This window comes from Trichomycterus rosablanca, chromosome 4, assembly GCF_030014385.1.
Source record: "Trichomycterus rosablanca isolate fTriRos1 chromosome 4, fTriRos1.hap1, whole genome shotgun sequence".
Classification (NCBI taxonomy): domain Eukaryota; kingdom Metazoa; phylum Chordata; class Actinopteri; order Siluriformes; family Trichomycteridae; genus Trichomycterus; species Trichomycterus rosablanca.
Window position 1 is genome coordinate 712831 of NC_085991.1, and position 144179 is coordinate 857009.

Sequence of the window (144179 nt, forward strand, 5' to 3'; positions counted from 1 at the left end):
CAATTAAGAATCAGAAATGACCTGTACACTAATGCTTTTACCTACGCTAAGAATAAATATATCCGGGTGCTCAGATGTTCATAAATCAAGAACTACTTTACTTACTGTCCCAACTTTGTTTTAACAAATTACATTAATTAGAATAATAATTAAATGACAATAAAGCCAATCTCAAAACACAGAAGTAAGAATTCTCAGAGCAGGATTATTAATAATTACTAATAATTAGTAACTTCTTACCTCAGAGCTGTGAAACCTATGAACGGAATGACGATGCTTCAAGCGTTTTATTTAGACGTAGTAAATAATTAACTTGGTACAAAGTTCAGAAATATTGGGTCGATGTGCATCATCCACATTTCTATCATTTGGTTTCAGGTTATATTTAATTCCTGGTTGTAAATGTTATAAAAACTGGGTTACAATCGTGTCTTCAATTATTAAATGTGAAACTATGAAGCAGTCGATGAATTTCATGTTTAGTTTCAGTCCTGAAGGTGCTGCAACCGGTCGTTAAGGGGTTAAAGGGACGATCACTTTGTTATAAGAGTGATAAAGGTGTTAAATAAAATGTGTTTTGATCTGCGTTCATCTAAGTGGGGTGAGGTGCTGTGATTGCGACCTCTGCTGGCTGGTGGAGGCGCTGCACCGAGACGGTGAATAACGGAGAGCAGTGCGTGACTCAGTGTGAACAGAAGTGGCTGGCGAATGCATGTTCAGTATGGCACTGCTAGGTCGGGATAATTAGGGAATTGGATACGACTCGATTGAGAGATACATACAGAAAAGAATCAAACACAGAGAAGTTCTTCAGATTTATTAGCCACTGCAGTAAACATGTTAGCGTTTATACTCTGTCTTTACCTCAGGGATTATTTGCATATTAGCGATATTATGATTCTGACCCAAACATACTGAAGCGATTATAATTTGACTTCATTTCTTCACATCTCACAGACGATCAGACGGGACGTCTCGCAGCTGTTGTCGTCCCACATCCCGTACTTGTCTATAATGGTGCAGTCTTGCGCATCATAGTAATCGTCCGGCTGGCCGCTGCCCCATTTCGTGAACTTTAAGGTCATGCCGTCACTGTCCACGAAGCGCCCCTCGACCCGCTGATCCGTCGCCCCGATGAAAGCCTGTGAGCTCAGGGGGGTGAAGAACTTCACCAAGGCTTCGTTTTCTTCCAGGCTTCGTGGGAGGGCGACTCTTCCCCCGGCGCCGGCGCAGAACTTCACCGTCTCGTTGTACGCTGCAAATGATCCATCGGTCGCGTAGAATCTCTCGCCGACTCTTCGGAACGTGGGAAAACTCGTGGCTTTGAGCGGAAAGTGACGGTTGTGTTACTCGTAGAGCCGAAAGCAAACGTTTCTACTTGTTTTTTTTTAAGATGGCGTGCAGGTCTTACCCCTCTCTATGCTGGACATCTTGGCTTTAAGGACGTCGAGCTCTGACTGAAGGGACGCGATCAAACCACGATCTGCTGGAATTCCTAAAGAAAAAGAAAACAGAGACGGACTTAAGAGGGGGAGCAGATTAACCCCAAAATAAAGAAGTGTTTGGACACCTGACCATGAGATTGTCGGACGTCCCATTCCATAAACAAATGGTATTAAATCAGAGTGACCTCAGTGTGTTCTTCTGAAAAGACTTCTCTCATTATCTGAGGATGAGGTCGATATCAAACCTTCGAGTTTCTACACTTTTCCTCATCATCTTTGACCTGCCACATGAGGAACCCTGGTCAGATATTTATTATATAAAGTCTGATGTGGGTTCTAAAGGGTTTTGTGTCCTAGTTTGAGAGTTCTGACCCAGATTGACGAATTTGACCGCTGATGGAGGTGCCTGGACGTAACCGATGGATATGCGGATTGATTCCAGGCATCCAAGAGCTCCAAGAGCTCAAGCGGTGAGAACCCTAAAGACCTAAGGGACCTGTTAGAAACCTCTCAAAGCCTACACTTTCAATAATCAGAAGGATCCCAGCTCTTACCAGGTTCTCCTGAAGTTCCTGTTTGACCAGGAGGTCCCTGCACGGTCAATCCTGTAATTAATCAAGAGAAACAATTAATGTAGTATTCGTCCACATTACAATCTAAATTATTCACAATGTTGTGTTACCTGGTGACCCTGACTCTCCTTTCTGTCCCTTGGATCCTATCAGACCTGGTGGACCTACTTTGCCTGGAGGTCCCTGCAAACCCAATCCTGTGATCACAGAAACACATTAAGGACTTCTGTGAACTTCGGCTACATTACACACCCCCATACATGGAGCGGGACTAACCTGGCTCTCCCTTGTCTCCTTTGGGTCCATCAGGTCCATCTCTGCCATCTCTTCCAGGAAGGCCGTTGTGCCCGGGTAGACCTGGAACCCCAGCGGGTGCAGGACAGCTGAGAGTTGAAGAGAGAGTAGATTCATCTCCACTTACTATGTGAGGACTGGAGTGGAGCAGCAGGAGCAGAGCAATGAAGCAAAGTTCCATTGTCAGGACCATCTTCTGATCGGTGGAGGCAACAAGGTGTAGGTCCTTCCTGCAGAGGAAACGGCATTTGGAAAAGACATCAAAAGGCATTTGGAAGGAAGAGGTCTGGTAGACCCAAAGCTACATCAGCGGAAGAGAAGTTCCAGAGAGTCGTAAGCTTGAGTGATTGGCGTCTTCAATAAAGCAGAGAAGTGTGGAACATAAAAGTCTTCTTGTCTATCTAAACCACTTCAATAAGATGCCCTCAAACTTATTAAGACAGACAGTTTGGAAAATGACCCAGCAGGACTCTGGAAGTGCTGGGAGATAAAGATACCACCCCTGAGAAAAGCAAACAGAAGACATTTGTGACAAAGAACCAGAATGAGGATATTTTACTGAGGAACTCATGAAACCACTATAAAGACGGACACGTCCACACTGCCCTCGCTGGTTCTTGCTTGGTTCTTGCTTCAGAGCTTGGTTCTTTACATCAACTCAAGAATTCCCTCGTTTCCTTGTCTTCTAAACCCCCAACCCTTCATCTTACGTCCTGTTTACGGATTCAGACACAGATCACTCACCTGATTTCTCTTCTTGCAGATTACAGATATCGGTCGCGTACAGAACCTCCAAAATCTCCTCAACCTGGATCTCATCGGCTTCTCCTCCCATTTTTATAACTCCAACCCTTTTGTTTTCTTCTGCTCATCTTTCCATCGTCTGTTTTTCCACTTTAATAAACCCGACCGTCTGTTTCACTCGCAGCAGGACGTTTCCTGAGACCTTGAGTCTGAACCTCGTCGTCTGCTTGGAGCGCTTCTCTGGTCCTCATCTCATCTCCAACCCCTGTGAAAGAGTAAAAGTCATCAGCAACAAACTTCAATCGAGCTGTTGAAGCGGTGGTGTCTAGTTCCAAGAATTAAAAAGATCACGGCTGGTGGAAGAGCATTTTCTTACAAAGCTCCACAACTTTGGAATAATCTTCCTGCCTCTGTTCGGGATTCGGACACGTCTCAATGTTTAAGTCTAGACTGAGAACGTTTGGAGGTTTTTAATTATAAGCAAATTATTTACAAAATAACGGATTCTATTCTTGTTACCTGCTCGCTCTCCCTTTTAGTTCTGCTGTAATAATCAGGGCTGTCGGAGTGTAAAACTCTCTGTAAAACTGATGTTTTACTCAACTCACATTTTACATTATTAACTACAGTTTCTGTTGTTTTACCCCGAAGTGGTTCTGAGGGAAACCTGTTTACCCACCCGAGGGTAAGGAATGAAGTCGAGACTGCCGTGCCAACAATGCTGCTCCTGCCAGATGTGACAGAGACCTGGCGTGTTTGCACCAAGAATGTCAAGAACTCACTGCAGACTTTATTACAGACTGGACTGAAGAATAACTCACATCATTTTTGCTAGTTATAACTTTCAGTAGTTCATTTTTGTGTGTGTATGCTTTGTGTAAATCTTATTTAAAGTTTCCTCCAGGCCACCCAAGAAGGATGGAGGTCCCTGCTGAGTCTGGTTCCTCTCAAAGTTCTTCCTGTAATTTTAAGTTTTTTTTTTCTGCCACTGTCGCCCTCGGCTGCTCAACAGGAGGTTTTTGGTCTGTCGGTCCTGGATTCTGTAAAGTTGCTTTGAGACGACATCTATTGTAAAAAGCGCTATATAAATAAATCTGACTTTAACTTGACTTTTGCCTCCTGCCTTGCATTATAAGCTTGATTGACAGTGGACGGTGGTACCTGACCACACACTCATGGATCACACACTTCTAAAATGTTGAGCCTCATCATGGAGTTTCTTTCTCTTTGCAGCTATAACAGGCTCCGCTCTTATGCTTAGGCTTGTCCTTTTTGGAAGTTGCAGGATGGAACACGCCACCTCTATAAGACACTAGGAGTCGCTGTTGCGGAAGCAAGAAGCCTAATCCTCATTTGGCTCCACCTGCCACAGATACAGCGCCAGTTTTGGAACTGGGTCCTTTTCACCACCACATTAACCATCTAAAGTTGGTGTCTGTATATTTTGGACCGAGCAGACTTACAGTAATCTGTCCAGGGTGTGTTCCTGCCCACTTCTCAGTGTTCCACTACGACCATTTCAGGAAGGGCTACTACTACAGACAAGCAGGGGCAGGACAGGGAGGTTGGATTTCCCAGAAAAGGAAGGAGAAGTGCAGGAATTTGGGTTGAGATCACACTTTATCAGTTGGAGCTACACCAAGTCTTCATTTACGCTTCAGTGGAGACTCGAGGAGTCTGAACCAGAACGTCTGGACAAAGCCTTCATTATTAAGAGCACCAGAGAACGGAAAGCAGGTAAGTGATTTATTTATTGAGTTCCTGGTTAGGTTCTTGGTGTTTCTCCAGCTTCATGGGTTGCATGTAACTTTACACTTGTTCTCTTTAGCAGCCTGTAGATCCTCGAACCTCGCAGTGACCATTACTGCCTGGAACTCACATTATTGTTTTAGTTTTACTCAGTTTTATATCTCCAGAAGAAGCTTCTTCATCCAAAAGATCTTAATGCAAACGCTTAGAACCCAAACATCATAAATTAATGTCTGACGAGAGAAAATCCGAGACCAGAGGTCTGGAGATCTTCCAGGAGAGTTTTTTCTGTTGTTGTTTTTGCAGTGGTTTCATTTAGCCTGTTAGCCTCCCAAGGCGTCCATTGGTGCTGGGTCTCTTTCAGACTGTGAAGTCATGAACGCTGAGCTTAGCTGATGCAGGAGACATCTGCTGATGTCTTTTTCTGTTCCAAGATCTCTTAGTTTGGTGATAATGACTCTCGTTGTGGTTCAGATGAGTTCTGTGACCTTAGAAGTGGCTGTGTAAGACCTTCCTTGGGTTACGGTGTAGGGTTCCTGAAGAAGATATGAGGTGATGGATTGATGATGCTTAATGAAACCTGGTCATGTTCAATGAGCTACCTTGTGTTGGGGTAAAGGGGGGGGGGGGGGGCAAATACTTTTTCACATCACTTCATATTCTTTCCACCAGTGATCTGAGGATGGCGCTGTTGAGGGCACTGTGCTTCTCCGCTGTGCTGCTGCACTTCGGGCTTCATTCGGCTGGTGGTGTCGAGACCCTCAGCTGTCCGGCGCCTGCTGGGGTCCCGGGTACTCCCGGACATAACGGCCACCCTGGACGGGACGGCAGAGACGGACCAGCAGGACCCAAAGGGGACAAAGGAGAGCCAGGTTAGAGGCGGTCGTCCTTTGTGTGAGTTGATAGTTTTACCTTTGATGGTTTTACCTCTTATTGCAGGATTGAGTTTGCAGGGACCTCCAGGTAAACAAGGACCAGACGGGCCAGCAGGACCCAAAGGGCAGAAAGGAGATTCAGGTACAAGAGGTAAACACACTCAATCCAACACACAAATCGTAAGGAATGTAATAAACACCAGTGCTGAATCAGTCAGTAGATGAACGGGTTTGGCCAGGGAGCCACGGAGTCTCCACAGACCAACACTGGCAGTGGGGAACACCAGCGACCTAAGATGGCATCTAACAGTCCCAAAAGCCAAATATCTATCTGCTAGAACTGCCCAGGAGCAACAACATTTGAGCCAGAGAACCACAGGATGCCAAGTGCAACCCCATTGATCAGGATCCTGGTAAATGATTCATCTCCTGAGTTCCCAGTTCAGTTCCTGGTGTTCCTCCAGCTTAATGTGGACCATGATGACTAGAGCGTCAGGGTTGGGTGAAACGTCACACCCTTATTCTTTAGCAGGCTCGATCTCGGTAGATTCTTGATCCCTGAAGTAACTGGTACCGCCTGGAACCGTAGGGGGGTGTGTTGCTATTTGGGAGGAAATTCCAGCGATGTTTTAAATTTATGATGAATCACAAATTTGGATCCGACGAGAGGAACATCACGCCTCTCTCGGTGTAAAGTGCTTTCTTTCTTGCTAGCCTTTCAGATATCTGCAGGTCTTTAGATGATTCTAGAGGCTCTTTTGTCCTTCCTGTGCTGGATCATTGATTTGGTGCTGGGCTCTTCACCAAACTGGCCACTCCTGGTTAGATTCGGCACTGTTCTGAGATTTAATCATTTGAATGACTCTCGCCGTGGTTCAGTGGAGACCTACGACCCTGGAAGAATCAATTTTCTTAAACTGGTGCCCTGCCAAAGTTGCCCCTGTCTTTACTGTCCAGGAGCGACAACAGCTCGAGCATGTGCACTGCGGTGTAAAGCACACTACCATTGGACTCTTGGGTTGTGACAATAGTTTGGGGAATGCCCTTTCCTGTTTCAGCACTGAGCTCTGTAAGTCTGTGCTGAACCCAGACCTCGACCGACTGTGAGTCAACCTGTAGAAACCGTACCAGTGCCTTTGCCGAATGGAAATGATCCTGCAGTCATGATCTACACCAGCGCGGACCGGTTTCGTATAAGATATAACTTCACGGGTCGGCGGGGGCGGGAGGATTTAATATAGAAATAACTATAGAATGGAAAATCTGTGTGAATTTGCAACAAGACGCTGCTCCCACCTAGTGGTGATTGGGGACAATAACATCCAAAGAGTGTTGGAAATGTAATCGCTCTTGTAGCATCTCTAATTATTTATTCTTTATTTATTATTTCGGTAGCAGTCAGTGGCCCGGTGGTTGGGGAGCACTGAGCTAAAGTCTGCATGGTTTACATTTCTCTGATTCACAGAAGCTGTAAACGAAGCGCTGATCAGATCCCTGCAGTCCGAACTCCAGAACGTTAAATCCCGTCTCACTGCGCTGGAGAAAGGTACGAACCCTGGAGCTCGAAGTCGCTGCACTGGTGGCCTTCAGATTTATTTTCTTTACAGATTTATGTGACGGGACGAGTCGCGTCTAATCAGCTTCTGATTCCTTTTTATTTCAGTTTCGACTTTCCAAACTGTTCGAGCGGTGGGGCAGAAGTTCTACGTCTCTAACGGACAGAAGGCCACGTTCACCGAAGCCCTGAAGCTCTGCGCCGACGAGGGAGCCGCGCTGGTCCTGCCGAGAGGCGAGGCCGAAAACGGGGCGCTGACGGGGATGCACGGCGTCCTGGGTTCCGATTATATTTACCTGGGCGTGACGGACAGGCAGGACGAGGGTCAGTTCGTCGATCTGAGCGGAAAAGCTCTGAGTTACAGCAAGTGGAAGAAGAACGAACCCAATAATCATAAGGACAATGAGGATTGTGTCGGAATGTACAAGAACTCTGAGTGGAACGATTTACCCTGCGACATGTCGATACACGTGGTGTGTGAGATACAGGCATGAATAACATCAACACACCCACCGATCAAGCTGTCTGCTGGAGTTTTAATATGTAGAACACACTTACATTAACGTAGTTTCAGAGGCGCTTTTATTCAACCTGTCAGAACACCTAAAGAACTGAAAGTTAAGGGCCTTGCTTAGGGGCCTGACAGTGGTAACCTTGATTGCTCCTTAACATACTAACATCTAAAAACAGAGTAACACACCCCATGACAGTTCGTCGATCCATCACAGGGCCTTGGCGTTCGCATCAGCCCCGCCCAGTATGTCGTTAATTAGATCTGTACGTCAGCGATAGCACTGTTAGGAATTCAAACCCTGGATCCCAGCAGTGATTTACCGCCCAACAGAGATAATAATAAAAAACACAAAAGCTTTAAAAATGTTCCTCAGCTCTGTATCAAACACAACGCCAGAGAAACGTTCTGTATTTCTGAATGAACATCAGTGGTGGAGTTCCACAGGGTTCGGTACTAGGATCGCTTCATGTTATTAATATTATACTGATCAAATTATACTGAATTATACTGATAAGTAGCTGATCGTGTATTTCATTTATTTCGATTCATTTAAAGATTAATGGTGGATATTCATGGATTAGTACAGTACATGAGTGTGTTCCACAAGGTTCCGTGTTAGAACCGATATAATTTTTATACTCAGTATATAAACGAAGCTTTAATAAATAAATACTTTTATATTCCATTTTGGTCGAGTTTCCTCTGTGACTCATTCATTCATTTATTCACTCATGCACTTGTTCGCTCATTCATTCATCCATTCATTCATTCATACATACATACATACATTCATACATATATTCACTATGTATGGTGGCCAATCAAAAAAGTTCCAAAGTGGGAACAATCATGCTGGAGCTGATAAAGGTCCTTCCTCAAACTGTTGCCCTAACGCTGGAAGCTCATCATTATGTGGTTTTGATTTGATACACCTGTTAGTAATGGGAATGACCCGTCACCTGAAATAAATACTGCGTCCACATACTTTTGGCCATTTAAAATATTAATATATAATATAAACTACAAATACAAATAAAACCATCTAAAAATAGCGACTGTTTGTTCATTATTATTGTTGTTTGCAAAAGTTTGTGCACCCCTGTTAAAACATACTGAGCTGATTTGTGAAGAGGAGAAGTTTGGACGCCCACAACATCAGGACTGTGTAACAGGAACCATTCCTGCTGGAACTCCTTTAGTACCAGAGCTGGAGGACGTATCTGCTGGAACGGCAGGGGTGGATGAGACGTCTGCTGAGGTGAAGGTACAGGATGAGCTGGTGACGGTGGAGGTGTTGGTGGAGATGGTGGTGGAGGTGTTGGAAGTGTTGGTGGAGGTGTCAGTGTTGGAGATGTTAGTGGTGGTGTGGGAGGGAGTGGAGGTGATGTTGGAGGTGTTTGAGGTGAAGTTGGGATTGGAGATGGTGTCGGTGGAGGTGTTTGAGGTGGTGGAGATGTTGGAGATGGTGTTGATGGAGCTGTTGGTGCTGGTGGAGATCCCTGAGAGCTGTAGTTCGTCCCTGATGCCGTTGAGCTCCACCAGTCCCTGTTGCAGCTGTTCCGTCACCTCTCGGATCTTCTTGGCGAACTCCGACTTGGCTCCCTTCCTCAGTTCCCGTGAGTCCTTGGCCACGAAGTAAACGTCCATCGCCACGAAGAGTCCGGAGAGGACGCCCGTAGCCATGGAGGCCACTTGTGCCGCCCGGGCCGCCGTGCCACCCGTCGCCATGGCCACCTGCGTCACACGGGCGATCTCTCTGGCGTTGGTGAGCACGGCTTTACCCGCCATGGCGCCGTCCTCGTACACGCTGGTGAGTTTTGGGAAATCGTTATCGCTCACCTTCATCTTTGTCACCTTCAAACAGGATTTGTATTATTAGTATTATAATAATAATAATTATTATTATTACTACAATTATCATTATTATTATTATTAATCTTATTAATATTATTATTATTACAATTATTATTGTTATTATTATTTGTATTATTACAATATAATTTTTTTATTATAATAATAATAATAATTATTATTAATTATTTGATTATTATTATTATTATGTTATTATTATAATATTAATTATTATTATTAATTATATTATTATTATTACTATTACAATTATTATTATTACAATTATTATTATTATTACAATTATTATTTTTTATAATTATTTTATTATTCTTATTCTTATTATTCTTATTATTATTGTTGTAATCTTATTATTATTATTATTATTATTAATCTTATTATTATTATTATTATTAATCTTATTATTATTATTATTATTGTTGTAATCTTATTATTATTATTATTATTATTAATCTTATTATTATTATTATTATTATTAATCTTATTATTATTATTATTATTGTTATTATTATTATTATTATTACAATTATCATTATTATTATTATTAATCTTATTATTATTATTACAATTATTATTGTTATTATTATTATTATTTATATTATTACTGTTATTATTATTTTTATTAATTATTATTATTATTATTACAATTTAATTTTATAATAATAATAATAATTATTATTAATTATATTATTATTATTATTACAATTATTATTATTAAAATTATTATTATTATTACAATTATTCTTTTTATTATTCTTTTATTATTATTATTAATCTTATTATTATTGTTGTAATCTTATTATTATTATTATTATTATTAATCTTATTATTATTATTAATCTTATTATTATTATTGTTATTATTATTATTATGTTACTATTATTATTATTATTATTATTATTATAATTATTATTATTAATCTTATTATTATTATTTTATTATTAAACCTATTATTTTATTATTATTATATTATTATTATTATTATTATTATGCTGTTGCCACAATGTAGGAAGAACAGAATTATATACAGTATAATATTATATATGTGGACGTAACTTAAACACCTGAATGTAATAATTAAAAGTCCGTATATTTTTGGCCATTATAGCATTTTCAAGATGTGCCAGTAATAAAATAAAAAATCTATATTGAGAGTTTGATTAAAGCGTATAATATAATATATATTATTGAGGGTGTTATGGATCTGATTTGGGTAAATTTGGGTACCCGGGGTGCGTTGAGCTGGCGCAGGTTCTCCACGCCTCTCTTGATGAACCTGGTGCACTTGTCGATGTCGGCCATCTTGGTCTGGAAGTCCTGGACGATGCGCTCTACCTTCTTGCGGTCCAGGGAGTCGTTGACGGCGCTGGAGATGCCGGCGGAGGCAGAGGTCAGTCCGCCCGCCGTGGCCACGCCCAGCCCCACCGCCGTGACGATCAGGGACGTTCCCATGGTGACCGGCGCCAGGGCCAGGCCGGCTATGGTGGCCACGCCCCCCACGGCGCTGGTGGAGCCGCCGGTGATCTGAGCCACTTTGGTCCTCCAGCTGAAGCGGTCGAGGGCGTCGGCGATGGCGTACAGGTCGATGACGTGCTGCCACAGGGCCTCGGCTCGCTCCGAGTACAGCTGGTTAAAGACGCGCATGCCGCGCTGAACCCTCTCCGCCGTCACCGCGAACGCTCTGCACACACACACACGCGACCGCCGTTAATGCGCCGAGTTCTGCAACTCAGCTTCATCTGGGAATCGAACCCTGAGCTGCTTACTTGGCTTCTTCTTTTTCCGTCATGTCTTCATCTTTGGTCGTCGGCTCCCATTCTGAGAAACACAACGAGAGGACGATTATCTGATTTATGACCGGATACAGCTCTAGCAATTGAGGGTTAAGGGCCTCGCTCAGGGGCCCTACAATGGTGGGGTTTGAACTGGCAACCTTCTGATTACTAGTTCAGTACCTAAACAAAGAGCTACCGCTGTGTTTAACTGCTGCAAGTGAGGGAATCAATGTGGGGCTCAGCAGTAAAGGTATTGGACTAGTAATCAGAATGTTGCCTGTTTAAGTCCCACCACCACCAAGTTTCCTCTGTCGGGCCCCTGAACCTGAAGCCCAAGGCCCTTAATCCTCAATTGCTTGGACTGTACATGGTCACAGTTGTAACTGGGTTTGGATAAAGGCACGTTAAATGCCACAAACACAAATGTAAACGTAAACGTAACGTGTGTGTGTGTGTGTGTGTGTGTGTTGCACAGGACCCACTGCAACCCTGACCAGTCTGGTCTTACAGTATAGATGGACGGAAGCAGGAAGCACACTCACGTTTCACCGTGCTCCACCACTCCATGAGGCTCTCAAGATCCTGTCAACAAGAAAACAGAAAAGAACAAGTGATTCATTAACGAAGGAATCGATTCATTGATTCATTCATAGTGAATCATTCGAACCTCGTGTTCGTCGCGGTGAGCTCGATCCAGACGGAGCTCGTTCAGCTGCTCCACCAGGGATTTCTTCTGCAAACAGGAACACGAACCGAGTGAGATGTGGAGCCGACCCCAGAAACACGAAGGTGGGATTATATCACTCCAAAAGTATGTGGACGCCACTTTTATTTACTAAGCTCAGGTGTCCCAGCACGACTCAGTTAACTCACTGTGAACAAACCCACATCCATAAAGTCACAGTCTCAACCCTGCTGAACGTGTTTGGGATGAATCGGAACTCTGATTACGAGTTAAGTCTCACAAATCCTCTTTCTTGTGACCGGGCACAAATTCCCACAGTGCATTCCTGAAGAAAGCCTGCATTCCCAGACCAGAAGCAGAAAAGCGCGACTATATAACAGTCTAAATGCCTAACGTGCCTCGAGCTCATGACCAGGCGTCCACATACTTTTGGCTATACGGTGTAAGTGTGGTGTGACTACATGAGTACAATAAGAGGAAGAGGATGAGAAACTGAAACCAGAGAAGTTCCAAAATGATGAAGGAACTCGTGAGAAGAAGAGACCACTGTTCCATGTCCGGTCGTTCAGCTACACCTGCTGCTTCAGATTCCAAAAATACCCCGTAAATACCCCAAACCCCCCCCCGCAATACCCCGTAACAATGTCGTGCCCCCTGCCTCAGCGGCTCTGATAACTCGTGATCAGCATCACTGAAGCGTCAGGACGTCTGGTTTCAGTTTCTGTTCCTGATGAAAGAGGAAGTTCTTGAGTATTTTGGTGGATTCCAGGAGTGACGTCTGATACCTCCACAGGTTCGATCTCGCCCCTCTTCTTCTGCACCACGTGACCCTGAAATTACAGCAGAACAGAAGAGAAACGGTGAGACGTGAACCAATAACCTTCATACCTCCATCAGTAAGCAGTAAATCTTCTGAGGTCTGATGTTACACACGACCCTCAACATAAACGAGTGCTCAGGTGGAGCAGCGGAATAAGGGATTCAAACCCTTGATCTGAGCAGTAGCATATTTTACTGCTGCACCGCCAGAACCCCCGGAAGGACCCAAAATAACGTCTGATAAATATTTATATGATACCTTTTTCACTACGTGAGGCATGAACGGATTCTTCTTCTTCATTTTCGTCTTCTTCGGCTTTACGAGGGAAACAGAAATCAAACAGAAATCAGAAATCAAATAGAAATAAAAAGAAATTAAAATCAAACAAAATCAAACAGAAATCAAACAAAATCTAAAGAATTCAAAAAGCCAAACAGAAATAAAAAAGAAATAAAAAAAAGAAATTAAAATAAAACAGAAATCAAAGAGAAATCAAACAGAAATAAAAAAATCAAAGAAAAATAAATTAAAGTGAATTTAAACAAAAATCAAAGAAAAATCATACAAAATCCAGGTGAAATCAAAGAGAATTCAAAGAGAAATCAAACAAAATAAAGAAGAAATAAAAATATATTAAAGAGAATTTAAAGAGAAATAAAAAAATTAAGAGAAATCAAAGAGAATTTAAAGAGGAATTAAAAATAAAAGAAAGATCAAACAGAAATCAAAAATCAAAGAGAAATCAAAGGAAACTCAAAGAAAATCAAACAGAAATAAAAAATCTAACAGAAATCAAAAAGAATTTAAAAATCAAAGTGAAATGAAAGTGATTATTGATTAGTCAGAATTCTGATCACATAAGCGGGTGAGAAGTTTCCTCACCATCTTCTCCTCATCAGCCTCATCAGTCTGGTTCTTATTTACAGAAAACTCGTCACTTTCATCCTGAAAAACAAACAAAAATCATTCTGACCTGCAGGTTTAATAATCCTGAATTCATCAGTGTCCTGAAACGCTGTTTGGCCAAAAGTATGTGGACAAACCCAAACACGAGCTGGTGGTCAGATGTCCACATACTTATGGCCATATAGTTTATACACAGTGTGTGTGACGTCTACCTCGGTACAGTTACTGCCAGCGGCGGCTTCCTGCTCATCCGTCTGTTACACACACACACACACACACACACACACACACACACACACACACACAAAGTGTTCAGTATCTGTGTCGATCAACAATGGGCGTGATGGCAGCTGAAGCGGCTGTGTCCCAATTGGATGCCATCAGTAAGGATGCAAACACATCAGAGAGAACCGAAGCAAACGGTAAGCCTAGTTCACGCAGGTCTGTGATGTTCTGCGTCTTTGTTTACGTTCACTAAACGTGAGTTTATTCTTCTACATCTCATGAGCGGTGGCTCTGTGGTTTTTGTACTGGACCGGTAATCAGAAGGTCACTGGTACAAGGTCGGCACTGTTGGACCCTTGAGCAGGTGGTTAAACCCGAACTGTTTGGACTGTGAGTCGCATCAGATGTAAATCTAATCCGTTCTTACCTTCAGAGGAACGTGGACACGTCCAGGATTCTTGGATTTCATGATCCTCTGAAGTTCTGCCTGTTAAAAGCCGAAGACGTGCAGTGATGAGCGTTTCATTCACGATTAAATAATTATGATCTATTAATAATAAACCAGAGCCTCGTTAAGAGTCGTGTCCGTCTGTCCGGAGGCGCAGGCGAGGACGTGAGCGCTGGAGAATATTACTGTGTACATATTAAAACCTAAATGTTTACTGTGGTCGTGTCTTGATCTTCTCTGCTCTTCATCTTCTCCTCATCACGTTCCTTCTTTATTCCATCAGTGTGCTCCTGCAGGACAGAAGAAAGGAAAAAGGGCAACTAACAGAGTTCTGAAGGGGCCAAATAACTAACAGCTGAATAGCAGGTGAGTGATAGAGGGAGAGACCTGGTTCTGATGGACGGTGGGTTGATTCATGATCAGACGATGTGTGATGGTGCTTCTGAGCTCCTACAACAAACAAACAGAGCGGAAATAAAATAAAATAAAATTAAATTAAATACATTCAAATAAAAAATAAAATAAAATAATAAAATATAAAATAAAATACATCAAATAAAATAAATAAAATACATTAAAATAAAATAAAATAATGAATAAAAAAAAAAAAAAAAAAAAAAAATACAATAAAAATAAAATAAAATAAATAAAACAAAGTAAAATACAAATACAATTAAATTAAATAAAAAAATAAAGTTAAATAAAATAGAATAAAATAAAAAACAATAAAATGAATTGAAATTAAATAAATACAAATAAAATAAAACAAAATAAAATAAAGTGCACTGTTACACCTCCAGAACTGAATCACGGTAAGTCAATTTCTGCACCAGCGCATTTAAAGATGTAGGGTGTGTACAGACGCAGAGTGAGCTGGTGTGGCGTTACGGTGGGAACAAATACAGAAGCTCAGAACTGCTGCACAGATGTAATTACAGGCGTGTTCATACACGCTATACGCTCAGAAGAACCACAAGTATGTGGACACCTGACTATAATCCAAAACCAGGAATCATCTGAACATGATGATTCAGAGGGGTGTCCACATACTTTTGGCTGTACAGCGTATACAGATTACACTGTTATTGTGTGTTTGTTATAACGATGGTCTAAACTCAACAAACACAATCATTTATGTGCCAATCAATCATTAGTGAGGGGCGGGACTTTAGCAGAAAATAAATCTTCTGACCAATCAGAACGTGAGCAGGGATCAAACAGATCTAAGGTGTAACTGTACCACACTGCACCTCTTCACTGGGTCTGGGAGGGACGGGCGGCGCCTCCTCTGTTCTCTCTTTATTTTCAGAGTGCGCAGAGACCTAATAAACACACACACACACACACACACACACAGAGGCGTGTTTGTTCCTCAGTCCTCATGATCTCTCTATAATTAATACCAAACGAGACGTCGAGTCTTGTGAGAGGAGTGATGAGAGAAACGATGCAAAAGGAGACGAGAAAAAACAAGATGAGACGAGACAGGATAAAACTAAACAAAAGAGAAAAGATACTGAAAGGAGATGAAAGGAGACAACGAGAAACGACAAAAGACAAGAAAAAATAAACAATACAAGATTAGAAAAACTCAAACAAACAAAATGAGAAAAAGACGAGATGAGACGAAACGGGACAGGACAATATAAAGCAAATCAAGACCAAAATAAAGTCAAGACAAAAAGAGAAAAGACACCGAGAGGAGACGACGAGAAACAACAGAAGACAAGATGAGAAACCATGAAAAAGAAGATATGACAAAAAAAGACAAAACAAAACAAGACGAGACAAGACAAGAAAAAGACGAGACAAACTAGATAAAAAATAGACAAGGACGAGATGAAACAAGTTTAGAAAAGGCAAAATGAGACGAGATGAGAAGAAACAGGACAAGGAGACAAGAAAAGGATCAGACCAAACAAGACTACAAAAAGGCAAAATGAAAGAAGACGAGACAAAATGAGATGAAAGAAGATTAGAAAAAAAAACGGGACAAAATGAGACAAAATGAGACGAAACAAGCCAAAAAAAAGTTGAGATGAAACAAAAAAGAGACGAAAAGATTAAATGAAACAAGATGAACAAAGACAAAATGAGACGAGACAAAACAAGACAAAATAAAATGAGATAAGACAAAAAAAGACGATGAAATAAGACGAGGCAAATTGAGACAAGAAAAGTTGAGATGAAACAAAAACAGATGAAAGAACATGGAATGAAAAAAGATTAAAAAAGACAAAATGAGACGAGACAAAAAAGACGATGAAATAAACGAGACAAAACGAGACAAGAAAAGAAGAAGAAAGAAGAGACGTGAGCTGGTCTGAAGAACTGAAGTGATTTTTAAAGCTCCACATTGTAGCTTAAATAATTTACACACCAAATGACCAAAAGAATGTGGACACTGGACATCCTATCCTTGTTACACATCCTATCCTATAAAACTATGTCATTAATACGGTTCCCTCCAGCCTTCGCAGATATAACAGACTCCACTCCTTTGGGAAGATCTCTGGTTTTGGAACAGGCTTATGGCCATGTGTCCTTATACTTTTGGTAACGTCGTGTAACCTTCTTCTAACAGCAGAAACGAGCTGAAACATGAAGCATCGACCTGCAGGCAAACGTTCCTCATGAGACACACCCCGAGATCCAGAGCCACCATCCTAATGCTCATCCGTTCACTTACTTTCACTTACGGCTTCTTCACGGTCAGGGTCCCAGTGGGTCCAATCTATCAAAGCTCGCCCACGCCCACTCCCACCTCAGAGAACAGAGACCCCACAGACGGAGTCATTAGAACCATCAGCAGAACCTGCTCACAGGTTTGGTGTGGTGAAGCTGAACTTCATTTAGGATGAAGAGGAACGTGGACCGTGAGCCAGACCTGCTCGTCCAACACTCACAGATGTTTTGTGAATCTGAATCAACAGGAGTGGAGGCTGTTATCGCTACAAGGGGGCGAGAGGGAAAGTCCCCAGCTATTGGAACGGCATGTTGAACAAACTCATGCGCTGGTGTCCACATACTTTTGGCTGTATAGTGTATATAAATACATGATAAATGATATAACAGCGTGTGCTCACTGCTGATTGGTCGCCGGGTGGATGTTTGTTCTCTGAAGGTTTGTGCTGTAAATAAAAGCAGAGTTACAGTAAATAAAGCTTGTGTTGTACCACGGTAATCTAACGTCGGTCCTGATCACTGACCCGTCCGGCCGAGGGGGGGTCAGGGGAACCTCTCCACAGTCCACCCAGCATCCCTCCTCGCCCCTAAACCATAAACACAGAGAAAAATCTGATATAAATCTGATAATCACACAATTCCACATCATTTCATCAGGAACGTTGTGGTTGTGCGGTCCACACAGACCAAAATCACACACGTATAAGGATGTGGTCGCCATGGTAACCCAACCTCAATTACATTCCATCATGTTGGTTTTCCCGTCGTGTTTCTATTAGACATTATTTTGTTTTTTTATGCTACAGTCCAACTTTATTACAGGGATTTCATCTCTGACTTGATCATCTGGGTCGACATGGAACACTGTACGCTAAGCGGAACTATCAAATGAACCACCAATCCAAGCAGGTCTGCCGTGAATCGGACGCTGCTAGAACATGAGTGTCCACAGTCAAGCGAGCTTTACAGCGCTATGGGTCTGGAGGCTGCCAGATGAGAAAGAAGCTTTTATTTATAAATATTGTTTATATTGGCTATAATATTAATTATACTTATAAACAACAATAAACATAAGAATATATTGCTATTATAATAATAGTATATGAATATAATTATACATATATTATAATATAATATTAATATAATTATATTTATGTAGTATTATTATTATTAAATTAAATATTTACTATTAAATATTATTATAATTAATATCATTGTTATTACTATTGTTGTTATTATAATTATTATTATGTTATTATTAATATATTTATCGTTATTGTTATTATTTTTATTGTTATTATAATATTATTGTTCTTATTATTATAATAATTATTATTATTTTTACTACTATTATTGTTTTTATAGAAATTATTGTTATTATTGTTTCTGTCACTGTCGTCTCACAGCAAGAAGGTCCTGGGTTCGATCCCCAGGTGGGACGGTGTGGAGTTTGCATGTTCTCCCCGTGTCTGTGTGGGTTTCCTCCGGGAGCTCCGGTTTCCTCCCACAGTACAAAGGCGTGTAAGTGAGGTGAACTAGAGATACTAAATTGTCCAGGACTGTGTTTGATATTAAACTTGATCTGATGAATCTTGTGTAAGAAGTAACGACCGTTCCTGTCATGAAACATGACGTTAAAATCCTAATAAATAAATAATATTATTAATATAAGAATTATTGTTCTTGTTTCTATTATAATTATTGTTATTATATTTATACACCACGCCCCTGATCACCACGCCCATCTGTAGCCACGCCCTTAAAAACAAAGTTATTTAAGAATAAACTCTATTATTGAACATTTATAAACATGTTTTTTCAGACATTTGTACTATTATATTATTATTTTATAATGTTGTGAATAAGAATAAATCAGCTGAAAATGTTCAGACTGAATCTGTATTTTGTTCTTTCTGACCTCTCAAGGTTGTTAAATTCTTCTAAACTTACAAACTGATTCAGTAGCAAAATATTATTTTACATTATTATTTAACTTCAGACAAACTATAGTTTTTATTCGTGATATTATAATACTTCTGTGAGTTTGTGAGAGGAAAGTTGTTGTAACTCACCATGATGATCCGGAGCTCCTCTTCACCTCAGGGATTATAACACTTTAATCCTGAGCTCTTTAACCCGCTTTATAAAGTTTATTATAAAAGTTTAATAGTGTTTAATAGTGGATTTAACCCGGGTTTGGGGACTCTAGTGTTAGTGGAGTGGTCTCTTCTCTTCCTGATTTAGTTTCCACTCGTCGTGCTGTTAGAAAGATCCGTTTAACCAGGGCTGAGCTGAATGTGGGAGGCCAAACAGGTCACACAGCATGGAAAACACATTCTGGATAGCCACAGTGGTCAAAACAGGTCAAAACTACAGACAATTTTACTTTTATTTTACATTTTCTGTTTATTTATTAACAATGTTTAAAATAAGAAAAAAATCCAATAAGGTTGCAGGTTGGTCAATATTATATTTTTGTAGAAATATGTGGAGACACGACCATACTGAATTATTATTACAGTCGACCCTTGACTTACGAATGTAATTGGTTCTGAAGTTCTGTTCTTAAGTCAAAATGTTCACATTTCAGTACAGTACGTGTGCTGCACCATACACCATAATAAATATCATTCATTTCTTTAATAAACTGTATCTACCAGAAACAACAATAACTCTCATATTTCTCTATTATTTCCGTCTTTATTTCAGTAGTGTTGTATTTTGTAGGTGTAATTGCACAAAAGAAAGAATACTTTACTGAGCCAAATTCCTTCTTCTCTCTCACTCACTGTCCCCTCTGTCTGATACACAGTGACACCTACTGGCAGGAGTAATTATACAACAACAAATAATAATAGATTCATTTTCTCACAACTACACTTCCTCTGCAGCTTCTTTGGGGACATTTTAATATAGAATTTTACAAAATATAAAGAAAACACCGGAAAAACAGCTGTCCAAATGTTTGCTCACAGTGTATAAATATGTATAGAGAGAGAGAGAGACGAGCGGAGTCAACTTGTTCGTGACGTCACGTGTTTCGCGAATTTCGGTTCGCAATCCGAAATTTGTTTGTACATTAAGTTGAAAAAGATTGCTCATAACTCGAAATGTTCGTATGGTAAACGGTTCATAACTCGAGGGTCTACTGTATTATTATTTTTTAATACATTTTTAAGTGCATCCAATTTTTACCCGATTGCGTTATGCTTCCTCTGTACTGGTGCTGACCCCCGCCCCTTATTGAGGAGAGCAAGACTGACACACGCCCCCTCCGACACACGAGCATCTTTTCACCTGCACGAGGCGAGTTCATGTGTGGATCAGCCTTGTGCACAGAGCCACACCCTGATCAGCATCATTCCTCTACTCTGTGCAGCACCATCAATCAGCCAGAAGAGGGCGTAATTGCACCAGTTATGAGTTCCCTGTCCGGCTCCCTACCTGAATGCACAACAGGGAATCGTTGTTCATGTTGCTGCCCAGCCTGCCAGTAGCAAAGCTGAGATTCGATACGATGCGTTCAAGATCCCAGCTCTGGTGTGCTAGTGTGTTTTACTGCTGCGCCGCCTGAGCGGCCAAATATTTACTGAATTATTAAAACAATCTGATTACAGCAAGTTGATCATTAGACTGAGAGAACATGAAGTCGCTCTGGTGTTCACCAGGATGGTGGTAGTTGAATGGTTAATACTCTGGATTATCGAGCAGAAGGTTGAGGGTTGACCCACTGTTGGGCCCTTCAGCAAGGCCCTTAAGCTGCTGTCTGACTTTAGCTCTGAAACAAGCTGGAATATTTAAAGAAAATAAGTTTATTCTGCTTCTTTCAAGTGACCCACATTTTGTCCAGCATTTTTTATGTGACCCAGGCAACACAATGCTCACAACACTTACTCTCTCTATACATGATGTAACATAAAGCCTCCACAAGGGGGCGCTCACATACAAGTTTATTTAATTATTTAATTATTATTTTTTTTCTGTGACTCCTAGTTATTTTTTTCTACCCACGTTATGGAGATACAAAATAGCTCTTCATTCAGCCACAATCTCACTACTCACAAACAAAAACATGACTGATTCCCTTGCTCAATGGCTAGCATTTGTGATCCTATGGCTGTGTAAGGAAGCATGATTTGCTGCTATCTAGCCAATAAGTTTCCCAACAACACTGCTGCACCTGCTACACACACATAGAACAGCACACACTAGCACATCATTCCCATGTTGGTACCATCTCAGTGCAGGGCTGAGAATGAATGTGTAGAAGAAGGTGATTACGCACACAGTCAGTCATTGTATACCCACAAAATGCATCTTTATTGTAGGTGTAGATCATGAAATGTGTTTAAAAAAGTTTAGATAGATGAGCATTATATATAAATAAGAATGGGTTAGTATATATGGAGTAGAACAGGGAGGTATGGAAGGATGGAAGGATTCAGTCCTGAAAGGTTCACGTCAGGATGATGGAACATTTTCAGGAATAAAATCTGCAGCAGGAAGAAGGTCCAGGTCTTTTTCACTCTCTTCTGATCGTCCGATTGGCCAGAACGTGGCAGGAAGCAGGAGTTCCAATTCATCTTGGTGTTCAACAAACAACGTAGGTGCAGTTTCAACTTTCTGTATAAATCTGTTATTAATCTGGAATCTGAATCAAAATCTGAACGTGAATCTCAATGTGAATCTGAATCAAAATCTAAACCAAAATCTGAATCTGAACCAGAATCTGAATCAGAATCTCAATGTGAATCTGAATCAGAATCTAAATCCAGAATCTGAATCAAAACCAGAATCAGAATCTCAGTGTGAATCTGAATCAAAATCTAAACCAAAATCTGAATCTGAACCAAAATGTAAATCTGAACCAGAATCTGAATCAGAACAGAATCAGAATCTTAATGTGAATCTAAATCAAAACCAGAATCTGAATCTAAATATGAATCTAAATGTGAATCAGAATCTGAATCTAAATATGAATCAGAATCTGAATTAGAACCAGAATGTGAATCTGAATCTAAATGTGAATCAGAATGTGAATCTAAATCTGAATCAGAAGACCTGATCGGCTCCTTGTTGAAATAGTTTCTGATTCCGTTACCCCGGCGAGTACGTAGCCGTGCGTATGTTGACGTATCCTGTACGTGTGATTACTTTACGCTAGTATAACGTTTGCTAACTCTTTCTTGGGCCGCGCGGCTCTACTGAGCGTGTGTGAGCGCTCCAGCTCCCTGTCCGTATCCGAATCCCTTCGGACCGAAGTTTTTAGCATAGCAACCTGTAAAGAAATCGGAGAGACGTCGTTAATCTACAGCGAGAAGAAACAACCACGTAATCAGGATTCTAGTGTTTAAATTACAGCAACAATAAAATCAGAATATATCGTATTATATTGTATCGTATTATATCGTATCGTTCGGTACCTTTGCAGTAAATCTCTCCGTCTTTGTCGGACAGCGTGGTGGACTCTAGACCTTTTCCACATTTAGCGCAGCGGAAGCAGCTTTTATGCCACGACTGCAGAGCGGAAAGAAGAAACGTCACCGATTTTATTTTATTATATAAATAAATGCACATCAAAGCTTCCTGTCAACAGAATTTGCGTATAAAACTAAAGCAGCTCCATTTTTCTCACAATTTAGTCGTATCCAATTTCCTGAATTCTACACTCCTGACCTGTGCAGCGCCGACCGCTTCTTTTCACCTGTGCCAGGCAGGTTCATACGGAGATCCGTATCACCTGAGCGCCAGGCTTCATTCTGCTGCCAATTTGCTCCAATCACAAACGATCTGAGATTCAAATTCTCACAAACGCTCCGACATGGTGACACACGGACCGAATTTAACGCTCCCGTGTTATGATGAGTTTGTATACTCCTGCCGATCAGCCAATCAGAAGCGAGGATTTTGCACAGACGTTTATTCGTGAGGACGAGGACTTACGCTTCCCGCTCCGATGATCTTCTCGGCGGCGTACACGGCCTTACCGCAGCGCGGGCATTTATCGGAGCCGCCGAATTTCTGCGCCAGTCTGGACGTGTTGGGGTTGTTGGTGGGCTGGTGGGACTGAGCTCTGCAAAACAGAATGGAGAGGTTAAAGAGATGGAGCCTATCCCAGCTTTTCAATGGGCGCAAGGCACACAGTAACACCCTGGACAGGGCACCAGTCCATCGCAGGGCACACACACACACACACACACATTCACCTATAGGGCAATTCAGTGTCTCCAATAAACCTGACTGCATGTTTTTCGACTGTGGGAGGAAACCGGAGCTCCCGGAGGAAACCCACACAGACACAGGGAGAACATGCAAACTCCACACAGAAAGGACCCAGACCGCCCCGCTGGGAATCGAACCCAGGACCTTCTTGCTGTGAGGCGACAGTGCTACCCCCTAAGCCACCGTGCCGCCCTTGACCTCAACCACAGTGAAGAAATTTGGGATGAATTGGAATGTCGACTGGAGGTCAGGCTTTGTGATTACTGGTGGACCACTGGTCGGTCATGGCTTCCTCTTTCCTGAATCATGTGTGTCCATATAAATAGGGCTAGAATAGCTGAACCTTTTAAAAACGCACATGGAACAGTGGTCTCTTACCAGGGTCAGGAAGAAAACCCAGACCGCTCCTTATGCTGAGGGGAAATGTGTCTGGATGATCACAGTAGGCACCTACCATAACCCAGTGAGCAAATTCTTACGGGGCCCCTCGGTTCTGCCCCTACATGTTTGAATAAATGAAAACGTACGCCTCCTGTTGGATCCCCAGCGCCTCTCCTCGGTCCATGCTCAGCGTTCCGGCGCCCACGCCGTAGCCGTAGCCCTTGGGTCCGTATTTCTTGGCGTAGCAGGATTTGCAGTAGAGCTCGTTTTCATGAAGGGCCACGGTGGTGCTGTCCAGATTCTTCCGGCAAACCACTAAACACCACAAACAATAAACCTCCATTAAACCTACATAATTATTAAGTTCAATGATTAAGTTTCAGCCACGCCCACTTCTAACAGCTGTATGAAATCAATGATGTGCACTAAATATGCTTCACGCTACGTTTGGGGACGACCGTCTGTGCACGAACCCGAGGTCCAATAACATACGATAAAAAAAAATAAAAAAAAATACTATTCAACCCGTGTGGAATTTTAGGACGAAATGGAAGGTCGACTGTGAGACAGGCCTCCTCATCCCACATCAGTAACTGATCTCACAACGATCATCCAACACGTGTCTGATAGCCGACCGCTTCTTTTCACCTGCACGATGCAGCTTTATAAGAGCCGAGATTCGAACCTGACAGCTCGAAACCTCAGCGCTGGTGGGCTTTTCTTTATCTAAATATGCACAAATTCCCACAGACAACTTACATAAATATGCACCAATTGTATTCAGAGGAGGAATGGTTTTGTACAACAAGCTCCTAGTCAAGTGTCCACATACTTTTGGATGCATAGTGTAACTATCAATGCTCTCAGTGACTCAGAGATGGACGACTGTCTGGGGAAAAGTGGTGGTTCAGTAAGAGAAGGAACTGCAGATGATGCTTTCGCTTCTTCTCACTTCAGAAAAACGGAACACGGATGTATATAATTTGATACATCCGTCTTGTCTGACACGCTCACTGTTCTCAGTTCTATTTAAATGTCACCATCACTTTCAGATCGTGGCTCGAACCCGGCAGCAGAGTCAGCAACACTACACGCTTCCTTATTAGGAGAAGATTAAAACCCCGTCCTGCATTCCTGCACCTCCTCAAGTACGTTCAGATTCTCCCCAAAACCAGCGGCGAGGTCGAGGAACCCCCCCGTCCACAAAAAAACACCTCCGAGTTCAGTTCCTCAGAAGTATGTGGACACCACACCATCGGCGTGTCGTTCATCCTGATCTAAAACCACGTGCATTCATGCTGACAGCAGCCTCAACTCCTCCAGAAAAGCTTTCCACCAGGTTTCGGAGTGTGTCTGTGGGGATCTGTGTTATTTCGGGTAACGTTAGAGGTTAAAAGTGAAAGAGAAGGAACTGACGGCAGAGGAAGCAGGACTTGTGGTAAGTCTGTCCTCCACACTGAACTTCCTCCGCCAGATAAACCGTCTTCTGACAGCAGCCGCACCGTTTCCCTCCACCCAGGGGCATCCTGCAACACACACACACACACACACACACACACACACACACACACACACACTTACTTTTTCAGCATTTAGCAGCCGCTTTTATCCAAACCGACTTACATTACAGTTACAGTATTCAGTCTAAACAATTGAGGGTTAAGGGCCTTGTTCAAGAGCCCAACAGTGGCAACCTGGCAGAGGTGGGGGGGCTTGAACACACACACACACACCCACACCCACACCCACATATATATATATATATAAATAATACACACCCCACCCACTCCAGGAGCCCTTTACTCCAACTCTGTATTTAAAGACAGACAGACAAACAAACAGACAGATACAGACAGGCAGAAGGACAGAAATTAAGAAGAAAGACAGACAGAAAGAAAAAAAGAAAGAGACAAAAAAACAGATAGAAAGACAGACAGAAAAAAAGTGGAACCTCAGACAGACAGAAAGACAGACAGAAATGAGGAAAGACAGACAGAGACAGGCAGAAGGACAGAAAGAAAGAAAGACAGACAGACAGACAGACAGACAGACAGAAAGACAGACAGAAAGACAGACAGAAAGAAAGACAGACAGATAGACAGAAAGACAGAAAGAAAGACAGAGAGAAAGACAGACAGACAAAGAAGAAAGACAGAGACAGAAAAAGAAACAGACACAGACAGAACGGCAGAAAGAAAGGAAGACAGAAAAAAAACGACTGAAGGACAGACAGACAAAAAAAAGGAACTACAGACAGACAGAAAGAAAGACAGACAAACATGGCAGACTCAGTTGTTTGATAGCTAGCACCTCTTGCACTTGGTTGCATGAACTAACCCCAGATGCTCCTCCTGTAGTTCCACTTATAACCACCAGGGTTGTAATGAAAGAGCAGCGAGACTCTGTGAGCAGCAGCAGCTCTCTGAAGGTGGTCGTAAGTTTGTGAACCCTCAGCACAGATGAACCAAACCTCCATCTGATCTCCACTGGTTTGGACGCTCAGAGAAGATTTAAGGGGAAGAAGATTTTCATGTGATGATGATGTGAAAGCAGCGGCGCATCAGCGGCTACGAGCTCGACCAGAAACGTTTATTACTGAGGGTTCACAAACTTACGACCATCTCCACGGTCAGATGTCCACATACTTTTGACCATATGTGGACGTCTGACCCTCCATGTGAGACCGCGGGCGTGTTTGTTTTCGTCCTGGTTTCAGGCTGAACCGTCTGGTATTTAATCATGTGACAGATCAGGTTAGGGGGGTGAGGTTGGGGGGTGGGGTTGGGGGGGTGGGGGGGGGGACACTGCACCCCTCTGTTCCTGCCGAAACTTCACGTCAGTGTTTAATGAGATTTTCTGCAGCATTATGGTGAAATTCCTGAGAAGCTGTGAGACGTGTCTGTTTCCCAATCTGTGACCCATCGTACCGTTACACAGAAACCACGCAGGACTGGACACGTCACACGGGCGTCCATAAACTTCTGCACACTGAGTGTTCGTGTACAATTCTGCAACTGTTCTGTTTCTGTAACCGAATGTATGGCAGACCAAAAAGTCAATAATATTGACTACTGCTGGTGACTTCTCTGTGCCCATAAACAGTACGTGGAACAGTGATATATTTGCAGAGGTCAGGAAAAAAAAAAAAAGTTTTCTTAAAGCAGGAAGAAATTCCTTCTAGCAGCTCCATGTGCTTTGTGATCAATGCCGTTACACTAGCCCTGTTAATACGGGCACAGAGAAGCCAGCAGAAGCAGTAGTGAGCAATGATACGAAGTTACATGGTGGTGCAGAACATGGTCCACACCAGCACGTTCTCTGTAATCTGCTGTCCGGATATTTTTGTACCAGTAAATTCAGAATCATGAAGGTTTTTTTTGGATCATCAAGTGTCTTACAATCATTCAGTCACAGAGAGAGACGGGTAGCAGACAGACAGACAGACAGACAGACAGACAGGGAGACAGAAAGAAAAAAGAAAGACAGAATGACAGGCAGAAAGACAGATAAAGAAGAAAGACAGACAGAAAGGAGGAACTACAGACAGACAGACAGACAGACAGACAGACAGACAGACAAAAAAAAGAAAGAAGAATAAACAGACCAACAGAGAGAAAAGAAGACAGACAGAGACAAAAAAACAGACATGTACAGACAGGAAGACAGACAAATAAAGACAGAGACCAATAAAAACACATACAGCCAGAACGAAAGAAAGACAGGCAGCGAGACAAAAAGAAAGACAGAAATTAAGAAGACAGACAGAAAGACAGGTAGAAAGAAAGAAAGTAGGATGGACAGACAGACAGACAGAAAGAAAGACAGACAGAAAATCTGACAGACAAATACAAGGACAGACAGACACAGACTGAAAGAGACAGAAAGGAAGAAAGACAGAGACAGACAAACAGACAGAAAAAAAAGAAAGACAGACATACAGACACAGATACATAGACAAACGGATAGAAAGAAAGACAGACAAAGAAAAAGACAGAAAAACAGACTAAGAAGAAAGACAGACACAGAGACACACAGACAGTAAGAAAGAAAGACAGAAATAAAAAAAAATGAGAGACAGAAGTAAAGACAGACAGAAATGAGGAACTACAGACAGACAGACAAACAAGCAGAAGGAAAATAAACCTGCACCTCCAAAACTAGTAACATAAAGCCGTGCTGGTGTTACTGGTGTTACTGCTACCTGAAGTTCAGCCCTACAGAAGTAACACAACTGGATCTGCAACTTTATCATGAGGAACCATCTCACATTATGAGGAAACATCTCACAGGTTTGTTGATAGATCATAAATTGTGAATCGTACCTGTAGATAAAAAGTCGATCTGCTAGAAGAAACCAGAAGCGTGAAATATTCAGGAAGTTCTTCTGCTCAGACCTGAAGTTCCTCTGATCCCTGAAGTACTGGAGCGTTTGTGCACATACCGGAGGGTGTGGTGGTGGTGGGGGTGGTGGGGGTGGGGGTGGGTGGTGGTGGTGGTGATGACTGAGGAGCATTTTAGAGGAACGCTACAGAAACAGCGACACCGTGTGGTCTTGGCGTTCCTGAAGTTTCCTTTAATGTGACCGAATAATCGATGATTAATTAACGCCGTTTATATTTATGATCGATTACAGCTGCTGACTTCTCTGTGCCCATATAAATAAGACTAGTTTGACTGCATTTATTAGGCTGAGCTTCATGCTGAGATGAATCTGCCTGGCTGGTCAGATGTAATCTGAGGACCACTAAAAAGTTCTACCATGAATTAGATTCAATTAGAAGCTGCAGGAACACCGGTACCACTGTCCACAGTCGAGCCAGCTTTACATAATTATGGTTACATGTGTCATTAAAGAGAAGCCTGTTCAGAAACCAGCCCTGTAGCTCTCAGATTGAGCACTTACTGTAAAGCATGGTGGTGGTAGCATCACGTTCTGTAGTTGCTTAGCTGCTCCCGATCCCAATCAAATCTGTACATTTACTGAAATAGACACTGCATGACCAAAAGTATGTAGACGTCCCTGCATATGATTAAGTTCAGAGTTATGGTATTGAATTTTTTGGCAACACACTGGGGAAGGACCTTACCTGTTCCCAGCATGGTTGGGTCTGTGCCTGACTTTACACCCACTGAGCATCTTTAAAATGAACTGGGAGGTGTGATCGTGTGCCTGAGCTCATGAACGCTCACTGAAGGAATAGGCACAAATCCCCACAGACACACTCCACACTCCTGTACTGAATACAGCTGTTCCAGAGAACTAGATGGTTAGAGCTGGAACTCTATAATATTTACATATTCAGCATTTTAGGAGACGCTTTTATCCAAAGTGACTTACAGTACAGTGACAGTGTACCGAGTCTGAGCAATTAAGGGTTAAGGGCCTCGCTCAAGGGCCCAACAGGAGCAACCTGGCAGTGATGGGCTACCTTAACCGCTAGGCTACACCTGCCAAGAACACAGATGATTTTAATAGAGCAGAACAAGCGTCCACATTAATATCGAAACACATTTACTGAGACTGGAGACGTCGGTCGTGTTTTTATTCTTTTATTTAAATTGAAACATCGGAACCTTAAACCAGACAGATATTTAAAAAAAACACAGAAATATGGACATACTTTAATTCTCCAGAAAAAATAATAATAATAAAAGCTGGAACCGTGTGGGAGATTCTGATTAAATACAGTTAGAGTTTATTATTCGTGGATCAGGCGGAGGCGCTCGGGGGTCCAACGTTGTGCTTCTGACGGAAAATCCTCAAAACCAGACGGAGGAGAAAATAAAAATAAAGCTGTGTGAGATTAAAACTGATCGTTCTGATAAAAGTGTGATGCAGAAGAGTTCAGACTTTAAAACGACTTCACACCGAGCGTGTGTGTGTGTGTGTGTGTGTGTGTGTGTGTATCTACATTCTTTATACAGTCATGGTTTCACAGAGGACAGGTAACGAATCCCATCAGCAGTGTTCCTCACTCTCTATACAGGGGTAACCGGAGTCTACGAGTCGTCCCCGTTGACGCTGTCGTCCTCGCCCTCCTCGTGTTCTCCCTCTTCGTCCTCCTCTCCGTCCTCCTCCCCCTCATCTCCGTCCTGACTCTTGGTCTGAGAACAGACGGGTGAACACGGCATGTGAGACCGAGCTCTGCACCAATCACACGCACCGACAGGGTGTAAACAAACAAGCTGCTCCGACAGGTTTACACATGTATACAGTGAAGCTCTCGGGCAGGACAAAAGAATGATCTGCAAACCATCCACACCGTAGGGAGAGGTATTCAGTGTATTCAGGGGTGGTATTTAGTGGGCCAGTGTTTAACGAGGCAGTATTAAGTCTATATACATGGAGCAGTATTTAACAGGGCAGTATCTAATAGGTCAGTACTTAATATGACCGTATTAAACAGGACAGTATTCAGTTTATATACATAGGGCGGTATTTAACAAGGTAGTATTTAATTGGGGCAGTATTCAGTATTTACAGGGTGGTATTTATCAGGACAGTATTTAACAGAATAGATATACTGGGGCAGTATTTATTGGGGCAGTATTCAGTTTTTATACATGGGGCAGTATTTATTGGGGCAGTATTCAGTTTTTATACATGGGGCAGTATTTATTGGGGCAGTATTTTATTGGACAGTATTTACTAGGACAGTATATGCAGGCCATAATCAAACACACGTCTAGTATTCGGTTTTAAAGACCGATGATGGTGGTGCTCCTCACCTCGTCCTCCTCCAGCAGGTATCCTTCCTCCTCAGAGTCGTTGAGCTCCTGCTGCTGAGAGGAAACCTCGCCCGACTCCGCCTTCATCACCTTCCCGTCTCCTACACAACAGAGAGGAACCAGAGGAACCGGGTCAACCAATCATCATCATCCATCATCAGAGAACCAGACTCCACACGGGGCGAGGAGCTGCTACCTGATTTCTTGGAGTGATCCTTCTCGATCCGCTCTAAGCTCTCCAGCAGGTGATCCACTTTGTGTTTGATCTGAGCCAGCTCTTTCTTTATGGTCTGAATATCGTCCGTTTTAACTGCTGAGGAGTGAAGGACAGGTAACGGTCAGTATTCAGGTCAGTATTCAGAATCACGGGGTGATCAAACACCACACGGCTTCAACTCACGGACAGATGAGCTCACATTAACCTCAGATTATACAGGGGCAGTATTTAATGTATATATACAGGGGCAGTATTTAATGTATATATACAGGGGCAGTATTTAATGGGGTAGTATTCAGTATATATACAGGGGCAGTATTTAATGGGGTAGTATTCAGTATATATAGAGGCAGTACTTAATGTATATATACAGGGGCAGTATTTAATGGGGTAGTATTCAGTATATATAGAGAGGCAGTATTTAATGTATATATACAGGGGCAGTATTTAATGGGGTAGTATTCAGTGTATATACAGAGAGGCAGTATTTAATGTATATATAAAGGGGCAGTATTTAATGGGGTAGTATTCAGTATATATACAGGGGCAGTATTTAATGGGGTAGTATTCAGTGTATATACAGAGAGGCAGTATTTAATGTATATATACAGGGGCAGTATTTAATGGGGTAGTATTCAGTATATATACAGGGGCAGTATTTAATGGGGTAGTATTCAGTGTATATACAGAGAGGCAGTATTTAATGTATATATACAGGGGCAGTATTTAATGGGGTAGTATTCAGTATATATAGAGAGGCAGTATTTAATGTATATATACAGGGGCAGTATTTAATGGGGTAGTATTCAGTATATACAGGGGCAGTATTTAATGTATATACAGGTCCTTCTCAAAAAATTAGCATATTGTGATAAAGTTCATTATTTTCCATAATGTAATGATAAAAATTAAACTTTCATATATTTTAGATTCATTGCACACCAACTGAAATATTTCAGGTCTTTTATTGTTTTAATACTGATGATTTTGGCATACAGCTCATGAAAACCCAAAATTCCTATCTCAAAAAATTAGCATATCATGAAAAGGTTCTCTAAACGAGCTATTAACCTAATCATCTGAATCAACGAATTAACTCTAAACACCTGCAAAAGATTCCTGAGGCTTTTAAAAACTCCCAGCCTGGTTCATTACTCAAAACTGCAATCATGGGTAAGACTGCCGACCTGACTGCTGTCCAGAAGGCCATCATTGACACCCTCAAGCAAGAGGGTAAGACACAGAAAGAAATTTCTGAACGAATAGGCTGTTCCCAGAGTGCTGTATCAAGGCACCTCAGTGGGAAGTCTGTGGGAAGGAAAAAGTGTGGCAGAAAACGCTGCACAACGAGAAGAGGTGACCGGACCCTGAGGAAGATTGTGGAGAAGGGCCGATTCCAGACCTTGGGGGACCTGCGGAAGCAGTGGACTGAGTCTGGAGTAGAAACATCCAGAGCCACCGTGCACAGGCGTGTGCAGGAAATGGGCTACAGGTGCCGCATTCCCCAGGTCAAGCCACTTTTGAACCAGAAACAGCGGCAGAAGCGCCTGACCTGGGCTACAGAGAAGCAGCACTGGACTGTTGCTCAGTGGTCCAAAGTACTGTTTTCGGAAATCAAGGTGCCAGAGTCTGGAGGAAGACTGGGGAGAAGGAAATGCCAAAATGCCTAAAGTCCAGTGTCAAGTACCCACAGTCAGTGATGGTCTGGGGTGCCATGTCAGCTGCTGGTGTTGGTCCACTGTGTTTTATCAAGGGCAGGGTCAATGCAGCTAGCTATCAGGAGATTTTGGAGCACTTCATGCTTCCATCTGCTGAAAAGCTTTATGGAGATGAAGATTTCATTTTTCAGCACGACCTGGCACCTGCTCACAGTGCCAAAACCACTGGTGAATGGTTTACTGACCATGGTATTACTGTGCTCAATTGGCCTGCCAATTCTCCTGACCTGAACCCCATAGAGAATCTGTGGGATATTGTGAAGAGAAAGTTGAGAGACACAAGACCCAACACTCTGGATGAGCTTAAGGCCGCTATCGAAGCATCCTGGGCCTCCATAACACCTCAGCAGTGCCACAGGCTGATTGCCTCCATGCCACGCCGCATTGAAGCAGTCATTTCTGCAAAAGGATTCCCGACCAAGTATTGAGTGCATAACTGAACATAATTATTTGAAGGTTGACTTTTTTTGTATTAAAAACACTTTTCTTTTATTGGTCGGATGAAATATGCTAATTTTTTGAGATAGGAATTTTGGGTTTTCATGAGCTGTATGCCAAAATCATCAGTATTAAAACAATAAAAGACCTGAAATATTTCAGTTGGTGTGCAATGAATCTAAAATATATGAAAGTTTAATTTTTATCATTACATTATGGAAAATAATGAACTTTATCACAATATGCTAATTTTTTGAGAAGGACCTGTATACAGGGGCAGTATTTAATGGGGTAGTATTCAGTATATGTAGAGAGGCAGTATTTAATGTATATATACAGGGGCAGTATTTAATATATATATATATATATATATATATATATATATATATATATATATATATATATATATATATATATATATATATATATATATATAAAGGGGCAGTATTTAATGGGGTAGTATTCAGTATATACAGGGGCAGTATTTAATGTATATATACAGGGGCAGTATTTAATATATATATAAAGGGGCAGTATTTAATGGGGTAGTATTCAGTATATACAGGGGCAGTATTTAATGTATATATACAGGGGCAGTATTTAATGGGGTAGTATTCAGTATATACAGGGGCAGTATTTAATGGGGTAGTATTCAGTATATATAGAGAGGCAGTATTTAATGTATATATACAGGGGCAGTATTTAATATATATATATAAAGGAGCAGTATTTAATGGGGTAGTATTCAGTATATACAGGGGCAGTATTTAATGGGGTAGTATTCAGTATATATAGAGAGGCAGTATTTAATGTATATATACAGGGGCAGTATTTAATATATATATAAAGGAGCAGTATTTAATGGGGTAGTATTCAGTATATACAGGGGCAGTATTTAATGTATATATACAGGGGCAGTATTTAATGTATATATACAGGGGCAGTATTTAATGGGGTAGTATTCAGTATATATAGAGAGGCAGTATTTAATGTATATATACAGGGGCAGTATTTAATGTATATATACAGGGGCAGTATTTAATGGGGTAGTATTCAGTATATATAGAGAGGCAGTATTTAATGTATATATACAGGGGCAGTATTTAATGTATATATACAGGGGCAGTATTTAATGGGGTAGTATTCAGTATATATAGAGGGGCAGTATTTAATGTATATATACAGGAGCAGTATTTAATATATATATAAAGGGGCAGTATTTAATGGGGTAGTATTCAGTATATACAGGGGCAGTATTTAATGTATATATACAGGGGCAGTATTTAATGTATATATACAGGGGCAGTATTTAATGTATATATACAGGGGCAGTATTTAATGTATATATACAGGGGCAGTATTTAATGGGGTAGTATTCAGTATATACAGGGGCAGTATTTAATGGGGTAGTATTCAGTATATATAGAGAGGCAGTATTTAATGTATATATACAGGGGCAGTATTTAATGTATATATACAGGGAGTATATACAGGGAGTATTATATATAATAGGCAGTATTCAGAAAAAAACCCCTGCTAAACACATTCACTATTGTAAAATCTTGGCACTCGCTGTGGTTCGGTGGAGCACTAGAGCTTTATAGATGCTTGAAAATCCATTCCAGTTATTTTAACATTGGCCTACCAGTGACATTATTATACAAGTGTGATATAACCCAGCCTTCAGAACGGGGGCAATTACTTTTTCACACACACCCCGGAGGTTGGAGTACGTACTGGCTCGTGATGAGGAGCGCTGGCTGCTTTTGGAAGACGAGAAGCTGGATTTGGTGCGTCGGCTCCCTCCCGCGTTCACACTGACCCGCGCCCGCTTGGTGGGTATGACTGCCCGGGAGAGGGGCGGAGGAGGGGGTGGCACACGGGTCGGGTACGCATACATCCTAAAAAAAAAAATCACACACAGAGAAAACGTAACCCACTCTGGTAGAGCATTCTTTGGCCTGTTGCTGGTGGGTATACAATTACTAACAGGTACAGCATTGTTGTTGGGATTTTTGAACACCTCAGTGTGAGTGCTGGGAGGAGAATGAAGCTCCTGCAGTGGGGCGTCCACTGATAACTGACTTAATGAAAATGAACAACCAGCTCCAAGAGGCGTGTACGTTAATCCCAACAATGCTGTACCTGCTACACACACACCAAAACTATATGGACGGTAAATGAAAGGTGAGTTTTTACCTGTCGTAATAATCCCGCTGGAAATCGTAGTCGAGCTCGAAGCTGGAGCTGCTGCTGCAGAGAGAAGAAACCGAGAACCACCGAATGAGAAACCGAGAGGAGAACGTGCCAAATCGAAGAGGTGAGAGACGTGAGAGGGTTCTGACCTGTACATGTCTCCGGCTGGACGCTTGGTGGTTTTAGACCGGTGGGGTTTGGGTTCACCGGCTAGGTTGATATCTGAGTGAAAACAGAACACAGGTTAGATCAGGGCAGGTGTAGCCTAGTGGCTAAGGTACTGGTCCTAGGTTGCCACTGTTGGGCCCTTGAGCAAGGCCCTTAACCCTCAATTGCTCAGACAGTATACTGTACTATGCATCTGTGTTCAACACAGCAGAGAGCCGCATCACGTATAGAGAGGTGTATAGAGAGCAGCACCACGTACAGAGAGGTGTATAGAGAGCAGCACCACGTACAGAGAGGTGTATAGAGAGCAGCACCACGTACAGAGAGCTGCACCACGTAGAGAGAGCTGCACCACGTACAGAGAGGTGTACAGAGCAGCACCACGTACAGAGAGCAGCACCACGTACAGAGAGGTGTACAGAGAGCAGCACCACGTACAGAGAGGTGTACAGAGCAGCACCACGTACAGAGAGCAGCACCACGTACAGAGAGCTGCACCACGTACAGAGAGCTGCACCACGTACAGAGAGCTGCACCACGTACAGAGAGGTGTATAGAGAGCAGCACCACGTACAGAGAGCAGCACCACGTACAGAGAGCAGCACCACGTACAGAGAGCAGCACCACGTACAGAGAGCTGCACCACGTACAGAGAGCAGCACCACGTACAGAGAGCAGCACCACGTACAGAGAGGTGTATAGAGAGCAGCACCACGTACAGAGAGCAGCACCACGTACAGAGAGCAGCACCACGTACAGAGAGCAGCACCACGTACAGAGAGCTGCACCACGTACAGAGAGCAGCACCACGTACAGAGAGCAGCACCACGTACAGAGAGGTGTATAGAGAGCAGCACCACGTACAGAGAGCAGCACCACGTACAGAGAGGTGTATAGAGAGCAGCACCACGTACAGAGAGGTGTATAGAGAGCAGCACCACGTACAGAGAGCAGCACCACGTACAGAGAGCTGTACAGAGAGCAGCACCACGTACAGAGAGGTGTATAGAGAGCAGCACCACGTACAGAGAGCTGCACCACGTACAGAGAGCAGCACCACGTACAGAGAGCTGCACCACGTACAGAGAGGTGTATAGAGAGCAGCACCACGTACAGAGAGCAGCACCACGTACAGAGAGCTGTACAGAGAGCAGCACCACGTACAGAGAGGTGTACAGAGAGCAGCACCACGTACAGAGAGCTGTACAGAGAGCAGCACCACGTACAGAGAGGTGTATAGAGAGCAGCACCACGTACAGAGAGCAGCACCACGTACAGAGAGCAGCACCACGTACAGAGAGCTGCACCACGTACAGAGAGCAGCACCACGTACAGAGAGCAGCACCACGTACAGAGAGGTGTATAGAGAGCAGCACCACGTACAGAGAGCAGCACCACGTACAGAGAGCAGCACCACGTACAGAGAGCAGCACCACGTACAGAGAGCTGCACCACGTACAGAGAGCAGCACCACGTACAGAGAGCAGCACCACGTACAGAGAGGTGTATAGAGAGCAGCACCACGTACAGAGAGCAGCACCACGTACAGAGAGGTGTATAGAGAGCAGCACCACGTACAGAGAGGTGTATAGAGAGCAGCACCACGTACAGAGAGCAGCACCACGTACAGAGAGCTGTACAGAGAGCAGCACCACGTACAGAGAGGTGTATAGAGAGCAGCACCACGTACAGAGAGCTGCACCACGTACAGAGAGCAGCACCACGTACAGAGAGCTGCACCACGTACAGAGAGGTGTATAGAGAGCAGCACCACGTACAGAGAGCAGCACCACGTACAGAGAGCTGTACAGAGAGCAGCACCACGTACAGAGAGGTGTACAGAGAGCAGCACCACGTACAGAGAGCTGTACAGAGAGCAGCACCACGTACAGAGAGGTGTATAGAGAGCAGCACCACGTACAGAGAGCAGCACCACGTACAGAGAGCTGTACAGAGAGCAGCACCACGTACAGAGAGGTGTATAGAGAGCAGCACCACGTACAGAGAGCTGCACCACGTACAGAGAGCAGCACCACGTACAGAGAGCTGCACCACGTACAGAGAGGTGTATAGAGAGCAGCACCACGTACAGAGAGCAGCACCACGTACAGAGAGCTGTACAGAGAGCAGCACCACGTACAGAGAGGTGTACAGAGAGCAGCACCACGTACAGAGAGCTGCACCATGTAGAGAACAGCACCACGTACAGAGAGCTGTACAGAGAGCAGCACCACGTACAGAGAGCAGCACCACGTACAGAGAGCTGTACAGAGAGCAGCACCACGTACAGAGAGCAGCACCACGTACAGAGAGCTGTACAGAGAGCAGCACCACGTACAGAGAGGTGTATAGAGAGCAGCACCACGTACAGAGAGCAGCACCACGTACAGAGAGCTGTACAGAGAGCAGCACCACGTACAGAGAGGTGTATAGAGAGCAGCACCACGTACAGAGAGCTGCACCACGTACAGAGAGCAGCACCACGTACAGAGAGCTGCACCACGTACAGAGAGGTGTATAGAGAGCAGCACCACGTACAGAGAGCAGCACCACGTACAGAGAGCTGTACAGAGAGCAGCACCACGTACAGAGAGGTGTACAGAGAGCAGCACCACGTACAGAGAGCTGCACCATGTAGAGAGCAGCACCACGTACAGAGAGCTGTACAGAGAGCAGCACCATGTAGAGAGCAGCACCACGTACAGAGAGCCGCGCTAACCTCTGTGACTTACGCAGTCGTCCGGACCAGTCCCGGAGATCACCCCCGGTCTCTTACCCATCACTTGTCCTACGATCATGCGTCCGTCCTCCCCCCCCACGGCCGCCCTGGCGTTCCTCTCGTTGGCGAACTGGACGAAGGCGTAGCCCTTGTGCACGGAGCAGCCCACGATCACGCCGTACTTGCTGAAGATGGCCTCCACGTCGGCCTTGGTCACCAGCATGGTGTTGAGGTTCCCGATGAAGACGCGGGAGTTCAGGGATCGAGGGTCTTTCTTATTGGTCACATTGCTGGATATCTCGCTCGTGATACGACTGAAAAAAAGAAAGAAGCACAATCAGAAAACAACAATCACTTTATTATTATTATTTGATCACCAGATCCGGGCTTGGGAGCTGCACTGAGAGCGAACTGCTAAGCCATCATGTCCGTGTAGACACCTAAGTGGGCGATAGCATCACCTCTGAGATTCGAATCCTGGATGGCTGCACCATCCGAGCACCCTGTGTCCAGTCTTAATATATCCTCCCAACTATACACCGATCAGCCATAACATTAAAACCACCTCTCCACTTACCATATAGAAGCACTTTGTAGTTCTACAATTACTGACTGTAGTCCATCTGTTTCTCTACATGCTGTTCTTCAATGGTCAGGACCCAACAGGACCACCACACAGCAGGTATTATTATTATTATGAGTGGATCAGACACAGCAGCGCTGCTGGAGTTTTTAAACACCTCACTGTCACTGCTGGACTGAGAATCATCCACCAACCAAAAACATCCAGCCGAAAGCGCCCCGTGTGCAGCGTCCTGTGACCACTGATGAAGGTCTAGAAGATGACCGACTCAAACAGCAGCGATCGTCTCTGCCTTTACATCTACAAGGTGGACCGACTAGGTAGGAGTGTCTAATAGAGTGGACAGTGAGTGGACACGGTGTTTAAACACTCAACCAGCACGACACACACTAACACACCACCACCATGTCAGTGTCACTGCAGTGCTGAGAATCATCCACCACCTAAATAATACCTGCTCTGTGGGGGTCCTGACCATTGAAGAACAGGGTGAAGAGAAACAGATGGACTACAGTCAGTAATTGTAGAACTACAAAGTTGGGGCTGGACTATTTGGGTGGGTGGGTCTTCATACGCTGTATAACAGACGCCTGTGCAGAATGCCGAGCTCTCCTCAGATGCAATCATGAGGAAAATAAATAAATAAATAAATAAGTAAATAAATAAATAAGTAAATAAATAAATAAATAAATAAATAAGTAAATAAATAAATAAATAAGTAAATAAATAAATAAGTAAATAAATAAGTAAATAAAGAGCATCGTGACGTCAATGAACGCTCGGGTCTCCCAGCGCCCCTGAAAAAGCCAAGTTAAGTCTTGGAGGAAAGTCCAGGACACTCAGGAGTCCTTGATCTTCTCTTGGACTTTAAGGAGCTGATGAAAAGCTTTGAGGTTTGTAACGATTAAAGAGAAAAAAAAAGGCTCAGCCATCCTAGTCTTATTTATGTGGGCACAGAGAAGTCTGCATGTCATGATACAAAATCAAATGACCGTGTAGAACTTTCCACACACACACACACACACACACACACACACACACACACACACACACACACACACACACACACACACAGATCAACCAAACCATTATCACCACCTCAATCACAGGGCCCTGATCTGGATGTGCTGGTGAAAATGATATAATCATTAAAACATTAAATCAATATAATTAAAATCAATAATCAGACATTTTATAGATGAATTTTGGTTGAAAGTTTTCACTCACTCCATGTTTGTCTGTGCAGGTTCTGATTCTTCTGATTTCGAGCTGCACCCGCCGACGCTGAGGTGACAAAAGCCCGGCAGTTAATTACCCACAAGCCCGTTCGTTAGCTAGCCAATTAATTAACCACAGCTGGCCAATCAGTCGGGCAGCCAATCAACAGGTAGAACAAACCGAACCAGTCCGACACAAATGTAAATAAACGGTTTATGATGATTTACTGCACTTTCACACCACCTAGATGTTCCCTAGCTCTGGGATCTGAACCATTTCTGCAACCGACTGTCTTTTTCTGTGACTGAACGACTGTTTGGACGATGGAGTTCGTTCAAGCCGTTTGTGGTCGATCTGAGAACACAGAATACTGTTAAACGGAAATACAACAGTCATAAAACAACCTGCAGTGCTTTAAAAGCTGCTGGGTGCTACACGGGCGTCACTGCACACAGCCGAGCAAGCTGCGCACAATCCCAATACAACCTTACAAACTGCAGCTCAAAATTACTCAGCAACTCGAGCTTGTTTCTTCAGTCTCATGACGATGTGAAGCTTGCTCGACTGTGTTCACCAATAGCGGACCTGGTTTATTTCCTTTGTGGTGCCAGGATTACATCTGATAATCTGAGCATTCTTCCTTTTAGCATTAGGTGAGAGTTTGGGTCCAGTCAAACCAGCCCTATTTCTACAGTCCTATTTAGGGCAGTTGTAGTCTAGTGGTTAAGGTATTGGACCAGTAATCAGACGGTTGCTGGTTCAAGCCTCACCACTGCTGGACCCTTGAGCGAGGCCCTTAACCCTCAATTGCTTAGATTGTACACTGTCACAACTGCAAGTCGCTTTGGATAAAAGCATCTGCTAAATGTCAGAAATGTAAACGTACATATGGGCACAGAGAAGCCACCAGCTGTGTAGTTTTTGGACCAGTAGATTTTCTTAATGGGTTTAAACTGGTTTGGACAAAGAAGGATTAAAGCTTTCAGTCAGAGAAAAGGAACAATTGCAGAAATCGATGAAATTCCACATTTCTTGATAATTATAAATATTATTATTATTAATTTAATTTGTGTTATAGAAAAGCAAGCAGGGGTTCTAATGCATCACATTTTATTTTTGGGGGTCCCAAAATTCCCAAATGTGTCTCCTGTAAGGAACACGGTGTCTGTAAACGTGTAAAAAAATAACAATATTATTTTATGAATTATATTATTTAAAAATGAAAGACAGATACTAAATAGTTCCGACTGAATGATTTAAAAATAAATGAACCCCATAAAACCCTCTATTTTCTGATGAAATGTGATTAAAAGCGTCAGAAAATCTGCAGGTTATTAATCTACACTATCAAACATGCAAAAATACATTTAAATCTCATCAGATTTTAAGAAAAGAACATTATATTTAATCATTATAACGATAATAAAGAGCGAAACGCGCGTGCACGAGAAACAAAGGTACTGAACTACAGGCCGCGAGCCCTCCAACACCGAACCGCTTAAAGTCTCCGGACACCCCGGGACTCCGGTCAGCTTCTGTTCATCTAGAACAAACATCGCTGATTTTAAATGTACTCACCGAATTATTAAAGTTAAATATATAAACGTAGAAGCTTAAGGTAATTTAAGCCAAAGCTCAGCCTCTCTGCTTCAGTACAGCACAGAAAATAATCACCACAGAGACGAGCCTTCATAATAAGAGTCCCGGGGCTAGAGGCTAAAGCTAGCGCTAGCATTAGCATCCAATACCGCTAATCATACCTGTAAACGTTTAAAAACGAACAACTTCTGGTTCATCTGTTATAATTAAATAACTTTTAACAAGTAATCTTTTTATTCGAGTTACTTTTTAATCTAGTTATACAGTGATTATGTTTATTTACTTTAATACAATTTTAATTAAATTCAATCATTTATATATTTTAATACAAAGTAATTAATCAATGATCTAATTTTGTTATCGTATTTAATTCTTTTTGTTTCATAATATACTTTTTGAGACAAAAAAGCTCCACAGCAAACATATATGTAAATAGCTATAGTTATAACTATATATTAATAATAATCATAGATGCATTTCAATAACTGCATTTCGTGTACCGTTGTACCGTTGTACCGTTGTAGTATGTAATGTGGGTTAAACCTGATAAAATACAACTTGTTTTGGAGCAATTTGATGAATATTTTAAAAGCTATTGAAGTTATTAATATGCTGAATACTTTAAATGCTATTAAAGTTATGAATAAAAATCTGTTTTTTATTGTGCAATAAAGGGTAAAAGTGTCTGTATAAGAGTTGTAGTATGTAATGTGGGTTACACTTGATAAAATACAACTTGTGTTGGCATAAGTTATTAATATGATGAATACTTCAAATGCTATTAAAGTTATGAATAAAAATCTGTTTTTTATTATGTAATAAAGGGTAAAAGTGTCTGTACTGAGCAATGACAAAGTTGAAACTATCTAATCTATCTTTATTTAATTTCTTCAAACTCTACGCTGCTAACTTTATATTAGAACATGTTTTTCACCTCACTTATCATTTACATAAATTATTTATATTTTCATAATTCATAATTTCACGTATTATATTCATAAGTACATCACTTGTTTTTAAAGGGAATCCTTCAGGGTAAATAACTACACACAATGTGTGAAATTTTTGCCTAGCAGCTCTGAGTCTGTATCTTACGTTTCTTTTCTTCTGTTTTTACCATCTTTCTCTCATACTGCCGTAACAAGTCCATTTCCCCAAGAGGATCAATAGTCTCATCTTATCTTCCTCATACAACACTTGTTTGTAGTAGTTCTAAGATCTTCTTGGGTCAACTGCCAGGGACGTCATGTTTAACATCTACCAAAAATACTCATCACTTTCAAGTCAGTTTATTCCGGGGGCCATTCTGAAAGCTTCAGGTTGGATCTGCCAGTCAGGGTAATGTTTCCAGTGACACTGGCTGCCACACAGCACCACTGTGCTTAACAGCTGGAAATTGTTCTTATCACAAGATGCAATTTACTTTTTGGTCAATCGTAGCCAGTTGTGATTGTAGGTATTGAGTAGTTTCATGTTCAACTTCCACTCCACAATAACTGTTTCTAGATGGAGAAGATCTAGATCATGTTTAGCATCACCTCAAACATTGATATTTGTGATTAGGTCTTCAGTTAGATTTTCTTCTGACTCTTTCATGCAGATCATGTTTAACCAATCAAGCAAATCTGTACTGTAGAACTTTGTGAGCCTGTTTGAGAGGTTTTTGGACTTATTTGTGCTCATACATTTCATTCCTAATGGTGAGGGATCTTCAGAAAGTTTCCTCATGTGTATATTGTGGTTATAAGCGGTGAGGGTGAGGAGGAGGAATCACTCGTGTCTGAGAGACGCTTATAGTCTGGATTTAGCTCCGTTTGATCTCCATCTATTTGGTTCTGTTGTGTTCTGTTTGGTTCTGTTTTGTTCCGTTTGGTTCTGTTCTGTAGTAATCACTCGTATCTGAGCGACGCTTAAAGTCCTGATTTAGCTCCATCTGATTTCCACCTGTTTGGACACTCAGAGAAGCTGTAAGGGGAAGAAGATTTTCATGTGATGATGTGAAAGCACCGGCGCATCAGTGGCTACGAGCTCAACCAGAAACATTATTTGCTGACGGCTTAAAGAAGTTGGTACGACGCTGGAAAAATACATCGAAAGTTGAAATTCTATGTGAAAAACCCTCATAGTTTCATATTTTATGTTTTATTATCCTTCTGCTTTTCAATATACATTGTGAACCCAGCATAACAGTTAGAGAAGGAGGTAAAACAGAATAATAATAATAATAATAAAAGAGACACACACACTGACGTACAGCCGTTTTTTTTTTTTTTACTGCACAACATGTACATGTTTTTATCTGAACTGAAACAGTTTTAGGCAGCGGTGCGAAAACTCAACCATCAAAAACAAACGAGCGAAAACGTAAAGAAAACAAAAAACAATCTCAGATTCATTTCTAACAATGATTCTACAGGATGTTAATAAAAGAAATGAGGAGGAAACTTTTCCTAAAAGTCCTTTTTGTACAATAGAAATCTCTGGATGGAGTTTGGACGATAGTGGCTGAAGAGTTCTATACAGTCCGTTTTAATATATATTTATATAGAATTATATATTCGTATTTACATACAAAGTTAACTTATTTTTATACAAAAAGAGAGACGCTGGATTTTTACTTCCCCTCGTGAAAACCAGGAAAAATTTAACACCCCCCCTTCCTCCTGATGGCTGCGTCCAAAATGGCAAACTAGCATTCTGTGGCGTGTTGTTTTTGACCTGCGAAATATCGTCCGCATGCAAAACCCACGTGTTCAGAATAATAAAATAGCTAGTTCTATTATTATATAAAGCTTTTATTTTAAATTGCTTAAAGATCCAAAAACGTGAAAATATGGCAACACGTCGTCTTTCATCTAGCAGAAAAAGTCACCTGGTGCGTCCAGGCGTTTTATTAAATACGTGTTGCCATCAATTGTTTGCACTTATCAAGCGTCTTACACCGCAACAACAACAAAAATCGCTCTGAAATCGTCGTACAAGACGAGAGTGGCTTCAGTAGTCCACGTTTATCCAGCTACTGTGATGAGACCCGACAACAGCCTGTAGAACATCAACGCCAGGACGTTAACCAAAATTTAGCAAACTCACTAATATTTCACATGCAGTGTATAGAAATGTAAAGAACTGATGACGAAATGGAGCCGAGACCTGACCGGGACCAAATTTAATGGTTATGTAGCTAGTTAGCATAATGCATAAATTGACTGGAGACCCAACAGATAGCACGTAGAACGAGCTATGCGTGGCACTAATCAATAACCTAGGATTCAGCATGCAGTGTTTGATTCTCTAGCAAGACACGCTAGGATCGTAACAGGACACATATGAAAGCGTGTGAGCGTGATGGGGCCTGCTAGCTAGCCTGATCTGTGCTGTTCCTGTCTAACGTAATCAGATCTCGTAAAGTACTAACAACTAGTAAAGTAGACCCAACTAGTTTGTCGTCAGCCAATGTTGAAAAATATTACTGACCTAGCAAAACAAACTTCGTGCAAATTGTTAGGCGATGCAGCACGTAGCTACCTAACGTCAGGTATGCAGGGTATAAAGCGCACTAGTCAGCTCGCTCTTTATTACAACACAACAGCATAAATGACCTTTAATTTTGTACTGCAGAATCATTTTCCTTTATCCCACGATGTCAAAACCCAAAAACTTCCCAAAAGTGCATCTATAAGCCAAGGACTTCGTCCCAAATAGCATGTTGGCTGTGTGTCGATCCTCAGCTGCGTGCAAACCTCACAGGAAGGGGGGTTAAGTACATAGCTTTCATTTACTTTTATTATTTATTTCTTTATTGATCATGTTTTTTTTAGGAAAGACGCTTTCAGGAGGAGCTCCAGTGTCCAGATTTTCCATCCGAGTGCAAAAGGAGGTCTAGATCCAAATCTCAAACCCTTAATTCAGGGACCAGAAATCAGAACAAATGAAACAAAAACAAAAACACTTCTCAGTGCAAACACACTCGCTTCAGATCGGAGCAGATCCCTGATTTAAGTGCACTCAGCAAACCAGAGAGAGAGAGAGTCACTGCTTCAGGATTGGGACAGGGCCGGGTCACTCCAAACAGGCTGAGTCTCTTCTTCACAAGTGCACTACGGAGGGCATCAGATCTAGTGCACTACATGTCTAACAGTTCTCCATACTGATGTGACCTGGTGGTGTGGAAAGAGCCACAGTTTAACTTCGCCTTCCTCCAACTCCTCATTACTGACCGAGACTGACTACAAGTGCGACTTCTCTGTGCCCATATACAACAGGCTAATCTGACTTGACCTGTTAAATCATTCATGGAACAGTGGGCTCTCACCAAGAAGGAAAGAACCCAAACTCTCACCTGATGCTTTTTCTTTTCTTGAACCACCAGCAAGCTTATGATCGCAGGTCTCGCTGCACACAGTCAAGCAAGCTTATCAACAACACGAGATTAGAAGCTGCCAGGCGAGAAGAGGCACCTAACCCTATTTATATGGGCCCAAAATAGCAGAACTCACGACTTTAGGCTGGTCTACGTGTGCTGTGACGTAGTGATCCTTCGCCTTTAAGTGCACTATATACGCTCTAATGCAAAAGTTTGCACACCCCTGGTCTCTGAACGTCTCTTCTTTTTTATTCTAAGCAGAAAATAACACAACAAGTTGAGTCTGCGGTGCCACCAGCTCGGTCGGGCGCTCTACACACACGACCGACCAACGGCGACCCCTACGAACCCTATTTTAGGACCCAGACGAGACCAAGGTGGACGCCAAAGTTCAATTTCAATAAGAACCCTCAATTCACATCTTCAGGAGCAATTGCTGGGCCACACCTACACTACCAGCTGCACCACCATGCCAACCTGTGTTAGGAACGCCTAATTAAATAGGAACGCATTTTGGATTGGTCTCTGCGCTTCGTTTATGATCACGTGTGGCCAATACGAAGGTATGAAGAACCAACACACGTGCACTAAATACAGCATGAAGTACTACACTATAATATAATCTTCAAAAAGCTGCATTAGGGCGTCGACAGCGGCCAGAAGTCAGCGTACATCTCATCTTCGCCAGTAAAAGAGGGTACTGACCCATGGGGTGCAAGCTGAGAAGCCATGCTCACACGTCATACGGAACAAGATGATAAAATAACGACGCTACACCACACAGTGTCACCGCGTGGCCAATATTTCCAACCAAATCCTCCATGTAGTGCATCACAAAAGCTTCACACCCTACAGAGTGCACGAATATCAAATCTGTATCGATTTGGGATACAGCCATGCCAAAAAATCCTCAACGTACAGTACAGGGACCGGACGCTTCTCCCCGTCTCAACAGATGCCCCGGTTTCCCGTTTCGTGAATACTCCCAAGTTTTTGCACCAGTTCAAAAAAACAAAAAGTGGACTAAAGGGTTGCCAGATCATCTAATGTTCCTCTGGAAGGACGCCGTCCAGAGAGAAGCCAAGCGAAAGAACGAAGCCGTAATCTCGAGTCCAGGCGGAGAAACTTCAGGTCTCTGGTGCTGTTTACGGAGGGCGGTGAGCCGCCCCGCTCCAGTGTGCAACGTGAACTGGTACGAGTGGGAATACGTGTGTGTGTGTGTGTGTGTGTGTGTGTGTTGTTCTGATTAATATAAACATATCAAAAATATCAATTCCTCGATCACGGTTTTGCCTGTAGGTACCATAACTGTATGTGTGTGTGTGTGTGTGTGTGTGTGATTAAATAATTGACTGTGAGCTCTGTGTGTGTGTGTGTGTGTGTGTGTGTGTGTGGCTCAGGAGGACATGCACTGGACGTGGTCAGGACCGGCATCGTCGTCGTCAGAAGATTCCGGAGAGCTCCAGGATTCGTCGCTGTCGCCGTCTCCACCTTCCACGTGCCGACTCTGAGACTAAAGAAAAGAACAAATAAACATGGGCAACGGTTTGGGGAAGGACCTTCGCCGTGCTGCATTAAGCGAGGTGCATAAAAGCATTTAGATTAACGACAGGGATTTAAGGGTCTTGATGAAGGGCCCAACACTGGCAACCTTCTCCCATTTCTCCCAATTTATCGTAGTCAGTTTGTCTCCCCCTGCTGGTGGGTCCCTGATTGCAGGTGAGGCGGGGGTATATCGCCTCTCACGCCTCCTCCGCCCGGCGCTCAGCCCTTAGCGGAACCCTTTTCCACCCATGGCCCCCTGCACAGGCGCCTCTATCCGCCAATCAGGGTCCTTACACAGCGTTTAAAGTCCCCGCCCACATAGTCCGGTCACCCCTCCCTGCACGCGCTAGATGGCGCCCGGCTGACCGGTGGCAACGCCGATGAGTTCAGAATCTCGGCGCTGGTGTGCTAGTGGAATATCCCCGGAATGACGTCTAGTATCTTAACCCTAACTCTGCACAACCTCATCGGCTCCCTCAATTCATTATGTCGTGCTTTAGCATGTTCTCCACACTGCTATAATTCATGTGTTTACTAATTATAGGTTAAAACTCAGTCCTGTTACGTTCAGTCCTGTTACCCAGATTGTTTATATTAAAAAGAACATTTTGTGATAAATCACTAGACTGTGCTCGGTGTTCCGGTGCTTTAACATGTTCTCCATGCAGCTATATTTCATGTATTTACTAATTATAGGTTAAAAACTCAGTCCTGTTACGTTCAGTCCTGTTACCCAGATTGTTTATTTTAAAAAGAACTCATTTTTGACAAATCACTAGACTGTGCTCGGTGTTCTGGTGCTTTAGCATGTTCTCCACGCCGCTATATTTCATGCGTTTACTAATTCTAGGTTAAAAACTCAGTCCTGTTACGTTCAGTCCTGTTACGTTCATTCCTGTTACCCACATTGTTATTTTAAAAAGAACATTTTGTGATAAATCACTAGACTGTGCTCGGTGTTCCGGTGCTTTGGTATGTTCTCCACGCTGCTATATTTCATGTATTTACTAATTATAGGTTAAAACTCAGGCCTGTTACGTTCATTCCTGTTACCCAGATTGTTTATTTTAAAAAGAACTCATTTTTGACAAATCACTAGACTGTGCCCGGTGTTCTGGTGCTTTAGCATGTTCTCCACGCAGCTATATTTCATGTATTTACTAATTATGGGTTAAAACTCAGTCCTGTTACGTTCATTCCTGTTACCCAGATTGTTTATTTTAAAAAGAACTCATTTTTGACAAATCACTAGACTGTGCTCCGTGTTCCGGTGCTTTAGCATGTTCTCCACACTGCTATATTTCACGTATTCACTACACTCAGTCCTGTTACTCATATACAGCTTCATCTGCCACTTAGAAACCCTGTGAAAATGAAGCAGAGGTGCCCGAGATTCGACCAAAACACATCCCGAGTGGTTAAGCTGCAGGTCCGCTGTGTGAGGGTGAGGGTGAGGGTGAGGGTGAGAGGACTCACTCTGGGAGGCCTGCGGTTCCTCATGTGCCTCATGAGGAACCAGAGGAGCTGCGTATCGTACTGCTCGCCGTGCCGGGCGCTGTCCTCGTCACGCTCCCGCTTGTTCTTCTTCATCACCTGGAGGAGCATCGAGAGGAGAGAGAGAGAGAGAGAGAGAGAGAGAGAGAGAGAGAGAGACGTGGGCGAGCGAGCGAGCGAGGGTGGATGCTTTGGTTCTCGCCGGATAAACCGCACTACAGAGCCAAAAGTATGTGGACACCTGGGGAATGGTGTGTGTATAATTCCGACTTTCCTGTTACTTTGGGATGAATTGGAACGTCGGTTATGAGAGGGATCAGGCGTCTACATACTTTTGGCAACATAACATTCATCGGTAGAGAACTTAGGACAGGAGAACCAGGGGTGCGCGGGTACCTCTTTGAGACCTTTCAGGTTGGTAGGAGCCTCGGCGGTCGGGGCCCAGAGCTTCACGTCATGGTCCAACCCGCTGGTGGCCAAATCAGGCAGGTGAGGGTGTGGCTCCAAACAGTTCACCTGAGGGGAGAGAAGAACCCACGTTACATACGACAGGTTCCTTATTGCTGCTGCCGTGGCGGCCTCTGCTGGCTCGTCGATGCGACTGCACCAGAGGTGGATGAGTCCTGCCTCTGTACGCCATACTGCTCTCTGTGGGACTCATGAAGCCAACAGAGCAAGTGATAGTCTGCAGCTCTGCTCGGTCAGGGTGAGGGTCAGCAGAGGCAGGGGAACTGGATATGACTAGATGAAAGCAGCCTTTTAATCCTTTAGTTGGGTTGTTTTCAGAGGTTAAATACATTACCCATGAATTACATTTTTATGGGACGGGACGGGACAGGAGGTCACCCCACCCCTTTACCTCGCAATTTAGTCATATCCAATTCCTTATTGTGAATCCTCTGCTGCTTGCACAACCCCCAACCTGATCAACCTCTGACTTCTTATCACCTGCCAGTGTTGACTTCCTTCCTACACAGAGAGCTGTATCGTGTACAGAGAGACACGCTAAGCTCTATGTGGCCCCCACAGGCATCCGGAACAGTCCCGGAGATCACATGTCGCCCACCCGACCTTCCCCGCCCCACAAACCCCGCGAGCTCTGACGATCAGTCAAATAAACAGGAGCGGAGGATTTTACAGTATGGACTGTACTTGATTTGGACGAAGCTTTTTAATGAATTACGATCATTAGAGTTCGTTAAACAGCTGGACTCCGAGGCGCGACACTCACCACTCCTCCCTTGTCTCCGTCCAGGAACTGCACCACACGGGCCAAGTGTTTGTCCCACAGGTAAATGTGTCCGCAGTCGCTTCCGCTCACCACAAACTCACTGCGCGGCCCGTAGAAGTTCACGCCCTTCACTGCAGAACAGAACGGAACAGAACCAGAAGGACCTCAGTGGAGCGTACGTGCACACGGGTACAGAGAAGCACCAACACACAAGGCTAACCACTGAGCCCCCGCTGAGCCCCCTACTTTAAAGATCCTTAAGACCTTTCTCGTACCATTGCACCTAAACTGATCATTCTGGTCTCGACAAAGCTCCACCGATCAGCCATAACATTAAAACCACCTCCTTGTTTCTACACTCACTTTCCATTTTACCATATAGAAGCACTTTGTAGTTCTACAATTACTGACTGTAGTCCATCTGTTTCTCTACCCTGTTCTTCAATGGTCAGGACCCCCACAGGACCCCCACAGAGCAGGTATTATTTAGGTGGTGGATGATTCTCAGCACTGCAGTGACACTGACATGGTGCTGGTGTGTTAGTGTGTGCTGTGCTGGTACGAGTGGATCAGACACAGCAGCGCTGCTGGAGTTTTTAAACACCTCACTGTCACTGCTGGACCGAGAATCGTCCACCGACCAAAAACATCCAGCTGACAGCGCCCCGTGGGCAGCGTCCTGTGACCACTGATGAAGGTCTAGAAGATGAGCGACTCAAACAGCAGCAATAGATGAGCGATCGTCTCTGACTTTACATCTACAAGGTGGACCGACTAGGTAGGAGTGTCTAATAGAGTGGACACGGTGTTTAAAAACTCCAGCAGCGCTGCTGTGTCTGATCCACTCGTACCAGCACAACACACACTAACACACCACCACCATGTCAGTGTCACTGCAGTGCTGAGAATCATCCACCACCTAAATAATACCTGCTCTGTGGGGGGTCCTGGACCATTGAAGAACAGCATGAAAGGAGCTAACAAAGTATGTAGAGAAACAGATGGACTACAGTCAGTAATTGTAGAACTACAAAGTGCTTCTAGATGGTAAGTGGAGCTGATAACATGGACAGTGAGTGTAGAAACAAGGAGGTGGTTTTAATGTTATGGCTGATCAGTGTGTATATATATATATATAGAGGTGAACAGATCCTCTGATGTACCGCTCGTATTCACCGGTTGTGCTGTACCTGTGGCGTTGTTACGGTGTCCTTTGTATCTGCGGCGATAATCGGCTCCGTCGCTGTGGCTCGAGTCGAACAGGTAAATGTCCTCGTCGTTATAACTCGCCAGCAGCTCTGAGAAACACCAAGAGATTCATTTCATCATGTGTTTACTATTTAATTGACTCCGTATTTAGTCGTATCCAGTTCCCTTTCCTCTGCTGGAGACCCCGATGGTGTGCGAGGAGGGTACACGTTCCTCCACTTCTGTACAGGCGCCTCGGGATACTAACCAGGGTCCTTCGTCCCGTCTTTTCCCACCCAGCGGACCAGTGGCCGATTTGGTCTGCTGTGCCGTGCTGTTTTTACATCTTCTGCACCTTACAGTACTGTGACAGCATACAGTCTAAGCAACTGAGGGTTAAGGGCCTTGCCTAAGGGCCCAACAGTTTGCAACCGGGCAGAGGTGGGGCTTGAACCAGCGACCTTTTGATTACTAGTCCTGTACCTTACCCACTAAGCTGTGATGAGCACTCGGGTGATCCAGGTGTAACAGAGAGTCCGGCGTACCTGAGCCGTCGTGACTGTACACCAGGCAGGTGATGTTGGTCTTGGACTCGCTGGACACCAGGTGTGATGGACAGAACTTCTTCAGGACGCCGTTGTTGTCGTTCTCGTTGATCTTCCTCTGATCGTAGATCCTGAGAGAGGAAAACGCACATTCACTTTCTAATGCTCGAGCTCTGGAGTTCTGATCTCAGCAGTGCTGACGACAGGCCTGGGCGTCCAACAGGCACATGCGGGCGTGCCTGAGGGAGGGTGGGTCGAGTGGGTTTTATTGCTGAGGCAGAAGTGCGACCTCTGCTGTCTGGTTGAGGTGGATGATGCCCAGATAAAAGGAATTTCTTCAAATCACTTTATTAGGAACACCTGTACCCTTGCGCCAAACTGTACAGACATGGATCAAGATCCTCGGTCCACGCTCACGACTTCGGCGTGGCATGCTTGTTGGGACAACATGAAAAAACATCTGGTGAGCGGCAGTTCTGCAAGTGAAAGTGCCTCAGGCTGGCACAGCAGCTTCCTTCAGCACTCATGTTGGCGCCTCAACCAGACAGCCGGTTTCTTGCCTTAGACCCAACGGTGGTGGGTAGGCTAGGGGGTTTGGGTGTTCGGGGTGTTCCCAGGCATAAGAAAGACCCCCCCGCCCCGCCTTACCTGACGTATTGATCTCTTCCTCCAACAGCAAAGTAATGTGTGCTGGCCGGATTGACGTAGATGGTGTACAACCCCACCTTCTTATCTCCCTCCTTCACCACCACCAGCTTACTGAAATCCACACACACACAGATGCAGAAGAACTGGATCATCCCGGCATGACAAGCAAACCTGAGGGCATTTGATTTGCCCTCTGCTGGCAGGTCGGGGCACCTGCACGACTGGTGGGTGAATCACAGAGGGCACAACAAGACTGACGGAGGGGTGACATGCTAGTCTGTGGCTCTCCTCGGCCATGTGGCACAAGCGGCAAACTCAATAGTTTGAGACTCACCAAAAAGATTCAACTAGGCGGTATCTGATTCTCTGAAACAAATCAGTGAATCAGTATTTGATTCACCGGGAGAAATTGATTCACAGGGATTAAATCAACTGACTGTTATTTGATTCGACAAAACATTGATTCTCTGGAATTTGATTCACCAAAAAGATTCAACTAGGCGGCATTTGATTCTCTAAAACAAATCAGTGAATCAGTATTTGATTCATAGGGATTATTTAAAAAGATTCAACTTGGCAGTATTTGACTCTCTCAAACAAATCAGTGAATCAGTATTTGATTCAAGGGGATTAATCAGAGAGCAGCTATTTGATTCACCAGGAGAAATTGATTCACTGGGATTAAATCCACTGACTTATTTGATTCGACAAAACATTGATTCTCTGGAATTTGATTCACAAAAAAGATTCAACTAGGCAGTATTTGATTCTCTAAAACAAATCAATGAATCAGTATTTGATTCATAGGGATTATTTAAAAAGATTCAACTTGGCAGTATTTGACTCCCTCAAACAAATCAGTGAATCAGTATTTGATTCAAGGGGATTAATCAGAGAGCAGCTATTTGATTCACCAGGAGAAATTGATTCACTGGGATTAAATCCACTGACTGTTATTTGATTCGACAAAACATTGATTCTCTGGAATTTGATTCACCAAAAAGATTCAACTAGGCGGTATTTGATTCTCTAAAACAAATCAGTGAATCAGTATTTGATTCACCAGGAGAAATTGATTCATTAGGACTAATTCCACTGACTGTTATCTGATCTGACAAATCAGTGATTCAGAAAGAAGAATCGATTCTCTGGTGTTTGATTCATACGTTCTCTCCCTCCCACAGGAACGTATATTAATAAACTAAACGATATTTGTGCGTGTACATTTTCGGAGACTCACTTGGCGGGTCGCTCGGTGCGCAGGTCGATCCCGAACACGACGGCGTCCTCCCCGGTGGAGAGGAAACAGGAGGGCGAGTCGGGCTCCAGCGCCAGCTACAACACAAACACACACAAACCCTTCATGTGCACCAGCTCTCACCGTACCGTCGGAGACGAGGGTGTGGCTCCTCTCTCCTACCTTGTGAGCAGCTCCTTTGTGTTGAGCCACTCGCTTTGTGCTCTTGCAGCGCTGCGTGGCCGAGAGCTCGGCTATTCGGACCTGTCCGTCCCGGGCGCACATGGCCAGCGTGGAGTCTCCGCTGTGGGGGAGGAACTTAGCCTGCCAACCAGAGGTAACAAGGGTTCAGGGACACGTCATCATATCAAGGGTTCCAGGAGCTAAAGGACGTCCTGCGTCCAAAACCTACCTGTACGTCCCTCACCCGAGTCGTATCCCTGTCCCAAACAATGTCCCTCACCCAAATTGGGCCCATGTCCAAAAAACATCCTTTACCCAAAATGTATCCCTGTAATAAAGGACACCTCTTATCCAAAAAGTATTCCTGTCCTGAAGGACGTACCTTACCCAAAATGTATCCCTGTAACAAGGACGTCCCTCTCCAAATCTGTATTTTGGTGACAAAGGACGTCCCTCTTATAAAATATGTCCCTGTAATAAAGAAATAAATGTACCCCTGTCCCAATCAATGTCCTTTATGTCAAAAATATCCTTGTCCCAAAGACGTCCCTTTTCTAAAATGTTTCCCTGTCCTGAACAACGTCCGTCTTCCTAAATGTATTTGTCTCAAAGGACGTCCTCACCCAAAATATATCCTAGTCCCAAAAGATGTCCCTTATACGAATTGTATCCCTGTCCTAAACAATGTCCCTCACCTAAATGGGATCCTTGTCCCAAAGGATGTCCCTTACCCAAAACTGATCCCTGTAATAAAGGACACCCCTCAACCCAAGACATCCCTTACAGAAGTGTTCAAAAAAATAGCAGTGATTTTAAAAAAGTGAATAAAGCACAAAATCATTACAATAACTTTTATTTCCATAAATGCAAATGCACTGAAAATACTCCACTTTCAATTCTAAATCAAAACATTAACTAAATGTAGCCAGTTTGTGTTCATCATTTACAGAAGGTTAAGAAAAATGAATATTAGGCTGTTCAAAATAATAGCAGTGCAGCATTTTTCTTTAAAAACTCAAAAAATGTATCAATAATGTAAAATTACTGAACTAATATTCAGTGGCAGAACGATTGTTTCTGAGATCTGTGTTGCATGGAGTCGACCAACTTCTGGCACCTCTGAACAGGTATTCCAGTCCAGGATGATCAGACGACGTTCCACAGTTCTTCTGCAATTTTGGGTTTTGCCTCAAAAAACGTGTTTCAGACGTCAGAACACAAGTTCTCTCTGGGATTGAGGTCAGGGGATTGTGCTGGTCACTCTATTACCTCAATCTTGTTTGTCTGTAACCAAGATGTTTTGGGTCATTGTCATGTTGAAACACCCATTTTAAGGACATTTCTTCTTCCACATGGGGTAACATGATCTCCTCAAGTATTCTGATATATTTAAACTAGGGCTGTCAAACGATTAAAATTTTTAATCGCGATTAATCTCAGAATTTCATATAGTTAATCGCGATTAATCGCATTAAAAAAAAAATCTGTGTAAATGTTATAGAAAACAAGGATTTTTATGTGAAATGTTACAATTAAAATGGTGAACACATTTTATGCTAAATGTACTGATGTTAAAAACTGCTGGGACAAGAGAAAACTGTAAGGGAGTTTATTCACTCACATACTAGGCAGTAAATGTCAGATTGTAGTTTAGAATTTCTCCATCAGCAAACATTGTAGATCAGCGGTGCTTTAGGTGGGATAAGGCGTAGTTATTGTAACAGACTTGTCTGTGGTTGTATTGTGACAATGGTTTGATGGCCGTTTCTACACGAAGTGAGTGTGTTTTGACCCTTTGGGGCTTCCATAGTTCATGGACTAACGTGCTTGACTCAGCTTTCCGGTATTTGGTACCTTAACAGAATAAGTTAATAAAAGTGTTCTGCTCCCGACAACTTGTGAATATAGCGTGTATTTATTTCTTTATAAGTGCATCACTACAACGCTCGGTTACATTATGTTAACAAACCGCAAATGAAAAACGGTGGCAAGTCCGACATTAAAACGTTTGTTTTAACATAATGTTAACATAATGTAACCGAGCGTTGTAGTTCTACCAGTCAAGTCTCAACATTAACTAGAATTTGCGTTAACGGCACTATTATTTTTAATCGCGTTAAATTGAAATCGCGTTAATGCGTTATTATCGCGTTAACTTCGACAGCCCTAATTTAAACTGATCCATGATCCCTCGTCTGTGATAAATAGACGTAACACCACGGTATGATAAACATCCTCATATCATAGTTTTGTACCACCGTGCTTTACTACCTTCACAGTGTACTCTGGCTTTAATTCAGTGCTCGAGGGTCGTCTGATATACTGTCTACGGCCACTAGACCAAAAAGAAACAATTTTGCTTTCACCAGTGCACAAAATGTTCAGCCATTTCTCTTTGGACCAGTTCATGTGTTCTTTGGGAAATTTGACCCCATTCAGGACGTCTGTTTCTTAACAACGGGACTTTGCAGGAGTTCTTGCTGGTAAATCGGCTTCATTTAATCATCTTCTGTACTTACTGGGAACTTCAGATGTTCCTTGATCTTTCTGGAGGTGATCACTGGCTGAACCTTTGCCATTCTGGCTATTCTTCGATCCATTCGAACAGTAGTTCCACGCTTCCTTCTGCATCTTTCAGGTTTTTTTGTCACTTCAAGGCATTTGAGATCATTTTAGATGAGCAGCCAATAATCTGCTGCACTTCTCTGTATGTTTTTTCCCTCTAAAATCAACTTTTTAATCAAAGTACGCTGTTCATCAGAACAATGTCTGGAACAACCCATTTTACCCAGTATTTCAGAAGGAAATGTGCTATGATCAACCTGTGCAACATTTGCCCCCCTCATACCTTAAATAAGGGCCAGAATTGACACCCGTTCTTCTGCAGAATGAATGATTTCACCAACTGAACTCCTCACTGCTATTATTTTGAACAAGCCCCTTTCAATCAATGCTTCGATTACTCAGAATGAACGGCATGCACGTCCTAATTGTTGGGTTTGTTTTGTTTATATTACTCTACTACACTTTCAAGTGAATTTTTTGCTATGTAGAAATAGCATTTCTTCTAAAAACAGTGATTTATCAGGTTAACGGTGTTGGACTGCTATTATTGTGAACACCACTGTACCTTACCTATAATTCATTATTGTCCAAAAAAAAAAAAAAAAAGTCCCCCTTACATAAAATGTATTTTTGTCCCAATGTTTCCCTGTGCTTAACGATGTCCGTCTTCCAAACTGTATATGTCCCAAAGGCTGTCCCTTACCAAATCTGTATTTTGCTCACATAGGACGCCTCTTATCCAAAAAAAGTATCCCTGTCCTAAAGGACGCCCCTCATGTTGTCCCTTATCCAAATTGTTTCCCTGTCTTGAACGATGTCTGTCTTCCTGAATGTATTTGTCTCAAAGGACGCCCCAGTGTCCTGAAGAACATGCTCACCCAAAATGGATCCTTGTCCCTCACCAAATCTGTATTCTGGTCCCAAAGGATGTCACGTTCATAAAATGTACCCCTGTCCCAAAAGATGTCCTTTATCCAATATGTACCCCTGCCCCATAAACGTCCCTCTCCCAAAATGACACCCTTATTCACACAATATCCCTGTCCCAAAGGATGTCCTCACCCAAAATAAATCCTTGTCCCAAGGGCCGTCCATTTATCCAAAACAAGGACGTCTTTCTCACAAAATGCATCCCTGTAATTAAGGGATATCCAAAATGTATGTCTGTCCTAATTGAAGTCCCTCACCCAAAACGTATATACCAATCCCAAAGGACGTCTCTCGCCCCAAATTTATACCTGTAACAAGTCCCCAAACTAAGTCCCTGAGCAACAATCCTTTTCTGAAGCGCCCCCTCACCTGAAAGACGTTGCTCTTGTGCCCGCTGTCGAACTCGAGCTCGGCGCGGTGTCGGGCCCAGTCCCAGATCACCACCCGCAGGTCGTCGCTGCCCGAGGCGAGGCGGGTGCCGGAGGGGTTGAAGTGGAGGGTGTTGACGCAGCCGCTGTGCCGCTTGAGCTCGGCCTGCAGGGTGAGGCGCTGCACCAGGCCCCGGGAGCCGCACACGCGCGTCACGAACCGCGCCGAGTTCCTGCCGATCTCCCGCGCCCGCAGGGACGGCACCGCCCGCCACCTGGGCCTCTTCATGTCCTTCAGCTCCGCCCCGAGCCACGCCTCCATGTCCTTCTCGTCGTCCTTGTCGTTCTCTTCCTCGTCCTCCTCCTCGTCGTCGGCCTCGTCCTCGTCCGAGCTGGAGGAGTGGCGCGACGTGGGCCGGTTCCGCTTCCGCGCCGCTCTCCTGCTCTCGTCTTTCTTCGCCCTGTCTCTGCGCCCCCGGCCGCCGTCCCCCTCCCTACCCTCCTCCACGAATGAGTACAGGAGGCTGCCGTCCATGCTGTCCGTGTCCTCCTCCACGTCCTGCTCGTCCTCTGCAGTCACCTGATCCTGCTGCGAGCTCAAATCTGTGCGGCGACAAAACAACGATTTACTTTCAGACGCGCCACTAGAGAGCGCTAGAGAGTTCGGGTCTCGACAGGGTGACGAGGTCGGGGTCGATTCTCTTTTAGGTGCGTCAGAAACAGCGACCCCTGCTGTCTGGACAAAGAACACACAGAGCATAGCGACAAGGTCGAAGGGGGCGGGTGCTAGTCTGCGGCTCTCATCAACCAGAATTGGAGTGGTGACCACGGCAGAGGAATCGGAAATGACTAAATTGAGAAGAAAAGCCTACGGATTCGAAACAGAAGGTTGAATGAGGTGAGCTCACCTGAATCAGGTCGCGTCTGATCATCCGCCGGTGACGCGGCGTCTCCTTTATTCCCGCTTCCCTCTCCTGGCTCTGGATCTTCAGCGCCACCTAGAGCAGTAAATTCAGATTACTACACGCGACTCACACCGACACCTGAGGATCCTGTGGGTTCCTACAGGGAGCTTAAACGTTTCTGGAGGAACACGCTATGCTCTCTGGATTCCTCCACCACTCTGCTTCTGTGATGCTGCCTCAGACGGACAGCAGGGGGCGCTGTTGTTGCAGCAGCAAGGAGGGGAAAAACTCCAGCCAGCTGTGTCAGCAGAGCTCCAGACCAAGCCAGTGGCACCACCAAGACTCGAACCCGGGTCTCGGCAGTAGCGAGCAATATTAATTTCAATATCTGAATTATAAAAGTGAAACACAAACTGCTCACCGTTAGGAACGCTGGAATTGCTTTCACCGTCGGCCATGGTGCCTCAGAGTTCCTCCTGACGAAGAGAGCCTGGAGAGAAGGGAGGGAACAGTCGTAAGCTTACTCTTGGGTTGCCGTTTATCTCTCAGTAGACGTCGTACCAGTGTGACTTCTGTACCGAAAGACAATCTATGCTAAGAAATGGCAACCGGTTTAAAACTTAACTAGCATTCTATAGAAACAGATGAGGACAAATTACTAGCCTGGGCAACAGGGACGAGCGCGTTTTGTGTATTTTGTCCTGTCTGATCTTGTCCTGTCCTATCTTGTCCTGTCTGATCTTGTCCTGTCTTGTTGTGTTGTCCTGTCTGATCTTGTCCTGTCTGATCTTGTCCTGTCCTATCTTGTCCTGTCTTGTTGTCCTGTCTGATCTTGTCCCGTCTTGTTGTGTTGTCCTGTCTGATCTTGTCCTGTCTGATCTTGTCCTGTCCTATCTTGTCCTGTCTTGTTGTCCTGTCTTGTTGTGTTGTCCTGTCTGATCTTGTCCTGTCTTGTTGTCCTGTCTGATCTTGTCCTGTCTTGTTGTCCTGTCTTGTTGTGTTGTCCTGTCTGATCTTGTCCTGTCTTGTTGTCCTGTCTGATCTTGTCCTATCTTGTTGTGTTGTCCTGTCTGATCTTGTCCTGTCTTGTTGTGTTGTCCTGTCTGATCTTGTCCTGTCTGATCTTGTCCTGTCTTGTTGTCCTGTCTGATCTTGTCCTGTCCTATCTTGTCCTGTCTTGTTGTCCTGTCTTGTTGTGTTGTCCTGTCTGATCTTGTCCTGTCTTGTTGTCCTGTCTGATCTTGTCCTATCTTGTTGTGTTGTCCTGTCTGATCTTGTCCTGTCTTGTTGTGTTGTCCTGTCTGATCTTGTCCTGTCTGATCTTGTCCTGTCTTGTTGTCCTGTCTGATCTTGTCCTGTCTTGTTGTGTTGTCCTGTCTGATCTTGTCCTGTCTGATCTTGTCCTGTCTGATCTTGTCCTGTCTTGTTGTCCTGTCTGATCTTGTCCTGTCTTGTTGTCCTGTCTGATCTTGTCCTGTCTTGTTGTGTTGTCCTGTCTGATCTTGTACTGTCTTGTTGTCCTGTCTGATCTTGTCCTGTCTGATCTTGTCCTGTCTGATCTTGTCCTGTCCTATCTTGTCCTGTCTTGTTGTCCTGTCTTGTTGTGTTGTCCTGTCTGATCTTGTCCTGTCTTGTTGTCCTGTCTGATCTTGTCCTATCTTGTTGTGTTGTCCTGTCTGATCTTGTCCTGTCTTGTTGTGTTGTCCTGTCTGATCTTGTCCTGTCTTGTTGTCCTGTCTGATCTTGTCCTGTCTTGTTGTGTTGTCCTGTCTGATCTTGTCCTGTCTGATCTTGTCCTGTCTTGTTGTCCTATCTGATCTTGTCCTGTCTTGTTGTGTTGTCCTGTCTGATCTTGTCCTGTCTTGTTGTCCTGTCTGATCTTGTCCTGTCTTGTTGTCCTGTCTGATCTTGTCCTGTCTTGTTGTGTTGTCCTGTCCTGTTCCGTCTTATCTTGTCCTATCCTTGACTGGGAGACACCCGAGACAAGCACATTTTGTGTCTGGGCTACCAGCATTTTGTCTCCTCCAGTCAGTCAACCAGATTCGTGATCCCTTCATGTCTAGTACGACGGATAATTACTGGGTATGACGAAGGGGGCTCAGTAGGTCTACGTCTGGTCTACGTCAACAAGGAGACAAGAACAGGGCAACGAAATCTTGACGTCCCAGCTATAAGAACAAGACATCTTAGTGATGCTTTGCGGCCCACCATGATAGAACCCTACGCAAATAGAACCCTACAGTTGTAATGATATAACGCTCAACAGTTACCGGACATCGACCGCCTGGGCGCTCACCCAGACTTGATCGACTGTGTCTGTAGGGAGGGAAAAGGTTGAAAATTCATTGCTGCAGTACATTTGCACCCTCTGCTGTCTGGTCAAGGTAACTACACCTGAAATGATAAATAATGCAAAGCGCTCAGCGTGTCTCTCTGTACGCAATGCAGCTCTCTCTGAGACTTCATTATGGGTGGGAAAAAAGATGCCACCATGGGGCATGATACCAACAGGAGGGAACTGGAGACAACGACATTACCAGCATAATTTGGGGAGGGGGGGAGAATATATGACTGGCTTCAGCCACTTGGTGACCTGATTGGTGAGCTCAGGTGTCTACATGGCTGAACTGTTGTTGCTTCTAGACTTTTCCACAGCAGCAGATCCAGCCGGGTAGAAATGTGACATTGTTTTTGGAAATGTTATATTATAAACATTACTTCCAAGTCAACCAGCTTTTAAGTACGACCCCTTTTACTGCCAATGTGTTGGCACTGCCACCTCCCATCGACTGTTTTTAAAATTAAAACATTTAAAGTTGAACAATACCCCCTATCAACCAAGAGCTACAGTGTAACGCAATAAAATATCACATATAATGTATAACTTTTGAAAAATGTTCTTTAATTTGTTTAGAAGATCGATAATGAACCATCTACACCAATGTAATAAATCCATCTGGTTTACACCACCAGATAAACACGGTTTACATGGGTCGCGTCCCAAACCGCACAACGTTCACTACATAAACTGTCAATTCAGCACTCATTAAAGTAGCCAAGTGCGCACTTTCTAGAAAGACTTGTCGCGGTTTGGAACGCATCCTTTGTTTTGTCTAGATACGAGCGCAAGCAATCAAACAAGCAAAACATTAACGTTCGTCACACACAAAAGGCTTCGGGTTGTAAAACGTCCACTTTGTGACATTGATAAACGAATTAAATAAGTGTCACTCTCCCGAAAACATCCTGTCACGCTGCACAGCTTGGCAGATTAGCTTAGCATTAGCTCCAGTACCTTCAGCAGGCCCGAAAACTCCGCACTTCAAAAATCCTCCGGCACAAATTCTGCTCCTCAAGCGCAACAAACTCTAACCCCTAAATAAGCGCACATTTGTAACAAATAATGTGCAAACATGAAGCGAACAGAGAGAACTAAACCCCCTCACACCGCTACTGTTTATGTTTTCTGTTTTGACTGAAGTGTTCGTAACTAGTTTTATTTGGCTACGTCTTTCCTGGCCCGGATGTTCGGCTGTGTCCCAAATACCTACTCACAGCCTACGTGTTAGATTCAATACAGCACGTCGAATACGTCTATATGCTCCCTACATAGGGGGTCTAGGGATTTATTAGGGTCATTTAGGATTCAGCCAACTACACTGCAGTTCTATACACTGCGCATTAAAAACCCCTCACACGATTCAGTATTATTCTTATTTACAACACTAACGCTACTGATAACTAACCACAATAAATGCGAATAATACTAATACAACTAATATTTATAAGAGCACTAATGTCATCATGTAATAAATAATTGCACTGTTTATTGCTGTGTGTAATTAATTAGCGCCCTGTTGAGGTTGTATTCCTGCCTTGCACCTAGAGCGGGACAGGACCCACAGTGACCCTGACGAGGGAACAAAGGTTATTAAACAAAGGAATAAATGAATGATCTATTAAATGGTATTATCCTGCTTTGTCTCGTCTCGTCTTGTTCTTTCTTGTCCTGTTTGTCTCGTTGTGATTTGCTTTATCTTGTCTGACTTTGCCTGGCTTTGAGTTGTCCTGTCCTGTCTTGCTTCACTTTGTCTTGTCTTGTCCAGTCCTGTCTTGTCCTGTTTGCTCTTGTCTTGCTTCACTTTGTCTTGTCTTGTCTTGTCTTGTCTTGCGCTTTTTGTCTTGTCATGCTTTGCTTTGTGTTGTCCTGTCCTGTCCTATCTTGTCTTGTCTTGTTGTCCTGTTGTGATTTGTCTTGTCTTGTTTTCTGGTGTTGTCCTGTCCTCTCTTGTCTTGCTTCACTTCTTCTTATCTTGTCCTGTCTAGCCCTGTCTTGTCTTGTGCTTTTTGTCTTGTCCTGATCTGTCTTGTCATGCTTTGCTATGTCCTGTCCTATCTTGTCTGACTTTGCCTTGCTTTGAGTTGTCTTGTCCTGTCTTGTCTTGCTTCACTTTGTCTTGTCTTGTCCTGTCTTGTGCTTTTTGTCTTATAATGCTTTGCTTTGTGTTGCCCTGTCCTATCTTGTCCTGTTCTGTCTTGTCTTGTTGTGTTGTCCTGTCTTGTCTTGCTTCACTTTGTCTTGACTTGTCCTGTCCAGCCCTGTCTTGTCCTGTCTGCTTTTATCTTGCCTTGCCTTGTTCTGTCTTGTTCTGTCTTGTTCTGTCTTGTCCTTCTTCACTTCGTCTTATCTTGTCCTGTCCTGCCTCATTTTAGTCTTATCATCACACACACTCCGAGTAAGAGAGAGAAAGAGAGAGAGTGATAATGATAATGAGGGAGGTGAGTGTTTTATAAAGAACACACACACACACACACACACACACACGCACACGCACACGCACACACACACACACACACACTCGGGGAGTTCAGGCATCGTTGTGAAGCTCTGCATTTCTCTCTGATCCGGTTAGAGACGAGACGAGATCTTCATTCGGAGTGGATTTACATCTCAGTCAGCAGAGCATCATGAGTGAGGTGAGCGTGTGTTTTCTTCAGTTTCAGGTAAAATCAGTGTAGTTTAACACAGACGAGGTGAAATCACCGATGATCTGATACTAACCTGTACATGTTTGCATGGAGTAGGACAATGAACGATGAATCAGTGAATAAAATACATTATGACATAATACAGCCTTTATTTCAGAATGTAATTCACCCCAAATTACTTCAAATAAACTGTTAAATCTGATTATTTTATCAGAGAAACATACTAATAAAGCAACTGAGATGATTTCATGTATAAAACCTGTAAAATGAGAAAAATCATCAGCTTTAAAATGATTCTAACCAGTAAAAAATGATTATTTTTATTCCCAATCTAGTCGTCATTAATTTCCTCCTGTTGAATTCATTCCGGAGCACAAACTAAATCCCCCTGGGCTGGCAAAGCCGGGCTGAGCTTATTAAGTACCCCTTTTACTGGCCACTTCTTTTCACCTGCTCACAAAGTCTCACAAAGAGCTGCATCATTTTAAGCTCTTCAGATCTTTCAGTGCTAGTGCAGATGCCTCGACCAGCCAGCAGAGGCGCTATTGTGCCGCAGCAATGAATCTCGTACGGGTACAGCCAGTTGCGTTGGCACAGATTCACACTTGGATCACAGCGGTGGACGTTACAAAAAATTCTTGAGCCTATCCCAGCTTTTCAATGGGCGCAAGGCACACAGTAACACCCTGGATGGGGCGCCAGTCCATCGCAGGGCACACACACACACACATTCTCCTATAGGGCAGTTCAGTGTCTCCAATTAACCTGACTGCACGTTTTTGGACTGTGGGAAGAAACCGAAGCTCCCGGAGGAAACCCATGCAGACACGGGGAGAACATGCAAACTCCACACAGAAAGGACCCAGACCACCCCGCCTGGGGATCGAACCCAGGACCTTCTCACTGTGAGGTGGCAGTGCTACCCACCGAGCCACCGTGCCGCCCCCTTTTTTATTTTTTGGAAGTAAATAAATAAATAAAGATTCACTCATTTACAGCTAGAAACGATTCAAAGCAGCAAGTTCAACTACGGTGTAGTTTGGAGGTTAAAGGAAACCAGAAAACCCCAGGACAATAAGCAGGAATGCAGAGAGAACATGTAAAACTCCTCACATCCAGTGACAGGAAGCCAGGATCAAACCCAGGACCTCAGATCTGGTGAATTTGATTAAAATGATAAATACAAAATATAAAAATCTATATCTGAGATAAGTTATAAATCAGTTCTGTGATCAATCATTTCAGAACATTTGATTTTGTTGTATTATTATTATTATTATTGTTAATATAATGCTTTTTTTATTGCCTCTTCCTTTAATTGTCTGATCCGATTGTTTTACACTTGGAGCTTAAGGAGCTGAAATGAACTTCGTCCCTCCCGTCGATCTGCTAATGAATCGTTCGCTCCTCAGAGGCACGACCTTGGTGAAATGAGCTCGACTAATTAGCAGATGGAGTGTGTGTGTGTGTGTGTGTGTGTGTGCGCAGAGGAGTGTGTGTGTGTGTGTGTGTGTGTGAATATGTGTGTGTGTGTGCAGAGGAGTGTGTGTGTGTGTGTGTGTGTGTGAGTATGTGTGTGTGTGTGCAGAGGAGTGTGTGTGTGAGTATGTGTGTGTGTGTGTGTGAGTATGTGTGTGTGTGTGCAGAGGAGTGTGTGTGTGTGTGTGTGTGTGTGAGTATGTGTGTGTGTGTGCAGAGGAGTGTGTGTGTGTGTGTGTGCAGAGGAGTGTGTGTGTGTGCAGAGGAGTGTGTGTGTGTATGTGTGTGTGCAGAGGAGTGTGTGTGTGTGAGTATGTGTGTGTGTGCAGAGGAGTGTGTGTGTGTATGTGTGTGTGCAGAGGAGTGTGTGTGTGTGTGTGAGTATGTGTGTGTGTGTGCAGAGGAGTATGTGTGTGTGTGTGTGTGTGCAGAGGAGTGTGTGTGTGTGTGTGTGCAGAGGAGTGTGTGTGAATATGTGTGTGTGTGTGTACAGAGGAGTGTGTGTGTATGTGTGTGTGCAGAGGAGTGTGTGTGAGTACGAGTGTGTGTGTGTGTGTGTGTGTGTGTGCAGAGGAGTGTGTGTGACTATGTGTGTGTGTGTGTGTGTGTGTGCAGAGGAGTGTGTGTGACTATGTGTGTGTGTGTGTGTGTGTGTGCAGAGGAGTGTGTGTGAGTACGAGTGTGTGTGTGTGTGTGCAGAGGAGTGTGTGTGTATGTGTGTGTGCAGAGGAGTGTGTGTGTGTATGTGTGTGTGCAGAGGAGTGTGTGTGTGTGTATGTGAGTGTGCAGAGGAGTGTGTGTGTGTGTGTGTGTGTGAGAGAGAGTACGTGTGTGTGTGTGTGTGCAGAGGAGTGTGTGTGAGTACGAGTGTGTGTGTGTGTGTGTGTGTGTGTGCAGAGGAGTGTGTGTGACTGTGTGTGTGTGTGTGTGTGCAGAGGAGTGTGTGTGTATGTGTGTGTGCAGAGGAGTGTGTGTGTGTATGTGTGTGTGAGAGTACGTGTGTGTGTGTGTGTGTGTGAGAGGAGTGTGTGTGAGTACGTGTGTGTGTGTGTGCAGAGGAGTGTGTGTGTGTATGCACACTAGCAGCACTCTATACACACACCTGTCACCAGGTGAGGGACAGTGGGTGACCATGTCTCATACACACATACACACACAAACTGATTGTTTTACTACCTCATTATTGTAAATATTATAATTTTTATTGTTATTATTTTGCACTGTTTTTATTAATATTTTATTCTATTCTATATTTTTTGCACATGTAACTGTTCTGTATATTTTTGTTCTTTCTTATTTTTATTGTTTATATTTCTCTGTAACTTGCTTTGGCAATACGAATGTCCTTATTTGTCATGCCAATAAAGCTTCGTTTGAGTTTTGAGTTTTTTGAGTATGTGTGTGTGCAGAGGAGTGTGTGTGAGTACGTGTGTGTGTGTGTGTGCAGAGGAGTGTGTGTGTATGTGTGTGTGCAGAGGAGTGTGTGTGTGTGTGTGTGAGAGAGAGAGAGGATTAAAACTAAAACAATACAATAAAATGAGAATAAAGTTATTAACATTATTTATTTGTGTTCTTCCTGTTGCAGATCGGCTCTACAGAGACTCACAGCAGCACCAAGACGCTGGCACATGATGGCAAAAAAAACGGTACGGGGGTGTTAGCATGAACGTTCATCGTAGCCTCTGCTAAGAAGGTCCTGGGTCCGATCCCCCGGCGGGGCGGTCCGGGTCCTTTCTGTGCGGAGTTTGCATGTTCTCCCCGTGTCTGTGTGTGTTTCCTCCGGGAGCTCCGGTTTCCTCCCACAGTCCAAAGACCTGCAGTCAGGTAAATTGGAGACACTGAATTGCCCTATGGGTGAATGTGTGTGTGTGTGTGTATGTGTGTGTGTGTCCTGCGATGGACTGGCGCCCGTCCAGGGTGTTACTGTGTGCCTTGCGCCCATTGAAAAGCTGAGATAGGCTCCAGCACCCCCTCGAGACCCTGATTGGATAAGCGGTTAAATAGGTGAGTGATATTGTTGCCTTTTTTTTTACTTGCCATTTCGTAAAGGGTGCACAAACTTTTGTTCTGGGATGAACTAGAACCTCAACATCAGGGCACAAATTCCCACACACAGACTCACTTCATAGTCTCGTGAGAAGCTTCTCAGAGGAGCGGCTGTTGTTCCAGCTGGAGAGATCACACACTGAGGGTCTCTCTGCTTTCGAAACGGGATGCCCGACAAGCTCACGATCAGGCGTCCGAATACTTCTGGCTCATATGTTCATAGAGACGTCTGACACTTTCTGTTCTGGTTTCAGCCCCGGTGCAGGAGGAGGAGGAGGCGAAACCCCCCACGCAGGACACAGAGGAGGAAATCGACATCGACCTGAACGCTCCGGAGACGGAGAAAGCAGCCTTGGCCATCCAGAGTCAGTTCAGGCGCTTCCAGAAGAAGAAGAAATAGAAGGTTGGGAACGTGGTGGGGAGGAGGAGGAGGAACGGGAACGCCGCGGTACGGGGGCTGTAGGGGCGCGGGGGCGGAAAATGAGGGGTCTGACAATACCAAATAATAGTCCTTCACTCTGAGATACGGATAATTACAGCTCGGCGTCTCTGGCTTCTTTTCTCCTGACGATCCGGGAATAGAAATCGCTTAAATTCACTCCGACTTCTGATCTAAAAATTCAAAAACGAAACAAAACGACGACGTGGATCTTCACAAACCATCGTCGTGATCATCACTGACGTTCTTCCTTTCGTTTACAGTGAGAAGAAACAAACGCTCGACCAAATCTTTCACTGATAGAGCTAAAAATAACCAAAAGCAGGATGTAATAAAATAAGAAAATAGATTTTATCTTCACTAATGTCACCTGAATATCAGTTTTATGCTGCTTGTGCATTAAATCCTTGATCATGTAAGCTGCTTGAGATGTAGCTGGGAGTCTGGCTGTTGTAAGCAGATAAGAAACAACAGTTGGCACAGAATGGAGGTTCCAAAGTTTGTTTGTTTATTAGGATTTTAACGTCATCTTTTACACTTCTGGTTTCATCCATGACAGGAACGGTAGTTACTCATTACACAAGGTTTATCACTTCTCAAAGTTATATCGAACACAGTCATGGACAATGTAGTGTCTCCAATTAACCTCACTTGCACGTCTTTGGACTGTGGGAGGAAACCGGAGCTCCCGGAGTAAGCCCACACAGACACGGGGAGAACATGTAAACTCCACACAGAAAGGACCCGGACCGCCCCATCTGGGGATCGAACCCAGGACCTTCTTGCTGTGAGGCGACAGTGCTGCCCACCGAGCCACCGGTTCCAAAGTCCAACACCCAATGTGATATGGCTAGAGCAGTATAAAGGGAGGGACACAGTTCTGTTCCTTGTTGTTCAGCTATTCCACAGCTGTAATAATCCACCACCGTGCCAATAAACTCTTCCAATCCAGAGTTCTCACGCTGAAGCTGAAAAAGCTCCAGAGCAGCAGCGTCAACTTCAACATCATCATCCACAAATGGTTCCTGTAAAGAAGCAGCACATGAGATCTGCTCTCAGAGTCCTGATCAGAAAGATCAGAGCGGGACGACCTGAAAGCAGCAGGAGCAGCAGCTACACAGAGAACAATTAAACTTCTCGGTTAAAAAAAAGAAGCGCAGGGATGTGAACACATCTCAGATTTGCACATCTTCAGTTCTTGGTAATAACTCAGCTGCGCATGATCTCATTAACACCACACCCAACAGTGAAGTATGGTGGTGGGAGCATCATGATATGAATTCACGCTTCTGGACCATCATCTCTTACGACAGACGTCTCAATCGTAACTGCAGTAACCAGTACGTACAACCGTACCCTCCCAATCTAGTCATATCCAATTCCCCAATCCTTATTTCCTCTGTAACTCCAGACCCCCACCCTGAGCAATAAGAGCCGGTGACTATCAGGCACAGAGAGCAGTAACTGGTATCCCTAATTCTATCATCTGTCATGCTGGTGCATTAACCGGCCAGCAGAGGTCGCCATTGCAGCAGCAATTCCTCCCTCAGGCACAGCCAATAGTGGTTGAATATTGTTTCTTCTCACTGAACTGTAGATTAATGATCCAGGGTTCAGATGTTTTCACTGACTGATTGATTTTAGACTGTAATTTGTTTTATTTTTGCTTTATTTAATGAAATAATAAATCTGAATAAATATTTTATTTCTTTTACAGTATTTACTGCATTATTACAATATCCTGTATTAAGACAAGTAGATCATTAGAACTTTCCACATCATCTATTTGATTTAAACCTGCAGTTATTGAGAATCTGTTTCTAAATCGCAAGAACTACAAATAACAGAACGTCAGCACGCAATAAATGAACAGAAATTGATTATTAAAATGTGTTGTTTTGTTTTTATCAGCTTATTTTTACATGTAATCAGGACCTTGATCACTGGGTGTGATGTCCTAACCTTTGTAGTTTTTGAGTCTCTCATAGTTGATGTGCTTCTCAAGCTTCTCTGGTCGGCGGATTAGGGCCACTGTAAAAAATATTTTAAAGCTTTGATTATGAGAATAAAGCTGAAATATTATGGTGGAGTGTGCAGCCGTTGTGGGTTTGTCAGTTCAGAGAAGCTCGGGTCTCAGTACCTGGATCGGCCTCCACTGTGGGTACTGTGGTTATCCAGTAACCCGTGATTATTTTTGGGTGGTTGTTTGCTTTGTACACTTCCATCCACATGACATGACGACTAAACCCGTCAATGCAACCGTTTATATCGATGCCACACGGCTTTAGTTTATCGTACGAGTCCATAAGACGTTGGGGCCTCGGTTGAAGGCGCATGTTTTACTAAATAAACAGTTCATAGCAAAGCCATTTCAGCATCCTTACTCTAATAACACGCTGGTGCTGATGTGCAGGAGTTTGTTTGTTTGTTTATTAGGATTGTAACGTCATATTTTACACTTTGGCTACATTCATGACAGGAACGGGTAGTTACTCAGTTCACAAGGTTATATCGAACACAGTCATGGACAATTTAGTATCTCCAGTTCACCTCACTTGCACGTCTTTGGACTGTGGGAGGAAACCGGAGCTCCTGGAGGAAACCCACGCAGACAAGGGGAGAACATGCAAACTCCACACAGAAAGGGCCCAGGACCTTCTTGCTGTGAGGCGGCAGTGCTACCTACTTAGCCACCGTGCCGCCCGATGTGCAGGAGATCGAGGATGTCTTTATTTGTGAAAGCGATACGATAACTTTACCAAATCATGAACATCCCTCATTTTAACACCAGGAGGTCATTATGGCCAGAATATTTCCACTTTGATCTCCAAATCATTTCGACTTTTTTATCAAAATCAAAACGTATATATATATATATACTGTATATTTACAGTGGCCCTAATACGCCGTCGTACCATCCGTTGTTGAGTTTCCTTTTTCTCTTTATTTGTTGGTGAGCTATCAGGATGGAACTTGGTTGGAACTCTACAGTGGACGGAGTAGCTGCTGTTTTCTTTCTCGTGTTTCTCTTAGATGTGTCATGATGCCAACATCGCCCTACAACCGCTGTTTAAGACCGCTGTGTTTTTATAATCACATTTTCTGAGTTTTGAGGTTTATTTTTCTGGAAATGTGAATGATTTTGGTTTGAGCAGAAGTGAAAAGAATTCTGGAGAAAATTTTAAAAAATGGTTGCAAAAAGCATTGAAATGACATTGAAATGACGTATATGTGCTGAGCAGTGGAAACTCGATCATTTGCTTGATAACTGTGAGTGAGCGAGTGAGTGAGTTATCAGACCAAGTCATCTGAAATGAATCACACAAGTAAAAACCCGTATGTTAAATATATATATATATATATTATATCCAGTGTTTATTCTGAATTTATAACATTACATTTAAATACATATAAATAAACACATACAGCTGTAGAGAAGTGAAACTTGGTACCCACTAGGTGTGTTACCGTTTAACAAAATCAAAAACAAGCAAACGAACAAAAAACATGGTGACGTAAAGCTCGCTCGGCTGTGAACAGTGTCTCTAATGTGATCCAGAAAGCAGATCTGTTTAACCATGCAGACAAACTTCCTCTCAGCACGGCTCTCCTACCGACCCTGTAATGAGTTCAGTCAAACCAGCCCTATTTGTATGGGCACAGAAAAGTCAGCATCTGTAGTCGATCATGATCAGTAATGACGTTACAGACCTTCCTACATCACCACGCTGTTTTTGTCGTTCTAATGGAAATAAATATTGTTTTTTAATGGTTAAGGTTTTACACGTTTATGGATCTCTTATTTCCGTCACCACATAGATATGGATCATATTTACAATACAAAGTGCACACATGCAGATTTTATTGGTTTAAAAACCCAAACAAACAAAATAAACAAGAAAAAACCCAAATGATTTGATGTTCTGCTGTTAACGGTTAGGTGAAAAGGTCACACGAAGAGAAAAGTCATGATCAGAGCGCTGAGCAGAGCAGCGAGAGCTGAAAAAAAAAAGAGAAACATCATGAAGTTAAATTACGTTAAATATTTTATTTCCATCAACTGCTTTATCCTGGTCAGGATTGTTATGGGTCCACTTCCACCAAGAAACACTGGGTGCAAAGCAGGGACACCCTGGACAGGACTCCAATCCGTCGCATCTCCATTAAACACAGGCAATCGTGCCGGCCGAGAGCAGAGCTGAGATTCGAACCCAGTTCTCAGTGCTGACAGCCCCCTGCACCCTCAATTTCTCTGATAAATATTATTTAGCACTTGAGACTGTTATATCCAGACACAAGATATATCCAGTTATTTCTAAATGTGTTAATGTTGGGAGCTCTTGAACCTTGTGTGGTGAGGAGACTATTATTCATTTATTTTTTAATGCAAGATAATAAATACATTTAATGAGGTTTATAGATTATTTAAATCGTTATTTTAGGGAGGGTTGTGATGTGATGAAGGTTGATTGGCTTTCCTTGTGGGTTATTTTGAGTGCCCTTCGTTGACAAATTTGTACCTTAAACTCGACGTGTTTGTGACCGTCGCTTTGTTCAGCGCTCGGCTTGATCAGGAAAACCGGATCAGCGTGTGAATCTGATCTGAACCTGCAACAGTGTGGAATAAGCGTCAGATCCAGGGTTACAGCTCCACATGTATCTGTGTTTATCTGGATTCTCCTCCCTGTTTCACTTTTAAACTTGTGTTACAGCTCCAGCTTCTGAGAAATGGTGAGAATCAGAATCAGCTTCTCCCAGAGTCTAAAACGCTTCTGGTTGAAAATAAAGCTTAACGTGGTTTAATGTAGTAAAAGAAGGAGACAGGAGCACTAAACTTCTCTTCATTATTACTGCTCATAAGTTCCTCCACTAATCACATTCCTCACTCGCTGTTTTACTACAATAAGTCGCGCTAAGTTTTGTTCACCGGCACACTACAGCAGCGCAAAAGCGGTTTTGTCTCTTCTCATGTGAATGCGCCGGTGCTGAAGGGAATACGCTATTCCAACATCAAGCATCTCCAGCATTAAGAAGCGTCAAGAAACAATAAAGAAGTAAAACTAAAGTGCAGCTTTTATTGTATTTTTATTGATGTGTAACTGTTAGTAATTGTATTTCAGTGTGTTTATATTATATTTGTGTTATTTTCAGTGTTTAAGAGTCAAAAACAACCTCATTATTTTACATGAGACTAAAATATCTGCAGCTTCACGGGACCATGGACGCATTAACAGGTTTCACAAACATCCTTATGAGAAAAAATACCTCAAAACTCAACGTCTTTAAAACTCAACGCCACTCCCAGAACCGACTGAGGTCCAGACCGGATGAAGTGGTGAATGAGTGGATGAGTGTGTGTGTGTGTGTGTGTGTGTGTGTGTGTGTGGATGGTTACCGTGAACCCCCAGGCTGACGGCTGAGTTGGTGGAGCTGCTGGATGAACCGCTGGAGCTGAAGCTCTGGATCTGGCTGTAGGCGGTGGTGTTACAGGGGCCGTTAGATTTGGGTTCCATCATATTCAGCGCGGTTACTGAGTTATAAACCCTGGTGGGACTTCCCAGCTGAAACCCTGTCAGAAACAAGATGAGATTTAAATCAGCGCTCAGGGGCTGTGTTCCAATCCTCACTCTTTTGTTCGGAATGCATTACTGCCTGGACTTGGTGGCGTAGTGTGACATCACAGTTTAAATGATTGCTTCAGAATCAGTGTAAACGTCACAAGTTCTGCTTTAGTTTATAATCTTAAAGTTTTAAACTATTTAAAAGTTTTATTTCATTTCATAAATATTTCTATTTTTAAGTGTTTTGCTCAATGGATCATATCAAATTATCATTATTCACTGCATTACATTCCAAAATGTTTAAAAAATATCCATAAATGTCAAAATAATAAGTTTCCTTACATATTTATAATTATTTATATTTTTGTACATTTAAATTTTTAGTTTTGTTTAAAGAATTAAAGGTCGATTAAAATAAAATGAAATATATATTATTTTTTAATGATAAAAGCAATAAAAACTCCACCATAAATGCCAAAATAAAAACAATTAAAAAAACTGAAATCTAAACGTGGTGTTTTTTTTCTATATACATGTTTATAATTCTTTGTAGTTTTACATTTTAATTTTTTATTTTTTAAATTTTTGTTTAAGGGATTAAAGGTTGATTAAAATACACAAATTAATTCCTTATTTATTTTTTTATGATAAAAAACAATAAAAATGCCAAAAATAATAACAATTATAAACAATTAAAAAAACTAAAAACTAAATTAAATAGTGTTTTTTATTTACATATTTATAATTCTTTGTACTTTTACATTTTAATTTTTTGTATTTGTTATTTAAAGGATTAAAGATCAATCAAAATTAAATAATATATATATACATAAAAAAACAATTAAAAACAAAAAAAACTAGATTTAATGTGTATAGTGTGTTATTTTATAATACATATTTATAATTCTTTGACATATTTAAAATTACATTTAATTTTTTAGTTTTGTTTAAAGAATTAAAGGTTAATTGAAATGAAATAAATATATATATATACATAAATTAATTCCTTATTTATGTTTTAATGATAAAAACAATAAAAACTCTGAGCTGAAAGAGCTGTCAGGTCTGTACCTTAAATTCAAAATTGTAAACAAACAAGCTGCTCTAATAGTTAAAAGCACTAAGTTGAATGGTTGCGTATGAGAAGTAAATACACAAAAAACACTCACGTCTACAGTTACTAATCACACCCAGAAAACACACACACACACACACACACACACACACACACACACACACTGAGCTACTGATGCTCACACCTACATTTATTAATCACGTCTATGGAAGCATGTGCTAGCCCTTCCCCACCCAGATGAATAGATGTATTACGATAAATAGGAGCAGTTAGTGGTACAATTACTCACATTATCTCTGGGTGTTTCAGTATGTCAACCTTTAAACGGCTGCAATGTTAATTGTACAGATTCTGGGTGGAGTTTAGTATGTTTGGTATGAATTTGAATAGCTGTAGAGTATTATCTTGAGTTGCAGTTAGCTAAGGGTGACGCAGGCACATTTAGCTTGTATTTAAGTTCCTCTGAAACTCAGAAACTTGAGCTTCGTGTTTCTGGACTGACGGTGCCACTCCGCTCTCATTTTATACATTTGAACTTTATTACAGGGACCATCAGACATTTGGACGGTTTAACCACAACACTGGCACAACGCTTACTTAAAAATAGGGCTAATTGTTATGATAGTGACTTGAATTCGACAAGTCTTGCTGTAAATAAGATCATACTGAAGGACTGAAACATGAAACAGCCACTGGATGTCATCTTATATAATCAAACACAACAATCAAGGGTAAGATTTGTGGTTTGGGATTTTGTGGCCGAGTGGTCGCAGATAAGCCATTAGAAATGCCAAGCTTCGGCCAGGGTGGTATAACGTGTGCGCCTCCTATATCAGGTTCTCAACCTCATTAACGTTCTAGTATATACACAGAACCCAGTTTGGGTCCAGGGTTTCCGAGCGAGACGTTTTTGTTTTTTTAGAGCGTCCAATTGCCTGATTACGTCACGCTTTCTCTCCACTAATCCCGATCCCCGCTCTGATTGAGGAGAACGAAGCTAACCCATGCCCCCTCCGACACGTGGGCAACAGCCATATGCATTTTCTCACCAACACTTTGAAAAGTGCAGTGCAGCTCAGCGTTGTGTACGGAGAGACTCATCTCTGTGCAGGCGCCATCAATCAGCCAGCAGAGGTCGTAATTGCATTAGTTATGAGAGAGACCCTATCCGGCTTTTTATATCCCACCACTATATAAACAACAGACCAATCGTTGTTTATGTGGCTGCTCAGTTTAGCGATCTATTCGAGATCCCAGCTCTGGTGTTCCAGTGTGTTTTTACCGCTGCACCACCTGGGCAGCACTTATGGATGCTTTTAACGAGGTACCACTGATCTTACCGCTGGTGGTTCCTGTGACGATGGTCATGATGAAGGGGAGATAAGTAAAATTAGCTGTAGGATTGTTGCTGTAGGGACTGATGCTGCTGATGGTGGTGAGGAAAGAACAATGAATCATGGTGGCGATGTTCTCTCGGCCGCTCAGTGCCGTCTGGGCGTTCTGCGCCGCCGCCTGGTACATACACAGAAAGAACGAGAACGTCATACTCGTCTCTGTCTAGAGACGGGGAGCACAAACTACGTGGCCCGTTACCCTTCCTGACATGGCCACTTTTTTTAACGTACATAGTCTGTGCTTTGTTATTGCATCAATTTTTTTCACATGCAACCCCCAACAAGAAAAGTTTGGACCCCCCTGGTCTAGAGCTACGTTTTCCAAACCCCACCAACCCAACCTGACCTTGAGCTGCACGTAGAACCTGATTTGATTGATTTTGGGATGTTCAAATGCCCTAACAAAGCTCAAAACCACAAATGATCTCAAAACCCAAAGTGCTCAAACACAACAGCTAAAACCATCCAGTCTCAGCCTGACCACGCCCAGTTGCTTCAGTGGTCTCTTCTTGGATGACAGCGCCCCATCCACAGAGCATGACGGCTCACTAATAGGTTTGCTAAAACAAACAAACAAAAAATACATCAAGTTTCTCGTTCTTACGTCGTCGATAAAGGAAACGCTGGGACGAGAAGAGATGCTGGCAGCGTAGTAGGCGCTACTGATGTTGGTGCTGCAGACGAATAAGATCGACTGGTCCTGAAAAACAAAACCAGAATAGATTAGAAATGGTACAGACACCCAGTCAGCAATACTGGTGTGCCAGCTGTTTATCCTTTAGAGTCTAATAGCAGTGTTCTTCACACCTTTTTTGCAGCTCAAGACAGCTCTGATTGGTTAAATGGGTGTGGCTCTGGTTTATTGTTCACGTCCTGCCAAACAGGCTGATCAAAATGACTTCCACATTACAGCATCACTTATAATACACATAAAACCAGATCTGATTCTGGGCACGATGGGCGAGTGGGAGCTCAGTGGTTCAAGCACTGGACCAACAATCAGAAGGTCGGCAGGTTCAAGTTCCACCACTGGGGTCCCTGAGCGAGGCCCTTAACCCTCAATTCAGTCACAATTATAAGTAGCGTCTGCCGAATGATCGTGTTCACCTTGTTTGGGCTATCGGGTGCGATTCCCAGACCCACGTATCCGGACGTCAGGCCGCTGATTTCGACCTGCAGGTACTGGGTGGACGTCCTTTGGACCGAGCCGAAAAAGCAGCCGGACGTTACCAAAGGGTCGCAGTTCGCCGGGCTGGAGATGCACATCTTGGTGCAACCGCAGGCATAGTTATTGGCTTTGGTCTAAAGAGAGAAGAAGAGAGAAAATGAAGCATGGTAAAAAACATAGTAAACCCTCCTGTACCGCCGGTACACAACAATTATCACACCAATAATCTGATCGTTATCTAAGCGCTCCTGCACGAGGTATCCGAGTTATTCAGTGCACGTGTGTAATTATACCCAACATGGTTTAAAAATGTGGGTGGTGAATTTTCAAAGTGGTTTGGAACACAGCCAACCAGCATCTACTGTACGTCAAATCGTTGACAAATTTACGACCAAAAAAAAAACCACACACATTTGTGATGCTGTACCAGCTGTCATCGGTTGCATAAATATGTGGACACCCTTTTATTTGCTCATAAAGACTTTCTGTGCCCTTAAAATCCAAACGAATGTTTGTGAGGTCAGGCTGTGATGCTGGATGAGGCGGTTTGGTTTGCGTATGTCATTCCAATTCATCCCAGAGCCGTTCTCTGAAGGGGGTCCGATACTGATGGCAAGATTCCAATAAGGGGAACTGGAGATGACTAGATGGGGAGCGAATGCTTGGCGGGGGGTATCGTTTTCATTTGTTTACACTCGTTTTCTTTGGCTTTGGTATTGAAGATGATTCGATTCAATTAACCAGTTTATCGTAGTCAATCTGTCTCCCCCGCCGCAATATACCCTCCTCAACTGCAATCAGGGATCCACCAGCAGGGGGAGACAAACTGACTACGATAAACTGGGAGAAAATGCATCAAATATATAAATATAACATTCACCGATCAGCCATAACATTAAAACCACCTTGTTTCTACACTCACTGTCCATGTTATCAGCTCCACTTACCATATAGAAGCACTTTGTAGCTCTACAATTACTGACTGTAGTCCATCTGTTTCTCTACATGCTTTGTTTCCCCCTTTCATGCTGTTCCTCAATGGTCAGGACCCCCAAAGGACCCCCACAGAGCAGGTATCATTTAGGTGGTGGATGATTCTCAGCACTGCAGTGACACTGACATGGTGCTGGTGTGTTAGTGTGTGTTGTGCTGGTATGAGTGGATCAGACACAGCTGGAGTTTTTAAACACCTCACTGTCACTGCTGGACTGAGAATAGTCCACCAACCAAAAACATCCAGCCAACAGCACCCCGTGGGCAGCGTCATGTGACCGCTGATGAAGGTCTAGAAGATGAGCGACTCAAACAGCAGCAATAGATGAGCGATCGTCTCTGACTTTACATCTACAAGGTGGACTGACTAATAGAGTGGACAGTGAGTGGACACTGTGTTTAAAAACTCCAGCAGCGCTGCTGTGTCTGATCCACTCGTACCAGCACGACAAAGTGCTTCTATATGGTAAGTGGAGGTGATAAAATGGACAGTGAGTGTAGAAACAAGGAGGTGGTTTTAATGTTATGGCACACTGTCAACTATCATTAAAAACACTTTTTATTTACAGATTTTAGAGACACGGTGTGTAAATGTGGAGTAAATATTTTTAAATGAACCCTGACTGTATTGGGAATTAAAATAATCTCACGCTCTGCTTTTATCATTATTATTTGGACATGACGTGTTGTGTAATGGACGTAATAAACTGTTTTTCTTACACTGAGAGGAGCTGGAATGATGATCTGGGCTTCAACACAACACAGGGTGGCGACCAGCACCAGCGCCAAGATCAGCCTGGCAACCATATCTACAAACAAACAAACAAAACAAACAACATTTTTCCTCTTTCCCTCCAAATTTAGTCATGTCCAGTTCCCCGTTTGTATCTTCCTACACTGCTGCAGACCCCACATGTTTTCCCGACTGGCTTTCGGACGTCCCACTCTGAAACCACGGCTGCTTTTCTTATATCTTTGCAGCTATAACAGGCTCACTCTTCTAGCAGACCTGTGTACGAGATTTCAGAGTTCAGAACCTGATCACAATGGATGTTCCGATTCATCCCGAAGGTGATCGCTGGGGTTAAGGTCAAAGCTTTGTCCAGGCCACTAGTCTCTATGGCAACAGTTACTATGAAATGTGACGGGCCTTCCCCAAACTGTTGCCACAGAAAATGTATTCAATAGAATTGACTGGTTCTGTGGAGCTGCTGGGAATGGGTGCGTCTCAATTATTCACACCTTCGGCTACGGAGTGTGCAGTCATTCACTCGCACCTAATTCAGAGCAGCCAATCCACATTCCGCATGTTGTAAGGAGGGCGTGGGAAAGCGGAGGCCGCAAAGAAACGCCACACGGGAAGAACATGTTAAACTCCATAGAACTCGATGAGTATTTCGTTTGCAGGTTGGCAAGGCGGCACAGCAAAATTGTGTCGAAGGTCCTGGGTTTGATCTTCGCTCCTGGTAACTATCTGTAGGGAATTTAGCATGTTCTCCTGGGTCTGCATACATTTTCTCAGAATACTCCCAAAATAATGCAAAGGTGTATTAAACTGTCACTAGGTGTGCCTGACCAGGACGAAGAAAATTATACAAAAAGGGTCAGGGTTGCGGTGGGTCCAGAGCTGACTCGAGACACCGGGGACTGGGAATCCGTCAAGGTGTATCACACACTCAAATACTCACTCACTTACGGGGCGATTAAGAGCAGCCAATCCACCTTCTGAACGTTTCTGGATGGCAAAGTACTGGTACAGGGAGAATATGCCAAATTTCTCACAGACAGTGACTGAAGGGAAGGACCAGGACCAAACCTAGCATACGTAAATATTAAAAATATCATTTTATTTATTCATGGAATAACATGAAGTTATTCAACACCCGTATCACCCCTGTGAAAAAGTTTTTGCCCCCTTGACCTTCATCATCAGCGACTAAATACTTTTATTATCTGATATTAATCTTTAGATCCATTCTGAGGTTTACGAACACGTCTGTAAGGCTTTGGACGTTAATCATTTCTGCAGCGGCTCTTTTCCTCTGACTGAAACGCTTTCACAGACTACAGTGACTACAGAACAGTCGTCTCTCGCAAAGGATGAAAAACCAAAGAGTCACTTCATTAGGGAAGGAAATAAGTCTGAGAGCCATTAAAATCAGATCTGCTTTGAGGTAGAAGCTTCCGGAATACAGGTCAACTGTCCAAAATCGAGCGAGCTTCGATTTGTCCTCAATATAATCAACACCCAACAGTTCGCCTCTAGAGCGGCGCTGGTCACATGGGCAGGAATTAAGAAAAGAAAAAGGACATCAGACTGGAAGCAAACTTGCTTGACTGTGGACAGTACTGCCTGTGTTCTAACAGCTTTTGATTCTTGGTGTTTCTTGCACTAAGAGCCGGCAGGTATGGGTTGGCATGGCTGGCATCATCATGGCTTGGTGCCCAAAGCTTCCAGCTTGCGAGTTGTTTGAAAGGACGCAGAAATCCTTACACATCCCGAACGTACACATCGCAGCTCTAACTTTATATTCTATATTTTAATATTAAATAAATACGTTAAAGAGTCACCTTACCTGTAACTGTAGGGTAGATGGTCGATCCTGGGTTGTTTACTGTAGTTGCAGAGTAGATGGTCGATCCTGGGTTGTTTACTGTAGTTGCAGGGTAGATGGTCGATCCTGGTTCTCGTGGTCCAGACGCTCCGTGATAACGAGAAGATATGAAGATGAGAAACGTTGGCGTGTTTTTAAGCTCTCTGGGTGTGATGGGTGTGATCGACGTCTTTAAGCCTTAATAACCGTTTGAAGGGAAACCACACCTATACTGCGCTACCTTCATTTTTACTCAGGAACAATTAAGAGCTATTTTTAACCAGAACTGAGTTCAGTAGGTTTAACGGGTACATGTGAGGAATGTTAGTCAATAAAGGAGCCGTAATGAAGATTGAGAAGTTTAATAGTTTATAAAGAGGTTTGAGGGCGCCAAGTACAGAGAACTGATCCGGGACTTTGTGGACTGGTGTCTGCAGAACCACCTCCAGATAAATGTGGGGAAGACCAAAGACCTGACCTTACCTTACCTTACCTTATCTTACCTTATCTTATCTTACCTTACCTTATCTTACCTTATCTTACCTTATCTTACCTTACCTTATCTTACCTTACCTTATCTTATCTTCTTACCTTACCTTATCTTACCTTATATTACCTTATCTTATCTTACCTTATATTACCTTATCTTACCTTACCTTATCTTATCTTCTTACCTTACCTTATCTTACCTTATCTTACCTTATCTTATCTTACCTTACCTTACCTTACCTTATCTTATCTTACCTTACCTTATCTTACCTTATCTTACCTTATCTTACCTTACCTTATCTTACCTTACCTTATCTTATCTTCTTACCTTACCTTATCTTACCTTATCTTACCTTATCTTACCTTACCTTATCTTACCTTACCTTATCTTCTTACCTTACCTTATCTTACCTTATATTACCTTATCTTATCTTACCTTACCTTATCTTACCTTACCTTATCTTATCTTCTTACCTTACCTTATCTTACCTTATCTTACCTTATCTTATCTTACCTTACCTTACCTTACCTTATCTTATCTTACCTTACCTTACCTTACCTTACCTTATCTTACCTTACCTTATCTTACCTTACCTTATCTTATCTTCTTACCTTACCTTATCTTACCTTATCTTATCTTACCTTACCTTACCTTATCTTACCTTACCTTACCTTATCTTATCTTCTTACCTTATCTTACCTTACCTTACCTTATCTTACCTTACCTTATCTTACCTTACCTTATCTTATCTTCTTACCTTACCTTACCTTACCTTATCTTACCTTACCTTATCTTACCTTACCTTATCTTATCTTCTTACCTTACCTTATCTTACCTTATCTTACCTTATCTTATCTTACCTTACCTTACCTTACCTTACCTTATCTTACCTTACCTTATCTTATCTTCTTACCTTACCTTATCTTACCTTACCTTATCTTACCTTATCTTACCTTATCTTATCTTACCTTACCTTACCTTATCTTACCTTACCTTATCTTATCTTCTTACCTTATCTTACCTTACCTTATCTTATCTTACCTTACCTTATCTTACCTTACCTTATCTTATCTTCTTACCTTACCTTATCTTACCTTATCTTACCTTATCTTATCTTACCTTACCTTACCTTACCTTACCTTATCTTATCTTATCTTATCTTACCTTACCTTATCTTACCTTATCTTACCTTACCTTACCTTATCTTACCTTATCTTACCTTATCTTACCTTATCTTATCTTACCTTACCTTATCTTACCTTATCTTATCTTACCTTACCTTACCTTACCTTATCTTACCTTATCTTATCTTATCTTACCTTACCTTATCTTACCTTATCTTACCTTATCTTATCTTACCTTATCTTACCTTACCTTACCTTATCTTATCTTACCTTATCTTACCTTACCTTATCTTATCTTACCTTATCTTACCTTATCTTACCTTATCTTATCTTACCTTATCTTACCTTACCTTACCTTACCTTATCTTACCTTATCTTATCTTACCTTACCTTACCTTACCTTATCTTACCTTATCTTATCTTACCTTACCTTACCTTATCTTATCTTACCTTATCTTACCTTACCTTATCTTATCTTACCTTACCTTACCTTATCTTACCTTATCTTATCTTACCTTATCTTACCTTATCTTACCTTATCTTACCTTATCTTATCTTATCTTACCTTACCTTACCTTATCTTATCTTACCTTACCTTACCTTATCTTACCTTACCTTATCTTACCTTATCTTACCTTATCTTACCTTATCTTACCTTACCTCACCTTACCTTACCTTATCTTATCTTACCTTATCTTACCTTATCTTACCTTACCTTACCTTACCTTATCTTACCTTATCTTACCTTATCTTATCTTATCTTATCTTACCTTACCTTATCTTATCTTACCTTACCTTACCTTATCTTACCTTACCTTATCTTACCTTATCTTACCTTATCTTACCTTATCTTACCTTACCTCACCTTACCTTACCTTATCTTATCTTACCTTATCTTACCTTATCTTACCTTACCTTACCTTACCTTATCTTACCTTATCTTATCTTACCTTATCTTACCTTACCTTATCTTATCTTACCTTATCTTACCTTACCTTACCTTATCTTACCTTACCTTATCTTATCTTACCTTACCTTACCTTATCTTACCTTACCTTATCTTATCTTATCTTACCTTATCTTACCTTACCTTACCTTATCTTACCTTATCTTACCTTACCTTATCTTATCTTACCCTATCTTACCTTACCTTACCTTATCTTATCTTATCTTACCTTATCATACCTTATCTTACCTTATCTTACCTTACCTTATCATACCTTATCTTATCTTACCTTATCTTACCTTATCTTACCTTATCTTACCTTACCTTATCTTACCTTACCTTATCTTACCTTACCTTATCTTATCTTACCTTACCTTATCTTACCTTACCTTATCTTACCTTATCTTACCTTATCTTATCATATCTTACCTTATCTTACCTTACCTTACCTTATCTTACCTTACCTTATCTTATCTTACCTTATCTTACCTTATCTTACTTTGCCTTATCTTACCTTACCTTACCTTACCTTATCTTACCTTATCTTACTTTACCTTATCTTACCTTACCTTATCTTACCTTACTTTATCTTACCTTATCTTAACTTACCTTACCTTATCTTATCTTATCTTACCTTACTTTACCTTATCTTACTTTACCTTACCTTACTTTATCTTACCTTATCTTATCTTACCTTACCTTATCTTAACTTACCTTACCTTATCTTATCTTACCTTACCTTACTTTACCTTACCTTACTTTATCTTACTTTATCTTTTCTTATCTTACCTTATCTTACCTTATCTTATCTTACCTTATCTTATCTTAACTTACCTTATCTTACCTTATCTTACCTTACTTTATCTTACCTTACCTTACCTTACTATATCTTACCTTATATTTTCTTATCTTACCTTATCTTACCTTATCTTACCTTATCTTACTTTACCTTACCTTACTTTATCTTACCTTATCTTTTCTTATCTTACCTTATCTTACCTTATCTTACTTTACCTTACCTTACTATATCTTACCTTATCTTTTCTTATTTTACCTTATCTTACCTTATCTTACCTTACCTTATCTTACCTTATCTTACTTTACCTTACCTTACTTTATCTTACCTTATCTTTTCTTATCTTACCTTATCTTACCTTATCTTACTTTACCTTACCTTACTATATCTTACCTTATCTTTTCTTATTTTACCTTATCTTACCTTATCTTACCTTACCTTATCTTACCTTATCTTACTTTACCTTACCTTACTTTATCTTACCTTATCTTTTCTTATCTTACCTTATCTTACTTTACCTTACCTCACTTTACCTTACCTTACCTTATCTTATCTTACCTTATCTTACCTTATCTTACCTTATCTGCTGCAGGCACTGCCAATTACGCCCGCTAGATGGTGTCCAGCCAACCGGTGGCAAGCAGAATATCCCGCTGCGCCACCTCGGCGCCCCATTGGAGTCGCCTTTTAAGTCTTGGACAGTTTGTTGTTTTTCTTGGAGGTTAAATTGCCAAATTTATTCTGTATATTTATAACGTATATCAACAATTATATCGTCCCCCTTTACCACAGACATGCCTCATAACACAAGAGATGAACCACTTTCTCTTCCTGCAGCACAAACTCGTTTTAACTTTCACATCTTTCATTAAATTTTCTCTGCTTGTACATGTTGGGATGATTTGTAAATATTTCTCAGCATCACTTGTTGGAAAACCGCCTCAGTTAAACACTGATGTGCAAACACTGACATCTAGTGGTGGTCACAGAATCGGCATGCATTGTAGGAGATGCAGTTTATGTAGGATTTTACAGTTTATGTAGTATTTTAAGACAATATTACGTCTTTTAAGCTCTCGCGGGTCACATAAAATGACGTGCTTGTGGGCTTGAGTTTGACACGTGGTTTAGATGGTTGACTGATCAATAAGTAAAAAGTTCAGGGTTTATTTGAGCATAAATCTTGTTTTTCATTCTTTCTTTCTTTCTTTCTTTCTTTCTTTCTTTCTTTCTTTCTTTCTTTCTTTCTTTCTTTCTTTCTTTCTTTCTTTCTTTCTTTCTTTCTTTCTTTCTTTCTTTCTCAGACCTGGAACACAGAATTAATAAACATTCTAATTAGAAATTTGACATTTGAACAAATGTATGCAAACTCATCCGGCGGACGTTGCAAGTCTAACAGGGAATTGGATACGTCTAAATTGAGGGGCAAAAAAAAGAAAAAGCTTAGAAATAAAAGTACTGGACTAGTAATCAGAAGGTTGCCAGGTCAAGCCTGACCACCACCAAGTTGCCACTGTTGGGCCCCTGAGCCAGGCCCTTAATTCTCAATGACTCAAATTGGATAAAACATGTAAATGAAGTACAGTAATAAGCTACATGATGAACGTGACTAATTTTCTTTACTTTCATTCTTCGGACTGTAATATCTCTCTGGCGACCCCTGCAGGCTGCGTCGCGCCCAGACTGGCCGAGCAGGGTGCACGCGAAGCCGGCAACCCCAACTTCCATCTCTCGCCAAGCAGCGGTGGTTTCTTACAGACAGTCTGATCACATTCAGAAGGACGCGCTACTCTCTCTGTATTCCTCGAGCAGAAGGTAGGAGCCGCTGTTGTCCTTTCCTCCCTCAGACCCGTTATATGCCTGAGCAATCCGGTGGCACCACTGAGACTCAAACTCAAACGATATTTATACTGTAAATTGTTGCATATTATTGATTGTTACAGCCACCCCCACCAGACATAGCCAATCATGCCTGTGCTGGGTTTGAATCTCAGCAGTGGTGGGCTGGAGTAAGGGCGCATTCACATGAGAAGCAGTAAAACCAGTGGGCCAGTGATAGCTCAGTGGTTAAGGTACTGGACTAGTAAACAGAAGGTTGCCGGTTCGAGCCCCACCACCACCAAGTTGCCACTGTTGGATCCCTGAGCAAGGCCCTTAACCCTCAATTGCTCATCGTGTTCCACTCATTGTGTAAGTCACTTTGGATAAAAGCGTCTGCTAAATGCTGAAAGTGTAAAACCGTTTTTGCGTGGAGTATGTCGCACTTTTACCGTGGTGGGTTCACCTGATTGAACTTTGACCCTGTTCGCTGACCCTTTCAAAGCTCCTCCAATGAGACGAACTGTTTGATACGAGGCGGTTTTTTTACTCGCTGTAGTAAAACAGCGAGTGAGGAATGTGATTAGTGGAGGAACTTATGAGCAGTAATAATGAAGAGAAGTTTAGTGCTCCTGTCTCCTTCTTTTACTACATTAAACCACGTTAAGCTTTATTTTCAACCAGAAGCGTTTTAGACTCTGGGAGAAGCTGATTCTGATTCTCACCATTTCTCAGAAGCTGGAGCTGTAACACAAGTTTAAAAGTGAAACAGGGAGGAGAATCCAGATAAAAACAGATACATGTGGAGCTGTAACCCTGGATTTGCACCTTATTCCACACTGATGCAGATTCAGATCAGATTCACACACTGATGAGGGTTTACCACTTAAGTCGAGTGCTGAGCAAAGTGGCCATAATAGCTGCTGTGCCGCCGTAATTTTTAGAACCGACCCGGTGAATTATCTCATTACATGTGATGTTCGCCTGACGTGGCTCTAATCGTCCATGTCAGCAAAGTACAGTAATTAAATAATTACATCACCATGTTTTACATTCTTGGCTTGTTTTTTCTTGAGCTGAGGGCATCGGCACCACTTCTGGAAAGATCGGGACCAACCAAAGTGGAGGAGTAGCAGAGTAGTCCGTGTTCCACCAGACCCTGGCACTGACACACCCCCATACCATGACAGACCCTGGCACTGACACACCCCATACCATGACAGACCCTGGCACTGACACACCCCCATACCATGACAGACCCTGGCACTGACACACCCCATACCATGACAGACCCTGGTACTGACACCCCCCCATACCATGACAGACCCTGGTACTGACACCCCCCCATACCATGACAGACCCTGGCACTGACACACCCCCATACCATGACAGACCCTGGCACTGACACCCCCCCATACCATGACAGACCCTGGCACTGACACACCCCCATACCATGACAGACCCTGGCACTGACACACCCCCATACCATGACAGATCCTGGTACTGACACACCCCATACCATGACAGACCCTGGTACTGACACACCCCCATACCATGAAAGACCCTGGCACTGACACACCCCATACCATGACAGACCCTGGCACTGACACTGACACACCCCATACCATGACAGACCCTGGCACTGACACACCCCCATACCATGACAGACCCTGGCACTGACACACCCCATACCATGACAGACCCTGGTACTGACACCCCCCCATACCATGACAGACCCTGGTACTGACACCCCCCCATACCATGACAGACCCTGGCACTGACACACCCCCATACCATGACAGACCCTGGCACTGACACCCCCCCATACCATGACAGACCCTGGCACTGACACACCCCCATACCATGACAGACCCTGGCACTGACACACCCCATACCATGACAGATCCTGGTACTGACACACCCCATACCATGACAGACCCTGGTACTGACACACCCCCATACCATGAAAGACCCTGGTACTGACACACCCCCATACCATGACAGACCCTGGCACTGACACACCCCCATACCATGACAGACCCTGGCACTGACACACCCCATACCATGACAGATCCTGGTACTGACACACCCCATACCATGACAGACCCTGGTACTGACACACCCCATACCATGACAGACCCTGGTACTGACACACCCCATACCATGACAGACCCTGGCACTGACACACCCCATACCATGACAGACCCTGGCACTGACACTGACACACCCCATACCATGACAGACCCTGGCACTGACACACCCCCATACCATGACAGACCCTGGCACTGACACACCCCCATACCATGACAGATCCTGGTACTGACACACCCCATACCATGACAGACCCTGGCACTGACACACCCCATACCATGACAGACCCTGGCACTGACACACCCCCATACCATGACAGACGCTGGCACTGACACACCCCATACCATGACAGACCCTGGCACTGACACACCCCCATACCATGACAGACGCTGGCACTGACACACCCCATACCATGAAAGACCCTGGCACTGACACACCCCATACCATGACAGACCCTGGCACTGACACACCCCCATACCATGACAGACCCTGGCACTGACACACCCCCATACCATGACAGACCCTGGCACTGACACACCACCATACCATGACAGACCCTGGTACTGACACACCCCATACCATGACAGACCCTGGTACTGACACCCCCCCATACCATGACAGACCCTGGCACTGACACACCCCCATACCATGACAGACCCTGGTACTGACACACCCCATACCATGACAGACCCTGGTACTGACACCCCCCCATACCATGACAGACCCTGGCACTGACACACCCCCATACCATGACAGACCCTGGTACTGACACGCCCCATACCATGATAGACCCTGGTACTGACACCCCCCCATACCATGACAGACCCTGGCACTGACACACCCCCATACCATGACAGACCCTGGTACTGACACACCCCATACCATGACAGACCCTGGTACTGACACCCCCCCATACCATGACAGACCCTGGCACTGACACACCCCCATACCATGACAGACCCTGGTACTGACACGCCCCATACCATGATAGACCCTGGTACTGACACCCCCCCATACCATGACAGACCCTGGCACTGACACACCCCCATACCATGACAGACCCTGGCACTGACACACCCCCATACCATGACAGACCCTGGTACTGACACGCCCCATACCATGATAGACCCTGGTACTGACACCCCCCCATACCATGACAGACCCTGGCAGACCTCTGATCATCTTCACTCATCAGAGACTCTCAGCCTTTCCTGGATGCTGCTTTTGCACCAAACCATGATCACAATCACCTGTTTGGAATCACATCATTATTTAGTTTTTTCACCTCAATACGAGCCCTAAATCGCCCCTGTCCCAACTTTTTTTGGAATGTGTTGCAGGTCTGAAATGCAGGAATGGATGTTTATTAATAAATGAAATGAAGTTGAGCAGATAAAAGATGAAATATCTCAGCTTCATCCTGTCTGACATCTAATAAAAGTCAAAGTCAATGTAAGAAACTCTGTGTTTTTATTATTATTTGCGTTTTCCATCCTGTCCCAACTTTTTCTGATTTTGGGTTGTACTAAATATAATGTTGGCATGTTTTAAGACTCTCTGATTTTAAACCCAATGTCTTTTTTCTGTTTTGAACAACATGTTCAATATGCAGCAGCAGCAGCAGCGGATTCTCTCATAATCATCTTCAGAAATTCCTCCTGTCTGTCGACGCCCAGCACTTAACCGGTCAGTGACGAACTAATGCTGTCGTCTTACGTCCTAAATTTGTGTTATACACCAAATTTACCCCAACAACTTGAAGAAGACCCCGTCCTGTTCCAACATGATTGTTCCCCTGTCCTGCACAGTGTTTATAGGAACAGATTTATAGGAACAAAAATGTCAGAACCTGGACGAGATGTTCTGGAATTTTAAAACTAGTTTCTAAATTTAGAGGAGAAGCAATTAAGCTTATATATAGCAATAAACATTTGAGATTGTTTGGCATGAAAAGAATGTTTTTACAGAAATTAACCTAATCACCGCTGGGGGCTGTTTTTCCATTCCAACAACCTGAGAAACTTTTTAGCATAAATAAAGTAACAGGAGAGTTTAATCAAACAGCGGTCCAAAACACACTTACAAAAACACACAAAAATGGCTGTATGAGAATAAAATGAAGCTCTATTCCCAAACGCTTTGTCTGTGACAACTCAAAGAACCTTCAGAATCAGCCAGGACCGGCAATGCACGAGTGGCACCCCAACCACACTAACTGGCACCAACCTGTGGCGCATAACGTGGATTTACGGGTGGGGTTTGCACCGGAAAAGGGACATCACGCCTCTCCCAGAGTGGTCTCACTGTGAAGCCCAAAATGCTGTGACACCGGGCGAGTTCCCAAAATGATCTGATGTGGCAGCAGAAAACCAGACCGGACCAAGCAGCCCAGTATAACAGTGTTATTAACGCTTACAATAAGCCTCCGTGCCCCCTCTGCCAGCCAAAATGGCACAGCAGAAGGACATGACTCTTTTTTTACTCTTCAGGTTTGATCTTAATCTTTGTCTCTTATTTTTATTATCGGTCTTTATGTTGGTCTTTAACTGCCTCTTCCTTGTTACTCTTGGAATTAATATTTTCACCTTTGTCTCTTACACTTTAGCCTTTGTCTTGATCCTGGTCTCTTACTGTCCCATCTTAGCTTTGATCTTGGTCTTTAACATTGCAGTCTTGATTTTGATCTCTTACTCTCCCTTACTCTCTTAGTCTTTGTCCTGGTCTTTTACTGTTCAGTCTTGGTCTTGTTCTTTGTGGGAGGCACGTTGGCTCGGTGGGTAGCACTGTCGCCTCACAGCAAGAAGGTCCTGGGTTTGATCCCCAGGAAAGGATCTGGGTCCTTTCTGTGTGGAGTTTGCATGTTCTCTCCGTGTCTGCGTGGGTTTCCTCTGGGAGCTCTGGTTTCCTCCCACAGTCCAAAGACGTGAAGTGAGGTGACCTGGAGACACTAAATTATCCATGACAAGTGTTTGACATGAAACTTGTGAACTGATTAATCTTGTGTAAGCAGTAACTACCGTTCCTAGTGTAAAACATGACGTTAAAATCCTAATAAATAAACAATCAATCATGTTTATTCTTTAGTGTCGGTCTCGTTCTTGATCTTTTACTGTTCAGTCTTGGTCATAGCAGTTTCACTTGCTGTCGTACATTACTGGTAATGATTTTTACCCTCTTAATTATTTAACTGTCGTTATTTTAGTGGTCCTAAACGCCAATCAGTCATTCTGCTAATAAACATGCTTGACATGCGTCAGTGATTTAAGATTTTAAGCTTTTCATTTTTAGCAAGAAAAACCAGAAGAACAGGACCTTGATACACACTTTACCAATTACAGTCATTATTGAGGAATCCATTCCTGAATTCATTCATGTTCACTAAATAAATACAGTCCAGGTTAAACAATGAAACATATAAACTCTCTTATGAAAGTATTAAGTAAGTGCATTTAGAGGTTTTTTTTATTAAATTTAAGTATTTTTACCTTTATATACACACACTGCAATTCTCCTTCTGACCAGTAGAGGTCACTATTGACGTTTAGTCTGTGGTCTTTCTGTTTTAACATTTATTATTAATTTAGTTTAGTTCCAACGTATGTTTTATTTACCCCTCAGTTTCTCTCTCAGTGTCTTTAGAAAAGCTTTCAGACTCCAAAATAGTTTATAAATGGTCTCAGATACAGACTGCTACACACAAAACAAGAGAAAGAACTTTTAATTCTACTGGGAAATAAATAGTATATTTCTACCCAAGGCTATTTGCACTATTCTATTAAATGAAAATCTGCGTTTTTAATAATTATAATTTGTGCTTTTATCCTGATTGAACAGCTGTAAGTTAATAGCTCTGAAGAGGCGGGCTTACCTGAATCATAAACCAATGATGATTCAATTGACTATCAATGCAGCCAATCAGCAGCTTGGAAATTATGACGAGATAATGTCGGCTATTAACGAATCCAGTTTCTAAAGATTGGGACGTTCAAATGCAATAAAAATAAATTATTTGAATGAATAATTTGTTTTAAACCTTTAAATCTTGATACACTGACTAGGCATAACATTATGACCACTGGCAGGTCATAATCTCTTCATCACGGCACCTGTTAGTGTGGGGTGTGGGGGGGGGGGGGGGGGGGTATATGAGGCAGCAGGTGAACATTTTATCCTCAAAGTTGATGTTAGAAGCAGGAAAAATGGACGAGCGTGAGGATCTGAGCCAGTTTGACGAGGGCCAGATTGTGATGACTGGACGACTGGGTCTGAGCATCTCCAAAACTGCAGCTCTTGTGGGGTGTGTCCCGGTCTGCAGTGGTCAGTATCTATCAACAGTGGTAAACCGGCGACAGGGTCATGGGCGGCCAAGGCTCATTGATGCACGCTGGGAGCGAAGGCTGGACTGTGTGGTCTGCTGAGTCTGATAGTTCATGCTGGTTCTGATAGAAAGGTGTCAGAATACACAGAGCATCACAGTTGCAGGGCTGTTTTGGCTGCAAAAGGGGGACCAACACAATATTAGGAAGGTGGTCATAATGTTATGCCTGATCTGTGTTAAATCGACAGGAAACCTCTGACCTTATGCTGAAAGGACATTTGTCCTGATGATCTGATGTAAACAGACACTGTCCACAGTCTAAACAAAGGCTTAAAGGCTTAAAGAGAGAAACTCCTGCTGCTGATTGTTGTTTGTTCAGTAGATTTAAAGTCATTTCAATAGAGCTTTAAGGTGCAGATCAAAGTTTTATAGACTAATAAGTTCAGAAGAGGTTCAGAAATCATCAAACCTCCGACCAGCTTGACTTACATCTCCCATTAAAATGGATATAAGTTTTTGACTGGATGTAGGAGCATTCCTGAGCGTTTTTATCTCATGCCAAGTTCACACTACACAACTTTCCAAGTGGTCGGGTCGCTGTACAGTTCTCACTACACGACTGGATCTCTTGTAATCGGGAGTCTTCCAGGTCGGTGTGGATTTCACACTACATGACTGATCGGTGATAGGGGGTCACACACTACACCATCTATCACCAACTGGAATCGCAGGCGAGCTTCTCTGCTCTCCCAAACTACGTTCTGTCACGAAAACACTTTTTAACATGTGTCATTACTGTCCCATCTTAGCTTTGATCTTGGTCTTTAACATTGCAGTCTTGATTTTGATCTCTTACTCTCCCTTACTCTCTTACTCTTTGTCCTGGTCTTTTACTGTTCAGTCTTGGTCTTGTTCTTTTTGGGCGGCACGTTGGCTCGGTGGGTAGCACTGTCGCCTCACAGCAAGAAGGTCCTGGGTTTGATCCCCAGGAAAGGATCTGGGTCCTTTCTATGTGGAGTTTGCATGTTCTCTCCGTGTCTGCGTGGGTTTCCTCTGGGAGCTCTGGTTTCCTCCCAAAGACGTGAAGTGAGGTGACCTGGAGACACTAAATTATCCATGACAAGTGTTTGACATGAAACTTGTGAACTGAATAATCTTGTGTAAGCAGTAACTACCGTTCCTAGTGTAAAACATGACGTTAAAATCCTAATAAATAAACAATCAATCATGTTTATTCTTTAGTGTCGGTCTCGTTCTTGATCTTTTACTGTTCAGTCTTGGTCATAGCAGTTTCACTTGCTGTCGTAAATTACTGGTAATGATTTTTACCCTCTTAATTATTTAACTGTCGTTATTTTAGTGGTCCTAAACGCCAATCAGTCATTCTGCTAATAAACATGCTTGACATGCGTCAGTGATTTAAGATTTTAAGCTTTTCATTTTTAGCAAGAAAAACCAGAAGAACAGGACCTTGATACACACTTTACCAATTACAGTCATTATTGAGGAATCCATTCCTGAATTCATTCATGTTCACTAAATAAATACAGTCCAGGTTAAACAATGAAACATATAAACTCTCTTATGAAAGTATTTAAGTGCATTTAGAGGTTTTTATTAAATTTAAGTATTTTTACCTTTATATAAACGCTGCAATTCTCCTTCTGACCAGTAGAGGTCACTATTGACGTTTAGTCTGTGGTCTTTCTGTTTTAACATTTATTATTAATTTAGTATAGTTCCAACGTATTGTACTTCATTTATCCTGCAGTTTCTTTCTCAGTCTCTTTAAAAAGTGTTTAGACTCCAAACCAGTTTATAAATGGTCTCAGATACAGACTGCTACACACAAAAAAGAGAAATAACTTATAATTCTACTGGGAAATAAATAGTATATTTCTACTCAAGACTATTTGCACTATTATTAGTTCTATTAAATGAAAATCTGCGTTTTTAATAATTATAATTTGTGCTTTTATCCTGATTGAACAGCTGTAAGTTAATAGCTCTGAAGAGGCGGGCTTACCTGAATCATAAACCAATGATGATTCAATTGACTATCAATGCAGCCAATCAGCAGCTTGGAAATTATGACGAGATAATGTCGGCTATTAACGAATCCAGTTTCTAAAGGTTGGGACGTTCAAATGCAATAAAAATAAATTATTTGAATTAATAATTTGTTTTAAACCTTTAAATCTTGATACACTGACGAGGCATAACATTATGACCACTGGCAGGTCATAATCTCTTCATCACGGCACCTGTTAGTGTGTGTGGGGGGGGGGGGGTATATGAGGCAGCAGGTGAACATTTTATCCTCAAAGTTGATGTTAGAAGCAGGAAAAATGGACGAGCGTGAGGATCTGAGCCAGTTTGACGAGGGCCAGATTGTGATGACTGGACGACTGGGTCTGAGCATCTCCAAAACTGCAGCTCTTGTGGGGTGTGTCCCAGTCTGCAGTGGTCAGTATCTATCAACAGTGGTAAACCGGCGACAGGGTCATGGGCGGCCAAGGCTCATTGATGCACGCGGGGAGCGAAGGCTGGACTGTGTGGTCTGCTGAGTCTGATAGTTCATGCTGGTTCTGATAGAAAGGTGTCAGAACAACACAATATTAGGAAGGTGGTCATAATGTTATGCCTGATCTGTGTTAAATCGACAGGAAACCTCTGACCTTATGCTGAAAGGACATTTGTCCTGATGATCTGATGTAAACAGACACTGTCCACAGTCTAAACAAAGGCTTAAAGGCTTAAAGAGAGAAACTCCTGCTGCTGATTGTTGTTTGTTCAGTAGATTTAAAGTCATTTCAATAGAGCTTTAAGGTGCAGATCAAAGTTTTATAGACTAATAAGTTCAGAAGAGGTTCAGAAATCATCAAACCTCCGACCAGCTTGACTTACATCTCCCATTAAAATGGATATAAGTTTTTGACTGGATGTAGGAGCATTCCTGAGCGTTTTTATCTAATGCCAAGTTCACACTACACAACTTTCCAAGTGGTCGGGTCGCTGTACAGTTCTCACTACACGACTGGATCTCTTGTAATCGGGAGTCTTCCAGGTCGGTGTGGATTTCACACTACATGACTGATCGGTGATAGGGGGTCACACACCACCATCTATCACCGACTGGAATCGCAGGCGAGCTTCTCTGCTCTCCCAAACTACGTTCTGTCACGAAAACACACGTGAGAAGTGACGAGGGGTTTAATGATTCTACGTCCAAAAATGCACGTCAACATGCAGCGAGAGATCAAAGTGTGTGCGCTGATGTGCAGCATAAAATCAAAGAGGAAAAATAAATGAATCTGAGTGGACTTGGCAACACGAGCAGCAAGGATTGTTTCATAGTGAGTTGGAGGTTAATTAATATTGTTTGCAATGCAGCGTGGGTGTTTTGTAGAGAACGATCAGGCCAGAAATACTGTAAAACTTGTGTGTGTGCCACCTGTTTACACTCCTCCCCTGCATTTCCCCTCACACCGTATCCTGCGTTCTCATTGGCTGTTCGACAACTCAGATCCAGATTTCTGACATGCTAGATATCTTTTTTCAGTTGCCAAGTGCTTGGCGAGCCGCTCGCATCGAGTTGTTGAGTAGTTCACACATAGCGATTGAGAGCCGGGTTACGATCGCTGAGCAAACGCCGAGTTGCTCCCGAGCCGGCAAATCTAGTGGTGACCAGTTGGCGAGCGAAAATATATCTACTTAATGATGATGTTAGCTGTATCACAAGTATTGAAATGTAAATGCACAGCAGATCTTAGTTACTGGTGGTGAAATTACTAGCAGTGTTAAAGACACACATTGTGAAGAACAGTTTGGGCTTTTGTGATGATAGACTTTGAATGCTGTGATGTGCAACAAACAGTTCATTATTAAATTAATCATTATCTTTAATCACTGTGTAATACAAACATGTTAAGATCCCACAGGATTGATTATACAGTTTGATTTCATGTTAACTGATGTTTGATATTTCAGATTCCACTTTTCCTAAAATAAAAGCTGGAGATGGATAATAGGATAAGATAGTGGATGGTGGTTTTTTCAGGAGTGTAAAAACAGACTCATTTACACAGTAAACAGGAACTAACTGATGTGTGTTTACATAAGACGGAAATATCACGGCGACAGGAATTAATGACCTGATCATGAGCTGGTACCTCAAATTTACATGTTTACTGTGAATGAGACACAGTAGCATACTGTATAGTGTTGGGTTCATTGTTCACTTACTTTTTTTCAGTACCAGTGTTTATTAGGACATGATGAAGGAAGCAGGAATGAGGCTCTGGGTCGTTTTTGGAGGTTCCAGTTCCAGTAAATAGGACCTTAATGCTACATTAAGCAAAACAAGGAAAATTATTAATAAATTATTCAGAGATAATACTGTATGTGACGATCAAACAAAAATTGACAGTTTGATTTATTCCTTTTTTAGTGATTTACTTAAGGATAACATCCCTAAAGTAGATGATGATATAATTGGTACTACAGAGGTACTACAGATCTTATGATTTCTGAACTTGACGATGCGATCTCCAGGATGCCTAATGGAAAATCTCCAGGCCTGGATGGCCTTACAGTCGAATTCTTAAAAGATTTTTGGCCTGGTATAAAAACCTTAGTTTTTAAAGCCTTTAAAGACTGTATAGGTGGTTCTACCATGTCTCCTACCATGAAACATGGTTTAATCACTCTCCTCCCAAAGCCAAATAAAGATCAATTACATCTTGATAACTGGAGACCCATAACACTTCTTTCCTGTGACTATAAGTTGCTTTCACATGTACAGTATATGCAAACAGACTGAAAAGGCGGCTGAGTGGGTTAATTGATGAAACCCAGTCTGCTTTCATTAAAGGTAGACATATTGACAATCATATTTGTCTGGCCCCCTGACTATGATTGTTTGATACCTCAACAAATAATAAAAAAATAATTTTTAATTTTATTCTTAGACTTCTTTAAAGCTTTTGATACATTAGAACATAAGTTCTTGTTTAAAACCCTGGAATTATTAGATAAGTCATTTTTCATGTTTTATAATGACATTTACAGTAGTATATCTCTTACCCAGGACACTAAGGGTGTCCTATCGCTCCTTTATTATTTATTTTAGCTGTAGAGTTAATGGCTATACATATCAAAAAGTCTGAGGTTGTTCACGGTATAGACGTCCTTGGTAGAGAATTTATTATAAGTCAGTTTGCTGATGATACAGCCTTAATTTTGAAGAATAGTGAGAATAGTGATATGGTCCCCATAGTTATTAGTAAAATCATTTGTTTCCCAAAGCTTCCGGTTTGTCTTTAAACCTGAAAAAATTTTAAATACTGGCAATTGTACATTAAAAGAAATTGCTAATATTCCTGTCAAGTCAGTAGTTAAATATCTAGGTGTTCTTTTAACTAAAAATGTTGAGAAAAGCGAGGAGTTGAATTTAATTCCCAGGTTAGCAAAAATGGAAAGTTTGCTGAATCAGTGGTTAACTAGAGACTTCGTATTCTTTTGTCTAAAATAGAGGGGGTGTCAATACTTATTTATCCATGTCATTCTTTATATATTTCTTTATAATTAAATCAGCCAACTCTATTATCTTTCATTTTTTGTGGAGGAATAAACCTCATTACTTAGGGAAATCTCAGTTAATGAAAGGTTTAAATGCCTTAGAGTTTGAATCTTTTCTCGGGATGCTCAGGATTAAATGGCTGAAAGATTGTATTACTAAATTACAGTCTCTTTGGTGAATGAATGAATGAATCCTTTATTGTCATTGCACAACGAAACTGAAGTACAACCCCCTCCCTTGGCGCAAGAAAACAACAGCAGCAAACAATAATAGCACTATATACAAATATACAAATATAAATTAACACTCAAACAAAACAGAAGCTGAAACAGTAGCTACATTTAAATTATAAATTGCACATTGGCCCATTAAAAGTGAAATATGAAATTGCACGAGACCTGTTGAATGATGCATGTTGTGTCACGTGTTTGTGTTCAACAGAGCTATGGCCCTGTTGTAAAAACTGTCTCTCAGTCTGTTAGTCCTTGTTTTGATTTGCCTGTAACGTCTACCCGAGGGCAGCAGTTCGAACAGTCGGTACTGGGTGTGTACTGTCTTTTTTAATTTTGTGTGCCCTCCTGAGACAGCGGGTGCTGTAGAGCTCCTTTAGTGATGGGAGAGGGTGTCCAATGATTTTTTGGGCGGTGTTGATGACCCTCTGTATTGCCTCTCCACACACTCCCCATTAATCCAGATTGGTTGCAGATCAGACTTCCTCCTCCTGAAGTCTACAATCACTTCTTTAGTCTTGGAGGTGTTGATGACCAAGCCCAACCAGCCCAACCTCAGCACACAGCCCTGTGGAGACCCAGTGTTGAGTCTGAGGGCTGTGGAGACATGTGAGCCAACTCTAACTCTCTGTACACGGTCTGAGAGGAAGTCTCTAATCCAGCAGCAGATGTTGGTTGGAAGTCCAATGTCCATTGTGGTTTCATATTCCTAACAAATTGTTTGAAAGGGTTGGTGGCCTCGAATTCCATGTTAAGTGTGACTATCAACTTTCAAGAATCCCTTTGAAATGAGCACATTTCCATAAGCAGGTGCTCCTTTACTGGAAAATGATATTTACCCACAACTTCTCTCCCCATAAGTCTTTACTTTATATATAACAGGTTTATCACTATAAATAGTAAATCTCTTTTTAAAGCTGAACGGTTCGAAAGAGGTATCTTCTCTTTTCAAGACCTACTGGACAGAGATGGATGTTTTTTAATCTTACAACTGTTTTTTAGCAAAATATGGTGTAAAAATTACTCGTAAAGGCTTTGAGAAGATCTGCAGAGCAACACCCTCAGCTTTTTAAGTCTCATTCAAAGATATCTTGCCGCTCAGGTGGCGCAGCGCTAAAAACACACGCTGGGACCAGAGCTGGGATCTCGAGTACATAGTACCGAATCTCAGCTCCTCCTTTCCAGCTGAGGCTGAGCGGCCTGAACAACGATTGGCCTGTTGTTCAGATGGGCGGGACTAAGTCGGATGGGGTCTCTCTCTCTCTCATGACTGGTACAATTACGACCTCTGCTGCCTGATTGATGGCGCCTGCACAGAGATGAGAAAAGAGTGCTCTTAGGATGTGTCCCTCCGTACACGCAGCTATGTTGCACTGCACTCGTCAAAGTGCAAAGTGCTATTGAAGTTATTAATAAAAATCTGTTTTAATTATGTAATAAAGGGTAAAAGTGTCAGTATAAGAGTTGTAGTATGTAATGTGGGTCACACTTGATAATATAGTAGAACTTGTTCCTGAGCAATATGACGATTACTTTAAATGCTATTGAAGTTATTTAATAAAAATCTGTTTTTATTATGTAATAAAGGGTGACAGTGTCAGTATAAGAGTTGTAGTATGTAATGTCGGTTACACTTGATAAAATACAACTTGTTCTGGAGCAATATGACGAATATTTTAAAAGCTATTGAAGTTATGAATAAAAATCTGCTGCTGTTTCTGTGTTATGTGAGTGTTTAGACGCTCTCGTAGCGGTTACGGCTCACATTGAAAGTAATGTATTGTTTACAGTTTAAAAGCATCTGTTACTGTAGTAAACTGAGATGTAGTTGATTGTCTTGATGGCCAACAATGAGCAGTTACAAAGATTAGCCTTTTTGGACGCATCTTTTAAAAGCTATTGAAGAAAGAAATCCGAATATGCGAATATGAAACCAACTTCACCCCAGTCAACTTTTTTCCGAAAATAAAAGCACATGTTTATCTGTGAGTGCAGGATCGATGGTTCAGTATTGGATGAGAATGTAGTGCGAGATTGATAATGGGATAATGGAATAAGATAGTGGTTTGTGTTTTTTAAGGGTGTAAAAACAGACTCATTTACAGTAGATGGGAACTAACAGATGATCCTATCGTGTTTTTACATTAGATGGAAATTTCACAGCGACAGGAATGAATGACCAGATTGAATTGAATCAGCGAATTGTTATTGCTTTTGAACTTTTAAACCTGTATAAAATCGACAGGAAACCTCTGACCTTATGCTGGAAGGACATTTGTCCTGATGATCTGATGTAAACAGACACTGTCCACAGTCTAAACAAATGCTTAACCCTTTGATGCACAACCTGGGTCAAAAGTGACCCAACTGAGTTTTTATTTTCTATATCTTTGCAAGCTTCCATGAATTCCTCAATTAACTTGTTTTTGATCATCACAAATCCTTATTTCAGTTTTATATTTTTTACTTTTTTAATAAAAATCATTTTTGTATCACTACCCTTCTAATGCACAACATGGGTCAAAAATGACCCTTATGTATTTACTATGGAATTTGACAGGAACTACTGACATTTGTAAGTGTTTGTAGTCAAAAACATATTTACTGATCTTTTGAAAGACAACCAAAGATTAGGCTCTTGAATCTTGAATATGTCCAATACTATTTGCTTGCTAGCTGTTTACATATTCTAGTATAGATAGCTTTTATTAGCTAAGACAGTAAATACATGAATAACTGACTAATGTGCATATGAAAATATTCTTGAATGGATGAATATGGGTCATTTTCCACCCATGTTGTGCATTAGAAGGGGTTTGCTTAGCTTGTGCATCAAAGGGTTAAAGGCTTAAAGAGAGAAACTCCTGCTGTTGGATGTAGGAGCATTCCTTGTGGTTCCTCTTGTGGAGAAAATTCTAGTTGTACAATTAAGTTCTCGGTATATTTACTTAATGATGATGTTAGTTGGAACACAAGTACTGAACATGTAATTTAAAACGTAAATGCACAAAAGATCTGAATTACTGGTGGTGAAATTACTAGCAGTGTTAAAGACACATTGTGAAGAACAGTTTCTGGGCTTTTGGACTTTGAATGCTGTGATGTGCAACAAACAGTTCATTATTAAATTAATCATTATCTTTAATCACTGTGTAATACAAACATGTTACGATCCCACAGGATTGATTATACAGTTATTGATTATTTCATGTTAACTAAGGTTTGATATTTCAGATTCCACGTTTCCTAAAATAAAAGCTCATGTTTATCTGTGTGTAGGATCGATGGTTCAGTATTGTATAATAATAATAATAATAATAATAATGTAGCGTGAGATGGATACTGGAATATGATACTGGATGGTGTTTTTTTCAGGAGTGTAAAAACAGACTCATTTACACAGTTAACAGGAACTAACTGATGTGTGTTTACATAAGACGGAAATATCACGGCCTGATCATGAGCTGTTACCTCAAATTTACATGTTTACTGAGAATGAGACACAGTAGCATACTGTATAGTGTTGGGTTCATATTTCACTTACCTTCTGTTACGTGGGGAAGTGTGGTTCGGACCCAAGCGCACGGACCGAGCAGGGCTGTTTGATTCGAAGAATCCCTGCAGTGACTAGAACCACCACTAGGGAGACAGGCAGGTATCTGGGGGAAAGTGCTTAAGACCAAGGTGCTCAGAAGTTAAATAACTAGGGAAAGAAAGTGTGAGAACGGTCAAACTCAGGGGCGTCTCCGGTGACGACTCAAACCCAGGATTAATTTTAACTAAATAAAGAAAACACTAAACTCAGAAAAGTGAGGTACTAATCATCTCTCTATTATCCTAATACAACTGAACTTAAATTATCCACTCTAATTAATGTGGTTAGTATTTCTCTCACTTAACTTTATTTTATTTTATTTATTTATTTATTATTATTTATCCCTTTATTTATGATCCTCTTTCTTGATTTAGATTTAGATTGATTTACTTTATTGATCCCCGAAGGGAAATTGCGGTGTAGCAGCAGCAATTACAATTATTACAAACATCACACAACGACATTACAATGAGGTAGGAAAGAAAAAAAAATTAAGATATAAAGTCTAAAAAATATATAAAAAAAGAAAATAGAATATAATAGAATAGAATATAAGATTAAACATCTAACAGAACAAAAACTCAAAAGGGAGGAGCCTAAAGGTGCAGTACAGACAATGTGCAATTTAAAGCTGTGCAAATAGGAACATTACTACGTGTAAATTGTGGAACAGGTAGTGCCAAGTGATCAAGTAGTAAATTATGGTGGAAAATAAGTATTTGGTCAATAACAAACAAGCAAGATTTCTGGCTCTCACAGACCTGTAACTTCTTCTTTAAGAAGCTCTTCTGTCCTCCACTCGTTACCTGTATTAATGGCACCTGTTTGACCTCGTTATCTGTATAAAAGACACCTGTCCACAGCCTCAAACAGTCAGACTCCAAACTCAACCATGGCCAAGACCAAAGAGCTGTCGAAGGACACCAGGAAGAAAATTGTAGACCTGCACCAGGCTGGGAAGAGTGCATCTACAATAGGCAAGCAGGTTGGTGTGAATAAATCAACTGTGGGAGCAATTGTAAGAAAATGGAAGACATACAAGACCATTGATAATCTCCCTTGGGGTCAAGATCTCATCCCGTGGGGTCAAAATGATCATGAGAACGGTGAGCAAAAATCCCAGAACTACACGGAGGGACCTGATGAATGACCTGCAGAGAGCTGGGGCCAAAGTAACAAAGGCTACCATCAGTAACACACTACGCTTTTTGGTAAAAACTCAACTCGTCGTGTTTGGAGGAAGAAGAAGAACCCAAGAACACCATACCTACTGTGAAGCATGGGGGTGGAAACATCATGCTTTGGGGCTGTTTTTCTGCAAAGGGGACAGGACGACTGATCCGTGTTAAGGGAAGAATGAACGGGGCCATGTATCGTGAGATTTTAAGCCAAAACCTCCTTCCATCAGTGAGAGCATTGAAGATGGAACGTGGCTGGGTCTTCCAGCATGACAGTGATCCCAAACACACCGCTCGGGCAACGAAGGAGTGGCTCCGTAAAAAGCATTTCAAGGTCCTGGAGTGGCCTAGCCAGTCTCCAGACCTCAACCCCATAGAAAATTTGTGGAGTCCGTGTTGCCCAGCGACAGCCCCAAAACATCACTGCTCTAGAGGAGATCTGCATGGAGGAATGGGCCAAAATACCAGCTACAGTGTGTGCAAACCTGGTGAAGACTTACAGGAAACGTTTCACCTCTGTCATTGCCAACAAAGGTTATGTTACAAAGTATTGAGTTGAACTTTTGTTATTGACCAAATACTTATTTTCCACCATAATTTACAAAAAAATTATTTAAAAATCCTACAATGTGATTTCCTGGATTTTTTTTTCTCATTTTGTCTCTCATAGTTGAAGTGTACCTATGATGAAAATTACAGACCTCTCTCATCTTTCTAAGTAGGAGAACCTGCACAATCAGTGGCTGACTAAATACTTTTTGACCCCACTGTATATGTTCTGCGTCCTTCTCTTGCACCAGTGAGAGTCATTATAGGTTGCCACTTTCCACTAAAGGCACTTTGCTGTTTGATCAGCAGGTTGTGTAATGGGTGTGAGGTGTTGTCCATTATATTTAGCAGCTTGTGCAAGATTCTCTGCTCAACAACAAGTTCTAGGGGCTCCAGAGCAAAACCCAGCACAGAACCAGCCTTCCTGATAAGCTTGTTCAGCTTCTTGGAGTCTTTGGCTCTGATGCTGCTTCCCCAGCAGATGGCTGCATAGAAAATTGCACTTTCCACTACAGACTGGTAAAAAATGCGTAGCATCTTGCTACATACAAGGACCTGAGCCTCCTTAAAAAATTAAGTCTGCTCTGACCCTTTCTGTAGACAGCCTCGATGTTGCACTTCCAGTCCAGTCTGTCGTCAAGAGGTATTTGTAACCCAAAATATTTTATCTTTTGTCTGGTCAACTTCATTACAGTTCTTAACGTACACATACATGCATTTTAAGCCTACAAACAACAAAATAATGACGTGATTTCAAATAGGTGATGTAAACAGAATTGGCACAAATCATGTTCAGATGGAAGGAAGAAAAAAGGTTGTCTTCATATTTTTCAAAATGACCGCTTCAGTTTATACTAACAGCATTTACAAGTACATTTAATATCAAATTACTTTTGATACTTAAATACATTAAACATCAGATACTTTTAGACTTTTACTCAAGTAGTATTCTAAAAGGTGACTTTTACTTCTATCAAAGTACATTTCTGGTAAGATACTTGTACTTTTACTCAAGTCTGGCCTTCAGATACTTTATACACCGCCAGGCTGCGCGTCACTGCGGAAGACGGATCGCTCTTTTATTTTCTCTCTGGGATTGCGCTCTTCCGAGAAGAGACAGGTCGCCCCAAGAAACAAATCTTTCCTTCCCTAACTGTGGAAATGACCTCGGGCCATGCCCTACCGTCGCCCCGCTACAGGGCTTGACGTTACCGGCTTTCCCTATCAAAATACCAAGCGCAATGCAACGCGAGAGCAAGATGAAGGTGCGACGGTGAACCACGCTCGGGGTCACGTCATTAGTGATTATCAGTGGCGGCTCCTGCCAAATCTCTCAGGGGGGGCAATTGTTGCAATGATGACCAAGGTGACCCATTCAATGGGTAAATTAAAGCTTAAATAATGAACATCTTAAGTCATCTGTCATTTTCCCCTTACAAATAACTTTGAACATGGAGAGAGAGCAGCTTTACCATTAATCATAAAATGAAGTAAAGTTTCACACTAACAATTTAATTCAGTCTTCATCAGATAGCATTTTATTTTAGGTGCATCAGATCCAGAATAAAGATCGGGGCATCGGGGCTGATGTGCAATGAATAAAGAAGTACAATTAAACAATTGGGGAGATCAAATAAGTGCAATCACGATTCACTATTTAAAAATTACATTACTTACTTGTAATTTACTTGTTACCCTTTGTAGATACTTGATGTTTAAATTTGGTCTGGTTGGCCGTAATTCTTAAGTTGCTAATTTATCCTGATTACACGATGGAGTTGCTCCGAACTGAGGTGATGGTAGTCATGAAAAAAGAGCCTTAACATGAGAGTCTATGAGAGCAATCCGGGGCGATTTTTAATCAGACTGAAATCGCCCCAAAATGGGCGGTACTGTACGGAACACAACTCGACGCTGATTGGACGATATTCAGAGGCAAGACAGACTGTCCAGAACAGTCACAGCTGTGATAGAAAAATTTCTTCCCTTTCGCCCTTCGGTGGTGCGTCGCCCGATCGCCCTAAGGAACGAGAGCCGCCCCTGGTGATTATTCTCAGCTGTTACCTATGAAGTCTGATTTGTGCTATGCTGGCTGGGGTTTGGAGTTCCAGCGGTCTGCGCACGCCTGCCGTGGCGGCGCTCTCTGCTTGTCGTCGAGCGTATGGCTGGACCCCTTACACTTTTCTTCAGCTCATTAAATAAAACATGACCACCACACATTTTGTAAAATATCACTTCCAGTGTTTATTAGGACACGATGAATGAGATAGCTGATAAAAGTGGTTAAATATATTTGGACAGGGTTACAAAGTCATTTCTAAGTCTTCAGGTCTTTTAGAATAATATTTTTTAGACAATATTAGAACTGTGAACGTTTCATTTATAAACTCATACAAGAACTAAAGAAAAGTTCCTGGTTTCACAAAAGCTGAATTTTAATCCACTTCACTGTTGTAATTAAAATAGTAAATATAAATAAATTTTTATGAAGTGTTTTATATTTTAAGGATCTGTAACATGTTAAATATATACAGTATATAGAACAGGGGTGCGTTTCCCGATAACGATTGATCTTAGCGATTTACGAGCAACTCTAAGAACGCCAATTTTGCGAGTGTTTCCCAAAAGCTCTCTTAAGTCGAACGAGGTTTAAGTCGTTCTTTGTTGACTCCGCCAGTCGAAAACTGAATCACTGATTATTATATAATTTCTTCTTATTATATCATGATAAGCAAATAATTCATTAAGAAAACATTTTTAAAAACCAATAAATAAATCTTTTTTAAAAATATTTTCTTTAAGCATTTTCTCACTTTTTCTCCCTTTTTCTCCCTAGCGCGGCCAATTGCCCCGATTGCATCACGCTTCCTCTCCACCAATGCCGATCCCTTCTCTGATTGAGGAGAACGAAGCTAACCCACGCCCCCTCCGACACGTGGGCAGCAGCCGTATGCATCTTATCACCTACACTTTGACGAGTGCAGTGCAGCTCAGCGTTGTGTACGGAGAGACACACCCTGAGAGAGAGCACTCTTTTCTCATCTCTGTGCAGGCGCCATCAATCAGCAGAGGTCGTAATTGCACCAGTCATGAGAGAGAGACCAACTGATCCAGATATTCAACATGCTAGATATCTCTCCTCAGCGAACGCCGAGTTGCTCCCGAGCCAGCACATCTAGCGGCGACCAGTCGGTGAGCAAAAATCAGGGCAACAATCGTGTAGTGTGAACCTGGCATTAAGAAGTACTTAGTGAGTTACGAATGGTTTAGACTACTCGTAATTTACGAACGATTTTAAGTACTACGTTAGTTACAAAGGGTTTCGGGAAACACTCGTAAATTGAAGAATGTTCTTAAGTACGAGGTTACGACGTACTTAGCGTTGTGAAAGTTTTGGAAAACGCACCCCAGATCTTTACACACACACACACACACACACAAACTTCATAGATCCAGACAGTGATGGTGAAGTGACAAGGTCAGTCCTTAATAGAGGTGGAGAGTCACAGCGCTGAGCAGCACAGCAAGAACTGAAAAGAATAAAAAATAAAGAATGAAATAAAATTGAGTGTAAATCCTACATTTACGTTTAATTTCTTATCCAAAAATGTTTTTGTAAATATAATGATGCACCATTAATTCTAAAATAATATCAGTAAAATTCCTGACTTCTTTAAATGAATCATAAACACATAGAATTATATCGTATGTATATGATAAATGTATTGATCCCTGATGACGTTTAAAATCTAAATAAAAAATAAAAACAGTAAAAAAAAGTGTAAAATGACAGTTAATTACTACATTAAATTTGATCATATTTTTACGGTGGCCCGCTGAGTCAAAACACAATAACATTTATAAAACAAACAAAAGCTGACAACACAACAACAATAAGGAAAAACGCGAAATACAATAAGACAACACAACGACAATAAGGGAGAATGCGAAATACAATAAGACAACACAACAACAATAAGGAAAAACGCGAATACAATAAGACAACACAACAACAATAAGGGAGAACATGAAATACAATAAGACAACACAACAACAATAAGGGAGAATGCGAAATACAATAAGACAACACAACAACAATAAGGGAGAATGCGAAATACAATAAGACAACACAACAACAATAAGGAAAAACGCGAATACAATAAGACAACACAACAACAATAAGGGAGAACATGAAATACAATAAGACAACACAACAACAATAAGGAAAAACGCGAATACAATAAGACAACACAACAACAATAAGGGAGAACGTGAAATACAATAAGACAACACAACGACAATAAGGGAGAACGCGAAATTCAATAAGACAACACAACAACAATAAGGGAGAATGCGAAATACAATAAGACAACACAACAACAATAAGGAAAAACGCGAATACAATAAGACAACACAACAACAATAAGGGAGAACGTGAAATACAATAAGACAACACAACAACAATAAGGGAGAATGCGAATATATTAAGACAACACAACAACAATAAGGGAGAACGCGAATATATTAAGACAACACAACAACAATCAGGGAGAACGCGAATATATTAAGACAACACAACAACAATAAGGGAGAACATGAAATACAATAAGACAACACAACAACAATAAGGAAAAACGCGAATACAATAAGACAACACAACAACAATAAGGGAGAACGTGAAATACAATAAGACAACACAACAACAATAAGGGAGAATGCGAATATATTAAGACAACACAACAACAATAAGGGAGAACGCGAATATATTAAGACAACACAACAACAATCAGGGAGAACGCGAATATATTAAGACAACACAACAACAATAAGGGAGAACATGAAATACAATAAGACAACACAACAACAATAAGGAAAAACGCGAATACAATAAGACAACACAACAACAATAAGGGAGAACGTGAAATACAATAAGACAACACAACAACAATAAGGGAGAACGCGAATATATTAAGACAACACAACAACAATCAGGGAGAACGCGAATATATTAAGACAACACAAATGCTTTAAGGTGGAACGCAATAACATTAAGGGAACACAACGAAATTAAGGAAACACGAATACAAATCTACAACGGAAATGCTCCCGGTCACTAGAGGGCATCTCTATCATTTTTTATCTGTATGAACATTGCAGCAAAAGAAGCAAGAAGAAGAGCAGCGTAGTGCAGAGCATCTGGCTTCGGTTTAACTTTAATGTTCAGTGATATAATTCTAAATAAAATTGAGCTTTTTAGTGTCGGCGGTTTGACTGTATAGCGCTTTTTAGTTTTTTTAAACATCAGGCAGCTATTAGCTTGCCAAATTTCTAACATATTTGCAAAATCAACTAACTTGAGTTTTAAACGGACTGTCATATTGTGCCACGCTTTTACAGTTTAACATGTTTTAATGTCATAAACCATTTAACAGTATATTCACAATGTATTAGTTAGTTATCATTAATCATTTTAAGCGTACATACTCATGCCCATTAGTAATATTCTACGTTCGTTTGACATTCGGCATTCTAGTTTAAATAAGTGCTTGAAAAAACACCTAAGACTTATTTTATGAATTCTTACACATGAAAATAGGCAACATACTTAAAAAGCAGTTTCATTTTAAATTTAAGATTACGTCTACTGTTTTTTTTCAGAAAAAGGAATCCATTAAAGTGTCATATAATTTGATGTAAAATGTCAAACTAATTTTTATATACACACATCATTGTCGCTCACCTAATACAAACCTTGTATAAAACAATACAAAAATTGTCTTTCTTTTATAATAATTTTATTGTGCAAATAAATAAATACAAGTCTTGTATTATTTGATTAGATTAATGTCAAACCATTTTTATATAGACATAAATGAACAGATAACTGTAAAACATAAATATTATACAATTATTGATCTTAACTAGAAACTAAAATAAATGATTTAATAATGTAAAGAAGTTTGTAGGTGAGGGGTATGTACTGTATGTGTAAATATAAAATAGTTTACATTAATAAATTTAATCATATCAAATAATTCCATAATTTATAATTATCCTATATGAAATAAGGTAATATAGCCGTTATTTGTCATATATACCTATACAGATGTGCAGTACAATGATCATACATCTTAACTATAAATTTAAATAAAATACAACTAAAAATGTAACTAAAAATAGTTGTTAGTAAATGGGAAACATTGATGTTTGTACTAATGAAATTATACGAGACCTGCATAATTCATCTCCAATATAAAATGGTCAGATTTATTGACCTTTATTTAAAATTAATATAAAAATAGTTTGTAGTAGGTGAGAAACATTGATGTGTTTGTATTTTTCCTTATTGTTGTTGTGTTGTCTTATTGTATTCGTGTTTTTCCTTATTGTCGTTGTGTTGTCTTATTGTATTCGCGTTTTTCCTTATTGTTGTTGTGTTGTCAGCTTTCGTTTGTTTTGTAAATGTTATTGTGTTTTGACTCAGCGGACCACTGTATATTTTTGATTCACAGCATTTATAATACTTTATATCGATTTAAACATTTCTATGCAATATTGTTATGTATTTAAATACAGAAATGCGCCCCCTAGTGGTTCCAGCCTGCAATATCAGTGGCTAACAGGTTCATCGGCTTACACACAGTATTTACAGGAAATATTATTGTTGGTTAATTATTCATTTCTAAATTTATCAGAAAATATAAAATGAGAGTAAAATTTGTGGTGTGACGTAGTTACCGTGAGTCCAGAGGCTGGTGATTGAGTTGCTGCCGTTGGTGTTGGCAACACTCAGGTCCAGTTCTTCGGTTTGAAGCAATGTAGTGGAAGCTCCCAGCTGGGTTCCTGTGAGAACATTGTGAAGAATTACATTACACGTAACACCATGGTCCATGGAGTCTGAGCAGCTAGACACAATTCTGGTGAAGCGGTGTAAAGCACAGCTCTGTTAGGTTAGAGAACAAAAGTACCGTGGAGCAGGAATGAAGCTCTGGGTGGGTTTTGCATTTACATTTTCGGCATTTAGCAGACGCTCTTATCCAGAAGAGCTTCCATAGTGAACATTTCATTACTCTAGTTTAGGCAGCAGTGGGGTGAGGCAGCAGTGGGGTGATGATGAGGCAGCAGTGGGGTGATGATGAGGCAGCAGTGGGGTGATGTGGCAGTGTTTAGGTTGGTTAAAAACCAGACGGGCAGCTGCATTTTGAATGAGCTGCAAGGGTTTATTAGTGGACATGGGAGCTCCTGCAGGAGGGAGTTGCAGTCGTCCAGCCGTGAGGTTACAAGTGATTGGACCAGAATCTGAGGAGCTTCCATGGAGAGAAATGGTCGAATCTTCCTGATGTTGTAGAGGAGGAACCGGCACCATCTCGTCATGTTGGCTATATGAGGAGAGAAGGTCAGCTGGTTATCCAGGACAACACCAAGGCTCCTTACATTATCAGATGGTCTGATCTGGGAGTCATCAAGAGAGATGACAGGGTCCTGGGTTGGAGATTGATCTCCAGGAGGTTCTAGTTCCAGTAAAGGGATTCTAAAATGCTACACCAGGCATAGCAACAGTTTGGGGAATACCCTTACCCGTGTCGGCATGGTGCACAACGTGAGCTCTGACTTTCTGAAGTCAGTTGATGAATCTAAATGTTGTCGTGTTTTACAGGCTCTGAAGATGCAGAATATCATGAGGACTCACCACTGGTGGTTTTGTGGTTGGTTTTTTAGCATTTCCTGCTGCAATTCCTTGTTACTTGCACCACCCCCACGCTGGTAAAAAAGAGATCTAGACTGTTATGCTGTTGATAGTTAATAGCTTACCATTCACGGTGCCATTATAGATGGTAACGATGGTTCTGTTCTTCCCAATGAGATTGGCAGTGATATTCAGGTTGGTGCTGGTGGTGCTGTTGGTGATTGTGATATTTTCGGTGAGGGTAAAGGTACACTGAATAATACTCTGGTTTTTAATTGCACCTTGAATGTTGGAAACTGTGGCCTGAGAAAAGACGAGATTAGAACGTTTGATCAGCATCTGTATCCTGTCTCACATCATCGTCTGTACTGGTTCTGTTTTTAATCTCAGTCTTACCACGGTCGCAGTATTAATGTTTGTGGTGTTTCCATAAACCGTTTGGAAGAGGACGCTGGTGTTATCAATAGAATTTTTGAGACAGATGAATCTGACACTGTTGTTCTGGAAGGAAATAAAGAAATAAAACATGAGTCCAGGTTTAAAACAATAGATGTTGGATGGGATTTTAACACTGTTATAGTTTTATAGATTTTTGACGGCTTCAGCTCTGTAGCTCACCGACCTGTTTCTGTACACTCAAATCAACAATCAGAACCAACAATAATTCAGATAAAAAAAAAGTCCATATATTTTTGATAAGACTGAAGACAGAACTTTTTTAAAGGTCATTTGAAACCTCATTACTGGATACGAAACAGGGCATAAAACTTTGCATTGAAATGTGAACCTCAGCGCTACAGGGAACACGAACACCTATACCTACACCTATACCCACACTTATACCTACACCTATACCTACACTTATACCTACACCTACACTTACACCTATACCTACACCTATACCTACACTTATACCTACACCTACACTTATACCTACACCTTTACCTACACTTACACCTATACCTACACTTATACCTATACCTACACTTATACCTACACTTATACCTACACCTATACCTACACTTACACCTATACCTACACTTACACCTATACCTACACTTATACCTATACCTACACCTATACCTACACTTATACCTATACCTACACCTATACCTACACTTATACCTATACCTACACTTATACCTACACTTACACCTATACCTACACTTATACCTATACCTACACCTATACCTACACTTATACCTATACCTACACTTATACCTATACCTACACCTATACCTACACTTATACCTATACCTACACCTATACCTACACTTATACCTATACCTACACTTATACCTATACCTACACTTATACCTATACCTACACCTATACCTACACTTATACCTATACCTACACTTATACCTATACCTACACTTATACCTACACTTACACCTTTACCTACACTTATACCTATACCTACACCTATACCTACACTTATACCTATACCTACACTTATATCTATACCTACACCTATACCTACACTTATACCTATACCTACACCTATACCTACACTTATACCTATACCTACACTTATACCTATACCTACACTTATACCTATACCTACACCTATACCTACACTTATACCTATACCTACACCTATACCTACACTTATACCTACACTTACACCTATACCTACACTTATACCTATACCTACACCTATACCTACACTTATACCTATACCTACACCTATACCTACACTTACACCTATACCTACACTTATACCTATACCTACACCTATACCTACACTTATACCTATACCTACACCTATACCTACACTTATACCTATACCTACACTTATACCTACACTTACACCTATACCTACACCTATACCTACACTTATACCTACAGTGAGGATAATAAGTATTTGATCCCCTGCTGATTTTGTAAGTTTACCCCCTTACAAAGACTTGAACAGTCTATAATTTTTATGGAAGGTTTATTTTAACAGAGAGAGACAGAACATCAACAAACAAAAAAAAAACATTAAATAAAAGTTATAAATTAATTTGTATTTAATTAAGGGAATTAAGTATTTGATCCCCTACCAACCAGCAAGAATTCTGACCCCCACAGACCGGTTATGTGCCCATGAGGCACACAAATTAGTCCTGTCCCTGTATAAAAGACTCCTGTCACAGAATCAGTTTCTTCCATTCAAATCTCTCGAGCTATCAAAGGACCTCAGGGACAAGATTGTAGACCTGCACAAGGCTGGAATGGGCTACAAGACCATCAGCAAGAAGCTTGGTGAGAAAGAGACCACTGTTGGTGCGATCATTCGAAAATGGAAGAAATACAAGATCACAGTCAATCACCCTCACTCTGGAGCTCCATGCAAGATCTCACCTGGTGGGGTAAGAATGATTCTGAGAAAGGTGAGGTCAGCCCAGAATTACACGGGAGGAGCTTGTCAATGATCTCAAGGGAGCTGGGAGCAGAGAAATGCTGGATATGACCCCAAGAACACCATCCCCACTGGGCATTTCTCTGCCTCCAAACAAGGCGAGTGGAGTTGATACCAAAGAGCTCAATTTTGGTCTCATCTGACCATATCACATTCTCCCAAGCTTTCTCTGAATCACTCAGGTGTTCATTGGCAAACTTCAAACGGGCCTGTACATGAGCCTTCTTGAGCAGAGGGACTTTGCGGGCACTGCAGGATCTCAATCCATTACGGCGAAGTGTGTTACTAATGGTTTTCTTGGTGACTGTGCTCCCAGCTCCCTTGAGATCATTGACAAGCTCCTCCCGTGTAATTCTGGACTGACCTCACCTTTCTCAGAATCATTCTTACCCCACCAGGTGAGATCTTGCATGGAGCTCCAGAGCGACGGCGATTGACTGTGAACTTGTATTTCTTCCATTTTCGAATGATCGCACCAACAGTGGTCTCTTTCTCACCAAGCTTCTTGCTGATGGTCTTGTAGCCCATTCCAGCCTTGTGCAGGTCTACAATCTTGTCCCTGACGTCCTTTGATAGCTCTTTGGTCTTGCCCATGGTGGTCGAAAGATTTGAAAGGAAGAAACTGATTCTGTGACAGGAGTCTTTTATACAGGGACAGGACTAATTTGTGTGCCTCATGGGCACATAACCGGTGTGTGGGGGTCAGAATTCTTGCTGGTTGGTAGGGGATCAAATACTTATTTCCCTTAATTAAATACAAATTAATTTATAACTTTTATTTAATGTTTTTTTTCTGGATTTTTTGTTTATATTCTGTCTCTCTCTGTTAAAATAAACCTTTCATAAAAATTATAGACTGTTCAAGTCTTTGTAAGGGGGTAAACTTACAAAATCAGCAGGGGATCAAATACTTATTTTCCCCACTGTATACCTACACTTATACCTACACTTACACCTATACCTACACCTATACCTACACTTACACCTATACCTACACTTACACCTATACCTACACTTATACCTACACTTACACCTATACCTACACTTATACCTATACCTACACCTATACCTACACTTACACCTATACCTACACTTATACCTACACTTACACCTATACCTACACTTATACCTATACCTACACCTATACCTACAATTATACCTATACCTATACCTACACTTATACCTACACCTACACTTATACCTATACCTACACTTACACCTATACCTACACTTACACCTATACCTACACCTACACTTATACCTATACCTACACTTACACCTATACCTACACTTACACCTATACCTACACCTACACTTATACCTATACCTACACTTACACCTATACCTACACTTATACCTATACCTACACCTATACCTACACTTATACCTATACCTATACCTACACTTATACCTACACCTACACTTATACCTACACTTATACCTACACTTATACCTATACCTACACTTACACCTATACCTACACTTACACCTATACCTACACTTATACCTATACCTACACCTATACCTACACTTATACCTATACCTATACCTACACTTATACCTACACCTACACTTATACCTATACCTACACTTACACCTATATCTACACTTACACCTATACCTACACTTATACCTATACCTACACTTACACCTATACCTACACTTGTACTGTACCTATACCTACACCTATACCTACACTTATACCTACACTTATACCTACACCTACACCTATACCTACACCTACACCTATACCTACACTTACACCTATACCTACACTTACACCTATACCTAGACTTAAACCTACACTTATACCTACACCTATACCTACACCTACACCTATACCTACACTTATACCTACACCTACACTTATACCTATACCTACACCTATACCTACACTTACACCTATACCCACACCTATACCTACACTTACACCTATACCTACACTTATACCAACACTTACACCTATACCTACACCTATACCTACACTTACACCTATACCTACACTTATACCTATACCTACACCTATACCAACACTTACACCTATACTTACACTTATACCTATACCTACACTTACACCTATACCTACACCTATACCAACACTTACACCTATACTTACACTTATACCTACACCTATACCTACACTTATACCTATACCTACACCTATACCAACACTTACACCTATACTTACACTTATACCCACACCTATACCTACACTTACACCTATACCTACACTTACACCTATACCTACACCTATACCAACACTTACACCTATACTTACACTTATACCTACACCTATACCTACACTTACACCTATACCTACACTTACACCTATACCTACACTTATACCTATAGCTACACCTATACCTACACTTGCACCTATACCTACACTTATACCTATACCTACACTTACACCTATACCTACACTTATATCTATACCTACACCTATACGTACACTTATACCTACACCTACACTTATACCTACACTTATACCTACACCTACACTTACACCTATACCTACATTAATACCTATACCTACACCTTTACCTACACTTATACCTACACCTACACCTATACTTACACTTACACCTATACCTACACCTATACCTACACCTATACCTACACTTATACTTACACCTATACCTACACTTATACCTACACCTATACCTACACTTACACCTATACCTACACTTACACCTATACCTTCACCTATACCTACACTTATACCTACACCTACACCTATACCTACACTAACACCTATACCTACACTTACACCTATACCTACATCTATACCTACACTTACACCTATACCTACACTTACATCTATACCTACACCTATACCTACACTTACACCTTTACCTACACCTATACCTACACTTACACCTATACCTACATCTGTACCTACACTTATACCTATACTTACACTTACACCTATACCTAGACTTATCACTAGAAGTCCCAGAGAGGGGTCATTTAACATTTCTAGCTTTGGAACCCAGAGACGGGTCGAATGACCTGAAGGATTTTAGCTAACATCCTATAATCACCGTCTTTTGTTCTGCAAATAAGGCCATTACTGTCGCACCACAGGAGGTTGTTGTTTTCCATTGAGTTTAGCCATTTAGTTTCTAGTTAGTTCTATTCAGTTTATTGTATTTGATAATATAAAGACTATACATATTGTATTTAGTTTAGTTTTATTTGAGCAAAAAAGCACTGAAACAATGAATCATTTTTTATATATTTTAAATAGAGAATTAGAAATTTTAGAGCAAGGTACAGCTGTGAGTAATGACCAGAAGCATTTGTGTCTAAGTCAAGAGGACTGAAATCTCAGTGTGAAAAATATACAAAAGAACAACTGTTATTTGTTTCCATGCTTTTTATTTTTGTTATAAAAAAAATAAAAAAAATACAAGGAATAAAACAATTCCACACATATTTACAATAGGCTGCAGTGGGGGGATGTGTGTGTGAGTGTGAGTGGCATGTCCTTCTTGTGTGACTAGCATTTCAGCACTCACTCAGCAGTCTGTCTGCACTGTCGGAACATACCTGGCACTGCCTGGGTATGTCCCTGGTACATTTGCCACACGTGTATTTGTAGCAGTCAACACATCTCTCAGTTGCACAATTGTTCGTGCATCGATGGTTGACCTGACACTTCGCCCTTTTGCCAGGGCTGGGTGTGGAAGGTTGTTGCCGAAGGAGTTTCTCCTTGCGTGCCTTCTTTTCACTCACATGAGAGTCACCTAACTCTTTTGCAAGCTCAACCAGGAAGTCCACCCGTCTCTCCTGCACCCCAGTGCATGCCTGATAAAGAACATGCGCATTCAGTGCTGCCATGTCAATCATGTTGTAGAACACGGCGACTGGCCATCTCCGTGTTCCTGCACGCACGCTGTACTCCCGCACCATTTGGTTTTTTGCAGATTGCAGCAAACTTATCGGTCTCCGCTCGCTCACTGCGTGTGAACATGTCATCAAAGCGTGATGTCTTGGAAGCGGTTTCGGGCCATAGTTGCAATGATCCTTGGGTTTGCCAGGTTTGCTGACCAGCTGTCACGTAGTGATGGAACCTTGGTCACCCCCCGCAAGATAGTGACTGAAATAAATGCCATTAGTTCCGGGAGATCCATGAACCAATCCACCTGCTCCGTGTGACGTGCATGTTGAGTAGTCCATTCTTGAATGCTACGAAGCATGTCAAGAGTGATAAAACAGAGGAAGCTCTGAAGGCGACTCCGGACACTTCGTCTGGCCTTAGCCCGTGGCTCTCCATCTGTAGGGTACGGTTCTATTGGGGTGAAATGGAGACGTTTCCCCACTCAGAGTCCGAATCCGGTTGAAGGACTATGTCTTCTCCATCTGAGTCACAAGGGTTGGTGTTGCTCAGGATCAGTTCCAATGCCTGTTGAGTGGTGAGCCTTCTCTGCATTTTGTTTCTTTTGAACAAAATAGGTGAAGCAGTCACCTATTTATCCCCCACAGCACAAAAGGCTGCATGCAAATTTGCTAAGGTGTTAGCAACCTTATGCATATCCCCTGCACAACAATGCAGCTGGGGGGTGGGCAGACACACTCAGGAGCAGCTTACATTCTTTTGCTTACACTCTTTTACAAGACCTTTGTTGAGGTGGATCAACACAATTAATTTGTTTTGTTTTTTGTCTGTCATTTTGAACCCACTTCTTTCACATCTTTTTTTAAAAGAAAAACATAAATAAATTCTTTTAGAAAAACTTGAAAACTTGAAACAGATTGTATGTTTCGCAAACTATATGTACATTTGGCAAAATGACCTGGATAATGCAGCACAACATCACGGATCAGCAGCAAAAGGTCACATCTCTCCCAAAACACTTCATGTGTGCTTCAAAACAAAATGTGTGTTTTATACAAATTGTCAGTTCCCTCAAAATGCAAAGTCTCTTGACCTGTGTTTCACATGGTGTTTTGAGGATGTCATCTCGTTTAGAAATTGATTTTTAAGGTAAAATTTATTGATTTATATGGTAAAACTTTTTGACTTATAACTGTACTTAAAAAGCTGACTTTTGGATGGAAAAAGCCATTACATAATGTCTGGCTAATTCTCTGTACAGAACATTTAGGAACAGGGAACTGAAACTGATCTTTGTGAGGACCCAGGACTCTGTGTCTTGCCAAAATGTACAGGGGTACAGAAAAAGATTTTGTATGCTTCAGCATTTTGTGCAAAAGACAGCGCACACACATAAGCATTTTTGACGTGATCAGGAATTAATGAAGGTATAAAACTAAAGAGTGGCCAGAGGTGGGGGCTCTTTTTGCTTTTTTCCTCTCTGGCGCTTCGCTTCTTGCTTTGAACTTTTCTCTCCTGAGAAGCTTCAGAAGACTCGTCTGGATCCGAAGGAAGACTTAGACGTAAACTTACTTATATTCATATTAATAAATCATCATTATTATTTGACTTAATCTTGAATTTTGGTATTTTTTGTCATTGACACCCAAAAAAGTAAAAGATCTGTCTTTAAGGCCATTGGCTCAGAAAGGCCAGGTTTTTAGTCCTTTTCAAGTATTAGACAGACGTTAGTGTGAATTCAGCTTTACTCCCCCCTGCAGATTCCTCAGGCAATGGCCACATTTACAAATGAAAGGATGCTAATTGGAGCCATCAGAGTCGTCAGTTCGGACTAAGGGTCATTTGACCCTCTTTCGGGACTTCAGGGGGGAGCTCGAAATTTCTGGGACTTCTAGTGTTATACCTATAGCTACACCTATACCTACACTTACACCTATACCTACACTTATACCTATACCTACACTTACACCTATACCTACACTTATACCTATACCTACACCTATACGTACACTTATACCTACACCTACACTTATACCTACACTTATACCTACACCTACACCTATACCTACACTAACACCTATATCTACACTTATACCTATACCTACACCTATACCTACACTTATACCTACACCTACACCTATACTTACACTTACACCTATACCTACACCTATACCTACACTTATACCTACACCTATACCTACACTTATACCTACACCTATACCTACACTTACACCTATACCTACACTTACACCTATACCTTCACCTATACCTACACTTATACCTACACCTACACCTACACTAACACCTATACCTACACTTACACCTATACCTACATCTATACCTACACTTATACCTATACTTACACTTACACCTATACCTACACCTATACCTACACTTACACCTATACCTACACCTACACATACACCTATACCTACACTTACACCTATACCTACACCTATACCTACACTTACACCTATACCTACACTTATGCCTATACCTACACATACACCTATATCTACACTTATACCTACACTTATACCTACACCTACACCTATACCTACACTTACACCTATACCTACACTTATACCTACACCTACACCTATAACTACACTTACACCTACACTTACACCTATACCTACACTTACACCTATACCTACAGCTATACCTACACTTATACCTACACTTACACCTATACCTACACTTACACCTATACCTACACTTATACCTACACTTATACCTATACCTACACTTACACCTACACTTACACCTATACCTACACTTACACCTATACCTACAGCTATACCTACACTTACACCTACACTTACACCTATACCTACACTTACACCTATACCTACACTTATACCTACACTTATACCTACACCTATACCTACACTTAGACCTATACCTACACCCATACCTACACTTATACCTACACCTATACCTACACTTACACCTATACCTACATCTATACCTACACCTACAACTATACATACACTTACACCTATACCTATACCTACACCTATACCTACACTTACACCTATACCTACACTTACACCTATACCTACACTTATACCTATACCTACACTTACACCTATACCTACACTTATACCTATACCTACACCTATACCTACACTTATACCTATACCTACACTTACACCTATACCTACACCTATACCTACACTTACACCTATACCTACACTTACACCTATACCTACAGCTATACCTATACCTACACTTATACCTACACCCACACCTATACCTACAGCTATACCTATACCTACACTTATACCTATACCTACACTTACACCTACACCTACACTTATACCTACACTTACACCTATACCTACACCTATACCTACACTTATACCTATACCCACACCTATACCTACACTTACACCTATACCTATACCTACACTTATACCTACACTTACACCTATACCTACAGCTATACCTATACCTACACTTATACCTATACCCACACCTATACCTACACTTACACCTATACCTACACCTATACCTATACCTACACTTACACCTACACCTACACTTATACCTACACTTACACCTATACCTACACCTATACCTACACTTATACCTATACCCACACCTATACCTACACTTACACCTATACCTACACCTATACCTATACCTACACTTATACCTACACTTACACCTATACCTACAGCTATACCTATACCTACACTTATACCTATACCCACACCTATACCTACACTTACACCTATACCTACACCTATACCTATACCTACACTTATACCTACACTTACACCTATACCTACATCTATACCTACACTTATACCTATACTTACACTTACACCTATACCTACACTTACACCTATATCCAACACCTATACCTATACCCACACCTATACCTACACTTACACCTATACCTACACCTATAACTACACTTACACCTATACCTACACTTATACCTACACTTACACCTATACCTACACTTACACCTATACCTACATCTATACCTACACTTATACCTATACTTACACTTACACCTATACCTACACCTACACTTACACCTACACCTATACCTACACTTACACCTATACAGTAACTACACCTATACCTACACTTACACCTATACCTATACTTACACCTATACCTACACTTATACCTATACCTACACTTATACCTACACTTATACCTACACCTACACCTATACTTACACTTACATCTATACCTACACCTATACCTACACTTACACCTATACCTACACTTACACCTATACCTACACCTATACCTACACTTATACCTATACCTACACCTATACCTACACTTACACCTATACCTACACTTACACCTATACCTACACCTATACCTACATTTACACCTATACCTACACTTATACCTACACTTACACCTATACCTTCACCTATACCTACACCTATACCTACACTTACACCTATACCTACACTTACACCTATACCTACATCTATACCTACACTTATACCTATACTTACACTTACACCTATACCTGCACCTATACCTACACTTACACCTATACCTACACTTACACCTACACTTACACCTATACAGTAACTACACCTATACCTACACTTACACCTATATCTACACTTATACCTATACCTACACTTACACCTATACCTACACTTATACCTACACTTATACCTACACCTACACCTATACCTACACTTACACTTATACCTACGCTTATACCTACACTTATACCTACACCTATACCTACACTTACACCTATACCTACACCTATACCTACTCTTACACCTATACCTACACTTATACCTACACCTACACTTACACCTATACCTACACCTATACCTACACTTATACCTATACCTACACCTATACCTACAGTGTATCACAAAAGTGAGTACACCCCTCACATTTCTGCAAATATTTCATTATATCTTTTCATGGGACAACACTATAGACATGAAACTTGGATATAACTTAGAGTAGTCAGTGTACAGCTTGTATAGCAGTGTAGATTTACTGTCTTCTGAAAATAACTCAACACACAGCCATTAATGTCTAAATAGCTGCAACATAAGTGAGTACACCCCACAGTGAACATGTCCAAATTGTGCCCAAAGTGTCAATATTTTGTGTGACCACCATTATTATCCAGCACTGCCTTAACCCTCCTGGGCATGGAATTCACCAGAGCTGCACAGGTTGCTACTGGAATCCTCTTCCACTCCTCCATGATGACATCACGGAGCTGGTGGATGTTAGACACCTTGAACTCCTCCACCTTCCACTTGAGGATGCGCCACAGGTGCTCAATTGGGTTTAGTCCATCACCTTTACCTTCAGCTTCCTCAGCAAGGCAGTTGTCATCTTGGAGGATGTGTTTGGGGTCGTGATCCTGTTGGAAAACTGCCATGAGGCCCAGTTTTCGAAGGGAGGGGATCATGCTCTGTTTCAGAATGTCACAGTACATGTTGGAATTCATGTTTCCCTCAATGAACTGCAGCTCCCCAGTGCCAGCAACACTCATGCAGCTCAAGACCATGATGCTACCACCACCATGCTCGACTGTAGGCAGGATACAGTTGTCTTGGTACTTCTCACCAGGGCGCCGCCACACATGCTGGACACCATCTGAGCCAAACAAGTTTATCTTGGTCTCGTCAGACCACAGGGCATTCCAGTAATCCATGTTCTTGGACTGCTTGTCTTCAGCAAACTGTTTGCGAGCTTTCTTGTGCGTCAGCTTCCTTCTGGGATGACGACCATGCAGACCGAGTTGATGCAGTGTGCGGCGTATGGTCTGAGCACTGACAGGCTGACCTCCCACGTCTTCAACCTCTGCAGCAATGCTGGCAGCACTCATGTGTCTATTTTTTAAAGCCAACCTCTGGATATGACGCCGAACACGTGGACTCGACTTCTTTGAGATCATTGACGAGCTCCTCCCGTGTAATTCTGGACTGACCTCACCTTTCTCAGAATCATTCTTACCCCACCAGGTGAGATCTTGCATGGAGCTCCAGAGCGACGGCGATTGACTGTGAACTTGTATTTCTTCCATTTTCGAATGATCGCACCAACAGTGGTCTCTTTCTCACCAAGCTTCTTGCTGATGGTCTTGTAGCCCATTCCAGCCTTGTGCAGGTCTACAATCTTGTCCCTGACGTCCTTTGATAGCTCTTTGGTCTTGCCCATGGTGGTCGAGAGATTTGAACGGAAGAAACTGATTCTGTGACAGGAGTCTTTTATACAGGGACAGGACTAATTTGTGTGCCTCATGGGCACATAACCGGTCTGTGGGGGTCAGAATTCTTGCTGGTTGGTAGGGGATCAAATACTTATTTCCCTTCATTAAATACAAATTAATTTATAACTTTTATTTAATGTTTTTTTTCTGGATTTTTTGTTTATATTCTGTCTCTCTCTGTTAAAATAAACCTTCCATAAAAATGATAGACTGTTCAAGTCTTTGTAAGGGGGTAAACTTACAAAATCAGCAGGGGATCAAATACTTATTTTCCCCATTGTATACCTACACTCATACCTACACTTATACCTATACCTACACCTGGGTCGTGCTGGAACACCCAGTATGGTCCAGGATTTGAGAATATTTAACATTTATATATATATATATATATATAGAATATTTACTTTTAAAAATGTACTGATGTTTTCACTCTGGATGCAAAACACTGGTCTGTTGTTGGGTGGTTTTGCCCACATGAAACGTGAGAATCTGTTTATTTAGTAAATATCTGAAAGATCTTATTGTCTGAATTTAAACACGTTAAACCAGTTTTTGTTTATTAATTAATAATAAAATAAAAGAGACTTTAATTATTTTATTTTCTGTCTGTAAGTAAATGGGATTTTTACCCCAGTTTGGTTGATGACGGCGAGTCCCAGACCCACGTATCCGGGCGTCGGGCCGCTCAGTTCCACCTGCACCGTTTGGTCGGTGACCTGAAAGGAGCTGAAGAAGCAGCTGGAGCTTCCTACAGGATCACAGTTCAGCTCATTCGACACACAGAGTTTAGTGCTGCCACAACCGGTGCGATTAACCGTCGTCTAAAGAGAGAAAATCATCATCAACTCTTCTGTTCTATTAATAATCAGCTTTCATTTATCTCCACTCATGTTCTGGTGGTGAATTTCATTATTGTACTGATGCCGTTACAGTAAAATAAATGTAATAATGTGGTTATTATAAATAATGAAACGTTTCTTACAGTTAGAGCTGCTGCTTTTTGCTGGGCTTCAACAACACGGCCGAGAGCGCCGATAAGAACCACCAGCACGATCAGTTTCATCTCCATTTCTACACACACGATCAGAAACAGAATCTATTTAAATCTACACCTGTACAATCCTACTGCCGTGTAGAACCTCACAGTGTTTAAAACTGTGACACCAGACCTCCACCTACCCCAAAGCTCTTTCCAAATCCCCTAGATTCCACTTCTACAAGCCAATTTCCAAAAGATCTGAGATTTAGATGTAACTTCACGCTCCCTCTTAAGAAAGATCTATGAAATATCTATAAAACGTCTCTACATTACTTCATTAAAATAGCTTAATAATATTTGGTTATAAGGGACAAATATTATTTTTTGTACACGTTGATGAGACTCGTGTACCATGAGCCCTGAATTGTTGCACAATGACCTTTGTGTTGCGGTTCCAGTAACATTAACCTGCTGGTTTTTGGTGGTGATGTTGTGGTTAGGCTGGAATTCACCACGTCACCAGCGTGTCCCCATGAGTACAACCGGAATGTTTCACTCATCCTGATAATTCCTCATACGATGGAAAAATGTTAATGATTAGTTTATGCACGTTTATGTTAGTAGTGGAACTGTGTGGAAAGGTTGTATTTTTATTTACGTGGATGAATGAAAAGCTGATCATTAAAAATTAGGGCTGGCTCGATACCACTTTTTTAATGTCCGATACCGATCCGATACCGTCATTTCTCCTCTTAAACAACTAAGCAGTAATAATACACGTCTCAATGCATCATGGGTAAACTAGCTCTCTAAATAATGATGAGCAACATCACACTTATACAAAACCTCTGTTTTTTATTTTCACTTTTACACACAGAACATTTATCAGCATTTTTGGCTTGTTTAACAGCACCGTACAAACACGATGGACCAGTTAGAATTGACGCAGAGTTTGGTTGAGATTTTTCCTTAAAGTTCTGTCAGGTTTTTAGATGATTAAACCCTGCTGGGTGTTGAAGAGAACGTCTGTGGCTAAACAGGAAACACTGATGGATTCATGGTTGAGGATGTGAGATGTGATCTCCAGGCTGGGACAGGATAAGTTCTCTTTATCTCAGGTGAGCGATTTATCATTTATAAAGTGTTTTTAGACGTGGCTGCAGTAAATGCTAAAAGTTTAAGTTTGTTTGTTTATTATGATTTTAATGTCATGTTTTACACTTTGGTTTCATTCATGAATCCCACACAGACACGGGGAGAACATGCAAACTCCACACAGAAAGGACCCGTACCGCCGAACTTTTTGCTGTGAGGCGACAGTGCTACCCACCGAGCCACCGTGCCACCCTAAAAGTTGAAGTAGATCAGTGTGTTTGAATTACTGAACGGCTGTTACGGATGAGTTTTAGATCAGTCTCAGACTCAGACTCTTTTATTGTCATTCAACCACGTACATGATAGAACGAAATACAGTTACCCAGGCCTCGGTGCATGCAACATGAATAAAAAAAAAAAAAGAAGACTAAGATAAGTATAAAATAGAATAAACTAAGAAACAAAAGAAAAAGTATACAAAGTATTTACATTTTAAAGTATTGCACAAAAAAACTGCAGCAGCTTATGTTGATCTAAAGCATAATTGCAAAAAGTGTAGCAGCAAAACTAAGCAGCAACAAATCACAAGATGGTTAAAGTGACAGAGTGCCAGTTGTGTTCAGTATGGTAGTGTTTATAAATGGTTGATGAGGTGTTTAATATATATGTAGGTTGTTAGGATGTATGTTTATATAAGGTGCATAGATAGTATATGGGGAGTGGAACAGTTCAACAGTCTGACTGCATCCAGATAGAAGCTGTTTTCAGTCTAGATGTTTTAACCTGGATGCAGCAGTGGCACGTGTTAATGATGGCATCAAGATGCACCTTGTTACGGCCGTTGCCGAATGAGCTGGTAATAAACGGCGCTCTGTTGGAACGGATCTTTGTGTGTTATTTGCTTTACACACAAACAATGACCTTCTTTACATTAAGTCTTATTTACATTAAGCAGCCGCATCGGATCAGATCAGATCAGTTTTTTTTTTGTCATTACGATATCCGATCCGGTGATTTGGGCCAATATCGCACCGATACCCATACAGAGTATCAGATCGGTGCCAGCCCTAATAAAAATACACCGATCCTGATCCTGATCCTGACTCTGATCCTGATCCAGTCTTTATGCACAAAATATTTCACTGTATATCAGTAAGGTTCGTAAAATTTAGGTGACAAGAACAAGAGCTGTACACCAGATATTAAACCCATATCCATACCATCCTTACATAGTTATAGTTCAGTTGTATAGTTATTATTTACACATATTTATTATTATTACTGTTATTATTATAATGTATACCTTATTGTTATTATTATATTATTATTATTATTATTATTACTATTATGTGTATAGTACTATGTATATAGATATAATTCCACATATGTAAATAGCCATAGTTATAACTTTATATTTATATTAATCATAGATATATGTTACTGATAATCTCTGTTTTCTATACACAATGCTATTATTTGTACTTCTGGTAGATGCTAACTACATTTCGTTGCCTTGTACCTGTACTGAGGGGCGGCACGTGGCGAAGTGGGTAGCACTGTCGCCTCACAGCAAGAAGGTTCTGGAGTTTGCATGTTCTCCCCGTGTCTGTGTGGGTTTACTCCGGGTGCTCCGGTTTCCTCCTACAGTCCAAAGACGTGCGAGTGAGGTGAACTGGAGATACTAAATCGTCCATGACTGTGTTTGATATAAACTTGTGAAGTGATGAATCTTGTGTAATGAGTAACTACCGTTTCCTGTCATGAATGTAACCAAAGTGTAAAACATGACGTTACAATCCTAATAAACAAACAAACAAACCTGTACTGAGCAATGACAGTAAAGTTGAATCCATCCATCCATCCATCCATCCATCCATCCATCCATCTACAGTGTATCACAAAAGTGAGTACACCGCTCACATTTCTGCAAATATTTCATTATATATTTTCATAGGACAACACTATAGACATGAAACTTGGATATAACTTAGAGTAGTCAGTGTACAGCTTGTATAGCAGTGTAGATTTACTGTCTTCTGAAAATAACTCAACACACAGCCATTAATGTCTAAATAGCTGCAACATAAGTGAGTACACCCCACAGTGAACATGTCCAAATTGTGCCCAAATGTGTCGTTGTCCCTCCCTGGTGTCATGTGTCAAGGTCCCAGGTGTAAATGGGGAGCAGGGCTGTTAAATTTGGTGTTTGGGGTACAATTCTCTCATACTGGCCACTGGATATTCAACATGGCACCTCATGGCAAAGAACTCTCTGAGGATGTGAGAAATAGAATTGTTGCTCTCCACAAAGTTGGCCTGGGCTATAAGAAGATTGCTAACACCCTGAAACTGAGCTACAGCATGGTGGCCAAGGTCATACAGCGGTTTTCCAGGACAGGTTCCACTCGGAACAGGCTTCGCCAGGGTCGACCAAAGAAGTCGAGTCCACGTGTTCGGCGTCATATCCAGAGGTTGGCTTTAAAAAATAGACACATGAGTGCTGCCAGTATTGCTGCAGAGGTTGAAGACGTGGGAGGTCAGCCTGTCAGTGCTCAGACCATACGCCGCACACTGCATCAATTCGGTCTGCATGGTCGTCATCCCAGAAGGAAGCTGACGCACAAGAAAGCCCGCAAACAGTTTGCTGAAGACAAGCAGTCCAAGAACATGGATTACTGGAATGCCCTGTGGTCTGACGAGACCAAGATAAACTCGTTTGGCTCAGATGGTGTCCAGCATGTGTGGCGGCGCCCTGGTGAGAAGTACCAAGACAACTGTATCTTGCCTACAGTCAAGCATGGTGGTGGTAGCATCATGGTCTTGGGCTGCATGAGTGTTGCTGGCACTGGGGAGCTGCGGTTCATTGAGGGAAACATGAATTCCAACATGTACTGTGACATTCTGAAACAGAGCATGATCCCCTCCCTTCGAAAACTGGACCTCATGGCAGTTTTCCAACAGGATAACGACCCCAAACACAACCTCCAAGATGACAACTGCCTTGCTGAGGAAGCTGAAGGTAAAAAGGATGGACTAAACCCAATTGAGCACCTGTGGCGCATCCTCAAGTGGAAGGTGGAGGAGTTCAAGGTGTCTAACATCCACCAGCTCCGTGATGTCATCATGGAGGAGTGGAAGAGGATTCCAGTAGCAACCTGTGCAGCTCTGGTGAATTCCATGCCCAGTAGGGTTAAGGCAGTGCTGGATAATAATGGTGGTCACACAAAATATTGACACTTTGGGCACAATTTGGACATGTTCACTGTGGGGTGTACTCACTTATGTTGCCAGCTATTTAGACATTAATGGCTGTGTGTTGAGTTATTTTCAGAAGACAGTAAATCTACACTGCTATACAAGTTGTACACTGACTACTCTAAGTTATATCCAAGTTTTATTTCTATAGTGTTGTCCCATGAAAAGATATAATAAAATATTTGCAGAAATGTGAGGGGTGTACTCACTTTTGTGATACACTGTATCTATCAGACTGGTCCAGATGTTAAATGGAATATTGTTGCTTAGTAGAAAATTTGATAACCAAAACCCTGCGACTGGTTGGCGCCCTGTCCAGAATAATCCTGCCTTGTGGTTGATTAAGTTAAATAAATAAATAAAAAATACAATTTGATAATGTCAATGTTCAGACACTTAAAAAATCTATACAAAAACCAAGTAGATCATTTCAATATGTAGAATTAATGATGAACTTTTACTGACAGTAAATTTAAAATGTCAAACAGCCAAATGTTTGTTTTATATTATATAAACTCTTGATAAATGATTCTGAACATTAAAACAAAATAAAATACAGAACAAAATGTAAAATAAAGTGACATAAATGTTTTTGTAATGCAATAAAAGTTATAAAACCCCAAATAAACTAAAATAATCGACTAAATAATTACATATAATGAAATATTAAAATTGTATTATTCATACAAAATCAACACAGTTTAATTACTGTTAACATCAAATATAGAATCTAATTATTAAAGTGTTAAAGCTCCAGATTTAAAATATTATATATATATATATATATATATATATATATATACGTATATATATATATATAGGTTTTAAAAAATAATTTACAATATAGTGAAAATGTAACATTATGAATTTATTGTAATATTACAGTACTAATAATGATGATGAGCTGCTTTATCTGTTGATTAGTGTGTAAGATTTAATATTACAGATATAAATAATAAAACGCCGTATTTACCTGTAAGTGTGGGATGAAGGATGAAGGATGAGTAGAGTAGAGTGAGTGTAGAGTACTGTGGATGGATTTTATACATTGAGGGCGTGGCCGTGAGAAAACAAGATGTTGAAATTCAGGTTCGAGGGACCATCAGTAAACAAAACTCAGCTCAGCAGCTTAAAGCTTGACTGAAGTTCACTGCTGATCGCAGGAAGTAGAACCAGTTCTCTGTGGTGAGAGGGGACAAACTCTGGAGGCATGTGAAGCATGGTGGTGGTTGCAGTATTATTCATCTTGTGCCTTGTTTAGGGCACAACTTGATGATATGAATGATATGATATGAAGCTAGAACCTGCAACCTTCTTATTGCTGGTCCAGCACCTTAATCGCTGAGCTACCACTAAAGTTTTTAAAGCATTTAGCAGATGCTTTTATTCAAAGTGATAAATTCAGAGCAAGCAATTGAGGGTTAAGAGCCATAATCAGGGGCACAAAAGGTGCTTGAACCAACAACCCTCTGATCGCTAGTCCAGTACCATATCCTCTGAGCTACCACTGCCCCTGAACACGAAATAAACTAAAACTTTTTTAAGAATAATCTAGAGGTGCAATCTCGTAGCACTGTCGCCTCACAGCTAGAAGGTCCTGTGTTCGATCCCGAGGCGGGGCGGTCCGGGTCCTTTCTGTGTGGAGTTTGCATGTTCTCCCCGTGTCTGCGTGGGTTTCCTCCGGGAGCTCCGGTTTCCTCCCACAGTCGAAAACATGCAGTCAGGATAATTGGAGACACTGAATTGCCCTTTAGGTGAATGTGTGTGTGTGTGTGTGATAGACTGGCGTCATGTCCAGGGTGTTACTGTGTGCCTTGCGCCCATTGAAAAGCTGGTACAGGCTCCAGCACCCCCTCGAGACCCTGATTGGATAAACGGGGTAGAAATAAAAGTAGAAATGAATTCTGGTGCTCAGGCTGGACCGCAGACCTAATTCCGAGGGTGTGTCGTGACCCCAAGAAGTCGGGTTTAGGCTCGGCTTTAATCTGGCAGTAGGTTGAAGCTGAAGGGGAGATGAGTGTCGCAGGAACTGGTCGGTCTGGTTTGAATGGAAACGCTGGGCCGGTGTGTTGGGTAACAGAACAATGAGGGGGGAGTGTGATGGAACTTCTCTCGTAAAAACTGAAAGTCGAAAAGACATAAATCTTCACCTCTCGGAAGCTTTCACAGCGGTTAGGGCAGCACAGTGCTCCCACAGTACCGCTCCCACTTCCTAAAAGATACGGTCAAAAGTATGCGGACAGCACTCTTAATTATCAAACACATAAAACATCATATGTATATCATACGCTTCTAACTGACCTGACTCTGAGCTCAACTCTGAACTGAGCTCAACACACCTGGAGTTGGAATTTAATTGGTTGATTAAGAGTCAGGCACAAATTCCCACAGACAGCCACAGATAAATAAACAGCAAATGATTATTTATTCTTTGTCTTCAGGATTGATTAAATCTGATCAGGATTACTGTGGCTCCCTAATAAATAGATAAATAAACAGCCGTGTGTAAGTGCAGGTCACGTGCTTTCTCAGAACTCCCGGCTGTGTTTACATTCTGAACTATAATTACATGTTAAATAAAGTTTGATAAATAGGTCAGAGCCTCGCCCAGCTTTGTGAGAGGGCAGCGCAGACAAACAAAACTGAGCTGTACACTGGATTAGATTCCCTTTGTTAACAAAAGTACTATTTATTTATCAAGGGAGTCTGCCATGTTGTCATCTGTTAGCACCAAAGGTGAAGTGGACATCAAGGGCTCTGGAGGGCTGAGGTCAAGGACAAGGTGGCCCAGCTTTCGGGACAATCGCCGAAAGAGGGTTTTAATTGCACAGGGTTGCCTGTGAGAACCTGGCTGGCTGCAAATTAGGGGAGGGAGAGGGGCGGCAGCAAGGAGACAGAGGTAAGCTCCAACTGGATAGTCTGGACGGTCCTTTTCGTCTTTGGTCCGGAGCACACGGTGTCCATTTGTTCCAAAAAAGAGCTGGAATGCTGATTCATCTGATCACAATACACGTTTCCACTGTGTGATGGTCCATCCTAGATGCCTCCGAGCCCAGAGAAGTCGACGCCGCTTCTGGGCATGGTCAACATGAGGCTTCTTTTTTGCACAGTAAAGTGTTAAGTATGATTTGTGCAGTAACTCTGTATTGTAGAGCTTGATAAAGGTTTGATAAACTAATCCCTCACCCATGTGGTTATATCAGCTAGTGTTGAGTAGAGGTTCTTGATGCGGCACCGTCTGAGGGATGGAAGATCACGAGCATTCAGATTAAGCTCGCACCCTCGGCATTTACGCACTGACATTCCTCCTGATTCATTGAATGGTTTAATGATATTCTGCACTGTAGAGGGAGAACATGCAAATCCTTTACAATCTTTCTTTGAGGTTCATTGTTTTTAAACATTTTAATCACTTTCTCACACATTTGTGGACAAACTGGATCCTCTGATCATCTTTGCTCATCAGAGACTCAGCCTACCAAATCACCTGTTCACATCACACCACATTACAAGCCCTAAATTGCCCCTGTCCCAACTTTTTTTGGAATGTGTTGCAGGCCTGAAATGCAGGATGGATGTTTATTAATAAATGAAATGAAGTTGAGCAGATAAAAGATGAAATATCTCAGCTTCATCCTGTCTGACATCAAATAAACGTCAAAGTAAATGTACGAAACTCTGTGTTTTTATTATTATTTACATTTTCCACACTGTCTCAACTTTTTCTGATTTGGGGTTGACTGTATAAAATGACTGATAACAAACAGCTAAAGGTTTTATTTAAATGAGATTTTAATCACCACTGACAAAAAAGTAAATTTAAAACAGAGCGCAGGTATAACAGCGTCAGTTCTTCATATTACAAAATAAACATTCACAGGTTTTTATTTGAGAGATTCTGGAACATGTAAACAGTTAAAAATGTAGAACTGGATCAAAGAGAGACTTTATGTTTAACACACACACACACACACACACACACACACAGTCATTACTGTAACACACACACACACACACACTTCATAGATCCAGACAGTGATGGTTGATCTTTACAGGACATGGAGAGTCACAACGCTAAGCAGCACAGCAAGAACTGAAAATAATAAAAATAAAGAATTAAAGAATTAAAACTGTGTAAGGGTAAATCCTGAATTTAAGTTTCATTTATTCATTTTCTTTCTCCTTTATTTCAATGCATCATAAAATAAAACCTTTTTTTTTTTAAATCAGCTTAGTTTGTAGTTAGTGAAAACTGAACAGCATGTAATTATATTATAGAAACACAAGGCTACAAATATTTTAGATATAAATATTTATAATGATTTATGTCTTTTAAAAACTTATATGAAACGTTCTTATGTGTTTAACTATAGAAGTGCTCCCCCTAGTGGTTGCATCATGCAATATCAGTCACTACCAGGCTTACCTGCTTATTATTGCCTGTTACAATGTTATCAGTTATTTATTGTTGTTATTTATTTATTTAAAAAAAAACAACGTTTTAATAATAAGAGTGTATTTGTGTTCCTTTAATTTGGGCTGGATTTTAAATCCCAGATTTGTCTGCGGATTAAATAAAGATTCAATTCGTGTCTGATTTTGTTTTAAAGAAAAAGAAACAGATTATTTATGACATTTCTTTATAAAGGGCTGCTTTATAGCATTTATAGTAAAATCGCCCCTAGTGGTTTGAGCCGAATATACCAAGTTTCTAAATGATTCATGTAATTAATTATAAATTCTTCTTCTCTTTTTTTCTTCCAATTTAGTCTCTAATCTCTTCTCTGAACCCCGAAAGCTAACACACGTCGCCAACCGCTTCTATTCAGCGTCTCTGTGCAGCACCGCGACCAGCCAGCAGAGGCCGCAGTTGCAGCAGTGATAAGGAATTCCTTTTTGCCCGCCCACCCTCAAACAAAGCCAATCATGAACTGTGTAGACGCTCGGCTGGCCAATAACAGAGCTCAGATTCTCATGAGCTGAACGTCCAAGTAGTAGCGGGCCGCTGCACCCACTGAGGGCGTGTTGATGACAAATATTACATTCTAAACATATCAGAAAGATTGATATGTACATTTTTAATACATTTTATTATAGAACTTGTGGTGTAACATAGTTACCGTGGGTCCAGACGCTGATGATGGACTTGGGGGCAGAGCTGATTTCAACTGCTACACCCAGGTCCAGTTCCTTGGTTTCAACCAACGTAGTCGGATCTCCCAGCTGGGATCCTGTGAGAACATTGTGAAGAATCATTACAGGTAACACCATGGTCCAGGTTTTATCATCTGAGCTACACACAGTTCCATGCACTGGGTGAAGTGGTGTAAAGCACAGCACTGTTGGGTTCTAAAGCAGTGGAGAAACACTCTCCCTGAGTTTGGTGGATACCAAGAGAACAACAATGATGCTTTGGGTTGGTTTTGGAGGTTCCAGTTCCAGTAAAGTGAATCTTAACATGAGGACTCACCATTTATGGTTCCGTTAGCAACGCTGACGCTGAAATTTGGCGGACTGTCGGCTTTGGTGGTCACGTTGAAAACGGTGCTGGTGTTGAAGACACACTGAACGACATCCAGGCTCTGCTTTTGTGTTACTTCACCTTGTACGCTGTATATAGTCGCCTGGAAAAGAAGAGTAAAGGAAATAAATAAATGGTCAATATTTCATTGTTTTTCTTCTACCCTAATCCTTACTGCTACCAAACAAAAACATGTCAGACTCCACTGCTAATTAGGTAAAATGAGAAAAACACAACCAGCTCTAGTTTAATGCTCATGGTTTAGGAACGGTCATGTAGCGCAAGTCTGGAGAAAGTTGTGAACTCTGAATTAGGAGGTATTTACTAGTGACTGTTTACTTCTGAGTCTCACCACATTAGCAGGAGTCAAGCTGGTTCTGTTCTTAGTAGAAGGTTGGAAGAAGAAGCTGCTGCTGACCCCGGTTTTGTTGTTACCACAGACAAACACGACACTAGTATTCTGAAAAATATAACACAAATACATTCATATCTTCATAATTACTGAAACTCAGTTGGTGTGATTGCGCTGATCTTCACCTGGTTCTTGAGTCCCACGGCGACGTAGCCAGACGTTGTTCCACTGAGTTCAAAGAACATGGTTTGGTTGGTTTGGCTGTTCCGTTGAATGGAGGTGAAGAAGCAGTCGGAGGTTCCAGGGACGCATTTATTTTTGGACGATACGCACAGTTTAGTGCTGCCACAGCCGGTGCGGGTGATGTTGAGCGGGGCCTGAAAATCAAAAGTCCATCGATTCTGTTCAAAACCATTTCAGTAGCGTTTAAACCAGTTATCACTTAGATGAAGATGGACGCTACCTGGCTGGGTGCAGAGTTGCTTAAAGGATCATTCAGGCTTAATGCTGCCTGAGAGTCGTACATTTTAACAGGAAGTCCTGGTGTTGTTTCTGTGGGAATGTTTTAACTTATATTATTAAGACCTTATAATTGTAATAGATTTATTACATATAATTGTTGTGTAAACATGAACCACTAATATATTGGCCGAGAAGAGCTGCAGACTATCACACTGGCTTACATTTAATCACTGACCGTATCTTTACCCAAGAACAGACAGCAGGTATCACATTTCTGCAGTGACAATAAAGCCCTGTCGACCTTCCCTCCCTCAGGTACGGCCAACTGTCAACTTCTAAAAGCTTACCATTCACGGTGCCATTATAGATGGTAACTATGGTGCCGTTCTTCATGATGAGATTGGCAGTGATATTCAGGTTGGTGCTGGTGGTGCTGTTGGTGATGGTGATATTTCCGGTGAGGGTAAAGGTACACTGAATAATATTCTGGCTTGTAATTGCACCTTGAATGTTGGAAACTGTTGCCTGAGAAAAGACGAGATTAGAACGTTTGATCAGCATCTGTATCCTGTCTCACATCATCATCATGTACTGGTTCTGTTTCTCATCTCAGTCTTACCACGTTCACAGGATTAAAGCTGGTGGTGTTTCCATAAACCGTTTTTAAGAGGACAACGGTGTTATCAACAGGATTTTTGAAACAGGCGACTCCGACAATGTTGTTCTGGAAGGAAATAAAGAAATAAAACGTGAGTCCCGGTTTAAAACAATCGATGTTGGATGGGATTTTAATGCTGTTATAGTTTTATAGATTTTTGACGGCTTCAGCTCTGTAGCTCACCGATCTGTTTCTGTACACTCAAATCAATAATCTGAACCACGAATAATTCAGACTTTTTTAAATGTATTCAATGTTAATTCATCCACTTGTTTAAAATGCGTTGATTACTACAACTAATGTTTAGTACCTGCACTTTGTGCTACCCACCAAGCCTACCCTATTATTTGTTCCTGAAATGTGGAAGTTGTGCATTATTATTATTATTATTATGTAATTATTATTATTTTACTCTAAAAAGACCTGAAACTTTGGCATAAAGTCACAGTTCTCTATCCAACAGTCTTTAGATGGCGCTATAACAAAAATATTTAAATATTTAATGACTTCAGGCTGACAAGTAAAGTCTCCACCTAGTAGATGAGCAAAAATTTCCCAATTTACTTTCCTGCACTTTTCATTCGGTTCTTCAGTGTTTTTAATCATTTCCATTAAAATTGTATAAATATAAAAGATCACAAATATAAAACAGAGTTATTAGAAGTAAAACAGAAGCTGAATGTGATTCTCTATCACTGCTTATAAACATTATTCAGCAGGTTTTGTTCTTGATGTTTTTCTGTCTGTAAGTAAATGGGATTTTTACCCCAGTTTGGTTGATGACGGCGAGTCCCAGAGCCACGTATCCGGACGTCGGGCCGCTCAGTTCCACCTGCACCGTTTGGTCGGTGACCTGAAAGGAGCTGAAGAAGCAGCTGGAGCTTCCTACAGGATCACAGTTCAGCTCATTCGACACACAGAGTTTAGTGCTGCCACAACCGGTGCGGGTGATGTTGAGTCCGATCTGAAAATCAAAAGTCCATCGATTCTGTTTAAAACCATTTCAGTAGCGTTTAAACCAGTTATCACTTAGATGAAGATGGACGCTACCTGGCTGGTTGCAGAGTTGCTTAAAGGATCATTCAGGCTTAATGCTGCTTTAGAGTCGTACATTTTAATAGGAAATCCCGGTGTTGATCCTGTGGGAATGTTTTAACTTATATTATTAAGACCTTGTAACTGTATTAGATTTATTACATATAATTGTGTAAACATGAACCACTATTATACTGACCGAGACGAGCTGCATATTACATGCAGGTATCACATTTCTGCAGTGACAATAAAGCCCTGTTGACCTTCCCTGCCTCAGGTATGGCCAACTGTCAACTTCTAAAAACTTACCAGTCACGGTGCCTTTATAGATGGTAACTATGGTGCTGTTCTTCATGATGAGATTGGCAGTGATATTCAGGTTGGTGCTGGTGGTGCTGTTGGTGATGGTGATATTTTCGGTGAGGGTAAAGGTACACTGAATAATATTCTGGTTTTTAACTGCACCTTGAATGTTGGAAACTGTAGCCTGAGAGAAGACGACATTAGAACGTTTGATCAGCATCTGTATCCTGTCTCACATCATCATCTGTACTGGTCCTGGTTTTAATCTCAGTCTTACCACGTTCACAGTATTAATGTTTGTGGTGTCTCCATAAACCGGTTGGAAGAGGACGCTGGTGTTATCAGTAGAATTGTTGAGACAGACGAATGCGACACTGTTGTTCTGGAAGAAAATAAAGAAATAAAATGTGAGTCCCGGTTTAAAACAATCGATGTTGGATGGGATTTTAACACTGTTATAGTTTTATAGATGTTCTGACGGCTTCATCTCCGTAGCTCACCGACCTGTTTACTGTACACTCAAATCAATAATCTGAACCACGAATAATTCAGACTTTTTTTAGTAGTATGTTTTAAGTATTAAATGTTAAGGAGTCTTTTATCATTTCTATTAAATTAGATATTAGATATGAAACAGAGTTATTAGAAGTAAAACAGAAGCTGAATGTAACACCACCTGCAGATTCTGAAAATAACGCTGACTATCGGACAGCGCCGAGGGACTCTGCGTCACCTGTGTATTCATTAGCACCTGAAGCTAATTTAGCAAAGGCTATATACGTTTGGGATAACAGTGAAACTTTGCAAGGTATTGCTGTGTTTCCCCTGCATACTGAGCGTTTTGAATGTTGATAGCAATTTTTGTGTATGACCCTTTTTGCCTGTTTCTGACTACGACTTCGGTTTTCCCTGTGGATTGTGATTGCTGACGATTTATGTGCCGAACTACTGCCTGTTTTTGACTCTGTCTTGGATCGTCCTTCTGTACTTTGAACTGTAATAAAATGTCTCTGATTATCTGCGAGCGTCTGCCGGTTTTGTTCACATTTGTGACACTGAATGTGATTCTCTATCACTGCTTATAAACATTATTCAGCAGGTTTTGTTCTTGATGCTTTTCTGTCTGTAAGTAAATGGGATTTTTACCCCAGTTTGGTTGATGACGGCGAGTCCCAGAGCCACGTATCCGGACGTCGAACCGCTCAGTTCCACCTGCAGCGTTTGGTTGGTGACCTGAAAGGAGCTGAAGAAGCAGCTGGAGCTTCCTGCAGGATCACAGTTCAGCTCATTCGACACACAGAGTTTAGTGCTGCCACAACCGGTGCGATTAACCGTCATCTAAAGAGAGAAAATCATCATCAACTCTTCTGTTCTATTAATAATCAGCTTTCTTTTATCTCCACTCATGTTCTGGTGGTGAATTTCATTACTGTACTGACGCCGTTACAGTAAAAAAAATTTTAATAATGTGGTTATTATAAATAATGAAACATTTCTTACAGTTAGAGCTGCTACTTGCTGGGCTTCAACAACACGGCCGAGAGCGCCGATAAGAACCACCAGCACGATCAGTTTCATCTCCATTTCTACACACACGATCAGAAACAAAAACCTTTTAAATCTACACCTGTACAATCCTACTGCCGTGTAGAACCTCACAGTGTTCAGAAAGTGCTTCAGTATAAAACTGTGACACCAGACCTCCACTCACCCCAAAGAGCTTATCAAACCTCGTCTGGTTCCTCACACGTTTCGAGCCACGAGTCTGGTTCTTCTTCACCCACCACGGAGGACTCGAGGAGGACGAGCAACAAGACTTTTCTCTGCACTAGCACCCAGGTCGTGCATTGATCGAACCGCCCCTTGTCTGTTTTGAACAGCTGAGTCTGTTGCAATGTAGTGCAGGTTTCAGGATTTGATGAGGAGGTGATGAAGATCTTCAGTCGTTGTTTGAAGACGTGGAGAGCTGGGTGCTAGTGCGGAGAAAAGTCTTGTTGCTCGTCCTCCTCGAGTCCTCCGTGGTGGGTGAAGAGGAACCAGACTCGTGGCTCGAAGTGTGTGAGGAACCAGACGAGGTTTGATAAGCTCTTTTGGGTGGGTGGAGGTCTGGTGTCACAGTTTTAAACTGAAGCACTTTCTGACCACTGTGAAGTTCTACACCGCGGTAGAATTGTACAGGTGTAGATTTACACGTTACGTGGAGCGCTGCCCTGCTGGAGGAACCAATCCTCACGGGGGAACCGCTGTAAGAACAGAAGGAAGCAAGTTTTTTTTCCAGGATATCCTTGATGTGATAAGCAGCACCAGATCATCGCCTATCCTCCACCAAATTTGGAGGTGTGAAACAATGTGGCTTGTAGGTCTTTTCAGTTCTCTATCTAACCGCTAGTCCCTGCCTTAAGGAATTTTTTTAACCCTTTCCGGTCCAACGTCAAGCCCCACTCGACATTGTATTTCGTTGTAGCAGGTCCAACGTCGAGTGTCACTCGACAGGTTTTCTTATTCCTTTTTTTCAAGTGAATAACTAAAATAAAATTGGAGCGTGCACCGGAGCATAACTGATACATGTGAGTGTTTGTACACACTGTGTTCTGCAGGAGGTATTCTTTTTTTTTTTTTATTATACTTCATTCCACTGTATATTATTTACTATAACCATTGTGATGGATCCAGATGAAATAAGGGAAGAGGTTGAGGAAAGTAGTGACGAAGAAAGCTATTTATCTGATTTAGACGACAAGTTTCATGATTTATTGAGTGAAAGTGAAGATGAGGGTGCAAATAAGAATATTTATCTGAGGAATGTCGCTAGTAATAAAGTAAAAACGTAATTTTTAGATGCCGTTGTGATTTCAGATTATTCTGAAGAGGATATTCACTGTGTACGTATAGAAGAGCAATTGAGAGTGACAGTGAAACTGACAGTGAAACTGACAGTGAAAGTGTTTGAAATGGAGGCGTGGTGATACTGTTGTTGATGATGAAGCTGACAGTGATATATATATATATATATATATATGCGAAACTTGCGAAAGAAAACCTGGATTACACATTGTAATTGTTTCAAAAGGTACCACACAATGAAAAATGATGAACTGTAAAATTGTCTTTAGCTTATTTGGATACAAAAAAATCATCCTCAATCACCATACTGACGGCATTCATTTATCAAAATATAAGACCAAACAACTCCTCACGTAAACCATCAAAACTAACTTGGACCAGACTACAAGAACTGGGTAAAAAGGTCATGGACCGGAAAGGGTTAAACCATCCTCATGGGCACTTCAGTCCAGCTACCATTTGCTTTTTTGTAGATCACTTGATGTCATACTGTGGATGTTGAGTGACATTTGAATAAGTTGGTGGACATCCTGGTTAGTGGATAGTCTTTTTTCTATTGGTCGGTAGCTTTGTTGTTCCCAACGTCTTTGTTTGACCTTATACTTATACCGTATACAACTTACGACTGTCTTTAAGGTTTTAATTGGAAGCAACTCGATGCCCACTGTGTTCTACCTTTTCTTCCACTCTTGGCATGGTGAATGTTTTTCCTTTTTTATTCTAGTTTCTCTTATTGAGCTTCTCTTATTAATAAGAATTAGGTTGAAATGAGAATTGAATCAGAGGTTGGAATTCCACAGACACCGGGATAGAACGGTTGGAATACATGTCGAGCTGCAGATTTAAGAAATATTCGGGTTGGACTCCAAAGGACTTCCAGAGCTATAATTCTAAAAATATATACTTTAGTTCTTAAAGTGTATAAAAATGATTTACAACATAGTAAACACATTTATTATAACGTATAAACCATCACAGTCCCGTCAAACTACATCTTAAAAAAAACCCAATATGAATATATTTTAATATTACAGTTCTAATAATGATGATGAGCTGCTTTATCTGTTGATTACTGTGTAAGATTTAATATTACAGATATAAATAATAAAACGCTGTATTTACCTGTAAGTGTGGGATGAAGGATGAGTAGAGTGAAGTGAGTGTAGAGTTCTATGGATGGATTTTATACAGCGAGGGCGTGGCCGTGGAAAGAAAAGATGTTGAAATTCAGGTTTGAGGGAACATCATTAAACAAAACTCCCTCATCTAAATTCTTTCTTATCTAAACAATCTTTTTTAATAAATAATTAGCATCTGCAAACTCGATTTCAGGAATCTGTGATGCGATCAACTTCATTGTAGTTTGGAAATAGAAACACACTTAGAATTTAATCCCTGCAAAACGCTCCAAAAAAGTCAGGACGGGGGCGTGTTCCGCCCTGTGTTCCCCCGTGTTCCATCAGTGTTCCTATTAATTCTACTTTTTAATGCGTGTGGAACTGAGGACACTAATGGTTGCAGGTTTGTGTGCTCGCCTGATTCTCCTCTTCATGATGCGCCGGACATTTTCAGTAGGAGACACATCTGGGCTGCAGGCAGGCCGGTAAAACACACGTGCTCTGTGTCTATGAAGCCACACCATTGTAGCATGTAAAAGAATGAAGCCTGGTGTCGTCTTGCTGAAATGATCACAAAATCACAGACAGTTTAGTAACAACGCTTTTCTGAAACCCCCCGCTGCTGAAAAATGCTCGACCGTTAGACTTTCGGATGTGATTGGCTAAATGCTGTCTAAAAATATGTGTGTTTGTTGGGGAGGGGGGTGTAGGGGGTGGAAGTAATCAATAAGTAAGTCGTAAATGAAAAGACTTGAATTGATTTTACCCAGAGACCAAAATCTACGCAATCTGAAGTTGTCAGGATTAAGTCAGGTTTAGATCAGGTTTAATTTGACACTTGCTTAAAGATGAGTGTCGCAGCAACCCGGTTAGTCTGGTTTGAACGAAAATGTTTGATCGGTGTACTGAGTATCAGAACAATAAGGAGGGAGTGTGATGGAACTTATCTTGTAATAACTGAAAGTCAAAAGACTATAAATCATCAATAATCTGAGAATTTTAAAGCAGTGAAGCGGAGAGAATCTGCTCACAAAGGTTTCTTACATTTACTTTGATGTTTTTTTGAAGTCAGACAGGATGAAGCTGAGATATTTCATCTTTTATCTGCTCAACTTAATTTTATTTATTAATAAACATCCATTCCTGCATTTCAGGCCTACAACACATTCCAAAAAAGGTTGGGACAGGGGCAATTTAGGGTTAAGACACTAAATAATAATGTGATTCTAAACAGGTGATTGTGATCATGGTTTGGTACAAAAGCAGCATCCAGGAAAGGCTGAGAGTCTCTGATGAGTAAAGATGATCAGAGGATCCAGTTTGTCCACAAATGTGTGAGAAAATGATTGAAATGTTTAAAAACAATGAACCTCAAAGAAAGATTGGAAGGGATTTGCATGTTCTCCCTCTACAGTGCAGAATATCATTAAAGCATTCAAGGAATCAGAAGGAATTTCGGTGCGTAAATGCCGCGGGTGCGAGCTTAATCTGAACGCTCTTGATCTTCCATCCCTTAGATGGCATGGTGTGTGTCAGTGCCAGGGTCTATCATGGTATGGGGCATGTCAGTGCCAGGGTCTGTCATGGTATGGGGCGTGTCAGTGCCAGGGTCTGTCATGGTATGGGGCGTGTCAGTGCCAAGGTCTGTCATGGTATGGGGGGGTGTCAGTACCAGGGTCTGTCATGGTATGGGGGTGTGTCAGTACCAGGGTCTGTCATGGTATGGGGGTGTGTCAATAAAAGCACATCAACAACTCATCCATGAGGTCACGAAAGAGCTCGAACGAACATCTAAAGAACTGCAAGTCTTACACAAATCAGTGTAGTCACACAGCATTTCACTTTAATTATTGTAAATTATTAATCAGCTTTAATATATTCATTTATTAACCAGGGTATAGTTTGATCCAAAACCTAACCAGAACTTAGAAGTAAAAATAGATGTACGTGTTTGCATAAGTCACATGTTTTACCAGAAAAACCTGGCTGCATATACAGTCTCTACATAGAAGATAAATGCTGAAGTGAAAAATATCTCAGCATTTAAAAAATGGGCCAACTGTGCCACGCCCAGCTCCATCGTCAATAAAATATCCAAACTGAAGACAGGGTTACACAGGATTCCATTCTCTTCCTTGTGCTTCAGGTTGGTTGGCATTCACCTGTTTAAAAAGACTTCATACTCAGTTTCACTTAGGGCTGTTTATTCAGGTCAGGGTTCCCCATGAGTCCATAACAGTGAATCAAACTCACTCACCTACTTACTCACATCTAGGGTCATGTTTTTGGAAGGTCCTCACAGGCTGTGACTGAGTAGTGAGGAAGTTAGGATCAAACTATGGGTAGCACCCATAGTGTTGCACACGATCTTTTAGTATCACAAAATGCTGTTTTTAAGGGAGTTTGGCATGTTTTCATTTGTGAGCACTCTATAATGTGCCTGTGAAACCTGGGCTGCACAGAAACTATATGTTTTTTTCACACGATCACGAAAAACGTGGATTATTAGTACTTTTGGACACTATGAATATTTAGGTATGTTGTTCGGTTTGATTAATGCCTCGCTGTGCTTCACTGTATTGTGAATAAAGTTCTCAGAAAGGTCTTTTTGAAGAAGATTTAATCATTCTTACCCTCTCTCACAACAAAAGGTCCTAACAGTGAATCAAACTCACTCACCGACTCACTCACATCTAGGGTCATGTTTTTGGGAGGTCCTCAAGGGCAGTGACTGAAAAGTGAGAAGGTCAGGATCAAACCCACGTCCCTCAGATTCACATTGCCGTGATGTAGCACCCAAAGTGTTGCACACGATTAGTATCACAAAATGCTGTTTTTTAAGGGAGTCTGCGTTTGACAGTTTTGCAGAGCATGGGGTTCACTGGCATAGAGCAGTGATTTTGCAGTGATTTGGCATGTTGATATTGCCCAGGGTTGCAGGGGGTGCTGGAGCCTATCTAAGCTTTTCAATGGGCACAAGGCACACAGTAACACCCTGGACCAGTTCATCCACACCCCTTCACCAGTAGGGCAATTCAGTGTCTCCAGTTAACATGACTGCACGTTTTTGGACTGTGAGAGGAAACCGGAGCACCCGGAGGAAACCCACGCAGACACGGGTAGAACATGCAAACTCAAACGCACAGAAAGGACTCGGATTGCCCCGCCTAGGGATTGAACCCAGGACCTTCTTGCTTCTTACTATTAACCAACTGAAATATTAATATTATTGTTAAATTGTTTAAGTGTCCATAAACTTTTGGTGCTGGACGTTTTGAGCGTACCACTTTGCGACATACACACTTTAGTTCCTGCATTTAACTCTAACCACAGAGCCATTCTGATCTGGTTCTGTATATGTTTCAGCATCTGTTTCTATCTC

General features: G+C 41.7%; 7 protein-coding genes and 1 long non-coding RNA gene across 17 annotated transcripts; 1 reads left to right on the plus strand and 7 right to left on the minus strand.

Annotated features, from left to right (window-relative positions):
- Positions 1 to 818: 818 nt before the first annotated feature.
- On the minus strand, positions 819 to 3400 carry LOC134311271 (pulmonary surfactant-associated protein D-like). 2 transcript variants are annotated; one of them, XM_062992877.1, is made up of 6 exons: positions 3056 to 3400; positions 2294 to 2541; positions 2128 to 2214; positions 2000 to 2050; positions 1412 to 1495; positions 819 to 1321 (listed from the first exon to the last, which is right to left on the minus strand). In XM_062992877.1, exons 2-6 carry the CDS (start codon positions 2502 to 2504, stop codon positions 945 to 947), a joined length of 810 nt encoding a protein of 269 aa, XP_062848947.1. In that variant the 5' UTR covers positions 2505 to 2541; positions 3056 to 3400; the 3' UTR covers positions 819 to 944. The 2 variants fall into 2 exon arrangements, with proteins under 2 accessions (XP_062848947.1, XP_062848946.1); XM_062992876.1 differs by lacking the exon at positions 3056 to 3400 and having other exon boundaries at positions 2294 to 2649.
- A 1092-nt stretch (positions 3401 to 4492) lies between these two features.
- Positions 4493 to 8433, plus strand: LOC134312063 (mannose-binding protein C-like). Its single transcript, XM_062993716.1, has 5 exons — positions 4493 to 4792; positions 5477 to 5676; positions 5744 to 5830; positions 7145 to 7225; positions 7343 to 8433. Exons 2-5 carry the CDS (start codon positions 5487 to 5489, stop codon positions 7726 to 7728), a joined length of 744 nt encoding a protein of 247 aa, XP_062849786.1. The 5' UTR covers positions 4493 to 4792; positions 5477 to 5486; the 3' UTR covers positions 7729 to 8433.
- A 300-nt stretch (positions 8434 to 8733) lies between these two features.
- On the minus strand, positions 8734 to 19393 carry apol1 (apolipoprotein L, 1). Of its 2 annotated transcripts, XM_062993714.1 has the most exons (16): positions 19234 to 19393; positions 17686 to 17748; positions 17563 to 17607; positions 15727 to 15798; positions 14864 to 14926; positions 14692 to 14766; positions 14456 to 14515; positions 14016 to 14057; positions 13780 to 13842; positions 13156 to 13212; positions 12863 to 12907; positions 12060 to 12125; positions 11935 to 11974; positions 11384 to 11435; positions 10845 to 11298; positions 8734 to 9602 (listed from the first exon to the last, which is right to left on the minus strand). In XM_062993714.1, the coding sequence occupies exons 1-16, from the start codon at positions 19234 to 19236 to the stop codon at positions 8904 to 8906; spliced, it is 1899 nt and encodes a 632-aa protein (XP_062849784.1). In that variant the 5' UTR covers positions 19237 to 19393; the 3' UTR covers positions 8734 to 8903. The 2 variants fall into 2 exon arrangements, with proteins under 2 accessions (XP_062849784.1, XP_062849785.1); XM_062993715.1 differs by lacking the exons at positions 15727 to 15798; positions 17563 to 17607 and having other exon boundaries at positions 17653 to 17748.
- A 2829-nt stretch (positions 19394 to 22222) lies between these two features.
- On the minus strand, positions 22223 to 28165 carry LOC134311272 (cysteine and glycine-rich protein 1-like). The gene is made up of 6 exons (XM_062992878.1): positions 28087 to 28165; positions 25181 to 25290; positions 23911 to 24079; positions 23105 to 23234; positions 22585 to 22678; positions 22223 to 22439 (listed from the first exon to the last, which is right to left on the minus strand). Exons 2-6 carry the CDS (start codon positions 25287 to 25289, stop codon positions 22363 to 22365), a joined length of 579 nt encoding a protein of 192 aa, XP_062848948.1. The 5' UTR covers position 25290; positions 28087 to 28165; the 3' UTR covers positions 22223 to 22362.
- Positions 28166 to 29298: 1133 nt separating this feature from the next.
- Positions 29299 to 41426, minus strand: LOC134312064 (heterogeneous nuclear ribonucleoprotein C-like). 7 transcript variants are annotated; one of them, XM_062993723.1, is made up of 9 exons: positions 41329 to 41426; positions 39760 to 39816; positions 38007 to 38263; positions 35212 to 35284; positions 35066 to 35116; positions 34604 to 34767; positions 30690 to 30803; positions 30494 to 30594; positions 29299 to 29869 (listed from the first exon to the last, which is right to left on the minus strand). In XM_062993723.1, the coding sequence occupies exons 2-9, from the start codon at positions 39762 to 39764 to the stop codon at positions 29765 to 29767; spliced, it is 870 nt and encodes a 289-aa protein (XP_062849793.1). In that variant the 5' UTR covers positions 39765 to 39816; positions 41329 to 41426; the 3' UTR covers positions 29299 to 29764. The 7 variants fall into 7 exon arrangements, with proteins under 7 accessions (XP_062849793.1, XP_062849790.1, XP_062849792.1 ...); XM_062993720.1 differs by having other exon boundaries at positions 30690 to 30806; positions 34583 to 34767; XM_062993722.1 differs by having other exon boundaries at positions 35066 to 35119.
- Positions 41427 to 43505: 2079 nt separating this feature from the next.
- Positions 43506 to 62027, minus strand: dcaf8 (DDB1 and CUL4 associated factor 8). Its single transcript, XM_062993725.1, has 13 exons — positions 61847 to 62027; positions 58973 to 59041; positions 58555 to 58644; positions 57648 to 58249; positions 53784 to 53924; positions 53604 to 53698; positions 52364 to 52474; positions 51716 to 51846; positions 51173 to 51280; positions 49983 to 50113; positions 49148 to 49267; positions 48734 to 48850; positions 43506 to 47225 (listed from the first exon to the last, which is right to left on the minus strand). Exons 2-13 carry the CDS (start codon positions 59007 to 59009, stop codon positions 47109 to 47111), a joined length of 1800 nt encoding a protein of 599 aa, XP_062849795.1. The 5' UTR covers positions 59010 to 59041; positions 61847 to 62027; the 3' UTR covers positions 43506 to 47108.
- An 8839-nt stretch (positions 62028 to 70866) lies between these two features.
- On the minus strand, positions 70867 to 81474 carry LOC134312066 (putative ferric-chelate reductase 1). 2 transcript variants are annotated; one of them, XM_062993726.1, is made up of 8 exons: positions 81353 to 81474; positions 80272 to 81302; positions 78416 to 78504; positions 76642 to 76836; positions 76139 to 76234; positions 75481 to 75652; positions 72900 to 73073; positions 70867 to 71503 (listed from the first exon to the last, which is right to left on the minus strand). In XM_062993726.1, exons 3-8 carry the CDS (start codon positions 78500 to 78502, stop codon positions 71454 to 71456), a joined length of 774 nt encoding a protein of 257 aa, XP_062849796.1. In that variant the 5' UTR covers positions 78503 to 78504; positions 80272 to 81302; positions 81353 to 81474; the 3' UTR covers positions 70867 to 71453. The 2 variants fall into 2 exon arrangements, with proteins under 2 accessions (XP_062849796.1, XP_062849797.1); XM_062993727.1 differs by lacking the exon at positions 70867 to 71503 and adding an exon at positions 72037 to 72112.
- Positions 81475 to 96108: 14634 nt separating this feature from the next.
- On the minus strand, positions 96109 to 101304 carry LOC134312067 (uncharacterized). The gene is made up of 2 exons (XR_010011491.1): positions 101228 to 101304; positions 96109 to 96219 (listed from the first exon to the last, which is right to left on the minus strand). It is a non-coding gene; the product is annotated as an uncharacterized LOC134312067 (long non-coding RNA).
- Positions 101305 to 144179: the final 42875 nt, after the last annotated feature.

Bases quoted from the DNA above. Each gene is read 5' to 3' on its own strand.
- LOC134311271 (XM_062992876.1), bottom strand. From the start codon at position 2,582: ATGCCTTTTGATGTCTTTTCCAAATGCCGTTTCCTCTGCAGGAAGGAC. The intron at 2,215-2,293 runs GTTAGTCCCGCT...CTGTGATCACAG, and splicing joins AGGAGACAAGGGAGAGCCAG to GATTGGGTTTGCAGGGACCT. The intron at 1,496-1,999 runs GTAAGAGCTGGG...CTTTTTCTTTAG, and splicing joins AGGAACTTCAGGAGAACCTG to GAATTCCAGCAGATCGTGGT.
- LOC134312063 (XM_062993716.1), top strand. From the start codon at position 5,487: ATGGCGCTGTTGAGGGCACTGTGCTTCTCCGCTGTGCTGCTGCACTTC. The intron at 5,677-5,743 runs GTTAGAGGCGGT...CTCTTATTGCAG, and splicing joins AGGGGACAAAGGAGAGCCAG to GATTGAGTTTGCAGGGACCT. The intron at 7,226-7,342 runs GTACGAACCCTG...TTTTTATTTCAG, and splicing joins TCTCACTGCGCTGGAGAAAG to TTTCGACTTTCCAAACTGTT.
- apol1 (XM_062993714.1), bottom strand. The intron at 13,843-14,015 runs GTAGACGTCACA...TTTGTTTTTCAG, and splicing joins CTGGCAGTAACTGTACCGAG to GATGAAAGTGACGAGTTTTC. The intron at 12,126-12,862 runs GTATCAGACGTC...TCCTGTTTGCAG, and splicing joins GCGAGATCGAACCTGTGGAG to AAGAAATCCCTGGTGGAGCA.
- LOC134311272 (XM_062992878.1), bottom strand. From the start codon at position 25,289: ATGCCCCTGGGTGGAGGGAAACGGTGCGGCTGCTGTCAGAAGACGGTT. The intron at 22,679-23,104 runs GTAAGTCCTCGT...TCCGCTCTGCAG, and splicing joins AGATCATCGGAGCGGGAAGC to TCGTGGCATAAAAGCTGCTT. The intron at 22,440-22,584 runs GTACCGAACGAT...ATTTCTTTACAG, and splicing joins CGGAGAGATTTACTGCAAAG to GTTGCTATGCTAAAAACTTC.
- LOC134312064 (XM_062993717.1), bottom strand. The intron at 35,285-38,006 runs GTAAGAGACCGG...GTTTTCACTCAG, and splicing joins GATCGTAGGACAAGTGATGG to ATATCAACCTAGCCGGTGAA. The intron at 29,870-30,493 runs GTGAGGAGCACC...GTCTGTTCTCAG, and splicing joins ACCTGCTGGAGGAGGACGAG to ACCAAGAGTCAGGACGGAGA.
- dcaf8 (XM_062993725.1), bottom strand. From the start codon at position 59,009: ATGGCCGACGGTGAAAGCAATTCCAGCGTTCCTAACG. The intron at 52,475-53,603 runs GTGAGTCTCCGA...TGTGGATTTCAG, and splicing joins CGCACCGAGCGACCCGCCAA to TAAGCTGGTGGTGGTGAAGG. The intron at 47,226-48,733 runs GTGAGTCCTCTC...TCTTTTCTTTAG, and splicing joins GGAACCGCAGGCCTCCCAGA to TCTCAGAGTCGGCACGTGGA.
- LOC134312066 (XM_062993726.1), bottom strand. From the start codon at position 78,502: ATGGTTGCCAGGCTGATCTTGGCGCTGGTGCTGGTCGCCACCCTGTGT. The intron at 76,235-76,641 runs GTGAACACGATC...TTTGTTTTTCAG, and splicing joins CACCCGATAGCCCAAACAAG to GACCAGTCGATCTTATTCGT. The intron at 71,504-72,899 runs GTAACCATCCAC...TTTTTTTTTCAG, and splicing joins CGTCAGCCTGGGGGTTCACG to CTCTCGCTGCTCTGCTCAGC.